At 29.2% G+C, this 136223-nt stretch overlaps 34 protein-coding genes across 48 annotated transcripts in view; 14 read left to right on the top strand and 20 right to left on the bottom strand.

Annotated features, from left to right (window-relative positions):
• Positions 1–1353: 1353 nt before the first annotated feature.
• On the top strand, positions 1354–12542 carry LOC113796875 (uncharacterized). The gene is made up of 5 exons (XM_075822565.1): positions 1354–1371; positions 7024–7910; positions 8228–8429; positions 8500–8691; positions 8756–12542. The coding sequence occupies exons 2-5, from the start codon at positions 7072–7074 to the stop codon at positions 12350–12352; spliced, it is 4830 nt and encodes a 1609-aa protein (XP_075678680.1). The 5' UTR covers positions 1354–1371; positions 7024–7071; the 3' UTR covers positions 12353–12542.
• A 798-nt stretch (positions 12543–13340) lies between these two features.
• Positions 13341–90517, bottom strand: LOC113796956 (sodium/potassium-transporting ATPase subunit alpha-B-like). 3 transcript variants are annotated; one of them, XM_075822566.1, is made up of 9 exons: positions 90506–90517; positions 18444–18479; positions 17012–17248; positions 16450–16653; positions 14033–16375; positions 13896–13952; positions 13738–13811; positions 13565–13666; positions 13341–13488 (listed from the first exon to the last, which is right to left on the bottom strand). In XM_075822566.1, exons 2-9 carry the CDS (start codon positions 18474–18476, stop codon positions 13368–13370), a joined length of 3171 nt encoding a protein of 1056 aa, XP_075678681.1. In that variant the 5' UTR covers positions 18477–18479; positions 90506–90517; the 3' UTR covers positions 13341–13367. The 3 variants fall into 3 exon arrangements, with proteins under 3 accessions (XP_075678681.1, XP_027203058.1, XP_075678682.1); XM_027347257.2 differs by lacking the exon at positions 90506–90517 and having other exon boundaries at positions 18444–18598; XM_075822567.1 differs by lacking the exons at positions 18444–18479; positions 90506–90517 and adding an exon at positions 17612–17632.
• Positions 20174–21558, bottom strand: LOC113796946 (transmembrane protein 19). The gene is made up of 3 exons (XM_027347244.2): positions 21344–21558; positions 21175–21288; positions 20174–21108 (listed from the first exon to the last, which is right to left on the bottom strand). Exons 1-3 carry the CDS (start codon positions 21441–21443, stop codon positions 20237–20239), a joined length of 1086 nt encoding a protein of 361 aa, XP_027203045.2. The 5' UTR covers positions 21444–21558; the 3' UTR covers positions 20174–20236.
• Positions 21747–22629, top strand: LOC113796873 (mpv17-like protein 2). Its single transcript, XM_075822571.1, has 2 exons — positions 21747–22103; positions 22170–22629. Exons 1-2 carry the CDS (start codon positions 21956–21958, stop codon positions 22577–22579), a joined length of 558 nt encoding a protein of 185 aa, XP_075678686.1. The 5' UTR covers positions 21747–21955; the 3' UTR covers positions 22580–22629.
• On the top strand, positions 24209–29430 carry LOC113796941 (uncharacterized). The gene is made up of 9 exons (XM_027347239.2): positions 24209–24984; positions 25073–25587; positions 25674–25741; positions 27057–27184; positions 27280–27375; positions 27434–27516; positions 27577–27708; positions 27776–28335; positions 28399–29430. The coding sequence occupies exons 1-9, from the start codon at positions 24668–24670 to the stop codon at positions 29245–29247; spliced, it is 2748 nt and encodes a 915-aa protein (XP_027203040.2). The 5' UTR covers positions 24209–24667; the 3' UTR covers positions 29248–29430.
• On the bottom strand, positions 25479–27180 carry LOC113796948 (putative serine/threonine-protein kinase fhkD). Of its 2 annotated transcripts, none has more exons than XM_075822570.1 (2): positions 26558–27180; positions 25479–26440 (listed from the first exon to the last, which is right to left on the bottom strand). In XM_075822570.1, the coding sequence occupies exons 1-2, from the start codon at positions 26882–26884 to the stop codon at positions 25721–25723; spliced, it is 1047 nt and encodes a 348-aa protein (XP_075678685.1). In that variant the 5' UTR covers positions 26885–27180; the 3' UTR covers positions 25479–25720. The 2 variants fall into 2 exon arrangements, with proteins under 2 accessions (XP_075678685.1, XP_075678684.1); XM_075822569.1 differs by having other exon boundaries at positions 25480–26440; positions 26540–27178.
• Positions 30167–31118, bottom strand: LOC142645683 (uncharacterized). Of its 2 annotated transcripts, XM_075822581.1 has the most exons (3): positions 31026–31118; positions 30671–30936; positions 30167–30578 (listed from the first exon to the last, which is right to left on the bottom strand). In XM_075822581.1, exons 2-3 carry the CDS (start codon positions 30828–30830, stop codon positions 30322–30324), a joined length of 417 nt encoding a protein of 138 aa, XP_075678696.1. In that variant the 5' UTR covers positions 30831–30936; positions 31026–31118; the 3' UTR covers positions 30167–30321. The 2 variants fall into 2 exon arrangements, with proteins under 2 accessions (XP_075678696.1, XP_075678695.1); XM_075822580.1 differs by lacking the exon at positions 31026–31118 and having other exon boundaries at positions 30671–30977.
• Positions 31263–32472, bottom strand: Oxp (Oxpecker). Its single transcript, XM_027347249.2, has 2 exons — positions 31853–32472; positions 31263–31771 (listed from the first exon to the last, which is right to left on the bottom strand). Exons 1-2 carry the CDS (start codon positions 32001–32003, stop codon positions 31533–31535), a joined length of 390 nt encoding a protein of 129 aa, XP_027203050.2. The 5' UTR covers positions 32004–32472; the 3' UTR covers positions 31263–31532.
• LOC113796939 (uncharacterized) lies at positions 32594–38836 on the bottom strand. 2 transcript variants are annotated; one of them, XM_075822574.1, is made up of 5 exons: positions 38690–38836; positions 36943–37866; positions 34438–36869; positions 33691–34340; positions 32594–33580 (listed from the first exon to the last, which is right to left on the bottom strand). In XM_075822574.1, exons 2-5 carry the CDS (start codon positions 37839–37841, stop codon positions 32969–32971), a joined length of 4593 nt encoding a protein of 1530 aa, XP_075678689.1. In that variant the 5' UTR covers positions 37842–37866; positions 38690–38836; the 3' UTR covers positions 32594–32968. The 2 variants fall into 2 exon arrangements, with proteins under 2 accessions (XP_075678689.1, XP_075678688.1); XM_075822573.1 differs by having other exon boundaries at positions 36943–37880.
• On the bottom strand, positions 39018–44598 carry LOC113796940 (uncharacterized). The gene is made up of 4 exons (XM_075822572.1): positions 44336–44598; positions 43786–44256; positions 41143–43692; positions 39018–41078 (listed from the first exon to the last, which is right to left on the bottom strand). The coding sequence occupies exons 1-4, from the start codon at positions 44596–44598 to the stop codon at positions 39023–39025; spliced, it is 5340 nt and encodes a 1779-aa protein (XP_075678687.1). The 3' UTR covers positions 39018–39022.
• LOC113796872 (digestive cysteine proteinase 2-like) lies at positions 44692–45956 on the bottom strand. The gene is made up of 2 exons (XM_075822576.1): positions 45823–45956; positions 44692–45752 (listed from the first exon to the last, which is right to left on the bottom strand). The coding sequence occupies exons 1-2, from the start codon at positions 45922–45924 to the stop codon at positions 44832–44834; spliced, it is 1023 nt and encodes a 340-aa protein (XP_075678691.1). The 5' UTR covers positions 45925–45956; the 3' UTR covers positions 44692–44831.
• On the bottom strand, positions 46309–47556 carry LOC142645681 (digestive cysteine proteinase 1-like). The gene is made up of 2 exons (XM_075822577.1): positions 47411–47556; positions 46309–47330 (listed from the first exon to the last, which is right to left on the bottom strand). The coding sequence occupies exons 1-2, from the start codon at positions 47510–47512 to the stop codon at positions 46422–46424; spliced, it is 1011 nt and encodes a 336-aa protein (XP_075678692.1). The 5' UTR covers positions 47513–47556; the 3' UTR covers positions 46309–46421.
• LOC113796947 (digestive cysteine proteinase 1-like) lies at positions 47918–49181 on the bottom strand. The gene is made up of 2 exons (XM_075822579.1): positions 49026–49181; positions 47918–48966 (listed from the first exon to the last, which is right to left on the bottom strand). The coding sequence occupies exons 1-2, from the start codon at positions 49116–49118 to the stop codon at positions 48061–48063; spliced, it is 999 nt and encodes a 332-aa protein (XP_075678694.1). The 5' UTR covers positions 49119–49181; the 3' UTR covers positions 47918–48060.
• LOC142645682 (cathepsin L-like peptidase) lies at positions 49186–50479 on the bottom strand. The gene is made up of 2 exons (XM_075822578.1): positions 50325–50479; positions 49186–50249 (listed from the first exon to the last, which is right to left on the bottom strand). Exons 1-2 carry the CDS (start codon positions 50415–50417, stop codon positions 49332–49334), a joined length of 1011 nt encoding a protein of 336 aa, XP_075678693.1. The 5' UTR covers positions 50418–50479; the 3' UTR covers positions 49186–49331.
• Positions 50610–52297, bottom strand: pths (probable ATP-dependent RNA helicase DDX47). The gene has a single exon (XM_075822575.1). It carries the CDS (start codon positions 52200–52202, stop codon positions 50706–50708), a length of 1497 nt encoding a protein of 498 aa, XP_075678690.1. The 5' UTR covers positions 52203–52297; the 3' UTR covers positions 50610–50705.
• LOC113796944 (pre-mRNA-processing factor 17) lies at positions 52331–54120 on the top strand. The gene has a single exon (XM_027347242.2). The coding sequence runs from the start codon at positions 52397–52399 to the stop codon at positions 54080–54082; it is 1686 nt and encodes a 561-aa protein (XP_027203043.2). The 5' UTR covers positions 52331–52396; the 3' UTR covers positions 54083–54120.
• Positions 54316–56184, top strand: LOC113796945 (uncharacterized). 2 transcript variants are annotated; one of them, XR_012846755.1, is made up of 5 exons: positions 54316–54480; positions 54546–55237; positions 55296–55611; positions 55698–55850; positions 55914–56056. XR_012846755.1 is itself a non-coding variant. In XM_075822590.1 (5 exons), exons 1-5 carry the CDS (start codon positions 54441–54443, stop codon positions 56041–56043), a joined length of 1335 nt encoding a protein of 444 aa, XP_075678705.1. In that variant the 5' UTR covers positions 54332–54440; the 3' UTR covers positions 56044–56184. The 2 variants fall into 2 exon arrangements, 1 of the variants encoding a protein (XP_075678705.1); XM_075822590.1 differs by having other exon boundaries at positions 54332–54480; positions 55296–55615; positions 55914–56184.
• Positions 59838–61469, bottom strand: LOC113792225 (lanC-like protein 2). The gene has a single exon (XM_027342136.2). It carries the CDS (start codon positions 61419–61421, stop codon positions 60180–60182), a length of 1242 nt encoding a protein of 413 aa, XP_027197937.2. The 5' UTR covers positions 61422–61469; the 3' UTR covers positions 59838–60179.
• Positions 61509–69131, bottom strand: LOC113792221 (uncharacterized). 3 transcript variants are annotated; one of them, XM_075822586.1, is made up of 7 exons: positions 68731–69131; positions 68551–68630; positions 66766–67313; positions 65172–66689; positions 63784–64974; positions 61867–63674; positions 61509–61784 (listed from the first exon to the last, which is right to left on the bottom strand). In XM_075822586.1, the coding sequence occupies exons 1-7, from the start codon at positions 68752–68754 to the stop codon at positions 61662–61664; spliced, it is 5292 nt and encodes a 1763-aa protein (XP_075678701.1). In that variant the 5' UTR covers positions 68755–69131; the 3' UTR covers positions 61509–61661. The 3 variants fall into 3 exon arrangements, with proteins under 3 accessions (XP_075678701.1, XP_075678703.1, XP_075678702.1); XM_075822588.1 differs by lacking the exon at positions 63784–64974 and having other exon boundaries at positions 68731–69122; XM_075822587.1 differs by lacking the exons at positions 68551–68630; positions 68731–69131 and adding an exon at positions 67430–67689.
• On the top strand, positions 70872–73903 carry LOC113792227 (uncharacterized). Of its 2 annotated transcripts, XM_075822592.1 has the most exons (5): positions 70872–71135; positions 72042–72348; positions 72413–72592; positions 72678–72707; positions 72792–73903. In XM_075822592.1, the coding sequence occupies exons 2-5, from the start codon at positions 72336–72338 to the stop codon at positions 73901–73903; spliced, it is 1335 nt and encodes a 444-aa protein (XP_075678707.1). In that variant the 5' UTR covers positions 70872–71135; positions 72042–72335. The 2 variants fall into 2 exon arrangements, with proteins under 2 accessions (XP_075678707.1, XP_075678706.1); XM_075822591.1 differs by lacking the exon at positions 70872–71135 and having other exon boundaries at positions 71457–72348.
• On the bottom strand, positions 73895–74851 carry LOC113792283 (NAD-dependent protein deacylase Sirt4-like). Its single transcript, XM_027342199.2, has one exon. The coding sequence runs from the start codon at positions 74849–74851 to the stop codon at positions 73910–73912; it is 942 nt and encodes a 313-aa protein (XP_027198000.2). The 3' UTR covers positions 73895–73909.
• On the top strand, positions 75216–75953 carry LOC142645689 (corrinoid adenosyltransferase MMAB-like). The gene is made up of 2 exons (XM_075822607.1): positions 75216–75615; positions 75667–75953. Exons 1-2 carry the CDS (start codon positions 75216–75218, stop codon positions 75951–75953), a joined length of 687 nt encoding a protein of 228 aa, XP_075678722.1.
• On the top strand, positions 76184–77192 carry LOC113792223 (proteasome subunit alpha type-7-like). The gene is made up of 2 exons (XM_027342135.2): positions 76184–76413; positions 76471–77192. The coding sequence occupies exons 1-2, from the start codon at positions 76318–76320 to the stop codon at positions 77107–77109; spliced, it is 735 nt and encodes a 244-aa protein (XP_027197936.2). The 5' UTR covers positions 76184–76317; the 3' UTR covers positions 77110–77192.
• On the top strand, positions 77392–78941 carry LOC142645685 (uncharacterized). The gene is made up of 3 exons (XM_075822593.1): positions 77392–77945; positions 78011–78142; positions 78220–78941. The coding sequence occupies exons 1-3, from the start codon at positions 77543–77545 to the stop codon at positions 78504–78506; spliced, it is 822 nt and encodes a 273-aa protein (XP_075678708.1). The 5' UTR covers positions 77392–77542; the 3' UTR covers positions 78507–78941.
• Positions 78595–80486, bottom strand: LOC142645684 (F-box only protein 47-like). Its single transcript, XM_075822589.1, has 4 exons — positions 79579–80486; positions 79127–79507; positions 78947–79072; positions 78595–78881 (listed from the first exon to the last, which is right to left on the bottom strand). Exons 1-4 carry the CDS (start codon positions 80225–80227, stop codon positions 78595–78597), a joined length of 1443 nt encoding a protein of 480 aa, XP_075678704.1. The 5' UTR covers positions 80228–80486.
• Positions 80339–81366, top strand: LOC113792177 (COMM domain-containing protein 4). Its single transcript, XM_075822594.1, has 5 exons — positions 80339–80450; positions 80518–80655; positions 80717–80876; positions 80937–81017; positions 81095–81366. The coding sequence occupies exons 1-5, from the start codon at positions 80448–80450 to the stop codon at positions 81310–81312; spliced, it is 600 nt and encodes a 199-aa protein (XP_075678709.1). The 5' UTR covers positions 80339–80447; the 3' UTR covers positions 81313–81366.
• Positions 81434–84287, top strand: LOC113792175 (kinesin-like protein KIF18A). The gene is made up of 2 exons (XM_027342079.2): positions 81434–83137; positions 83203–84287. The coding sequence occupies exons 1-2, from the start codon at positions 81692–81694 to the stop codon at positions 84187–84189; spliced, it is 2433 nt and encodes an 810-aa protein (XP_027197880.2). The 5' UTR covers positions 81434–81691; the 3' UTR covers positions 84190–84287.
• Positions 90518–91284: 767 nt separating the features above from the next.
• LOC113792182 (uncharacterized) lies at positions 91285–102212 on the bottom strand. Its single transcript, XM_027342086.2, has 9 exons — positions 101077–102212; positions 99630–100064; positions 99439–99556; positions 95804–96085; positions 94750–94938; positions 94479–94645; positions 93522–93735; positions 92139–93387; positions 91285–92030 (listed from the first exon to the last, which is right to left on the bottom strand). The coding sequence occupies exons 1-9, from the start codon at positions 101614–101616 to the stop codon at positions 91778–91780; spliced, it is 3447 nt and encodes a 1148-aa protein (XP_027197887.2). The 5' UTR covers positions 101617–102212; the 3' UTR covers positions 91285–91777.
• A 14684-nt stretch (positions 102213–116896) lies between these two features.
• LOC113792260 (acidic mammalian chitinase-like) lies at positions 116897–118880 on the bottom strand. 3 transcript variants are annotated; one of them, XM_027342176.2, is made up of 5 exons: positions 118744–118880; positions 118272–118500; positions 118189–118197; positions 117479–118116; positions 116899–117398 (listed from the first exon to the last, which is right to left on the bottom strand). In XM_027342176.2, exons 1-5 carry the CDS (start codon positions 118744–118746, stop codon positions 117147–117149), a joined length of 1131 nt encoding a protein of 376 aa, XP_027197977.2. In that variant the 5' UTR covers positions 118747–118880; the 3' UTR covers positions 116899–117146. The 3 variants fall into 3 exon arrangements, with proteins under 3 accessions (XP_027197976.2, XP_075678725.1, XP_027197977.2); XM_027342175.2 differs by lacking the exon at positions 118744–118880 and having other exon boundaries at positions 116897–117398; positions 118272–118608; XM_075822610.1 differs by lacking the exons at positions 118189–118197; positions 118744–118880 and having other exon boundaries at positions 116898–117398; positions 118272–118608.
• A 25-nt stretch (positions 118881–118905) lies between these two features.
• Cdk5 (Cyclin-dependent kinase 5) lies at positions 118906–120222 on the top strand. Its single transcript, XM_027342177.2, has 3 exons — positions 118906–119212; positions 119289–119450; positions 119520–120222. The coding sequence occupies exons 1-3, from the start codon at positions 119016–119018 to the stop codon at positions 120058–120060; spliced, it is 900 nt and encodes a 299-aa protein (XP_027197978.1). The 5' UTR covers positions 118906–119015; the 3' UTR covers positions 120061–120222.
• Positions 120075–121987, bottom strand: CCT4 (chaperonin containing TCP1 subunit 4). The gene has a single exon (XM_027342174.2). The coding sequence runs from the start codon at positions 121843–121845 to the stop codon at positions 120256–120258; it is 1590 nt and encodes a 529-aa protein (XP_027197975.2). The 5' UTR covers positions 121846–121987; the 3' UTR covers positions 120075–120255.
• Positions 121988–122072: 85 nt separating this feature from the next.
• On the bottom strand, positions 122073–126201 carry rad50 (DNA repair protein rad50). Its single transcript, XM_075822609.1, has one exon. The coding sequence runs from the start codon at positions 126091–126093 to the stop codon at positions 122119–122121; it is 3975 nt and encodes a 1324-aa protein (XP_075678724.1). The 5' UTR covers positions 126094–126201; the 3' UTR covers positions 122073–122118.
• A 90-nt stretch (positions 126202–126291) lies between these two features.
• On the top strand, positions 126292–127780 carry sqh (Myosin regulatory light chain sqh). The gene is made up of 3 exons (XM_027342178.2): positions 126292–126523; positions 126847–127176; positions 127248–127780. The coding sequence occupies exons 1-3, from the start codon at positions 126437–126439 to the stop codon at positions 127353–127355; spliced, it is 525 nt and encodes a 174-aa protein (XP_027197979.1). The 5' UTR covers positions 126292–126436; the 3' UTR covers positions 127356–127780.
• A 4854-nt stretch (positions 127781–132634) lies between these two features.
• eya (eya transcriptional coactivator and phosphatase 2) overlaps positions 132635–136223 on the top strand; it is a 5316-nt gene continuing 1727 nt past the window's right edge. Inside the window, exons 1-6 of one of the 4 annotated variants that reach the window (XM_027342100.2) lie at positions 132635–133038; positions 134139–134755; positions 134851–135324; positions 135406–135480; positions 135556–135764; positions 136065–136151. In XM_027342100.2, the coding sequence (XP_027197901.2) occupies positions 134221–134755; positions 134851–135324; positions 135406–135480; positions 135556–135764; positions 136065–136151 (1380 nt within the window). In that variant the 5' untranslated portion in view covers positions 132635–133038; positions 134139–134220. Of the gene's footprint in view, positions 133039–133082; positions 133263–134138; positions 134756–134850; positions 135325–135405; positions 135481–135555; positions 135765–136064; positions 136152–136223 lie in introns of those variants that run through there. The other 3 variants (XM_027342104.2, XM_075822555.1, XM_075822556.1) reach the window with 3 other exon arrangements.

Here is a 136223-nt window from a genome sequence, read left to right on the forward strand (position 1 = left end):
TACACATACTTACTGTATATCATACTACTACTACCTATGGCGTCCTTGTATCATTTCTTTTCTCTTGCTATCTTTTTTTTTGTGTTTCGCTCCCTCTTCACAATGTGAAGCCTGTTTCTACACCAACAAAGCGACAAACAATAGACAAGCAAACAAACACACAAGGATTGAAATAGTGTTCTTTTCAAAAAAAAAAAAAAAAAATACTAATCACGTGATCATTTGAATTCAATCAAAATCGACCAATCAGAATCATGTTCGGGCTGTGGCCTGTATCATTTTTCTGCTGTTTGTTGTTGGTATTCTCTTCTCTCTCTCTCTCTTCATACATCTGTATGTGTGTGTTTCTCTCTCTCTCTTTTCTGACTCTATTTTCCCATTGCATACACCACTGCTTTGCTCTCTCTCTCTCTCCAATTACATTGTACGAATTGAATTACATAGGCACGGCATCCTATTTTCGGTATACGAACAAACAAACAACGATGATCGTCCAAGTCCAATACAGCCATCCATCCATTCAGTCAGTCAGTCTGTTTGTAGCATTCATACGGTGTGGTTTAGATTTTATTTTTGGTTTTTGGTTTTTTTTTCTGGTTTGCAAATCAATTTTTGTCGTAAATTTTTTTGGCTCCTCATTTTTCTTCTTCTTCTTCGATATACACGTTGCAAGTTATTCAAAATACTTTTGCTGTGTGTGTGTGTATGTTTTACAGTGTTTGTCTGGTTTCTTCTTCTGTTTTTTTCTTCTTCGATGTGAGTGCGCGCCGCTTTTTTTTTGCATTTTGGCTCTCTCTCTCTCTTTATTTATATCCGCTGTTCGTTCTACTTTTGTTGTTGTTGTTGTTGTTGTCGTCGTTTGTTGATGTCGTCGTCGTCGTCGTCGTGTTGTGTTTTTGATGATCGAGCCCGCCGTATTCATCGAATGTTTTTTTTGTGTGTGTTTTTCAAAAAAAACTACAGAGTTTTGTTTGATTTTAGTTTGTTTCTTTATCAGTTTCTTTGGCTTATCATCAGAATCGATTGACAATCATCAACAACATTAATTGACATTTTTGAAATTGGATTTTGTTTTTCTGTTTTCCCGGGGTGAAAAAAAAAACAAACGAAACGAAACGAAACTGTCTTGTTTTGTGTGTAAACATTGAAAGAGAGAAACATCCATCTCTATATATTTGATATTCTACAGACGCCATCTTACGGCGGTTAAAAACGGAACAAAAAAAAACAAAACGTTCGATTTTTTTTCCCGCCACCGGTGTCATTTCGTTGTTTTTTGGTTTTTTGGAAAAGAATGTGATCGATTGATTTGATTTAATCTTGAAGAATGATGACTTGAATATATGTTGTCTGTCATTTACAAAACAAAAGGTACGTTCATAATTTATTCTTTTGCAATCGCTTATTGCATGAATTGCTTTGTTTTGTTTGTTTTGGGCATGATATTCAGCATGTTTTTTTTTGATTTAATAACTTTTCAAGAACCAGAATAAAACTAATGAATAGATTTTGCTAGAATGAACACTTTTAGATCAGGTAAGTTGATTCTGTCATTTGTAAGCTAGGTTGTTTTGTGTCCAAACAAAATAACATTCAAGCAAGCTTTTCGTTGTTGTTTTTTTCTGGTTCCTTTTTTTCAATGCAAAAACTAATGCGATAAAATTGACAAGTTTAAATTTTTCCCATTCATAAATATCGTAATTTGAAATTATAAAATTAGTTTTTTTTATTATTTTGAAATGTACAGCAGGTGAAAGAAAGAAAAAAATGAATGCATTAAGGTCGGTAATTTGACAATACCTAGGATAATAATAATGATTTTTCACCACCGCACACACACAAAAAATAAGCGAAACCAGTAAAGCCAATAATCATAAATGAATATAAACGGGCAATAGTTATTTTTGATACGGTCTATAATGTAATGAAATATTTGGCTTTTGAAAAAAACTTATTTCGCTTAAATCATGAGTACTGCTGCTGCTGCTGATGGTGGTGGTGAAAAAATCGGGGAGAGAGAGAGAAACTGGCTTCGTTTACTTTTTTACTTTCCAATGATGTTCAAACGGACTGATCCACCATACATACATACACACACAGTGGTGATATGTAATATCTAAATTTTCTGGCTAGTAAAAATGGAAAAAATGCTGAACGTCACGGCCTGTAATCATTTTTTCAACAATCATCATCATCATCATTATAATCACCATCATCATCGTTGTTGTTGTTGATCATGATCAACGTCGGCTGCTGCTGTTGTATGTGATATTTCATGAGCAGCAGCAGCAGTTGTCGAATTGAATTGAATTGAATTGAATCTGTTATCCGACCGGCAATTGTTATGCTGGGCTTCAATGGCTGGCTGGCTGTCTGACTGAATGAATGAATGAATGAATGAATGAATGGATGGTTGGTTGGATGATTGGAAATAACAACAAAATGCTTGCGCCCTGGCAACACACACACATAAACCATAGACATTGATATATGCACTGATATTTTCAATATTGGCACATTTGGTTATTGGATCGTTTTCTCTGTGTGTGTGAAAAACGGTTATCAAATAAAAAAAAACTCTATTGATCATTATGTTTGTGTTAAGGGAAAGAGGGAGAGAGAGAGAGAGCTTTCAAGTGTGTGTCTAATTTTGCATGTTTGCATTCTGGTTGGTTGATTGGTTTGATTTGATTTTTTCTGGTTTTTTTTTGTTGTTTGTGTGTTTAGTCTGGTTCGATATATGTTTGATTTGATTATCTTTTCTTTCTGGTTTATATTAGATTATCAAAGATAAGATTATCGATAAGATTTGGGATCAAGATTCGATCTCTGGTTGATCTCAAGATGATAATCTTAAAGATTATAAGAATGAAGTTGTGGTAGATATTCAATTTTCTTGTTGATGTCATCATTATTAACCATTTTTGTTTAAAATGAAATCAAGTCAGCAAAAAAAACCAAAAGCCAAATTAAAATTAGCTAACATTTACAGTTTTTTTTTCCTTGAACATCAACAAATTTGTTGCCTAAATATTCATTCCACTATTCGGTTTTTTTTGTTGATTTCCGATTAATATTTGTTTGTTTGTTTGTTTGGTTGATTAATGATGATGTCTCAATCAACTTGGAAAAAACGTTTTTTTCATAGATAATGATGATTCAATTGGCAATCGATAATGTTGTTGTTGATGATTATCATCGAATCTAAAAAGATAAAATATTATGTGACTGATTGATTGATAGTATTTGATTTTTGAATTTCGATCGAAATTCGATTTGAAATGATTTATGTTCATTGAACCTATACCCAATTCACACAAACAAACGAACAAGCAAACAAACCATACTGACAAATGTCTGATCAATCATGTGAATGAATTTGTTGTTGTTGTTGGTGGTTGGTGGTGGTGGTGGGTTAAAACACTGAAATGAATGTTTTTTCTTTCGCCCGATTCGATTTTTTCCATTTTTTGATGATTGATGATTGGTTTTTTGATTCAAGGATGATTCTTTGTTTATTCATTCATTCATTCACATATAGCAAATACCGATAGTCAATATTAGATTCTCAAGAAAAAAATATAGACATTCTTTTAACCATTCATTCATCTACCGGGAGAATTTTTTTGCTCCCATTTTATCAAATCTTTTTTTTTATATATTCGATAACAATGATAATGATGATGATGATTATGGCGACCATCAAACTATTATCTTTTTTTTAAAAAAAGGTAGAATTGATCTGCTTGGATGCTTTATTCATCATCATCATTGGATTGAATTGAAAAGAAAAGAATGAAATAAAACAACTTAAATGATGATGATGAGAAGAGAAAAAATAACAACAACCACTTGTTGTTGTTGTTATTTGCCTGTCCATCAAGTTTTTTCCTATTCAAAAACATTCTTTAAAAAGTCAAAAAGAAAAGAGAAAGAATGGATAGAGATGAAAGATGGTGATGGTTTTGTATTTCCTATTCTTATTTCCATAAGTATTTTCTTGCAAGAAGAGAGAGAGAAATATGAATTTTTGTTTTCTCGCGTAGACAACGGGGGCACCCTTATCACTTATTATCATTATTATTGATAGCACCGGTTATTATTAATGATGATGCGGATAATAATAATAATAATGATGATTATCCATAAAACATCTGCATATAATTCATTTTTCATTGTTGTTTTTTTTATATAATGACCATCCAATCTTATTATTTAATCAATAAACAAAACATATGAAAAATGAAATTCTTGATTTGATTTGCAAATTTTGTAAACAAAATGTTTTTGTTTTTTTATAGATTAAAATTCATTGTTAAAGATTACCGTTATAGATAATTTTTAAAATGAAATTTTTAAAATTTTTCAAACAAACACTTGGTAATCATCATTTTGAAATAATGATTTACATTGAAAAAAAACGTACTTATCTTTTTTTTTGGTTTTTTGGTTAGATTATAATATAGGCAGGGATCTGCACTTATATGCACACACACACATAAACACTTATCAATATACAAAATAGTGCATAACAAACGTTGTTGTTGTTGATTGAATAGTTCATTCAATTCAATTCAATGTCCCTATGTGACTGACATATATTATTATCGTTGTTTTTTGTTGTTGTTGTTGTTGAAAAATGCAACGTATATTTTTGGCCAACATATATTTGGTCGGTCGATCGATCGATCTATCGATCGGTCGGTTGATTTAGTTTTGGTTCATTGTATGCAATGATGATGATGGCCTCACCCGAAGTTTTTCTTTTCTCCCTTTTTTTGATTGATTCCGTTATGAAGGATTTTTTTTTCTTGCTTTGAATACTCACGTGTTAATTATTTCAGATATATGTCAAAGTTGATTGGATCAAGAATTTCAATTTTTCACCTGTTAATCTGGTTGATTCAAACTATCTACCTACCACCTACCTAACTAAATACTCTATAGGAAAATAACAACAAAGAATCCAATATCAAACATGTCAAACATTTTTGTTTTCTTTGATCCTGTTTTCACATCATGTGTTAAGTGTTTATAACATCATCCTCATCATCATCAAATGTCATTGTATAATGTGTATGTGGAATTTTCTCATTTCTTTTTTTTTGCCTTGTGTATTTGTTTATTGTTTTTCTGTTTTGTTTGTTTGTTTTTTGTTTTGTTGCGTGTTTTGTTTGTTTTACACTTATCGTTTGTTTGTTTGGTTATCGTTTGGTTAATAGGAAGTGTACGTGCACGTGTCTATGTTGGTAGACACACACACAGACACTGTAACTATGAAATTAGTGAAATTCTATATGTGGATGTTCTATAGCCATTCATTGTTTGGGGTTTTTCTGCTTCTTCCGTAGAACTTGTCTTGTTTTTCGTTTTTTGTTTATAGCGAATGGTCACAGCTGCTGTTGATCTTCTTCTCCGTTTTTTACTCGTTGAAGGTTGATTTAGTTAATGATAATATTTTTTTTTTTTGGGTGAAAAAAACAAAGATTGGTTGAAAATGTTTTGCCTAAAGAAGAAAATTATATACAAAAAAAAAACTTGTAATTGATTGATTGATTGATATTTGTGTTGGTTTGGTTTGGTTTGTTAGTTTGAAAATAAACAAAATCTTTAGATTTTCTCATGTGTTTTTTTTCGTTTCTTTTGAATATTCCATTTTTGGTTCCACTTTGATTTTGAATGTCTGCTGTGTTATTTTTGCTGTTGTTAATAGAATCAAGTAAAAATAAGAATGATAGGTTTCCTGTGGTAAACTGTGTGTAAATTTAATTATAGTTTTTTTTCATTCTTACTTTGTTGATTTGTGACATATCGCATTATAAATTTATGAATTTCACACACACACACAATTGAACAATCTCACTCTGATTTCTACACTGATTGAATCGAAATAGCTTTTTTTTAGGAACAAGTTTGAATTTCATTAATAATTTATCAAAGTAACAAAAAAAATTGATTTTCACCTGATTGAAATACCAATTTTTGAATGAAAAATTAGTAATTTTTCAGAAAAGATTCGTAAACACAATGGTGGTGATCAGGTTGAGATTTTCACCGAATCAAACACACAAATCTTCGTGGATATACAAACACGCAAATATTCGATTTGAAATTTTGAAAAACTTTTGTTTTGTTTCAAATTCTTTTCCATCATTGATGAAAAATTGATGTTTTTTGCTTTTGGACATTGTTGACTATATAAGAGAAGAAGAAGAAGAAAAACGTTATTCACGTTCTGCCAAAAGATTATTATTCAATTTAAATCAATTAGAAATTGAATTCAAGCGATTTTTTTTGTTTGTTTCAAAAATATAAATTACCAACCTCCCCCCACCAAAATGACATTTGAATTTGTTATTGTTTATTTTCTTCTTTCTTCTTTCTGGTTTCATGATCTCTCTCTCTCTCTTACTGAAATCTTTTTTGTATGTGAAAAGTTGAATGGACTGAATGGCGATGATGATGATGGCGCGTGGGGTATTATGGTGGTATGTGCTATGTGTTTTTGTCAGTTTTTTTCTTTGGGGGTTGTGAATGGCGGATAATGTATGTTCTGTTGTGTTGTGTGTGTGTTCGGGTCAAAGGCAGCTGCCGATGCCAATGCCGATGATGTTGATCGGTGGATGGCTGTGCTTTGCAGTTAACCATCCGTTTTACTTTGCCCCCGTGTATATAACTTGAATAAGCAGTTTTTCTCAATTTCCTATTTCGGTGTTTTTTTCACCCCCTCTCCACCACCACCACCATCTGATTTGATTGTTGTTATTGTTGTTATTTTCATGAAAATATTTTCCAGGCCACTACTTTTGATTCGGTTTGTTACAGTGTATGTGCGCGCGCGTTTTTTTTACCATTATCATCATTGATGATGATATATATGTGCTCGCCATCCATTTATTGAATAATTTTTTTCCTTCTTCCTTCCCCCCACCAATTGGAATTTCCCCCCACTTTTGGTCATTTAATTGAATGTTTCACACACGTGTTTAACATCTTTTTCCCCTTGTTTTTCTCTCTGTATAGGAAAAATCAATTCAAATTTTGGAAGAAAACACAGAAGGAAGTTAAATTATGTTACTTAGCTCACAAAATCATAATCAATCGTTGGCCACATCAAATAATCACCAGAATCATCATCATAATTTTCAAAATTTAAAAAAATTTAAAAAAATGACAACTAGCGGTATGATAACGGCAACTAAAAGTATTGGTAATAATCAACAACAATCGCTACAACAACCGCAACAATCGCAACATAATCGAAATAATTCAATGGATCAAGGTTTGAAACAAAATATGATGATTTTCAATGGAATTCGTCAATCATCATCATCATCAACGATCCATAATGATCGTAATGTTTCCTATACATTTTCACAAAAAACTATATGTTCAACTGGTCAACAAACAAATGATTTGAAAAAATCATCAAATGATATTAACGATGATGGTTATTGTATAAAAGAATCAATTACAAATCAACAGAATAATAATGGTAGTGGACGAAAAAGAAAACATCCATTATTAAGCGATATAAATGAAATGATTACCTGTGCTATTTGTAGTGGTTATTTTATTGATGCAACAACAATTGTTGAATGTTTAGATACATTCTGTAAATCATGTATTGTTAATTATTTAGAAACATCAAAATCATGTCCAATTTGTGATGTACCATTAAGTAAAATTAAACCACATCAATCATTACGACAGGATAAATTGAAACAAAGTCTTGTGTATAAATTAATACCACAAATATTTATTGATGAAATGAAACGTCGAAGAAAATTTTACGATGAACATAATGATCAACAATCATTTAGTAAAGAAGATTCTGGTCAAGTTTCAGTTCATTCTTGTTATTTTCGTCCAAATGATAAAATATCAATGTCGATTGAATATTTAGATGAGTAAGTATCATCATTATTCCTATTCATTTTTTCCTAGCATTATCAATGAAAAAAAACCCAACAACAATTCAGATCCAAAAATGAAAAGTTTTCAGCTCTGAACACAAGAATCAATGACACGTGACCACGGGCGTTTGTTTGTTTATTCACGATGATAATGAATAATTCACAGGAACAAAAAAGGAAGAGTTTATACCGCCATGTGGTCACGTGTTTTTAGTAATAATCAGATTTTCTAGTTTTTCTTTAAAATCCATCGATATATCTAATTGAAAATCATTTAATAATCTTACCCTGTAAATTTTTTTTTTTAACAGACCAATCAATTCAACAACAACACCGACAAATAATGCAATGATAAATGCAAAAATTTCACTTGTCAATCATACAATGAAAAAAACACGTTCATCAAAAACCATTCATCAACAACAACAGAATGATCAAAATACATTACAAACAAATATGAATCAAGATTGTTTGGAAAATATTGATAATGATATACTTTATATACGAAAAGAGGTTTGAATTTTACTTTTTGAAAAAAAAGTTTTAAAGTTAAAACTTTCGTTTCTTTTTACTGAATGTATAGGATAAACCGGTTCGTCGTTATCTACTATGTCCAGCAGCATTAACAATATTACAATTAAAAAAATTAATATCAAATAAATATTCATCATTTGATTGGTTTGATGAATTTAAAGTTGAAATTTATTATTCTGGACAGCAATTGAAAGATGATTATACTTTGATGGAAATTGCCTATATTTATACATGGGGAGCGGTAATTATTTTGATGATTTTTTGCTTTTGATTCTAATTCTTTTTGTTTTCATTCATTTTTATAGAATGATCCAATGAGATTTTCCTATTGTTTTGTACGTAAACGTACAAATACACAATTGAAAGCAATTGAAAATTCTGTTTGTGAAGAACCTTCGTCTTCATCATCATCATCAATGACATCGAAAAATCAAAAACAAGCAGCTTCTTCATCATCAAATCATCAAATGACATCATCAACGCGGTCACAAACAACAACAAATCCTACTACTACTACATCAGTTCGTAATAATTCAACATCAATGATAAATAATCGTTGTGATGCAAATGTTGGTACTACTAATAATAATAATTATTGTCCAAAACGTATTGCAATTACAAATCCAATACAAAAAATATCAACATCTACTACAACTACACAACAACAATTGATTACAAAAGCGAATCCAAATTCGCGTATAATAATTCAACGTGAATATGATAATTATCATCCGGGTGAATTAGCTAAAAAACGACCAAAATTAATGGATGATAATGCTGAATTTACACATACGGGTACACAAACATTATCGACAAACACAACTAATAATAATAATAATTCACATCATCAGATGCCAACAACAACAACAACAACTGTTCGTATTACAAATACAACAACAACAACTAGTACTGGTTATAATGTTCGTTCAACGATGGCAAAAACATCAGTTTCTTCATCATCCCAATCATCATCAATAACATTTAGTCGAAATAAGAATGGTGATTTTGTTGCCAAATCAATAACAACACCATCAATAAAACGATCGATTGATTCAGTCGTTTCGGATGATAAATCTTCATCATTAAAAACATCAACAACAAAACCAACAATAATAAAATTAGTTTCAAAATCATCCAAATCGATTGATAGTCAAACAGATTTATCTAAAAATGAAAATGAAAATCGACATAATCATAATCATCATCATCATCGTCATCATCATCATAATGATAAAATACAAATGAAAAATTCATCAAATGATAATCCAACGAAACAGAAACAATCATCAAATTCTCCATCTAATAATAATTCTACAACAGCAAATGGAAAAGATAATAATAATTCAGCGATGAAACCAATAACACATGCATTATCACCACCAGCAATACGTATAAAATTGACAACATCACAAAATTCATCACCACAATTGATTGGTCAGATAATTTCGCCTATACCACCTGAAGTACAATCCGAGCTTTCAAAATCATCTAATTCAAATCAAGATTCGAATAATAATAAATATGCAAAAAATTCACCACCATCAAGTCATTCGAATCAAATAGAATTGATGGAAAAGAAAGAAACTGTAAATAATAATGTTAATCAAATAACATCAGCTGATTCGATTACAAATACAAATAATAATAATAATAATAATAAACAACGTGGAAAAGTTATCAATGATATTATTAATAAAATGTCATCGAAATCAAATTTTATGTCTTCATGTTTGAAATCAACATCATTTGTTCAATCAAATGTACAGCAGCAGCAGCAACAACAACAACAAAATTCAATGAATAATAATAATAATGTTACAGGTAATCATCAATCAACATTATCACCAACAACTTCTTCATCACTTGAAGAATTGATTAATGCAAAAAATAGCCAAATTGATCAACAGTCGAATAATCAACAACAGGAAAATGTTACATTGGAAAATAGTAAACAACAAGAACAACAAACAACAAAATCAAGTGGTAATCTTGTATTAAGAATATCAACAAAATCACTTGAATCAAAAACAATTATTGTGCCAAATACACAGGATAATAATGTTAAAAGTCATGATCCATCAAGATCTCCATCAACAACAACAACAACAACAAAAAATCCAGAATTACCACGTTCATCACCATCATCAAATCGTCTGCATAAATCTAGTGATTCACCACCATCATCATCATGTTCACCACCACAATTAATGGTTGATGAAGATGATAATTCTATTGAACCAAAATTAATTGTCGATATGGATCATCGTTCAAATGATTCAGATAATGATGATGATGAAGAATGTTCCAAATTAGTTATGGACATAAATGCTGATAATTCCAATGCAAAAAATAATGTCTACGAACAAAAAACCAATGAATCTACGCAGAAGAAAATTTCACAAACAGAATCCCAGCAACAGACATCATTATCATCACCGTCACGATCCAAACCAGAATCTACGTCAAAATCTGATGATGTTTCATGTTCCAAACAACAACAACAACAACAATCCTCGCCTAAATCATCACCGATGAAATCATCACCATTATCCGTATCGGCTATATTAACACCAACATCATCGACAATAACAACAACATCAACATCACAACAACGTCGTCTTTCAATATCTGATAATATGAATAATGTTGATAAAAATTCATTAAATTCATTATCAATTTCGATAACAAATTCTACATTTAACAATGTGGATAATGATAATAGCCAATCATCATTATCGAATATGACAAAATCAAAAGGATTTTTAGCACCATTAGATTTATCATCACCTAAACAACAGCAACAACAATTTCCACAACAAAAAACTATAACTTCACCATCACCGAATAATAATAATCGTAATGCATCATCAGGTTCGATTTCATCGTCACCATCATCGAAAACAACAACAAAATCATCAACATCAGAAACATCGAATAAATCGAATGATTCATTATTTACAAATCATTCAGCAATCAATTTATTACCATTAGCAATGAGGCCAAAATCATTAGCATCAAAAATTGTACCACCATTAAAACCATATATAACAACAAGTAATAATAACAAACAACAATCAACATCCAGTTCGAAATCAACACGTCCATCATCATCATCATCGAAAACAAGTGGATCATCATCGGCTGTGGTCAGAATGAATAATAATAATGGTCCGATGTTTGGAACACAATCATCATCAACTACATCTGCATTGTATCCATCACCACCACCACCACCACCAACATTTGGAAATCATCATCATTATGGATGGAATCCAACTAATACACCAGCAGCATTTAATGCAGCTGCATTTGGTGCATTTTGGAATAATCGTAATTTTGCATTAGCTGCTATGATGATTGATCAACAACAACAACAACAACAACAGCAGCATCAACAACATCAACATCAACAACAAAATCGAAAATCATTATCATTACCATCGAAAACATTATCATCATCATCGGCAAATCGAATGAATACAAATTCGGCATTGATAAATCGTTTTGGATCAGCTATTCAGCAATTACCATCATCATCATCGGGTCCACTATTAACGAATGGTGGTGGTGGAACAAATATTCCAGGCAATAATAATAATAGTGCAAATAATCTTAAAAAATTAATGGAACGACAACGTGAACGTGAACAACAGAATTTGAATTTCAATAAATTTAATGCATCAAATTTGATGATGATGAAAACATCATCAACAAACCCTTTGTTGAATCGTAATGGTAGCAGTAGCAATTTACTTGGCCATTCATCATTGCAATCATCGTCAACAACGTTAAAACCATCATCATCATCATCATCAACATCAAGACAGGCAAATTCTTCTCAATCATCTTCATCAACATCATCATCATCATCATATCAATCAGTGTTTCCTTCGTTAAAATAAATTCTTCAGTGATCTCATCTCTCTTTTAAAAGCAGGCAGGAAACAATTTAACAAACAATCAATCAAAGAAAAAGAAACTCACCTTGTTTATCTTGCTATAGTTGTTTAGTTGTAATTGAGAATATTTAGTCATCATTCATCATATTCATAATTTGTTGTTCGTGTTATCAGGAAAAAAAACATTACATCTAAATTAGCCAGATTAGCAGATTGGCTAATTTTTTTTTTTGGTTAATTATTAACTTTGATTCAACAAAAAAAAATAACCATATTATTATTATATTGATTGATATTATTTATTTATTATTTGAAAACAAAATAAAAATTTATTATTATTATCTAATAACATAAAAAAGTAAAACACTGACTGGCTGGCTGGCTGGCTGGCTGGCTGAGACGAAACACTTTTTTCTATTTCAATGCGCATGCTCGAAAAATGGATGGCTTGCATTTTTTATTTATAAGGATCTTTTGATTTTTTACATAAACAAATGGCTGGCTTGCATTGGACTTGGCCTTATGACTAAGCTAGACTTCGTCCACTTAGTGGACGAAGCCAATGGCCAATGGCTTGCAATGCTAGTTCCTCATAAAATACAATATTCGAATATTTTTTGTTTTAATATTTTTATCAATAGATGGTGCTAATTTTACGCTTGTTTTTTTAGCGCCATCTTTTGCCTTGAAATTTCATCGATCATCGAATCTTTTGATTTGAATGTGAGGTAAAAAATGGACATTTTTATTTCGTTAAAATTGAAAAGAAATTTCGGATTTCGAAACAGAAATGAATTGATTTAACATTTTAAAAAATTCTTTTAAAAATAACTTTGATTTCTAAAAAAAACAGATTCATCATTTTTCAGAGATGCGAGTTTGAAACGATGTGAATAATAATCATAATAATTATAATAGGAAACACTATTGCGACAAAATAAAATTTTTGAAATGTTGTTTGTTTAGGTTATTCATGGTGATGTTTCGTTGATGTTTGTTTGTTGATAAATTCAATATTTTAATAATATGTTTCCCGTTCAACCCAACCACCTGGATTACGACGAAGAATATAACGACGAACTTCATCATAGATAAAGATTAATATCGAAAATGGTATAGCAATTAACCACCAAGAGAATCTTAATTAATCAACAACAACAACAAACAAAAAAAATGAATAATCAGTTTGATAATGATTTTGATGATTTAACATACTTTAATGGATACATTCGAAGTGCTTTATCCATACCAGGTCCATATGATAATGCTGCAGCCAAACATGTTTCGAATATTAAACCAAAATTCAATGCATGATTACTGAATTAAAGGAAAAACAACAACAATTTAGTTAATCAATAAAATCAAAAATGATGATAAAAAAAACATACTCCATTCCTTGATGAATTAAAGAATTACGACGTGTTTTACAGATAATCAAATCAGCCCATTGTACAATGACAATCTGGATATAGTCAGAGAGAGAGAGAGAGAGAGAAAAAAAAGCAGGATTTTCATGACAAATTCAAATGAAACAAACAATGCTTACCGAAACAAAAAATGCAGTATGACAAGTAAATTCCAATGTTTTTCGATCTGCATATGTCTACATAATGATGATCAATTTTGGATTTGAATTATAATACGATCATCAGATAGAACATAAAATCAAAAAAAAAAACATACCCATTCTTGACCATATGAATCGGTTAAATCATTTACTGCTTTTGAATCCCATTGTCGTCGGATACCGAATAGATCGATTGGAAGGAAACCACATTCAGCCATAATAACAAAATAGGTAAAAAAACCGGCACTAGCTTGCATCATTCCAATTTGTCCATATGAAATGGATATAAGACGTTCATTAACAAGTTTATCTTTTTTTGCATCACGTGGTTTTCGACGCATTATATCGGATTCAGCTTTTTCATATGCTAATGAAATTGCAGGTACCATATCGGTACCTAAATCAATACATAATATTGTTACTGTTCCTAATGGTAATGGTATATTTGCTAAAATGAACATTAAAAATGGTGAAATTTCCGGTATATTTGATGTCAATGTATATGCGATGGATTTTTTAAGATTATCAAAAATTAGACGACCTTCTTCAACGCCGGTTACAATTGATGCAAAATTATCATCCAATAAAATCATATCAGCAGCTTGTTTCGATACATCTGAACCAGCAATACCCATAGCAATACCGATATCGGCTTTTTTCAGCGCTGGTGAATCATTAACACCATCACCGGTAACAGCAACAATTGCACCTAAACGTTGACAACCTTCAACAATAATAAGTTTTTGTTGTGGTGAAGTACGTGCAAAAACAATTTCAGTATGATTATGCAATACATCATCCAATTGTTCTTGATCAAATTCTTTTAATTGTGAACCATGTACAACAATAGCTTTTGCTTCACGTGGATCAATTTCCGTAACAGGTACTTTACGTTTTTCGGCAATATCTTCAAGTGTACCATTTCCTTCGGAAATAATACCAACAGATTTGGCAATAGCTTTAGCTGTAATTGGATGATCACCAGTAACCATAATAACTTTAATACCAGCCGAACGACATTTAGCAACAGCATCCGGTACAGCAGCTCTTGGTGGATCAATCATTGATATTAAACCTAAAAAGCAAAGATCTTTAAGTGGAAAATTTATATCTTCACCATTGAAATTAAAACCGGATGGAAATTCTTTTGTTGGTAATGGTAGAAAACAGAATCCAATAACACGTTCACCAAGACCACCTAATTCCATATAAGCTTTATTGAATGCTTTTTGATATTCATCATCCAATGGTAAACGTTCACCATTAATCATAATGTTTGAACATCGTTCCAGTATACGTTCCGGTGCACCTTTCATACATAAAACATATTTACAATCACCATAATCATTGATACTTGGCATTATTTGATTAACAGTAACATGATATTTATTTGTTGAATTGAATGGTATTTCACATGCTTTTGGATTACGTTCACGAAATGCTAATACTTGTCCTTCAATTAATTCCATACATTTTAGTATGGCCGATTCAGATGCATCACCAGTACATTCACGTTTCATAACAGGTATATGATCTTGACCAGGTAAAAATTCAGCTCTTGAACATAATGATGCAACTAATGATAATGGCCGAAATGTTCTTGATGAACGATTAAATGATGAACGTGTTTGTTCTTCAGTTGTATCAGCATCAAATATTTGATTATCAAACCATAAATGTGATACTGTCATACGATTTTGTGTTAATGTACCAGTTTTATCTGAACAAATTGTCGATGTTGAACCTAATGTTTCAACTGCTTCAAGATTTTTTACTAAACAATTTTTTTTTGCCATACGTTTTGCTGTTAATGTTAAACAAACGGTTACTGTTGCTAAAAGACCTTCAGGTACATTTGCAACAATAATACCAATTAAAAATATAACAGCATCTAACCAATGATAACCAAGTATGAATGCAATGAAAAAAAATGATACACCCAAAAATACAGCAACACCGGTAATAATATGAATAAAATGTGTAATTTCTTTGGCAATAGGTGTATCACCCATTTCTAATCCACTAGCTAGATTTGCAATTCTTCCCATAACAGTACGATCACCTGTATTGATAACAATACCTTTACCGGTTCCTTCAACACAATTTGTTGAAAAAAATGCAATATTTTTCGTTTCCAATGGGTTAACATTTGTACATTCAGGTGAACGTGATTGTGGTTCAGATTCTCCTGTTAATGATGAATTATCAACTTTAAAACCGGCAGCATATATAACACGTAAATCGGCCGGTATACGATCACCACCTTTAACTTCGACCAAATCACCAAGTACAACTTCTTCAACCGAAACAGTCATTTTAACACCATTACGTATAACAGTTGCATATTGTGGTATCATATTTTTAAATGAATCCATTATACGTGAACTTTTTGCTTCTTGATAATAGGAAAATATTCCCGTAACAATTACAACAGTGGCCAATACGACACCCAAATATAACTAATGTGGGAAAAAAATTTCTTCAAATTAAAAATCCAAAATCATTAATCGTAATCAGAATATATAAAGCTTACATTATCATCAACAGCATCATCAAATGATGATGCTTGAATAGAATAGGCTAAAAAACACAATAATGCACCGATCCATAAAAGCATTGCAAAACCACCGAATAAATTTTTTGAAAATTTTACCCATTCAGGTGTTTGTTTAGGTGGTGTTAATGCATTTGGACCATCACGTGCTAAAATTTCGGCTGCTTGTTGTTTGGTAAGACCCTTTGGTGTGGTTGGTTTTGGTCAAAAAAAAAAAACAAAAATCAAAAATTAATAAATTGAAATTCAAACGGAAATAAACAAATGCACAATGATGCCATCTAGTTTTCAGTGAAGAATTTTTTGCCTCGCTCTTTATTTAATTATTAATTGAACTGATTTGATTATGATTGATTGATTGGTAAACGACTAATTTTCTGATTTGAAATAAAAAAATATTGATTACATTGATTTTATCATTGGTTTTATATCGATTAAAGAAAAAAAAATTAATAAGGACGATTAAATTCGACCAAGTGTGTGTGCGCTATTGGCTTGATTTGATTTTTGTTTTTTTTGTTGGTTGGTTAAATTAACTTACCAAATCTGGATCAGTACCAAGACGTGAACATAATGATGGTAATGGTATACGATGTTCTTCAATTTCAACTTCTTTTTTTAAATTTTCCAAATCCATTTTACCTTTTTTCATTTCATTTTGTGGTCGTTTTTGATAACGTATAAAACGTGGTTTACCATCTAATGTTAACCCATCATCGGGTAAATCTGGACTAACTGCCATATGATAACTACCGGAATCGTCACCGGCACGATTATACTATATATGAATAAGTAGGATTTTTTATAAAACAAAACAAAACAAAAGAAGAAATTTAAGTAAAATTTCGAAACGAAACAACACAAAAAACTTTTAAATTTCGATGATTTGCAAGGAAAAAAGAAAATTTTCAACAAGAAAAAAACATTAAGGAATCCTTATTTGGTTATTTGGATCAACAAGAACAAATAATGAAATAAATAAATCGATTCAAACAGATCGAATCCGATCGATCAATTGATCAATAATAATTTTATTCAGTTTTTTCAAATCAAATTGGTCTGGATGGCCAAAAACGAAAAAGAAAAAAAAAATATCTTTTCCCATATCTTTATCCAAAAGTATCTAAACTAAATCAATTACGTTCATGACGGCAAATAAATCATATCACTTGAAAAAGATTGAAGAAAGAAAAAAGTGAATTTCAGTCAATGATAACCACCACCACCACCACCACCGAAGAAAAAACATTCACATAATGAGAATATTTTTATCGAAAAACGACAAAGATAAGAACTTGGCTAAGCTGATAATCAACGATTGATTAGCAATCCATCCATCCATTTTGATTTTTGATTCAAAATGCAATCTGTGTGTGTGTTTATTCAATATTGACAAAAACAACAGAAAAAACCAAAAAAATTTCTATATTAACAAGTTACCCAAATACTAAAATTGTCCTAATTATGAAAATTTTTTTCTCAAATTCAAATTGACTAACAAAATCCACCATCATCATCATCAAACGTCATTCGACAGACTTATGATGATGATGATTTCGATGATTTCATTACAGATATTTTCATAAATAAATAAAAATGATTCGGAAAAACCAAAAATCAATCAAAAAAAATATCAGGCGACATTGATTGTTCATTTGATTTTTTTTTAAATAAAAAAATGAATGGATGGAATCAATTGATCTTTTTTTCTAAATATTGGTAGAAAACTTTTACTTTTTCAACAGATGCCCTGTAGATTTAAACTGACATTCCATAATGTTCAAGATGCAAATAGATTAAAAGGGTTAAATCAAACTTGATGTTTTATAAATTCTTTCAAATTAAAAAAAATGAAAGAAATGCAAATCAAAACGAAAAAATCAATTCATTATCAAATGAAAACAGTGTAACCAGGTCTTTATCAGCCTAGAAATTATCAATTAAACGAAAAAAAAGATTCATTCATCACTTACCGAATTGATTGATGCATCATAATAATCGGACATCTTTTTCTTTTCTTCTTCTTTTTTTTCAAATTAATCTAATTCGAGGTAAATCTTTTTTTTTCAAAATTTAAAATATATTTTTTCAAGGTTTTCATTCGATGATGATGAGATCAATGGTAATCATTAATGGTAATTTTATAACAAAATGAAATATGCAACACGTTTTCTCTGTGTGTGTGTTTAACATCCGAATAAAAATTTTTAAAAAAAATTTATGTTTTGCTAAGAGATTTGAATATAAAAAATCTAAATTGTTGTTGTTGTTGTTCCTATGGATTTTTTTTTACATACTGATGTGATAATATTGATTATTATTTAACACGGAGAAACATTTCAAGGTTTTTCGTTTTTTTTATCGATTAAACAGGAGAAACTTGTTGCAAAATTGTTTGATTTTTGTTGTTGTAGATTTTCAGAAGCAGAAATTTTCAGCAACGAAAAAATTTTGTTGTTAAAAATATACTTTTGATGAATGGCCCAAATTTTTTTTTGTGTTGATCCTGTTGGAACCGTCATTAGTTTGTGTGGCGAAAACTTGCAAATCTGAATAACGAATATTGTTGCTGTTGTTGATTAAACTAAATTGAACCAACAACCATATGGATATTGTAAGTTATTTATTGAAAATGATTAAAATCAATTATCAATGATGGTCGCCGCCATAATTCATTCATTCATTCATTGATTTGTTCAGATTGACAAAATGAAAAAAAAACTTTATTCAATTCACAAACACACGAAATAGACACAAGAAATTGTCGTATACGAAGAAAAAATAAAACTCAAACAAAGCAACAAATAATAAATTCAACAAACGAACGAAACTGAAAAAAATTGAAAATATGGATACGATTCATTTATTTGTTTGTTTGTTTGGCTATATTATTATATTGTTTTTCTGGGTTTGTTGGCTTTCGATAACTGATTTTCATATTTATTTATTTATTACCATTCATTTATTTTTTGATTCGGTTGTCTTGGTTACATCATTCATTCGTTGCATTTTTCCCGATGAAATCAATTATTCAGATTCTATTTCGTGTGTGTGCGTGTGTGTGTTGACAAACTGTTGTTTGAAAAAAAACGAACGTAAATGAATGAATCGAAAATGAAGAAAATTCTGGATAATATCATCATTATGGATGAATGAATGAATGTGGTCACTTGTATTGGATGATAATAATCATATTGGCCCGTTGAATTCTATTATTTATTAATTAATTAACTACCACTACTATTCCATTTTGTGGTTGTTGATGTTTTTCATTCGGGATGTTCATGTTGGAAAAATTACATACACATCATACACACTCACGAATAACAAACATAATATTCCAACCATGTCGAACTTGTTGCTCGATGTTTTTTTTTGCCTGGTTCTCTCTCTCTCCATCGTTATTACCTTTCTCTCTCTCTCTCTCTCTTCCCACCGTTCTTTTTCTTCATAGGGCAATGATAATGAAAATGATTGGTGATGTCTATCTACCTGCCTGTCTTTTTTAGGGAAAAAAATACAGGTTTTTTTTCAAAGTATTCGCCACAGCTATTTCATTTTGAAAAAAAAATTCAACTCTGGTAACCATGGAAATGAATTAATAAGCAGCAGCAACAACAACAACGAAAAAAGCAATATTAATTAACCTGTGACCTACCGAAAATTTTATTGGATCATTAAATACAACAATAAAAAAACAATAAAAATGGAGCATATACATTTATTTATTTAAAAAAAAAATAGTTAATTACAAAAGGATCAATTTTCAATATGAATCACCAAAACCAAATGGCCATAATGGCATTATTAATAATGGAACAATAGTAGCCATAATAATTGTCATTATTAAATTTACTTCATGATTATTCAATATATTACGACCAGTAATATGTTCAAAATTTAATGAATTAGATAATGTTGAACCAAATGGATCAACCGTTTGTTGTTGATCATTTTCAATAATACGACGACGATTATGATCAAATCCAGTATATTGTAATGTAGCACCCATTAATGAATCTAATGTTGAACCTAATAATCCACTATAAAGACAAAAATGTAATAATGGCCATTGTGGTGTTGACCATTTTATATGATGTGAAGTGGTTGTTTGTATCCAATATCCAGATGTTGGTATAAACATTATGATTGATATATAACTAGTAAGGCCAATAATAAATCCACCAATACATGCGGCTATAAATCCATCAATAGTAACACCACCATTTGTTCCACGTGGTACACGACGTAATGTTGTTATTAATAATGGTTCAGTATTTGGTCCAGAAAATACTGGACCTAATTCCGAACTAAATGTATCACCCAATGCAGCTGATATTGATATTAATGATGAAAGTAATAACCATGAATTCCAATAATTTTCATTATGTAAAAAATCCAAACGAATTTCACCAACACCAAACCAAATTAAACGTAATAATAAGGCAATATTTGCAGCACCTAAATTACTGACAATTTGTATCCAATTTCTTTGGCCACCTTTTTTAAAATTTGGTTCAAATTGTCGTTTTATATCTTCACCTATTCTGGTTGCTTTCGATGTAGCTAAATAACATGTTATGAATGCAACCATACCGACATAGCTTGATAATATCACTGACATTCCAATTATCATACCTGTGCAAAATTTGAGAAAATCATTATATATTTAAAAAAATCCCAAAAAAAAGAATCTAAACAAACCGGCAATAGCTCCCGTATAATCGATGGTTTTCCTTTTCAAACCACGATAAGCCATCAAACTGGGAATAAGAATTGCTAATACACATCTTGACCAATGTGGTTGATGATCAGCATCTATTTATTATTTGAAAAAAAATGATTGGAACATTTGGAAAAAATGAAAATTTACCTCGAATAAATAATGAAATAATAGCGATTAAAAATAAAAAACAATTTAAAAATGCAACAAATAATGGAAGATAAATATGACGATTCAATGTTAGCGACATTGTTTTTTTTCGTTTGTTTAATATTTCATTTGATTAAAGAATTACATCGTCAACATCTTCATATTGATTGAAATGATTATGATGATTTGACATGCTTGAATACTTTGAATATTTGTAAACAAACCAGAATAATAAAATTAAATTCACATATAGTACTGTCATCTATGATATAGAATTGTAATCATTACGTACGTGTTTATATTTGTAAAGAATTTCAAAGAGTGATTAAAAATTTTTTTGGAGGCTAATTGATTTGCTAATTATCGTCGTCGTCGATGATCAATTTTTGTTTGTTTTTTGGTTTTCAAACTCAATTAAAATTGAAATTTTTTTTGAAAAATTCAAATTTCGAACGAATTTAGAACGACTATTTAAACTCAATTTTGCCAAAAGATTCACATCAAATGTTTAAATAGTAGAATAATTTTATCTCCACATGTTTCAAAACAAAATTTTTTTCAAAATCAATATTAATTTAATGATGAAAAATCGATCAAAAATTGAAAAAAATAATGTTACGAAACATATCAAGAATACTTTATTCATCGAAATATCTTTTCTGGACAAATACAGCAACCGGTATGATATTTTTCGGTACAGGTGATATGATTGTACAGAAATATATTGATAAACGTTCGAATATTGATTTGAATCGAAATGGTTTGTTGATTTTTTTTTGTTTTCGGTAAAATTTCAATATTAAACTTTTGTTTCAATTCGATTCAGTAAATTCTTGTATAGCCGGTACATATATGGGATCAATAAGTCATTTTTGGTATGGATTTTTGGATCGTTGTTTTCCGGGTACAAATCGTAAAATGATAATAAAAAAATTATTATCCGAAGCAATTGTTGGACCACCATTTGCAACAACATTATTTTTTATTGTTGGTAAACTTGGCCATAAATCTAATCAACAAATTATCGATGATATTCGTGAAAATTTTAAATATCTATTAATGGCCGATTGGTTGTTCTATATACCGTTACAATTTTTTAATTTTTATTATTTACCAACAAAATATCGTGTATTATATGTATCAATGTTATCATTGGTTTATGATTCAATACTAGTCTATGTTTTACATCGTAATCATGATGAAAATTTTGATTCAAAACAAAACAAAAAAAACTGAATAACCAAATGACAAACGAAAATTAATTAATAAAATTAGCTATTTCCATATCCGTTTTTTGTTGTTGTTTGTTGCTACTTCTTTCTTTCAAATTTCAGTTTGATCAATCGATCATTATTAATGACATTTTTTTTCATTCAAATGAAACCATTCCACAAAAAAAAGATTCAATGAATAATTTCCATTAACCAAACATAGATCGATTAGGATGTTATTTTGATTGATTGATTTTTTTATTTTTTGTTTTCTCAAAGCCATTCTGGTAGCTATATAATTGAAAGTTGTTGTTAAAGTTGATCATCAACAACAACAACAACAAAGTTGCCTATAATCACATTCATTTCAAATATTTTCTCCATTAAATAACTTGTCCATCAAATGACAGAGATTTCCAAAAGCAAAAAAAAAAGATAAAGAAGAACGAAACTTGACTCAAATTCCAAGAAGGAATGAATTTTGAACGACAGCCGGTTCTCATTTTTATTATTCTTTCATGTTCGATATATAAGAGAAAACAGGATAATCTTGCCTCAATAAAAATTGTTTTTTCTTCTTTGACTTTCACAGAAAAAAATTTGAATCATTTTTTTTCTGCACAATCAAATCATTAGTCTGGGATACCAGATACTTTAAAAACAACAACAACTAATGATTATTCTAATCGAACGAATAAAATAACGTTCGAATAGTTTGTTCTATCGATTAATATACACACAGAGAATTCATATATATAGAGAGAGAGAGAGAGAGAGAGAAAATTGATTTGAGATGCTATATCAGCGGACATCAATGATCTGTCTGAGTGTCTATGTTTGGAATGTGTCAAAGGATGGAGGGGGAGAAACGACGACATTCCCTCTATTGGATTCTCTCATTCATTCATCAGCCAAAAAATCGTAATAAGCAAATAAACAGTAAAGTGAAAAGTAAATATAGATGTCATTCTCAAATAGAAATAGTCAGAAAAACCGAAAAAAAATGATGTCACTAAAATCATCATCACCATTTTTTCATTGTACATTCATTGAATGATGATTTTCAATAATAATAAAAAAGAATCGATCGTGATAAGAATTTTGCAAAGAAAAAAGAAAAACACATGAATCTAATGATGATAAGGATGATTATGGTTATGGTTATTTTTTTGTTTAGTTTAAAGAACGTTATATATTAAAAAAATCGAATCAGATAAGGAAACGAAATGAAAATGAAATGGAAGAAAACTTTAAGAAAAAGACTTGAAGAAGGGGAAGAATTTCTGGTTTCAAAGAACCAAAAAAAAAGAATCTATAGAGCATCATCTCAGTGTTTACACACTGGATTTTGTTTTGCACCCAGAAAAAAAAAGAAAAAGAAACGTGGAATAAGAATCATTTGGATGGAAGAAAAAAAATATTCTAGTAGCAGGCAGAAGTAGAATTCCTTTTATATATTCTGTGATGTGCAGAATATATAACCCATAACACACAAAGAATGGATGATGATGTTCCCAATGAACATCCATTTGAGTCAATCAAGATTCAGACAGATTCCGATTCTGTTTTTTTTCTTTCGTTGGTTGTTGATAAAGTATAGAATAATATAGTGTGGAGAGTGAGTGAGAAGCAGAATGAATGAAAAAAATGGAACGAATCTTTAACGATCATCATCATCATTATTAACAGTAAATGGAATCCATTCAAGCGAATTATTTTTTCATTTTTCGTTTCGTCTTCTTAGTGATGGAATATTTTATTGATAAAGTTATTTGACATAAGTGTTCACGACCACCACCACCACACATTAAAAACATTTTTCGTTCGTTCGTTCGTTTCTCGGGGGTCATATATTGTCGTCGTAGTAGTGAAAAACTCGAATCTCCAAGAATGAATTGGAAAACAAAAAAAAAGTTCAGAACTGAATGATTGATATGATTGGTTAATGTTGAACTTTTTTTTTCTTTCTCCCAATGAATTTCCCTATGAATTGAAAAAAACGAAGAATTAATCGATTGATTTTTTTTTGTTTTTGTTGTCAACTTACAACTTATAACATGTAACTATGGATGTTTTAATTAATTAATTTTTGATCATTTTATTTACAAGATCGATGGATTCGATTTCGAATGTTTATGTCGATGATGATGATGATGATGTTCGAATGAAATATTATCATCATCATCATCATCTACGACAACAAAAATGGCCAAAACGTGGTCATCATCGAAAATCATTTACAATCAACAACAATAATGGTCAAATTTTGTTAACGATGATGAATTTAAATGAAAAATTTTACAAATTATTTCACCGAATTCCATTTGAAACAACGACAAAATGTCTTTTGAATGTGATAGTTTTTTCTAATTTTATTAAAATCTTTTCATTATTGTTTTTGTTGTTGTTGATGTTCGCATCGAATGTTTGGTAAGTTAATTTTTCTTCCTTTTTTAAATTATTAATGGATTCAAATCTTCAATGTTTCAATCCAACAACAAAAACAACAAAACATTAGTGCTCAGCAAATGATGACATTTATGAATGAATCAACAACAACAACAAAAACAACAACGATATCCGAATTATCTTCAAACATTGTTGATACTTCAATGATTGATCCAACATTACCATCGATTCAAATGATGAATGCTACAACAACAACAACAACAACAATCATTGATAATAATAAGAAAAATATTCATGCCGAAGCATTTCATCATTATCAAACGAATCGTAAACAAAAACAACAATTAGCTATATTCAATAATAATAGTGATATAAATAATATTGAAACATCAGCATTAAAATCATCAATTACAGTAACAAAAATGTCAAATGAACGTAAACCATGGACACCATTAAGAAAATCTGATCATCATCATCATAATAATAAATATAAAGATGATAATAATAATAATTATCCATCATCAATGATGACATGGCTTGATGGACAATTTACTGATAATGTTACAAAAATATTACAAACAATACTTGAAGATTATGATATACGTTTAAGGCCAAATTTTGGTGGTAAGTAAAAAATTCATTCATTGTCAAAATGATGATAAAATTATTTGAAGAAAAATTTAATTATTTTTCTAATATTTATTTTAAAGGCGATCCACTACATATTGGAATGGATCTAACAATTGCATCATTCGATTCAATTTCCGAAGTAAATATGGTAAGTGGAAATAATTTCATTAATCGATGGTCGTTGTATTGGATTTATATTTAACATTTGTACAAGTAAATCTTTATGATGTTGATGATGATTATCATCTAATAATAATATTTCATTAGGAAATTGAATAGGTTGTTGTTTGATTTTTCGAAAATAATATAAATTCTGTTCAAATGATTGTTCAGATTTTAAATTATTATCAAGTTCAAATGGACAATGACCATATATAAGTAGATAAAGTAAAACACCTAATGAATAAACATCAGTTTTATATGCATCATAAAATAAACAATTTGCAAGTAATTCAGGTGCCATATATTCTAATACACCTTTATGACTTGAACAAAGTGCTTGTTGTTGTTGATTATTATTCAAAATATCAATATGTGGTTGTTGAATTAATTTGGAAAAACCAAAATCAATTAAACGACATTGTAGTGATTCGGTTTGATAATCAATAAGAATATTTTCTGGTTTTAAATCACGATGTACAATATGATTAATGTGTAAATAATTGACTGCCATTAATAATTGTTTGAAAAATAAATATTTTACCATTGATAATGTAATTTTATGATCTGGTTGACATTTAAGAAATTCAGCAAGATTTTCTTTACCACCATATGGCATTAATATTGTTGTAAATCTTTCAAATTGTAAAACATTAATAATTTCGATTAGATTTGGATGTGGATTATCCTTTTGAGAACAGAAGAAAGAAAACAATATTCATTAGTAAAGATCATCATTTAAAAAACATTATTGTAAAAGAAAATAAAAAATTATCAGAAAAAAAACCTTGATAAAATTACAAACTTGAATTTCATTTTCATAATTAGAATATTTAGGACACCAATCAACATTAACAATTTTGGCAACAAAATTTTTACGTAAAATTTTTGTTGCAAATTGAATTTTCGATCGAATCAAATATACATCCGAATAATGACCATGATAAAGGCTACGTTTAAATTTAATACATTTATCAATGATAATATCTTGATTTTCACATAGCGAATTATTCAAAATATCAAGTTGCATTTGCTCGGAATGAATAAGACAATGAAGATTTTCTTTTTTCATTCGAGCCAATTGCCGAGGACAAATTGATTCGGATCCAATCAAAATCGAACATTCTTCCATATTTCTATTCAATGATCAAATAACACATTACACACAAAGAAAAATTTGTCGTTATAACAAATGAATTTATAGCTCAAAACATATATAATTGAATTATTGATGAATTCTAAATTCTTTCTTTTTTTCTTTTTTTCGTTTTTTTTTTTGCTTCTTCGAATTCACCAAAAACAAGGATTATACATTAACATTATATTTACATCAATATTGGCGTGATGAACGTCTTAAATTTGGACAAAATGATAATATTGAATTAACATTGTCCGGTGATTTTAGTGAACGTATTTGGGTACCTGATACATTGTAAGTCGAAATAGTTGTTTTTTTTATTTGTTCTTTTGGACCGAGAAAAAAAGATTCGAAATTGAAACAAAATCTAATAATTTATTTTTTTTTAGTTTTGCAAATGATAAAAATTCATTTTTACATGAAGTTACTGAAAAAAATAAAATGGTACGTTTAAAATCGGATGGTTCGGTTTCCTATGGAATGAGGTTAGTCGGTGTTTTTTTCCTTTACATTTTGTTTCAATTTATGATTTTTTGGCAAAAGATTTACAACAACATTAGCCTGTATGATGGATTTACATTATTATCCATTGGATTCACAAAATTGTACGGTTGAAATTGAAAGCTGTATGTATTTTTTATTTGTATGAAAAAGGCATTGAATAATGATCATTTTTTGGATGATAGATGGATATACCGTTTCCGATGTAGTGATGTATTGGACGGATACACCTGTAAATGGTGTTGAAGATGCTAAACTTCATCAATTTACAATTGTTGGCTATGAAACAACTGATCGTAAAGAATCATTAGCAACTGGTATTTTATATTTTTACCCAAAAAAAAATGTCTCTATTTTTTCACTAATAACTTTTTTATCACTTAGGAACTTATCAACGTTTATCATTATTATTTTCATTAAAACGTAATATTGGTTATTTTATTTTTCAAACATATTTACCATCAATATTGATTGTAATGCTTTCATGGGTTTCATTTTGGATAAATCATGAAGCAACATCAGCACGTGTTGCATTAGGTATTACAACCGTATTAACAATGACCACTATTAGTACTGGTGTTCGTAGTTCATTACCAAGAATTTCCTATGTAAAAGCTATAGATATTTATTTGGTAATGTGTTTTGTATTCGTATTTGCTGCATTATTGGAATATGCAGCTGTTAATTATACATATTGGGGTGCTCGTGCAAAGAAAAAAATCAAACCAAATCCACAACATCAACATCATCATCATCATCATCATACTGGAACATCATCTTGTTCATCCGGTACATCACCTTCGGATCTTCGTTCAAATAAATGGTCATTACCTAATCAACGTATGGGAAAAAATTCTCGTATGATTCATTTGAAAAAAGATACAATACCATGTCCAATGACAACAGCAAATCAAAAGATAATCAAACAACCTTATTCCGTAAATGTAAGCAATAAAATTATAACCATAATTCATGTTATAAATATTTATTCCAAATTTCCAATATAGTCTCAATTAACGCCTGTACAAATACCTTCATCTACATTGATTGCTAAAGAAAAACCTGTATATAAAGATGTTGCCATATCACCTATAGCTTCATTACGTAATATTCAATCATCTCACTTAGTGAATAGAAAACAGCGAATGCAAAATGCTCAACAACAACAACAATCAACAATCATGTTTGATCTATCGAATTTACAATCATCAAATGATAATTCATTATTGACATTATCGAAAACAAAAATTTTTCCAGAAAATTTCCCAATTTCATCGCAAATAATATTTGATCAGCAAAATACTCAACCACAACCACAACAACAACAATCGTATCAAATACCACCATTAGGTGATTATGGATTTGCATCATCACCACCACCACCCGCACCACCATCATCATCATATTATAATTTAAATATTAATGATATAATGGTCGAACAAGGTGATAATAATGATGATCAACATTCATTGCAACTACCACCACCACAACAACAACAACAACAACACCAGTCACCACCAATGAATGAAAATTCAGATTTCAATCCATATAATCACGATAAATCAATACAACAACAACCATCCGAATTTCTTCATCATGGTTATGGTCATCATTTACGAAATAATAGTTCATCATTACGTTATCGACGTTCAAAACAATCACAAAGATCTGGAATGTCCAATAAACAATCAATGCATCAACAACAACAACAACAGCCATATTGCTCATCATCTACAATGAATAATGGAACGAAAAAAGTACGAGATGTAAACAAAATTGATCGTTATTCACGTATTATATTTCCTGTTTCCTATATGATTTTCAATGCCTTTTATTGGAGCTTTTATACAATTTGATCAACCGCGGTGTTGAATGTAATGATGCACACATTTACATTATAATAGAGTTTATTATTGAAAAAAATAATGAAATTTTTATTTAGATGATTTTTTCGTTGTTGTTGTTGTTGGTTGAAATCTAATTTTTATTGTTTTTAGATTCAATATGAAATAAAATCAATGTGAATGAATAAACAAAAAGCACTGTTCAAAAATCGATAAGAATTGTTATATTGTTAATAGATTTCTATGGAAATTGTCTGAAAAAAATATGATGAAAACGATGATGGTTATTACATAAGCTCATTGTATGGTTAAAGGTCAATATTGTTAAATGTTAAATCATTAAAACAAGGTGAACATGGCTATAATTAGGTCATTGCGGTCATTTAAAAAAAACAGAAACCGTTTTGTTTTATTTGAGATGCCTTGAACATGACCGCAACAAAGGCCAAAGGGAATTTTTTTTCTGTTTGTTTGTTTATCAATCATAATGATAAATATCCCTTTGTGAATAATATCCATCCATAATCATAATGTTTTTTTTTTTTTTTTTTGGTCAAATGAACATTATCAATTATAGCCAACAACAAACACCAAAAATAAAAATAAACAAAACATTAATTTAATGGTTAAATGGGATGTCTATTTGATTTTTTTTTCTCTGTTTCGTTTCGATTATTATAAATGTTCTTTATCCATCCATAATGTTTTTTCCATTTCTCAATGTTTTCCTGGAATCTATGGAGATTTTTGTTTTTTTCTTTTTTTTTGCCAAAAAAATCATTCGATCAAAGAACCTGTTGCGCGTATATGTATGTTTGTTGGGTGGTCCTAAAATATATAGTGAAAAAAATGAAGCATGCGTAACAAGGAAAGGATGAAAGATGAGCTTTTTTTTGGGTCGACAGAAAAAGAAATCGAAATTCAAAATATCTTTGCTGTTTGAAGATGAAAATTGAAAATCATCTTTATTCCTTGTTTTTGGAGAAGGAAGAGGATTGCAAATTTAGAATTCAGTTACAAATGAATAAAATTTCATATTTGAAATGAAAGGGAAAACATCAACGTGTGGCGATAAAGAGAAATGTTTCAAAAATGTTTCAATTTTTTTCTTCCTTTCAATGTTTTTTGTGATTGAAAAATTTTAAAAGCCAAATCATCAATTTGTTTTTGATCATCGGCTGTTGATCTTATACGTTCAATATATTTTTTTAATGAAAGTTTACAACGATCCAAATTTGTTAATGGTTCCCAGGTTTTTGTTCGAAAACCTTTCCAATCGATTAAAAATAAAAACGACCCGGAATCATCGATACAATGATCAAGAATTGCTGATACTTCATAACCTATTTTTTTTGGACACAATTATAGAGAGTAAAATGTGAAAAATTAAGTAAAATCAAGGTAAATCAATTCGAAAATCCAAAAGTTTACTTACGATTTAATTGAAAGGATTTTTTTGGACATTGACGACGACGACGATGACCAAAACATTGTCGACGACGACGACGACGACGTTGTTGTCGTTGACTTTGACATTGTTGTTGTTCAGAATTTTTCAATTGTATCGTTTTTGTATCATCATTATCTGTAGCCATTCTTTTCGATTTTTTTTTCGAAGTTTGGGATTGATTTCGAATTTATACACCACTAATGCACTGAACACATCAACGAACAAACCGAACCAACGAACGAAAAACAATTCTACAAATGCAAATGAAGCACATGAAAATCGAACAAATAGAATGAATGAATGAAGCCTTTTTTTATCAAAAAAATAATTTTTTTCTTACCAAAAATCAAATCCATCTAATACTGTTCGAATTTTCTCGATCACCAGCAACCAAAAAAAAAGTCACCCGATTTCCATTCATTCTTTTTTTTTTTTTGTCGAATGCTACAGTAAAAGTTTGAATAACACACCACCACCAAACTTGCCCACAATGCAATAAACAGGGAGGAGCAAAACATTCGAGAAAAACATTCCGAACAAAAACAATTTGAAACAAGTTTAAATCGAAAGATTTTTGGATAAAAAATTTTTTGATTTAATCAATTTTGATTGATTGATTGATAAAAATTTAACACCTGTAAGAAACGAAAATCGAAATATCACTGTATTGATGTGTTGTTCACCCTCCCCCCAATCAAAAACAAATTTTGTGGGCGGTTACATTCATTGATTGGTCAACCAAAAACAATATCGATTGATTATCATTGGTCATTTGTTTTCATTCATTATTTGATGGGCGGTCAACACAACTCTTGACTTGTTGAATTTTTTTTTTTGTTTTAATTAATCAATCAATATTTACTTTTAACATTAAATTATAATATTCAAAAATTGAACGTTGATAAATTTTAAGAAAAAAATCCGATAATAATGGTATACAATGATCAAGATTTTCAAATGGTTCCCAGGATTTTTCCGTATGACCAGTCCATTCGATTAAAAAATTTACAATTTCTTTTTGATTATTATTATTATTATTTTCATTTGTAACAATACGATAATCAATGATATTGGATATTTCATAACCTAAAACAAAAACATTTGTGGTTTTAAAAAAACAAAATTATTATTCGGTTATTTAACGTTAATTTTCTTCTGGTACGTTACGATTTTCATCATTTTGATCCTGATGATGTTGTCGATGAATACGACGTCGACGACGACGATGACGATGATGGCTTTGATAATGTTTTCCATAACCATCCCATAACAATGATAATTTTTTTGATTTTTTCGTTGTTTTAGGCATTTTTTGCATTGGCAAATGGTTGATCGGTGGCTGTGTGTTTGCGAACGAAATGAAAATGTTTGTTTGTTTTGTTTTTTTTTCGAAAGCAGAAAAAAAATTCGATTCGAAAAATGTTTGATGCAATTTGATTCGTTTGCCGGTTTTTTTTTGCTGGTTTGTATCTCTTTCTGATTTTTTTTCAATTCGCGCTTAAAATGATCCAAATGAATGGTTGGAAAAAAGCAGAGGAATGGATTAATGGATAGTAGTAGTGGTGTTGCTGAGTTGTTTATCGTTGCCGTCCAAGTTCTTCGTTAACAAGAAAAAAATTCGTTTCTGGTTCAGCTTTCATAATGATGATGATAAACATTACGCGACAAGTCGCGACATAACACACGAAGAACAATACGTGTTAGGAGGAGTTTAGTCTGAGGTAAAATCCAAGAAACTAACCCTTTGTGAGAAATCCGGGAATTTTTTTTTGTTTTTGTTTCCAGAATTTAACCCTTTAGTACCTTTTGGCTTTATAGAATCAAAAATCAATCATTTTTTTTTTGCATTTTAAAAGGAAAAATTAAAAAAAAAATTTTATTTTTTAATAATTTCAAATTTTTTTTTCTTAATCTCGTATACAATTCAAAATAAATGATGATAATAATAATAATCAATTTACTACATAAATCATAAGCTCTGTGTGTATGTTAGGTATGTGTGGTGTATATGTGTTATTTATTATCAAAAAAAAAAAAAAATCCGGTGATCATTTACGAACGAAAAAAAACAAAAAACAAAAAAAAAGTCAATTGATCGATCAATCAATGGATTAAACATATTTGAAAATCATCACTATATGGTCGATAGTTTTGAATTATTATTTTTGTATATAAAATCTATCATTAAATTGGTGGAGAGAAAGGGGTAAGTATTTTCTTTCTTTTTTTTATCGATTATTATGTTTCCTACATAGGCACATTAATTTTTATAGATTATCATCATTATTGTTGTTGTTGTTGTTGTTGATTATTGGACAATAATTTAATCTTTTTCTTTTCATTTTCATGAATCTTAATATAGTTGATTAAATAATTGGAAAATTTTTTTGCCAATTTTAATGGTATTTTTATATCGATCATTTCATCATCATCATTGTCATCGCCATCATCATTATCAACATCTTGATTTGTATTGATTTTTGTCGAATTTTCATCAATTCTTATGTCTTCATTTCTATAATTATCATCTATAATAATTACATTATTTTTCGTTAAATCATTATTATCATTTTTGATTGGTGAAATATTTGAAAAACTATCTAAATATTTTCTCATTTCATCAAGATCTTCTTGTGAACTAGTTGTTTCTGGTTGTTTTGGTTGAAATTCATTTTGTGCACATGCTTCCAATAAAGCCAATTCATTCGAATCAATTATTTCATCATTACTATTATCATTATTATCTGCATTTGTTTCATTCAATGATGATGATGATGACGATGTCAATGACAATTTTTTCTGATCATCATTATCCAAGGATAATGTTATTGTTGTTGTTGTTGATGTAATCTTTTCATTACTATCATTACTATTGGAAGAAGTGGAATCTTTATCCTTTTCAACAAAAAACAAAAAAAATGAAATGAAAAAATGAATAATGGTAACAAATTAATTTGAAATCATCATTGAAATTGAAAAAAAAAGTAAATCTAAATAATAATTACCTCAAAATTTTGTTGTTGATTATTATCAAATTTAGTTGTTGTAAAATAAAAATCTTCATCATCCAATTCATCATAATTATCATCATCATTATTATTGTCATCGTTTTCATGATTATTAATCCAATCGGTTTTTGAATCAAAATTCGTTTGTATTGTTGAACAATTTTTCGATAAAGAATTGAGCATATTTTGTAAATAATCATCGTTTGATGATGATTGTTGTCCAGAATATTCACCAATATCATCATTATATTCTAATGTTGCTTTTTGATGTTGCAATTTTCGACGTTTTGATGTTCCATTATTGTTACTATCATTACTATTTTGTTTATTTAAGATGGAATTGGATGTCAAATCAACTTTTACACTATCAATATTTGAATGGTGTGATGTTGTTTCCATATCTTTATCCTGATCCGCGATGAATGATTGATTATTATCATCATCAATAATTGATTCAATTGAAAATGTTGATAAATCTGATCTAGATCGTTTAACACCGATTGTTGGTTGCTGTTGTTGTTGTTTTCCAGCATTTGTTGAATTCGATGATAAAAGTATAGACGATGAACGATCAAATACTAATTCATTGCTTACAACTGGTTCGGAAAATATTACACGTTTCTTTTTGGCCGTTAATGGTGAATTTTCTGTTTGAAAAAAAAACAACGATTAACAATTTTATCATCCAGCAACAATCAATGATTAAAAATCTAACAATTTTTAATCAAACTTTTATAAACTTACCATTACTTGGTGTACGTAATATGGATTTCTTTGGTAAAACAACCAAATTATCAACATTATTATCATCGACTTTAACAATATTCGATGAATCATCTTCATTATTAATTTTAGCTGGTGATAATTCTTTTGTTACATTTAAAGATTCTAAAGATTTATTGAAATTTTCTTTGGCTGCCGTCAACATTAATGATGCACGTTGTGTACCAGCAACATTAGCAGTTGTTGTTGGTGATGAATTATTATTCTTTATTGTTGATAATAATTTTGAATCATTTTTATCCATTGATGGTAATGTTCCTATTGTTAATGAATTCGATACAGCTCGTAACATTGCCATCGATCTTGATAGAAAAGTTAATGATGATGATGATGATTTTTTCGATGGTGATGATGTAATGGAATAATCAATTGGTTCATATTGTAATAAAGTTGTTGTCGAAGATTCTTGTGAAGATTCATCGATCGTACAAGATGACGATGATGATGATCCATCTGATGGTTGTTGTTTTTGATCCGGTAATAAAGTTTCTTTAACCGAAACATAATCAGATTTATCCATAGAAGAATCTGAAATGATTATTACATCATCATTCATTTGGTTATCAATTTTTTCTGTTGACTGCACAGAATCAGATTCTATCGAATTGGATTTTTGTTGTTGCGGTTGTAGTATTGAAGAATTTTCCAATAATGATGATGATTGATGTTTTGATACATCCAAATTATCATTTGTTTTGATATCTTCATCAGATTTTTGTTGTTGATTATTATCATCTATTGAAATCGATTCATTATTCGATTTGAATAGTTTAGGTTTGACCCATGTTGTAATTGAATCTACGCTTTCATCATCATCATCATCGGTATCAATAGAAATCTCTGCTAATTCAATCAATTCGGTTTGTATTTTTGTTAATGATAATGTTTCTTTTTCTTTTGCAGAAATTTCTGGTTCTATAATTAATGGTACAACTTCTATATCCGAACTATTATTCGATTGTTCATTGGAAACATCTTCAATCATTATATTTGATGATTTCATTGATAAAATTTTATTATCATCATCATTTGTATTTGGTGAATCAACATATTGTATCCAACCATGATTATCATTTGATTCAAATTTTAAATGTTGTTCATCCTGATCTTTGATCATTATTTCTTCTTCAGTATTTTTATCCATTGAATTTGTATCATTCATATATGAATAAACCAATTCAATCGATTCATTTGATGTTGATGATGATGAATCATCTTCGATTATGGTGTTTGTTTCTTCATCAATAATTACAACATCTGGAACTGATGATTGTTGTTGTTGTTGTTGCTGTTGATCGGAATGATTTTTTTCATTTAATTTTGTTTGTAAAATATTTTCACATGATGATGATGATGATGATGGTTGATTTTGTTTAGGAATTTGAATAGATTTTATATTGAAATTATCATCATTATTAACATTATGTTCATCACAATCGATTCGAGATTTTTTACAAATTGGTTCTTCTATGTCTGCAGTTGTTTTGTTAGAATCATCATTATCAATATCATTATGTTCTTCGGCCACTGGTGAAAGAATAAGTTTTTTACGTTTAGGTGAAATTTTCGATTTATGAAATATTGTATTCAACGAATTATTTGATTTTGATAATGTTGATGATGAAATATCAAAATAAAATTCATTCGAAACAACTGGTTCAGTAAATAAAACCATTTTTTTCTTTTTTATAGCTGATGTTTCATTCGGTGATTTAAGTATTGATTTTGATGAAATCATTGATTTTGTTGGTGTTTGTTGTTCCAATGAATCATTATTATTATTATTATTATTAGAAGAAGATGATAAAATAGTATCAATTGATTTCACTGCTGAAGTAGACTTTAATTGATTTTGTTGTAAGGCTTTTAATAATGCTGATCCACGACTATAAGATGATGATGATGATGATGGTGATAATGATTGTGTTCGTTCCAATATTTGTGGTGACATTTTTTTCGTATTCCGTATACCAAGATTTTGATTCAAATCAATAGATGATTCTTCAATCGAACATAATTTCGTTGATGATGAATCATTTTGTGAGGCAGCTTTTAATATGGCTAATGCACGTGCCGAACCACCAAGCCAATATGATGATGATGATGATGAATTTGATTTTACTTGATCTTTATTATTATTATTGATTTTCGGTGATGATAATGTAGAATTTATCACAGAATATTTATTGATGCAACTTTTTTTATTATTATCAATAGTAATTTCTTCAACATCGGCTGATTCTTTATCATCCAAAACAGACTTGGATTTCATTTCAGTATCGACAAAATTATTATCATCATCATCAACAACATTATCATCGTCATCGAAATTTAAACCAGATAAATTTGTTGATGATTTTAACATTTCATTCGTATTTAATCGTGATGATAATCTGAAATTGAAAGCAAAAAAAGAAAAATTTAAGTATCAAAACAATCAAAAATAAAATACAAATTAAAACTTACTTATTCAATATTGGACTTGTAATTAGATCATCAATATTTTTCGATGTTTTATTCTCTTGATTCATATTTGTAGAATTATTTTTTGTATTTTTTCCCATAACGATAATCAAATCATCATCATTATCATTAGCCATATGATCACCATTGTTTTTTATCATTTGTATTGAATTATTTTCCTCGTCATTATCTTTGTTATTGTTTAAAAATTTTCTGGTCATTGACATTTGGTCATTATTGTCACCGTTATTATTATTATTATCATTGTTGGTCAATTCGGTAGACAAAGAACAAGTTGATGATGATGAAGATGAAGACGATATTGTTACAGCTGCCGTTTTTGTTGTTGTTATTGTAGGTGATGACGACAACGCCACCACCGAAAAAGAGTTAAAAGATCGCCGACGACGACAATTTATTTGTTGTTGTTGTTGTTCAACATTATTATCATTATCAACAAAGCCGGTTTCTTTATTTAAATTATTATCATCATTACATGGTAAAGGAGTTACCGAAAATTTCATTGATGATGATGATGGATGAATGATCAGCTGTGTAGCTCGAATATTATTTTGCTGTCTTTGTTGTATGTTGTTGCTGTTATTGCTTATTACATTCATCATTATACTAGCAGTTTTTGTCGTTATTGTCGTCTGTTGTAAAGAATTTCTTTCATTATTCATATCATTTTTAATGTTTTCTGTTGGTTGTTGTTGAATAATTTTTTCATTATCATCATATTCACATTTAGAATCATTATTATTATTATTTGAATTCAATGATGAATACATTTCAAATGATTCTTTCATTTTTATTGCTTGTCTTCGGGTCATGATATTTGTCGTTGTTGCTGATTTCGATGATGATGATGATGATGAATTTATCATTTCCATTGTAATCATGATCAATGTCTTTTTTTTTCTTCTTCTGTTTGCAAAAAGCTCACAAATGAAGGGTAAAATTATTACAAATCATTCGATTCGATGATGATGATGATAAACACAATTTTTTTAGAATGATACACACAGAGAAGGAAAGGAAACAAAACAAACTCAAAGAAAACATAGAAAATTTTTGTTTGAAACATTTGAAAACAAAAAATTCAAATAAACACATAACATTTACAAATTTTTTCTTTTCATAGAAATCTTTTTGTATTCATTGTCACTTCTAGAGTATTCTACTTTTTCTCTCTCTTTTTATTAGAGAATTCTTGTCATTTTGATGACTTGAACACAAAGACCGACGACAATTGATGATGAAAAAAACCAAACATAACATACTACGACGACTCTTGACATTTATCCGTTTTTTTATTCTTTATCGATTTAATATACAATGCCGAAAGACACACACAAACACACATAGAGAGAGAAAGAATTTGTTTTTAAATACCAGAATCAAGAAAAGCACAGGAATATAGTTGGTATTTTTTTTTCGGGGTGGCTATATGATCATATTACAGCCGCTGCCGTCATTGCATGGACCTGAATCCGGTTCACACACACAAACACATAGAAAATCCAACAACAAAAAAACATTCAAAATGCCATAAACGAAAACAACAACAAAAAATCAGAAATTTGCATTCATATTCTTGATCTTTAGCTTTTTTCATCGATATTCATTGAGAATTTTCATTGAAAACAAACCAGCAACAAGATGATGATGCAATTCGGTCTCAAAAACGTTCGAATTCGAATCACACTACACACACAGAGAGAGAATGATCGATTGGAAATTCTTTTACCTTGATGAATTTATTTGAAGAAAAAACAAAAACAAAAAACAAATCGATATAATCAAATGATTTGTTTGTTTGGTTATTTAGATTCTATGTTGTTGTTGTTGTTGTTGCTGTTGTTTTTGGCGCATTGAATACCGCCAAAAAAATGAAAAAAACAAAATTGTGTGATGAAAAAAACGCGGACTTTGCAAAAGGTTTGGAACTGTGCTGCGCAACTGCGCAATTTTTTCCAAAGAACGCCATCTTTTAGTATCTTCTTTCACTGATCAACAAGTGTTCGAATTTTAAAGCAAAAAAAAAAATTTGTAAATTTTTTTATTTTTTTGTAATTTTCAATTAAATACGTTGTTTATTTCGATTATTACGAAAAATTTTTGGACGAATAAATTTTGGTTGTAATCGTTGTTGTTGTTGTTGTTGTTGTTTTGTTTTTTGTTTAAAATCATCAATCGTTGTTATTGTTGTATTACCATTCGATGATAAATCATCAAAATCAATAATCAAATCAAATTGATTATAAATATTTGTAAAAAATTTTGGATGACCAATCAATAACCGAAGAAAATTTATAACAATTTGTGCTGTTTGAAATTCATCCAAATTTGATGATGATTTTGTTATAATTTCTATTGTTAAATATGAAATATTTAAACGTTTAAGATTATAACCAAATGCTGTTGTTTGATTCGTTGTTGTTGTTGTGTGATTATCAAAATTAATGGTACGATTATTTGAATTATTATTATTACTAATGTTATTGCTAATGTTTTTTGTTGTTCGTTTTTTCATTAAACCATTAGAATCGGTTGCAAATAAACAATAATCATTTTGATCAAAAATTTTCATTGTTTTCAATAAACCACCAGCTAAAAATTTAAGTTTTAAGAAAAATTTTTCATCAATTTCATCAATTAATCTAGTTTTTGTCATCATACGATTATTATTATCGGAATTTTCTAATAAACAAAATTGATGACAATTTACTGTATTATCATCATCATCATCGTCGTCGTCGTCTTCGTCATCATCATCTTCAGCATCTTGATCACGACATTTATTTTGATGATGATTTTTGGCTTGATTTTCAAATCCTCTAAACAATCGATCCAAATATTGATCATGGATATCGTTGAATTTTTCCAAATTACCATCATCATCATCATCAAAATCACCACTATTTGGTATTAAATCATTCGTATTTTTCATTATCAAATTATTATCATTATAATCCATAAAAAAATTCAATGAAAACAAACCATAACGTATCAATAGTAATTCATTAAATTGTTTACGATATATAATCCATTCAATTTGATTGGTTTGTTCATATAAATGTAGTAAAAATTTTTGAAATAATTTAAATATTATCCATTGATGTTTGGATTCATTTTTCGTATGATAATAATGATGATGATAATAATGAAGATTATTGTGGACAACATCATTGCCGTTGTTATTGTTATTTTCATAATCGATAATTATTTTTTCAATTTTTTCCCTTATCAATTTCGTAATTATCATCTGTTCGGACATTATTAATGATTCATCATCATCATCATTCCAACGATTCAATTCATTATTATAAATTCGTAACATTTGTGTTTGTGTTCGTTTCATCGATGATGATGATGATGATTGATTAAATATTATTCGATTCATACGATCAATCCATTTCATTATTAAATTCATTACGTTTGTCAATGTTGATTTATCCGATAAATTTATTGATGGTAATGGTGATTCGAATGAATCTTTTACCAATGATAATTCATTTTGTTGATTATTATTATCTTCAATATAATTTGCTAAACGTATCATTTCATTTGGTACCATAAATGGTAAACCTAATAATGATTTACCACGATATTGATATTGTATTTTATTACGATTTTGATAACAAATTGTATACCATGATGATATTAATAATAATCGTATTCGTTCAGCTTGTTCATCATCATCTTTTTTTATTTGGCTACGATTAATCAATTGATGATATTGTGATTCAAATTTATTTTGAAAATAACGAAATAATTGATCAAATATAAATGGTGATACATCACTTTTATCTTCATAAACATTACTCATTAATGCTGATTCTGATTCAATTAACATCATTTCCATTGTTTCAATTAATTTATGATGATATTCTAAATATGATTCATTTGCTTCTTGTTCATATTCATTCCAACCTTGTAGTATTAATCTTTCATCCGGGCATTCATTATGATTTTTATGTGTTTGTTGATTATCATCCCAAACACGTATCATAACTTCAATTAATAAACAATGACGATAAAATTGTCCTAATATTTTACCGGATAAATAACTTTTACAATGGCTACGTTTTTCCATAAAATCTGGTCTTATCCATTTAGAATCTGGTTGATATTTTCTGTTAAACAGAACAAAAAAATTATTATTCAAAATCAATTCAGTGAAATGATAAAGTTACTTACTTTTCCAATTGTGAATTGATACCATTTTTTTGAAAATCTAATGATATACTATATTTACGTGCTAATTCATCACATTCAATTGAACGTAAACCTTTTGGATGAAAATCCGAATACATCAGATGACAATTAGCAACTTGTCCAATATTATTTTCCAATAAATAATCACAATAAAATGTAACAATATCATCCAAATTAATATCATGATTCAATTCATCGGGTGTATGATTAATAAAATCCATTGGACGATAATTCGTACCGGGAAATATTAGTTCAGTTTCCCAAAATATTGCATATTCATCACCATCCAAATCTGATCCACCCATTTCATCGGTATGTGGACGTGGTCCTTTAGCCGGGAATACCAGACAATCTTTGATATGTACCAAAGATGGTACATTAACAGCACGAAATTTTCTAACATCACCCAATGATAAACAAGGAAATTTTGTTACCATTACTTCTTGATTTTCTAAAATAATCGTTCGGCCAGGAATTGGATTACCATTCGTATCCAATATTGAATATTGAAAAAATATTTCACCACAATTTAATTGATGTGTTTCATCAATCACACCGAATGCCATACGACCATTTGTTTCAGGTACAGCAATTCTTGCTTTACATTTCAATTCATTTAAACGATAAAATAAAAGATATTTAAGTATACGTCGTAAAAATGGTTCACGTAGAAATGAAAATCCAGCATGAAATAAACGTTGATATGGTAGATTTGAATTACGATAAACACTAACCAGATTAAATGCATCTTTATCAAATAATAATGCTTTCATTATTAGTCGTGTACTGGCTGTAAATATTTCATAAAATACTGATGCAGGTACCCATTGTTGATCAAGTATATTAATCAATGGACGATTTAACCATACTGAACGTGGTGCAGAAAATTTCAATATACCAAGACAATCATCATCCGATTCATATTTAATCATTGAATCACGAAATAATATAACATCTTTACCTTCACGATTAGCTGTTGGATAACAGACTAACATTCCTTTACAACCACCATGACGAATTTGATATGCTGATGGTAGATAACCTTTTGGTAAACGTAATAATGGTATTATTTTCGATGCAATATTATTCGACATAATACCGATACCGTCGGAAAAACAAAATTCATTATCGGCCGTTTTTAGATCATCCATTTTACATACTTTAGCTGTTTCACCATAATGATAATATGCAATTGCCTGTGAAAATACTAGGCCAAAACGTGCAATATATTTTGCAACTTTACGTTTAAAATTTGATAAATTTCCAACTAACGCACGTATTGATTGTGCAGTACGTTGTTGATCATCACAAGCATAAAAAACAATACCATTTTCACGCATTTGTGATGATGATGAACCAAGAAATTGATAAAAACGATTACCAACACGAATACCGGATAATAATCTTGGTTTAATTGATGCTTTTATAAAATTTGTATCACTAAATGTACCATTCAGTTTACGATTATTATCTTCAGCCAATGTTAATCGAAGGGCAAAATCTAAATTAGCAATATTACTAAAACGTGATCGTAATAATGGCATTGGTCGTCCAAATTCTAAACGTGTTGGTGTCATTGTAGCCGATCTCATCATAACATGATCATCATTTGTTGATGTAGATGATGATAATGATTGATTAATTAATCTTGAATCATTATTTTTTCGTATCATTTCAAATCTTTGTCTACAGGATTGTATAATTTTTTCAAATTCCCATTTTAAATCAATAATCATATTCATTTTATATTTAGCATCTAATGTATAAAGACATTCTTCAATCATTATTGGATCAATATTATCATTTAATAATTGTTCAATCTTTTCGAATATAATCATTGTTTCATTTTTCGATAATAATGAATCAATAATTTTATATGATTTTGAAAATAATACACGACATGCATAAAGTATTGCATAATTTTTATCAGCAAAATGTTTATCAATCATTTTTGTTAATGTATTCATTGAATATTTTGTATTGATTGAATCAATATTGATCGAACGAATGATTTGTTGTTGTCCATTACCATTACCATTACTATTACTATTGCTACCACGATGACCACCACCACAAGCAATTATTAAAAATGTAAAATTACGATTCAAATCTTTACAAATATAACCTAAACGTATTAAATCATTAATCATATTATTTTTAGTCATTATTAATGATCCTTTTAATAATTGTATACGATATGAACAAGCATAACCCATTAAATCTGGATCATAATTTTCATTTGTTTGTATGGAATTTTTCTGATGATTAGGATTATTGAAACTAGCAGTTGCTGTTGTTGATGTTGTTCCAAGATTTCTGATTCGTTCCCAATTGTAACGAATTTTTGTCATTGATTGATTTTTAATCAAATTCTGATGATTATTGATCATCAATGATGATGATGATGTTGGCGTGGGAATTGTTTTTGTACGAAATAAAAATGGTGCTGCATTCAATTCCAGATAAAATTGATCCATTAAAGATTCGATCATTATTAATTTGATTGATGAAAAACTTATTTCCAAACGATATCTATGGGGAGAGAAAAGGATGAAAAAAACAAACAATGAACATTATTATTATTTGTAAATAATTCAATTGGAAAAATTACAAAACTATAATTACAAAATATTCTTTTTGTTTAGATAAAAATAAAGTATAAGAATTTTTTTATAAAAATCCATTTCCATTCTTGGACAATTATGTATACTGTTTTGGTGATGATTATAATGTTGATTGTAATTAAATTTTTGATTATCCATTGACATAATTTGCAGACGATTTACAAATGCATTAACATTTATTAACGAACCGATTGAAATACATTTCAGCCGACATTCAAATTGTTTTTCCATTCGATTATCATCAATTTTTTCATTTTGTTGTTGTTGTTGTTGTTGAACGACATCTTGCCAAAGACGATACAATGAATTTAGCGAAAATTCAAAAAATATATTCAAATTTCCGTCCACTTCTTCACCACCATCGACATCATCGTGATGATCATTTGATTTTTGAATAAAATCGGTTAAAATTGATTTAAAAATTGAAAGAAAATTTTCATCCGATCCACTTAGATAGAAATCGATGTCGAATCTATTTTTGACAAGGGAGAAAACGAAATTTAAGAAAAATTAAGAAAAGGATTATCAGAGAAATGAAAAATAAACATTACTTGATGACAAAATCATTGTAAAAATGATGTTTATTAACAACATAAACAAAACGTTCATTTTGATTAGTTTCAATAAATCTTTTACGTATAAATTTTATTAAATATTTTAATTCTTTATCAACATTTTGTTCATTATAACAACGATTATGATCTAATGATGTTATAATATTACGTAATTTTGTTATAGTTATTGTAAATGGTTTTGATAATGATGTCGATGTTGATTCACAATCAAAATCTTTTTCAATGGAAATATCGTTCATTTTGTTACCACCATTCAATGAACAAAAAACAGAAACACAAAAAACAAAAAAACAAAAACTGAATTACAAATTGAAAATTTTTCTCGAACAAAATTGTAAATGAAAAATTTCAATTTATAAATTTATTGTAAGCAAGAAAGGAGAACAAGGAGAAAAAAAAACTTCGATATTTTCTAATTAAAAAATTCGAAACTTAAATTCAATTTCATTGTTTTGAATTCAATCAACATCAGCTAAACAACTGGATAACTTGGCCGTGTTGCAATGCCACATTGATTATTTTTATTACGTGACATTAATCCATAACCATTGATACCCCAATCAGTACCCCATGAATTTTTAACTTTCCAATATTGTTTTCCATTTAATTGTCCATAACCAACAGCTGTAACTGCATGACATAAATCTTTAAATGCTGATGAACAATTTTCATTATCATAAACACCTGATTGATAGAACATAAAATATAATGAATCAGCATCGATTGCAACTGATATTGGTCCAATTTTCGCTACAGCCGATTGTAATGCATGTTCATCACCATAATGAACATTAACATAGCTATGAATTGTTGCACCGATTGTTTTATTCATTTGTGATTGACGACATTTATCATCAATACCTTCATATGGATATGATTTTTCCGTATCAATACCATTATTTTTGATAACCATTTTAAAACCATTATCCATATAACCACCTTCACAACCATGATTACCTTCTGGTTTACTACAATCGATTAAATTTTGTTCCGATAATTCTAATAAATTTCCTGTTTTTAATGCATGTTGACTTTCTATCGATGCTACTGCACTAAATGCCCAACAACCACCACATCTACCTTGATCTTTAACTTTGATTACAATACCATGTTTAGTCCAATCAATTTCGGCTGGTAATGAATCGACATCATTCATTGTATATTCATTATTAGAAGTGGTTTCCAAACGATCACCACCATAACAACCAAGATGTTTTGAACGAAATTCATCCAATGTCATGTCGGCAAATTGATTCACAGTTAATTCAAATGTTGAAAGATTTTTCAGAAATTTTTCCCGATTATGTTGATCAATAAAATCAACATTTTTTCGGAAAATTTCTCGACGATATTGTTCTTCTTCTAATGTTTCATATTGTCGATCATAAGTTTTCTATTTTAAATAATCAATGGAGAAAATTATCAATTTTCCAAGATTATTTATTATTTCAAAAAAAACTTACCTTAAAATGAATCCATTGTTCATCCGGTATTGTTGAACCAGATGAAAAATTAATCAAAATTATTGCAAATAAAAAAACCGAAAAACAATTTGATTTGTTCATTTTTGATTGATAATCGATAATTGCCTGATTGTTGATTGAATTTAAATATATGAACAGAGGCCCTAATACAATTTTTTTTTTTTTTTTTTTTGATTAACCAGAAACAAAAACAAACCATGACAACATTATCAACATAGGTATTTACAAAAACAACAACAACAAAAAAAACTGAGAAAATACTTTAATTTATTGATAAATTTAGATTCGGTTCATTGTTCAAAAACAGCAAAACAGATAACAACGGAGTACTTGCGATCTCAACACAAAAAAGATTATCTTTATTCCATAACATTTCCCCCAACTATATATAGTACTCATTGAATTCTTTATCTTTTTTTAATATTGTTGACCATTCATAATATGTACCATAATAAACAATAATGATTAATGAAAAATAGAAATTTGAATTTATTGTAATTAAAAAACAAACAGATATTTTAATTAAAAATTTTTAAAATAATTAAATTTTATAAATGCATTGAATTTTTTTTTCAAATCTAAACAACTGGATAACTTGCTTGGGTTGCAATACCACATTGATTATTTTTATTACGTGACATTAATCCATAACCATTGGTACCCCAACCTTTACCCCAGGAATTTTTAATTTTCCAATATTGTTTTCCATTCAATTCTCCATAACCGACTACTGTAACACCATGAGTAAGAAGAACGGGTGAACAATTTTCATTATCATAAATGCCGGATTTGTATTGATGAAAATGTCCAGATCCATCGATTGCAACAGATATTGGTCCAATTTTTGCTACAGCCGATTGTAATGCAAGTTCATCACCTCTTCGAATATCAACATAGCTATGAATTGTTGCACCGATTGTTTTATTTTTTTGTGATTGTCGACATTCCCTTGCAATGGCTTCATATGGATATGATTTTTCTGTATCAATACCATTATTTTTTATAACCATTTTGAATGCTTTATCCATATTTCCACCGTGACAACCATGATTACCTTCTGGCTTACTACAATCGATTATATTTTGCGCAGATAATTCGATCAATTTTCCTGTTTTTAATGCATGTTGACCTTCGATTGATGCTACTGCACTAAATGCATAACATGAACCGCATTCATTTTGTTTTTTAACACTGGTTACCACCCCTTTTTTAGTCCAATCAATTTCGGCCGGTAGCGATTCGACATCATTCATTGTATATTCATTATTAGAAGGTGTTTTCACACGATCACCAAGATAACCAAGATGACTTGAACGAAATTCATCCTCAGTCATATCGGCAAATTGATTCACTGATAATTCATATGTTGAAAGACCTTTCGAAAATTTTTCTCGATTATGATGATCAATCAAATCTACATTTTTTAGGAAAATGTCTCGACGATATTGTTCTTCTTCTAATGTTTCATATTTTCGATCATAAGTTTTCTATTTTAAATAAATCAATGATCAATTGAAAACAAAAAAAATTATCAATTTTCAATGATTATCATTCAAAAAAAACTTACCTTAAAATCAATCCATCGTTCATCCGGTAATGTTGAACCAGATGAAAAATTAACCAAAATTATAATTAACAAAAAAGCCGAAAAACAAATTGATTTGTTCATATTTGGATTGACAATTGATAAGTTTCTGATTGTTGAATTGAATTTAAATACAAATTATATGTTCGGTTGTCATAAATTTTTATTATTATAATTCATATTTTTAATTTCAAAAAAAACCATGACGACATCATTAACAAAGGTATTTTAAAAAGTATTTTCTGAAAAAAAATACTTTGAATATTTTATGTTAATAAAAAATATTTCATTCAAACAAGCGGATAACAAGGTGTACTTGCAACGCCACAAAGATTATCCTTATTTCTTGCCCATAATGCATAACCATCCATTCCCCAACTAGTATTCATTGAATTCTTTATCTTTCAATATTGTTTACCATTCAATGTACCACCAATCAATCATGTTTTTTATTCATTAACAAAAATTAGATAAATTATTCATCTTGGATCATCTTTTACGAAATTGAAATTTGAATTTATTGTAATAAATAAAACAAAAACAAACAGATATTTTAATTGAAATTTTTAAAATAATTATCAAATTTTATAAATGAATTTTTGAATTTAATTGTTTTGTTTTGTTTAGCAAATCTAAACAACTGGATAACTTGCGTTGGTTGCAATGCCACATTGATTATTTTTATTACGTGACATAAATCCATAACCATTGATACCCCAAACTTTACCCCAGGAATTTTTAATTTTCCAATATTGTTTTCCATTCAATTCTCCATAACCGACTACTGTAACACCATGATCAAGTTTAGTTGATGAACAATCTTCATTATCATAAATGCCGGATTTGTATAGCCAAAAATTTCCAGTTGCATCGATTGCAACAGATATTGGTCCAATTTTTGTTACAGCCGATTGTAATGCAAGTTCATCACCACTTTGAATATCAACATAGCTATGAATTGTTGCACCGATTGTTTTATTTTTTTGTGATTGTCGACATTCACCATCAATGGCTTCATATGGATATGATTTTTCCGTATCTATTCCATTATTTTTTATAACCATTTTGAATGCATTATCCATATATCCACCGTGACAACCTTCATTACCTTCTGGCCTACTACAATCGATTAAATCTTGTTCAGATAATTCGATCAATTCTCCTGTTTTTATTGCATGTTGACTTTCAATCGAAGCTACAGCACTGAATGCCCAACATGAAAGACAATGATGTTGATTTTTAACACGTGTTACCACCCCTTTTTTAGTCCAATCAATTTCGGCTGGTAATGATTCGACATCATTCATTGTATATTTATTATTAGGTGTTTTCACACGATCACCAAGATAACCAAGATGACTTGAACGAAATTCATCTTCAGTCATATCGGCAAATTGATTCACTGATAATTCATATGTTGAAAGACCTTTCGAAAATTTTTCCCGATTATGGTGATCAATCAAATCTAAATTTTTAAGGAAAATTTCTTGACGATATTGTTCTTCTTCTAACGTTTCATATTTTCGATCATAAGTTTTCTATTATAAATAATCAATGAACAAAATTATCAATTTTCAAAGATTTTTCAAAAACTTACCTTAAAATCAATCCATCGTTCATCCGGTATTGTTGAACCAGATGAAATGGAAAAATTAACCAAAATTATTACAAACAAAATCAATTTAATCATTTTGGATTCACAGTTGACAATTGATAAGTTTCTGATTGTTGAATTGAATTTAAATACAAATTATATGTTCGTTTGTCATAAATTTTTTTTATTATAATTCATATTTTTAATTTCAAAAAAAACCCTGACAACATCATTAACAAAAGGTATTTTCAAAAGTATTTTCTAAAAAAAATACTTTGAATATTTTATGTTAATAAAAAAAAATTTCATTCAAACAAGAGGATAACAAGGTGTACTTGCAACACCACAAAGATTATCCTTATTTCTTGCCCATAATACATAACCATCCATTCCCCAACTAGTACTCATTGAATTTTTAATCTTCCAATATTGTTTACCATTCAATGTACCATATCCAACAACAGTCATACCATGATCAATTAAAATCATATTACAATCATCATAATCATAAACACCGGATTTATAAAGCATAAAATGTGGTGAATCAGCATCGATTGATATAGCAACTGGACCAACTTTTGCTACTGCATTTTGCATTACTTGTTCATCAAATCGTTTTAGATCAACAAGACTTTTCATTACTGCACCAACTGTTTTAACCGAAAAATGACAACCAGTACCATTTGGTCCAACATATGGATATGATGCTTCAGTATCGATTTGACCATGATTTCTAAGAATATAATCCAATGTAAAATCAATAAGACCACCTTGACAACCATAATTTTCATCAGTAGAACAATCAATAACTTGTTGTACAGATAATTCAACAAGTTTTCCAGTTTTTAATGCTTGTTGACTTTCTAATGCTTGAACCGGACCAAATGCATAACCAGAACCACAATCACCCATATTACGAACGGCTGTTACAACACCTTTTTTAGTCCAATCAATTTCATCGGGTAAATCAGTCAAATCATTATCTGTATAAATTTGTGTTGATGGTTTTCGAAACTCTCGCATAAATTTATTTGATGGATTTCTTTGAATCAATTTTCGAAATTCATCACGTGTCCAATCGGCAAATTGATTAATACCCAATTGATATGATGATAATCCTTGATCATAAAGTTCATTATGTTTTTGAATAATTTCTAAATTTTGATGAAAAATTTCAAATCTCATATGTTCTTCCCCTTCGGAATTATATGAACGATTGAAAGTGTTCTGATTGAAATCAAATCGTTATTAATTATCGACATTTGAATTCGAAATTTGAAAAAAAAGAAAAGATATTCATACCTTAAATTCATACCATTCTTCGTTCGGTATTGCTAATGTCCAAGATAATTGGATCAATAGAAAAGTGGCTAAAATCAATGTAAATGACTGCATTTTTTATTCAAAAATCAACAAGCAAGCAAACAAACAAACAATGTTTTTTCTGTCAATCATTTTATTTATTTATATAACAAAAAATGACATGATTGATATTGGAAAAGATCCGTAATGATAATAATAACAATTCTAGAGAAGAAGAAAAACTCATTAAAAGTAGATTTGTTAAAATTTGTACAAAAAAAAAACTTGAGGATTTTCAAGTATCAATAATATTATTTTTCTTTTTTAATTTCTCGAGTGGATTGATTAAAGGTTAATTAATTATTTAGATTTAGATTTAAATTATCTTTTTTTCATAAATTTTTTTCCATGTGAATTATTTTGATTTTTTGAATGATTTTTTACAAAAGATTTTTTTCGTTTCATTTTTGTATTGAATGAATTATCATTATCATCATCACCATCGCCATCATCATTTCGATCATTATTATCATTATTTTTACGTTTACGATTTTTACCCAATCCGGCATCATCCATTTCATTTTTAGCAAAACGTTGTGCTTGTAATACACGTTCTTGAAATAACATTACTTCATCATCATCAATAGGTGTATATTTGGGCAGTTGTTTACCCAATAAATGTTCAATACGTTGATATAATTCAACATCATATTGTGATACAATAGTAATAGCTTTACCATATCTACCAGCACGTGCTGTACGACCAACACGATGTATATAATCTTTACTATGTGTTGGTATATCATAATTGATAACAAAATCAACATGCGGTATATCAAGACCACGACTAGCAACATCCGTTGCTAATAATATACTTCGTGCTTTTGAACGAAATTTATTCAATGATCCTAAACGTTTTGCCTGTGACATTTGTCCATGTAATGGTATAGCATTAAAACCAAGATTACGTAACATTAATGCTATACGTTGTGTTTGATTACAGGTATTGCAAAATATAATGAATGAATTACCTTGAAGACTGTTCAATATGTAAACCAAATAACAATCTTTATATTTGACTGGTACAAATAGATAATATTGTTGTAGATTATCAACAGTTTGATATTTGCTTGATACTTCAACTCGTACAGGATCTTTAAGTGATGCACGTTGTAATTTTTGAACTTTAGATGTCATTGTAGCCGAAAACATAAATGTTCGTCGTTCACGTGGTATTACTTTCAAAATAGTATCAACTTCTTTTTCAAAATCCATATTCAATATACGATCAGCTTCATCAAGTACTAAAAATTTTAATGTTCGAAGATGAAATCCTTTAGTGTTTTCCAGATGATCAACTAAACGACCCGGTGTAGCAATAATAATGTGTGGTCGTTTAGCTAATGCTAATGATTGGGTCATCATATCCATTCCACCGACAATTGTTGCTGTTGTTACACCGAAACTAGTGCCCAATGCTTTTACTTGATCGTTGATTTGAAATGCAAGCTCTCTGGTTGGCGTCAAAATCAATGCAAATAATCGTTGTGGAGTATCCAATAACGATTGTAAGATTGGTAATACGAATGCTCCGGTTTTACCTGAACCAGTTTCAGCTAGACCAATAACATCACGTCCTTCTAATGCTAATGGTATTGCTTCAGTTTGAATTTTGGATGGTTTTGTCCATTTCAATGATTCACAAGCTTCACATAATACATCACAAACACCTAATGATTGAAATGTTGCCGTTTCTTCTTTCAATGCATCTTTTGTTTCGGCATTTAATAGGAAATTTTCCGAATCACTTTCTTGTTTTTCTTCAACTTCTTTGTTATTATTTTCAATAAAATCTTCGTCGGCTGAAGAATCGGACATTTTTAAAAAATTCAATAATACAAAATTAAAATGTTAAATGTTTCAACACGATCCTGACAGAGAGATACACGTGCTCGCATATAATAATCGATTGTGAACAATCGATTTTTTTTCGATATCACAAGATTCAGTTTTGTTTTGTTTTGCGTTGCATCAACTTTCAATTTTTCTTCTTTTTTATTTTTATTTTAACCATGTCTTCAGCATTAGTATCATATGATGACAGCGGAAGTAATTCTAGTGATCAAGATACCGAAATCGGAATGAAAGTACCCGAATCAATGTTACAAATTGTATCGGCTCCTCAAGTTGATGCTACAATGGTTCGTGGTTCATCAACATCACTCAATTCAGAACGATTTATTGATGTTAAAAATTGTAAAGAACTTCAATATAATCCAAAATTTGAAGAACTTTATCGACCTGAATTTGGTCCATCAAATCCTAAAGATGATGGACAAAAATTTGGCAAGAATTTTCTTACTGGAGCTCTTGAACCTACATACATGTCCGAAGCATTGTTTGAATATCAACGAAAAAATTTTCATGCTTATGGTATTGCAAATAATCCAAGTACAGGTGCTAAGGCTGATCAAACAGTTTCAAAACCTTGTTCCTCTAAAACTATTGATAATGTTGAAAAAAAGAAACGAAAACGTGTAGTCAATGATGATCCGGGTGATATTGAAGGCTATAAAGGTCCATGGGCCGAATATGAAGATGAACAAAAAATTGCTCGGCCAACTGAAGAAGAACAACAAGAATTGATTGAAATACTTGCTAAACGTAAAAATGTTCATGCTAGTGGAACGGTAAATAAAATTGAAGAAGAATTTAAAGATCGTGCTACGTTACATATAAAAGATCCATATGATTATCAAGGAAGATCATTTTTACATCCACCACATGATATTGATGGTGTACCATTACATAAACCAGATCATGTACCGAATCGTTGTTTTTTACCGAAAAAATTACTACATACATATGTTGGCCATTCAAAACCTATCAATGCTATACGATTATTTCCACAAACTGGACATCTATTGTTATCATGTTCAGTTGATTCAAAAATCAAATTATGGGAATTGTATAATGAACGACGTTCAATAATGACTTATCAAGGCCATCGTCAAGCAGTTCGAGATATTTGTTTCAATCGTCATGGTGATCGTTTTATATCATCTGGTTATGATCGTGCCATTAAACTTTGGGATACTGAAACTGGACAATGTATACGAAAATTTTCTAATCGTAAATTTGCATATTGTGTACGATTCAATACATCGGATGATTCACATTCACATTATTTTCTTTCTGGAATGTCGGATAAAAAAATTCTTTGCTGGGATTGTCGATCCGGTTCAATTGTACAAGAATATGATCGTCATTTAGGTGCAGTCAATACAGTAACATTAGTTGATGGTGGTCGTAGATTTGTATCAACATCGGATGATAAATCATTACGTGTATGGGAATGGGATATACCTGTCGATGTTAAATATATTGCCGATCCATCAATGCATGCTATACCGGCAGTTACAGCAGCACCAAATAATAAATGGCTAGCCTGTCAATTTATGGATAATAAAATTCAGGCATTTGCCTGTATGAATCGTTTCAAATTGAATCAGAAAAAAATATTTACCGGTCATATGGTTGCCGGTTATGCTTGTTCACCAAATTTTTCACCCGATATGAGCTATCTAGTATCTGGTGATGCTGATGGAAAATTATTTTTCTGGGATTGGAAAACAACCAAATTATTAACATCATTTCAAGCGCATGAAAATGTTTGTATTTCTGCATTATGGCAACCACATGAAACATCAAAAGTAATTACAGCCGGATGGGATAATCTAATTAAACTTTGGGATTAACATTTTTTTTTTCATTCAATTATTGTTCATAATCATTTTTCATTTCTTTTTTTCTTTTGTAAAATAAAATCAAAAAAAAAATTTGGAAATTTTGTAAATTTTTTTCTAAAAAGAACATGTCAACATAGTGACATCTAGTGACGATATTTGTTTTGTTCGATTAATTCGAATTTGGTGAAAAAAAAGAGTGTGATGTTTTTCTGTTTATATTCATCATCATCATTATAATTTTGATTACGTTTCGTTTTTCGTTTTGTTGTTGTTGTTGTTAAAATGATGATGAAATTCTAATTTCTGTGTTCACTTGAGCTTTTGTGTGTGTATGTTGATTTCAAGTTAAAAAAGAATTAACTGTCAAATGGATGTTCAAGATCCGAATCAAAAACGATCAAGAAAAAGTAGTAGTTTTTCCTTCGTTTTATTTCATTTATGTAACATATTTTTAATTCTTTATTTTAATTAGGAAATTATGATAATCATCATTCATCATTGAATGATATGAATGAAATGGAAAAGAAATGTTCATTATATGATTATTGTTTTGTTTGTCATAAAAAATTTGATCAAACAAATGAATCAATACGTTCATGTCTAAATCCATTATGTTCATTGATTCAACATGAAAAATGTTTTATTTCGAATAATTTCTATCTAAATAATTGGAATACAAATGATATAACTAAAAGTTTATTATTAAAAAATGTTGAAAAAGAAGCAATCGATTTTGTTCGTTTATTACAACAACGAAATTTTAATTATGAATTTTGTGGTATTTGTTTGAAAAAAGTTTCCGAAATGATTATTTTATATTATAAAAATCCGGAAGATGAATATGATGATAATGAAACAATCAAATATTTTACCTATTCATTTGCCCAATTAGAAAGTATTACAAAATATTTATTGTTTAAAAAATTATCAGCAAATTTTAAAAAAATGTTAACATCATTTAATCAAGAAATTCCTAAACAACTTGAAAATTTTAATGTTAATAAGAAAAAATATCCAAATGCATCATTGATTGATTTGTTTAAATTATCGATGGAAAGTTGTCAACAATTTGATAAACATCGAACATTATTTAATTTTTTCAATGATTTATCCGATGGTAATTATTTTCATAATTATGAAGATATTCTTTATGATTTGAAATTGGTAAGTTTCGATTCTAAATCTTAAATTAAATCATTCATTGATTTTGTATACTAAATAGATTTATCATCAACGCCTCGTTCAATCGATTGGAAATGAAAAAGATCGTACATGTTTAGAAATTAAAAAAATTTATGATTTTTGTACGGTTGAATTGGCCGATATTCGTGAATGTGTTGATTGTTACTGTTACTATTATGATTCCGAATCATTTACAAAAGTATGTAGCCGTCCACATGGTATTGTTTGGGCGCCATGTAAAGCTAATAAAAGTCAAATAATATGGTGGCCGGCAAAAGTTTATGTTCCATTTCGGATACCTGAACATATCAATGATCAGGATAATATTATCCAAATACGAATGTTTGGCTGTTCACGTAGGTAGGTGGTGGCTATATCCATATTTTAAATTTGAAAATGGATTTGTTTTTATGCTTTTTTTTTAAATTTGTTTCCTCTGAAGACATACACAAAAATTGTATTTCAATATGAATCAAATCTATGCCTTTTCAAAAGAACCACCACAACCTTTTGGTAATATAAAAGTACTTTCACCAAATTCTAAACAATTTGATTATCGTCTAGCTTTAAAACAAGTATCTGAATATTTCAAAGAGTAAGCATTATTGAATTGAAAATTAATGATGTAATAATATCATCATCATGTTTTATTGTTTAGTTATCAAAAATATTGGCCAAATGGTTTGACACAAATTCCGGATTATCCTCGTCAATTCGACATTGAACAGGATTTATTTTGGCCAACACCAGAATTAATTCGATCATCATTTGATGATGATTCTTCTTAACACCAATGGCTTGTTATTTTGCTTTCCCAAGATCTTTCTTTCATTTAATCTTGCATTTTTTTAGTCAAAATGTTTTGTGATAAACATTGTTAATATCTTTCATTGAAAATTATAAATAACAAAATAAAACATTTACCGCTACATTTTATTTTTGAAAACAATCGATAGTAGTTGTTCATCACTATCATTTGTGCAGCCGTTTCACACAAAAAAAAGTAAGGAGAGTACTCTCCAAAATTGAAGGTTTTTTCCTTCAATTTTGATGAGTGTTTATCAAGGTTGAAGAGTGTTAGTCAAATTTGGAGAGCATTGTGGAGAGCACTGTTCAACGTTGGTAAGCATTGCTCAAAATTGGAGAGTACTCTCCAATCAATACTCTCCAATTTGGAATAGCGTTCTTCTATGTTGGTAAGCATTGCTAAAAATTGGAGAGTACTCTTCAACACAATACTCTCCAATTTTGAATGACATTCTTCAACGTTGGTTAACACTATTCAAAATTGAAAAGCGAAAACAATCGAATGATGGAATTCGGTAATTCTGCTAAAAAAATGTATCCGACAGTGATTCCGATGAGATTTTATCACGAAAATTAATTAGAATTGATGCTAATGATTAAGATGTAAATTTTTTGGTTATAATCGATAATTGGAATTGAATCTTTGATATGTAACAATTCAATTCATTAATAAAAATAAAAGAATTTGTTAAAAATGGAATTCAATTTTTTCAAAGTGTGTGTTTAATTCAATTTAAAAGTTAATATTACATTTTGATTTGTTAAATCGATATCAAATATATGAATTGGGAATCAAGGGAATGATAAACCGAACATTACAAAAGAAAAGGTGCCAAATCATTTCACGAATAGTGAAACCGCTAAATTCAAAGAAACAAACCTAACATAAATAGGAATTATAAAATGATCCATATTAATCACATAGGGATCATGTGGACAATTTTTCAAGTAAAGAAAAGTCCATTCGTTCTTTCAATTTTACCATAACAAATCTAACATGAACAAGAATCATGCAAAAGATTTGGCGCGTTTTCATACTTTGAACAAATTATCGACACAATTCTAATATGGTCAATGTGGATTGTATTTGTATTTTCAAGATTCTTGTTAATGTCAGGTTTGGTTTGATAGATTTAATGTTTTCTCAATTCATGACAATGTTTGGCGCCATTTCTTTCTTCGACCAAATTATCGACACTATTCTGATATGATCAATGTGGATTGTATTTGTATTTTCAAGATTCTTGTTCATGTTAGGTTTGTTTTGTTGAATTTGAATATTTCCACTATCCGTGAAAATATTTGGCGCGTTTTCTATCTTCGACCAAATTATCGACACAAATCTTATATGGTCAATGTGGATCGTATTTGTATTTTCAAGATTCTTGTTTTGTTAGGTTTGGTTTGGTAAATTTAACGTTTTTAATATTCCTGGATGGATTTGGCGCGTTTTCTATCTTCGACCAAATTATCGACCCAATTCTAATATGATCAATGTGAATTGTATCAGCGTTTGTGAAATTCTTATTCATATTAAGTTGAAATTTGTCATTTTTTCAATTCATGAAATGATTTGGCGCGTTTTCTTTCTTCGACCAAATTATCGACAGAATTCTAATATGATCAATGTGGTATTTTCAAGATTCTTGTTAATGTTATGTTTGGTTTGATAAATTTAATGTTTTCTCAATTCATAACAATGTTTGGCGCGTTTTCTTTCTTTGTGAAAATTATCAACACAATTCTAATATGGTCAATGTGGATTGTATTCTTATTTCCAAAATTCTTGTTTGTGTTAGGTTTGGTTTGATAAATTTAATGTTTTCCCAATTCATGACAATGTTTGGCGCCATTTCTGTCTTCGACCAAATTATCGACACAATTCTAATATGATCAATGTGGATTGTATTTGTATTTTCAAGATTCGTGATTATGTTAGGTTGAAATTTGCCGTTCTCTCAATTTGTGAATGAATTTGGCGCCTTTTCAAATTATCGACACAATTCTTATGTGATTAATATATGGATCAACATTTTCATGATTCTTGTTCATGTAAAATTTGAGGCAGTGAATTCTTTCGATTCATGACAAAGTTTGGCGCGTTTTCTTCTTTTGAACAAATTATCGACACGATTCTTATGCGATTGATATGAATCGTTTTGTTATTCCTGGTAATGTTAGGTTTGTTATGGTGAATTGGTCGCTTTCTCCATTTGTGAATGAATTTGGCGCGTTTTTCGTTTCACAACAAATTATCAATAGAATTCTTATGTGATTAACATTGATCGTATTTTCATTTTCATCATTCCAAGTCATGTTAGGTTTGTCAAACATATCTCTTAATTCACTCTTGGTTCTTTTGGAATTGAAAATATTTTTTATTATGTGTTCCTTCGATTCAAAAGGATTCATCATCTCTAAAATACATCATTTCACAAGTTGGAAATAATGATTATTAAATTAATTTTTGTCAATGTTAAGTCTATGGAAAATAATAATGCATTTTTTTCAAAAATTTCTCATGTTCGACAAATGATCATTTGCGCATAGTCAAATGCTAACTATTTTCAATACAAATACGGCCTGCACTTTCGATAGTGTAAATTGTTTTAGCGCGTAAAATTTCTCTCGCGGCTAGTGGCGGCTAGTGGTAACTATTTTCTATACTTTTTCTCGTCCAATCAGAATGCAAATTTCAAAAGTTCTATTCAACGGTCGTCAAAATCGTTTGTCCTCGTCATTCTATTTCGAACTTTTTTCGGTGACGGTTGTTTTTTCGAACGTTTTTTTCTGGTTAGTCTTATAAGTTATTTTTTTCAATTTTAATCATTGATTTTGGTCCAAATTTTTGGAACAACCACTTTTATTGATTAAAGATTATCTTTGTTTATGCTTTTATTTGTTTCAGATTAAAAATTGACCACGAAATTGATGAAAATTGTTTGGACGATTCGTGATGAAATTGACGAAAAATGATCATTTTCTCGATTTCATTTATTCAAGTTTGTAATTATCAAATGATAATTCATTTTAAATAAACTTTCATCTTTTCTAAGTTTATTTTTTCAGTTTCGTTATGGTCCAGTAAATTAATAAAGGTAATATTACCATTTTGAGTGACATGAAAATAATAACAATTTATCTTCGTCTTAGCATACAATTCCACATGGCAAAAGACTATGGATAATTGGTGAGGAAAATACATTGTCCCAAATAAAACTACTGATTGGATCGATGGACTTTCAGGTAACTAATCTTTACTTTCTAATCGATAATTTTTACACTTTAGTTCCTCAAGTTTTTGCTAATGAATGTCGAAACAATATTCGAATGATTATCATGTTCCCGATCGATTTGGCGATTCCATTGTTCATCGGCATCAGATTCAAGAATAGTTTGACAATGTTAAACAATAGGCTAGGCTAGGTTAGATTAGAATTAGGAAACATGGTCTGAGCTATTTCCTATTGAATCCGATGCCTGGTGACACTTTGGAACCAAAAAACGATCGAAAATTATGATATCATTCGAGTATTTTCAAACTGGAATGGATACTTGTAGTAAATGATGGTAAGTTTTTAAATCCAATGATCGAAACTATCAACTAACATTCTTTTGAATTCAGGATCATCGCTGAGAATGATGGTATTCAAATATTCAATTTCATGGATCAAATTTGAACATTAAGTCTTGTAACATGAATCGGATCGTTGGACATCGAATATTCAATTTTGGATCGATTTGGAACTGGACAAGAATGGAACAACGTGGGATGTTAAATATTAATGATTTTTATGAATTTCAAATTTTTTAATTATCAATAAAATTATAATTAAATTTTAATTTATGTGTAATTAAATTAATATGGGGGCCAATGCAATAAAAGGGGGGAGAACCTGCAACAATCGGAGAGAGCGACACTATCGATAGTATTTTCGATTATTTACTGCTTACGATTGTGTGATTTCAATTTTGATGAGTGCTCTCCAAAATTGAAAAATACGGCAACGAACAGATTTGAAGAGTACTCTCCAATTTTGATGAGCCTACTTTTTTTTGTGTGTTAGCAGATCAGCTGATCGAACGCGAAAAAAAATTTTGACAACCATAAATGAAATTAAATTTGAAATGCAGGAAATCGGGCTTGTTTTGGTTGAATACAATCGGCTAGAAAATAAATTGTACCGGCTAAACCTTCAAACAATGAATATGGTCTATCAGCAATTCTAGTTCGATGTTGGTTAGGTTGAAAACACCATTCGGCAAATTTGCAAGCACGATAAAGATATTTTTGATCATTTGTCGATTGAAATAAACGTAAAAATGCATAACCATTACCAGCCGTTCCATGACATAATCCACAACCTTTTTTCAATAATCCTCGTTGCCAAATATCATCAGCAGCTTTTTTGGCTGCATCTAAATATGATTGATCGTTGAATATTTCATATGATAATAATAACAAATGAATGATACCCGGTGATCCATGACACCAATGAACCAATCGATCTTCGGTATTATTCATTGATGATCGAAAATTTCCCGTATTAGGAAATTGTAACCGAAGAATCGAATCGATTGTCGGTTTGATCAATGTATTTAATTCTTGTTTATCATTGTCGAGATAATTTCTTGCTTCAAGCAACATGTAAAGAATACCAGCATAACCATGTGCAGCACCAACATATCCTTTTTCATGCCAATAATAAACCAAAGGAGCAATGGGATTCTTTTCTTTTCGAGATGTTAGTTGACCAGATTCAAGAATTTTTTCCACTACCGATCTAATTAGATTATTATCAAGTATTTGAGCTGAATTGGGAATTTTTTCTCTCAACATTAATAATGAATAAAGATAACCGGAACGTCCGAAAAGAATTTCATCGGGTACATCATCAGATGATAGTATTTTCGGTGCTAAATCACGAATTATTTGCAAATATTTTGTTGAATCTTTTTCATTTACATGATTGCTAAGTATTTTGCAAGCTAAAACGCCAATTTGTCCACAAAGAAATGCTGAATATCGTTCTTTAGAATGGCGACCAATGTTTTCCAAACTTTGTTTAACCAATCCATTGACTTTGCTTAGGATATCTTGTCGTTCATTTTCAAATGCATTCAATTCATATAATTTTAGATATAATAAAACGATTCCAGTTGATCCAGTATAGATTGTAAAATTATCTGATGATAATGACATTAAATTGGTTTCCAATTCGCGAAGTAATAGTCGAATATGATCAATAAAAACTGTATGCAATGATGGAATAAGCAATGCAGATTCATCATCATTATCAGTTAGTGAAGTACCATCATTATAATCAGGATAAGGATTAGGATAATAACGTTCACCCATTTTTTCTAAATTCACGTTTCAAAACCATCATGCATGATGGTAAAAAAAATCAACAAATGTACATGACATGTATAAACTGGGCAAAAATTTGAAAATTATCGTCTTTTTTTTTATTTTAATTGAAAATTTGTTTCGTAAAATTATAAATAAAAATATGAAAATTAATAAAATGAGATAATACTGAAATAATGATAATTTGAACAAAACAAATGTTCGATTCAAATATCAACATCATCATAATTAGGTTTTGTCCGCTAATTTAATTGTGCTTTGAACAATGTCCGGTGTATTAAAATTTCTGTTTGATGGACTTGTTGTTGACGTAGCAGTAGGATCATTATCTTGATCTGTAAATTTCATTGGCTAAAAAGGAGAAAAAAAAATTGTAATCATTATTATCCTTGAATAGAGAATTTATAAAAAAAAAATTTCGGATATATCTTACCTGATCAATAGATGATTTGAGATCGGATGTTAACATCATCATCATCATCATATCATCACCATTATCATTGTTATGATGATTAAAATAATGATGATTAGTTTGAAGATATGAATCGTAATTTGTTCGCGATGATGATGATGATGATGATGCTCGTTGTTGTTGGTGATGATGATGATGATGATGATGATTAAATTTTCGACGTTCAGATTCTCGTTTAACTTCACGAACAGTTTTCACTTCATTCGATTTATTATTCATTGCTTGCTGTTGTGTTTGTTGTTGTTGCTGTTGATGATGATAATTATAAATCTGTTTAAGTTGTTGATCAACAATACTATCACCACTACTACCACCATAAGTTGACATCACTTTATTTGGATCAAATTCACACATTGTCGTAATATTATTATTAATTTCTTTACCACCATTAATCGTTTGTGATGATGAATTTGATGATAAATGATGATTTCTATGTTGATGATGTTTATCCAGATTAATGTTAAGTGTAAAAAATTCATCATTCAAATTATTATCAATGTTGTTTATCGGATCACAATTATCATCATCATCATCATCATCATCGTCATCATCGATTTGTTCGTGGCCATCATTTTGTTGTTTGCTATCAACAAATGTTTGTGATTTTTTAATAATATTTTCATATAAAGGATAAAGGCTTGTTTCGGCTGCATTATTTACAGCCAATTTCAATTCTTCATTCGTAAAACGATGATAATTTGAATAATAATTATTATTATCATCTCCATCATCATCATTATCATTATCATTAAATCGATCGGTCATAAATTTGGTTTCAGAATTTTTCAAATTTTCAATCGCATTATTCAATTCTTTACGGCGATTATGTAGATCATCAATTACTTCGTTAATATGTGCTAATTCGGCTTCAAGTTTTGATGAACGTGTAATTTCCATTGCTTCTTGTTCATTTTCCAAAACTTGTTTCAATTTATTTCGGGCTAAAAGCATTTCCTGTTCCATTCGTGCATTTTCCACTGCTTTTTCTTCCAATTTTTTTGTCGAATGTGTTAACATTCCACGAACACGATCCAATTCTCCTTCTAAAACTTTTTGTTGTCTTTTTAGGATTTCAATGTTTTCATTGGGTGTTTCATCTACAGCCGCAGCAACAGCAGCTGTTTGAATCGATATCGAATCAGCCGAATGATGATTATCACAATCATTCTTCATTGATGATTTGAATCGATTATTATTATTATTATCATCATCATCATCATCATTATCATCAACCACAACACGATCCAAATTCGATGTAGATGCAGCTTTCTTTTTGTTCAATTCATTGAGCATTGTTTTCGATTTCATTTTGATCATATGATCAATTGTCTGAATTATTGGCAATTGCAATTGATATTCTCGATTAATTTCTTTCCATTTTCGATTAAGCTCATTAAATCTTAATTGATAATCATCTTTACGATATGGTTGAATTTCCATCATTTTTTCTTCACTATCCATTTGCATTCGTAATTGTTCCATTGTTTTTTCTAATTGTGATTGTTTACGACGTAATTGTATTAACATTAGTATCAATTCTTCATTACTTTTACCCATATATTCAGCAGCCGAGACACTAAATCTTCGTGATGATTTTAAAAAATGTTTACGTGATGAAAAACGATTCAATGATTTAACCTTTTCATCATCATCATCGAATTGTATTTCTGAATCCGAAGCATTATTGTTGTTTAGATTTTCTCGTGATTTACGTTTTCTTCGTCTTTTTTTCAATGATGATGTTTCGATAGGAATTTCATGTAATGAATCTGTTTTTGGATGGAACGAAAAAAACAAAATGAATTCATTAATGCTTTGCTTATCAATTGGTTCAAAATATTTGCAAAAAGGTGAATGAATTCTGGATTAATGATTTACCTAGACTATCGGCTTTATTTAATTTCTTATTATTATTCAATATTTTTCGGGTTTGTTTTTTTAAATTATTCGACAAATTTCGTTTATTATGAGAAACAGGTATCGTTGCTTGTATTGTAGGGGTTTTTGTTCGTTCGGTACAATTCTCATAAATGGGTTGTTGTTGTTGATTTGTAACTAATTGTTCAACAACTAATTCATTATCATTAAAATTATTTTCTGTTACAATAATTTCCTTATGAATAGTCTTATTAGATGGAAAATTCTCATCAAATGGTTTTGTTGTTGTTGTCGAACAATTCATTTTACTATTGTTAGGTAATAATACTGATGATGAATAATGTTTTTTCTCATCAACATTGAAATCTTTTTTCTCATCATTCATCATCATCAGATTATTATTAGATAATTTTGTTTTGTTTTTATCTAATGTTGTTGATGTTAATGATGTTCGACTTAAAAAACGTGTATTATTCGAATCAGTACAACGTGATAATAATGGTGGTGGTTCAGCAAAATCTCCCAATTTTTTCTTCAATGCAATTTTTTGTTCTTCATTCAAAAGATCGGAATAATAATAAGGTGCACCACCACCACCACCACTACTACTACCATTACCACTAATAGAAATTGAAGATTGTTTGGAATGATTTTGATCATTATTGTTTGCATCATCAACATTAATTTCGGATCTATGAACATTATTATCATCATTATCATTATCATCGCAAATTGTAGATGGACATTGTTGTTTCAAAGATTTCGTAATAGTAGCAGTAGTTGTTGTTGTAGGTTTCCTATATGTTCGAACATTTAAACCAAATTTAAATTTAATTTCTGATTCTTCATTCGATTGATTCTGTTGTACATCCGAATCATTCACCGGACAATGTTGTTTGATTTTTGTTAATTCGTTTCGTTTCAAATTATCATTTATTGCATTTGGATTGGCTGATGGTATTGGCAGACCAATTTCATTCCAATCATCATTATTATTATTATCATCATTCGATTGCTTTTTATTGATTGATAATCTAGCCATATTGTTTTTCGTTGAATTAGAATTACGTTTACAACTACTAAATTGACGTTGAAATAATAATTTTGATGCTTTTTGATATTCTTTTCGACTTAATTCAAATGGGTCATTATCATTATCATCGGGTAAATTATTACTATTTTTTCGGAAAACTTTTCAAACAACAAAAAAAACAAACAAAGGGTTATTACATGATATATGTGTATGTGAAAGGGGAAATTCAAGTTATTTAAATAACTAAAAGAAGTCTGATTATTAACATAGGTGAAGAAAAAGATGAACACTTTAACCATTGAAAAATTACGGAAATCTGCTGACCAAAATAATAACAAAACAATACAAAACTTACTTTCATCATCAGATGTATAGGTGGTAACAATATTTTTGTCTTGTTTAATCTTCATCATTGTTGTTGTTGTTGTTGTTGTTTGTTGTTGTGGCAGACCAACTGTATCAAATAATTGTTGCTGTTGTTGTTGAAAACGAAAAATGTATTCTTGTGGTAATGGTGGTCGATTTGGAATCGTCGTCGAAGGAATGATTTCATCATTATCATTATTATAGGTTGTATGAAAAAGATTTCTAGCCATATATGGATCAAATTTAGCGGATTGATGATAATATTTTTCGATACTAGATTTTGGCCTTGTTGGCATTATTCTTGTGGATTCTGTATTGACAATATTATTATTATTATTATTAAATACATCACCGGTTTTATTTTCATTATTTTTGTTGATTGAAAATAATGTTTGACATTCTTGATCATCAACATCATCATTATCTAATTCAAAATCTTGATTACGTTCAAGAAAATCGGCTGAACGTGGTCTAGGAGGTAAACGTTGTTGTTGTGGAATGGACAACTGTGAATGATCAACAAGATTCTGAGCAAAATAACCATGTTCAAATTGTTGTTGTTGATGTTGCGGAATAATGTTAAAATCTGATGATATAACAGTATGATATGGCACAGGAAAATTTTGTTCATCAGCAACAGCAGTAGCAGTGGGAACAAAATAATTTTGATTAATCAAATTCGGATCTATTTGTTGTCCATGATGATGATGATGTTGATGTTGATGATACAATTTATATGTTTGTTGACGATAATCTTGTAGATGATATTGTGGTAACATTAAATCATAATAATGTCGTTGTGGTTTCGGTGGTGCATCGGCTATATATTCACTGTTATTTATAAATTGTGATGAATGATTCGATGATGGATAATAGATTGGCAATCCAATAGATCCATTATATGATTGTTGTTGTTGATGATGATGATATAATGATGGTAGATAATTTTGACCATCATAATTAGTGATTGGATAAATTTGCTGTTGTTGTTGCTGTAATTGATGAATAACATTATTCGAATCATCAATACAACGTTTTGTTTGATGATAAGCTAAAAAACCAGATTCATCATCTTGAATAATACGATTGGATAATAATCCTGTTGTTGTTCCAACTAATCGTTGTCGTTGTTCCAATATCGATTCTTTTCGATCATTATTATCATTAATCTTATTATTATTGCAATGATCATCATTAATATCATTATTGATCTGTTTATCGCCGGTCATTACATTATTATTATTATTATTACTATTGTTGTTGGTGGTGGTTGTATTTGTTGTGGCGGAAAACATTGCACTCAATTGCATAATAGAAGCCATTGAAAGAGCATTCATCCATTGTTGTTGATATTCTTTTGAATCGGCCGAAAAATAATATGTTTTCATATTATTATGTTCAGCTTTGAATGCAAATTTTCGAGATATACCATCATTACGACTAAAACATGGACTAATTTTATAACTAGGTAATAAAAGTGAACCAAGCATCTTTTCTTCGGCCATATCTATTGAATGTGAAGCGAAAAAAAAAGATAATTATCTGAATTAATAGCCAAGACAACAACAACAACAAAAAATTACCTTTGTAATAGAAAAGACAATAATCGGCAAGAACACACCATCTTCGTTTCCATTGTTTAATTGCGGCACCTTCCAACCGATAAAGCCAACCACGTAATGATACTTTAAATTCATCCGAACGATTTACATTTGGTGATCGTAAATATTGATTACTTTGTTGTCGAACCTGATTTTTTATTCCAACACGTAGACCATCCATTATTGAAGATTTAATTGATGATGATGTTTCACGATTCCAATCACTATTACAATTACTATCAAAATGATTTGAATATCGATTAAACAATGGTTGACGATAAACTATATCGCCATAATAATATGGTGCAGAATGATTATTATTTGCGGTTGATGATGGTGATTGATTCAGTTGATGATGATTTTGTACAAATTCGGTTTGTTGCAGGGGAGATTGTTGTTGCGATGTTTCATTTGGATAAACGTTGTTTTCAAAATCGTTGTAATTATTATTATTATTATGATTATTATTATTATTGATAAATTTATTGAGCAAATTTGAGCAAAAAAAATTATTTGATTCATCAAAACGACTATAAAATTGGAAAAAAAAATTCATTAATCAATCAAATTTAGTTTTAAAATCAAAACACAAATTATGTTTTTGTAAATCAAACTGTCACTGTAAGTGTGTGTGGGTATGTAATACCTTGGATGGCAGCAAATTAAATTGCTCCAATGATTTAAATTAAAATGATGGCTAGTCATAATTGGATCATTTGAATTCAAATTTAAATTTGAATATCGATATCGGAATGGACACTGAGTGTACCAGGAAAACCAATCCAAACACAACAACAACAACAAAGGTCAACAATCGAAGAAATAAGATTCTTTGATTAAATTAATTTTCTATTACTGTCCCTATTACTCTCTTCATTATATTTCTTTCTTCCCCTCTACGTTTTGATTGAAACTATGCCTGTGTGTGTGTGTGCGTGTGATTTTTGTGTGTATGTTCCTAGGGAAAAAAATTTTACCGTTTATTTTGCAAGCAAAAAAAAACAAACGCCAAAAAAAGATGCCCAGAAAGAAATCAAAACATCCCAATATAGTCACATAGATGGATCACATACACATGTGCTGTGTACAATGTTTGTTTGTTTGTTGTTATTTTATCTTGTTCCAACAACAGAAACATAGAGGCATGGGTGTGTTGTGTATTTTGGATGTAGAATCTGAATCAGGATGATGATTCTGAATTCTATATTCTGGTTTGGTTGGTCGTTCGGTTGTATATAGCATCATCATCACCACCACCGAACAAACATTTGAAATCGGAAAGAAAAAAAAACTTACCTTTAGTTAAATCATGATGAATTCAAGTAAAAAAAAATTTCAAATTCAAAAACTTGATCGATTTAAACTTTGATCTGATAAAACAAATTGCAAATAAAAATCATTTTTACAAAGATCGAATCGTCGATCATCATCATCAACGGCAACGATAACAACCATCGAATACGACCACCAACATATCAACATACACCGAGAGAGAGAGAGAGATACATAGAAAAAAAATCCAACACGGTAGACGTTCAAAGTTCAAGAATGGTGGTGGTATAGTTTGTTTGTATACAAAAACCATTCGAAAATATCTCATTCGATGAACCAAAGAAGAAAAAAAAATTCACTTGTTGTTCACTTCATTCATTCAACGATCTCAATCTCAACGAATTATTGTTGTTGTACAAAAAGCAAAGAAAAGAAAAAAAATTCTTTCAATATGACTTTTTTTTTTGGTTAGAGTACGAAAAATATCGAACATACCTTTCTAAATAACGAAAATAATGTAATGGTGTGCTCATCCAATTCAAGACTTGTTTTTTTTTCTTTGGCTTGTTTGCTTTCTATCAAAACCGATAACAAGTGTTTTTTTCACATTCATTCTTTGCTTTGTTCTTCTTCATCGTTTCTTCTTGTTCTTCGTCGTCGTCGTTTTTTACTTACCTTAATCAACATTTCGAGGTTCATTGATTCAATAGTGGCGATGATGATGATGATGATTGTGGTGGTGTTGGTGGTGGTGGTGGTGGTGGTGGCATCAATTGTTCGGTAATCATAAAAGATTTCGCAAATTTCTTCATTGTGTTTTTACGAAAAACGATAACCAAAAAAAAAGATAATATATGCTCAAATCGAACACAAACAAAAACAAAAAAAAAATTGCGGTCAATCCGGACCTGTTACTGTTCGAATTCGAATGTTTTTTTGGCTGAAGGGATGTTACATCCCGATCGATAGATCGATCGATGTTCATTATAATGATGATTCGTTCATCACTTCTTTGAGCAACATAAAAACTTGTTTTTTAAGATGATTTTTTTTGAAAAAAAGGTGATTGATCACAGTGAATGAATGAATGAATGAATGAAAGTTAAACAAATCGCCAAAAACACATTTTTGCATTTTGTTTATTTTTGTTTTCGAATGGAAAACAAATTCAATTGTTATCCGCTCAATGATGAGGAAATCTTTAGGAAACAAAAAAACGATTTTCGGTTGGATCATCATCATTATCCTGAGGATTAATTTGAAAGGATTAAGCAAGGGGAAAATGCGATTATTTTTTTTCGGGAATTATGTAAATAAATAACCGGAAATCGGGTAAACAAAATCAGTGAGAGAGAGAGAAATAAAAAAAATCTTTATCAATCTGTCATTGTTTACTGTGTGTATGCAGAGCCATCTATTGATGTCAGATCGAATTTGAATTTGAAAAAAAAATGAAAAAAGGAAAATCCTCAATGAAATTCTGAATGATGAAAATGAAAATAATTTTCCGCTCAGTTGCGGCCGTTATCTTATTCTTACCATTCTTTATTTTTTCGGTAAATATGGTTAACTAAACTAAACTAAACTAAATCCTACTTAACAATTCACATTTCATTTATTTTGACAAAATGAGATTCTCTTATCTGATGATCTCAAGTCATGCGTTTCAATTCAATTCAATTCTGACTGTCAGTCAGTCATTCAGTCAGATACATGTCAACACTTTTTTTTTGGATTGTCAACACTTTGTTCGTTTTGTCGGTGTTTTTTTGTTTGTTGTGATGTTTCAATTTTCAATTTTACGAATAGGTCTCGGTCAGTGAGCCGTTACTATCGCATAACGAACAGAAACCAAAAATTTTTTCATTACCAAAAATTTTCACCAATAAACAGCCAAACACACTACAAATTGATTTTTTTTTTCACTTTTTTTTGTTGTTCAATAGTTATTGCTTAATTGGAAATGAATGAATGAATGCAGTGAAAAAAAAACAAACTTTTTATTCATTCATCGATTGTATTCTATGTGAATGTCACTTAGTCAATAGTTGATAAATGTTGAGGGGAAAAAACGATTCTTTCATTTTTTCTTTTTGGAACCGGTACGGTATTCATATTTTGTTTGGTTTCGTTTGCGGTAAATTGCATTTTGGATATTGTGGAGTGTGCATTTTCGTCAATGGTATGATTGTGATAAACGATTTTTCTGTTTGTTTGGCTATAGTTATTGTTGTTGTAAACAAAAAAAAAAATCAGAATGATGAATATAACTAACTAACTAGCTAGCTAGCTAACTAACTAACATAGGGATTTATCAATAACATCGTCAATAACAATATGGTTCGCAAACCAAAAAAAAAAAAATTCAAATCAAATCAATATTGTTCACTGCTGCTGCTGTTGTTGCCAATTTTATAATGAAATGAATAGAATTTGATGATTTCCCATTAATCGTTGTTGTTGTTGTTATCCCGGTGACATTTTAATTTTGTTCAGGCAACACACACAATTAAAATGTCATCGATATCGACCACAATGATTAAACCGATGTTGATGATATTAATGACAAACTGTATTCCAGAGAGAGAACGAGAGAAAAAAATCAATCAAACAATCAAATTGATGATATCAAATTTGGTTAATAATTGTATTCCTGAATGTGCATTCAAATCAATTCAAATCAAAAATATATCAAACGATACTAAACTTTAACTAACTAACTTGATTGACAAAAAAAAATTTTTTGTTTTTCATTCATTCATTGAAAGTCAATTATCTCAATGAAAATAGATTTTGTAATGGTTTTTGGTTTGATTTGATTTTTAACACCTCTAGAGTTACGCAGAAAGCGCAGCTGCTTCAATTTTATTTCAGAAAAAAAAACAAAAATTTGGCACACGAACTACGCGCGTGCGAATCTTATTGTTATTGTTATGTGATGGGTCAAAGGTCGAAACAATCAACATCAATGAATTGAATCGGGCGATAAACAACAACAACAATTTGTCGCCACACCATCATCAACACCAACCAACCATCAAGGGAACAAAAAAAAACGAAAAACATCGAAAAATGAAATGGTACTTGTAAAAATGAATGAATGGAAAGAAAATCTCGTAAATTAGCTTTTTTGTGGTGGATCGAATAAATCGATGATCATCATCATCATCATTGAAATTCAATTATAGAATTGACTTATGGAACACACACACAATTACAGAATCACAGAATAGATAAAAGCAGATGTTATCATGAATGGATGGATCAGGAATTTTTCCATTTTTTTGTTGTTGATCCTATAAATCCTTATTTATATGAAATGATTATGAATATTTCATATATGAATCATTTTTTTTTTTGGCAAACTAAATCAAGCTACAAATCGATTATAATTAAATAACTTTCACCGAACCATATAAGTGTGTGTGTGTGTGAGAGAGAGAGATAAATTATTTATGATGATGATGATGATGATGATGGCAGATGTCCCGACAAGAACAATTTGTGAAAAGTGTAAATTGTTCATCGCCTAATAGAGTCATCATCATCAAGAGAAATATTCGCCGAATCGTGACGTGAAATGAGAAAATGAAATAATAAATCCAATCACGGCACGATATGATCCGAAACTTTTTTTCACTTGAAACGATCATTTTCAAACGAAGGATGACAGAATTTATCATCAAACGTTTCGGCCATGATATTCTTGCACAGGCGACACGCCTTTTTTTCATCATCAAAAATGTGTGAAAAAAAAGGAATTTTCCATGACTCTTTTTCACACATTCTCAAACGAACTATGTTTGGGTAAGAGAGAGTCATGGATTCTTTCAATTCAAATGAAGAGAGAGAGAGAGAGAGAGAATGAATAGGAGCCATTCTTTAGTAGAGTTTTATTATCATGGAGCATTGTGGATATTATTAAGCTCCGCCTTTAAATAATTCAACCAATCAAAATGATTAAAATAAAATTTTGGGGGAAAAAGTGGGCGGATGTTTTTTTCGATATAGGTCTATCCCCGTAATAATATTTGATGATGGTTACGACAAACATCGAGGAGTCATGGATTCAAATCATTCGACAACGACAACGGCGAATCTGACCAGGAATTTCGGTTATCCAAAAACCAAAACCCGAACCGAAAATTTAAAAGGATTTTTTTTGTCACAGACACACACCAACCGATCATCATCATCATCAGTTACCGATTAGTTTTTGGATTGTCAACGTAATCATCAACAACCTCGAAAACCAGAAAAGAAGAAACCAGAAAAAGAATATGCCTCATACAGGTAAGGTATCCTGAAGAAAAATTGAAAAAAATTAACCCTTGATTATCAATGAAATGAAAAAAAGGTCAAGCTGGTATCAATCAATTAGGTGGTATATTTGTAAATGGTCGTCCATTACCATTACATGTTCGTCATCGTATTATTGAATTAGCATTATTAGGTGTTAGACCATGTGATATATCCAGGCAATTATTAGTATCACATGGTTGTGTATCAAAAATTTTAACCAGATTTTATGAAACGGGTAAGTTTTTCGGTTTTTTTTGGTTAATTTTTTTCAAATATCGATAAATATCTAATAATAATCATGTGATTTGCTGGGATCAAAGGATCAATCAAACCGGGAACCAATCATCTAAGTAAGTATTTTATTTCTGTTTGAAATTTTTTTTTTGAAAAACTTTGAAAAATGTCCCCCCCCCCAAAAAAATAACTAAAATAAGGAGGTGGTAAAAATAATAATCGATCGGGATCAAATTCAAACAACAACAACAATTCTAACAATTCAACACCAAATTTAGTAAAAAGAATATTACGTTTACGTAATGAAAATCCAGCATTATTTGCATGGGAAATACGTGAATTATTACGTAAAGAATTACAACAATCATCATCATCATCATCATCAACATCAACAACATTATCATCAAATGATGACGTATCAATCAATAATTCTGATAATCATCATCATCATCAAGGGTTAAATCTTCAATCATCATCATCATCGATACCTGGAACATCGACAAATCATCAACAACAACAACAATCATCATCATCTATGATCAATCGATCGATTATAGATCCGGTGACAATAAATTTCCAGCCATCAACATCATCATCAACATCGTTATCGACGAATGTTAATTATTTAAATATTTTAAATTCATCATCATCATCGACATCGACATCAACATTTGTGCAATCATTATATCAATCATCATCATCATCAACAACATCTAATCATCATTGGAATGCAATTATTTCACATTATCAACAACAACAACAACAACAACAATTTCAACAACAACAACAACAACCGATAAATCGATCATCAAAACGTAAATTTAAAACATATTTGATTGATGAAATATTGAAAAATGATGATGATGATGATGGTGATGGTGATGAACGAATTAAAAATATTGTTGAAAAAAGTAATCAAATAGAATCCGATACAATCGATACAACAATCGATATCGAACAACAGGAAAAAAGTTCATCACTATCGAATGAAATTATCGAAAAACAATCATCGTCATCATCGGGAAAAAATCGAATCGAATCATCGAACACAACAATATTCGAACATCAACACCAACAACAGCAGCAAGGATGTTCAAATGCATATTATAATTATCTTTATCAAACTTTTATCTGTAAACATCAACAACAGCAACAAATTTCAACAAAAAAAGATAAAAATATGATGATCAAAACAACAAATCAACCATCACAATTTGTCGAATCATCATCATCATCATCCAATTCATCTGCATCATCATCATTGAATAATTCAATTATTGATTGTGAAATAAATGATGAATTTAATAAATAAATTAAATTAGATTTGAATTTTTGTAATTACATCACTAATTTTTGAATCAATTTTTAAAATAATATCATTATTATTTTGATCATTTTGTAAAAAAGTATCAGCTCTAGTTGGACCAATATTAACAATTGCTAATGGTTTTTTCAATTGAATTTGTTGTAAAATAAAACGAAATATTGAAAATACTTTTAATGATGATCCAAGCACAAGTAATGAATCACATTCATTATTTAATTTTTTATAAATTTTTTCCACTAAATATTGATCAACATTATCACCGAAAAAAACAATATCAGGTTTGAGTAAACCATAACAACGTTGACATGATGGATACCGAAATGAATAAACGAAATCATCGATAATATCGATATCACCGTCCGGACGTATCGTTCGATTGTTGTTGTTTTCGTTATTTTCTTGTAATAATTTTGCTCGTAATGATTTATCATCATTAAGTAAATCTGAATTCATTTCGGTAAGAATTGTTTGAAATAAAATTCTAGATATACGATGATTACAATCAATACATTTTACATTGTAAAGATTACCATGTAATTCTATTACTGATTCACTACCAGCTTTATGATGTAATCGATCAACATTTTGTGTAATGATTGTATTCAATTTCCCAAATCGTTGCCAATCAGTTAATGTTAAATGGCTAATATTTGGTTGACAATTATGAATATAATTCCATCCTAAAAAACTTCTTGCCCAATATCGTTGTCTTGATGAATGATTACCAAGAAATTCTGAATAATTCATTGGACGATAACCATTACGTGAATAAAGGCCAACATCTTTTGAACGATAATCTGGTAGACCACTTTCAGTGGAAATACCAGCACCGGTTATTACAGCTAATTTTTTACTTTTATCAATAAATATTTGTAATAATTCTATATCTTTTTCGGTACAGGTTTTAAATGCTGGTACAAAGTTTCTGGCCATTTTTTTTTTTGTTTTATTTATCACATTAATAGAAGAAAAAAGAGAAATTACAACAATTAGATCAAATCAAATCTCTCATTCAAGATGATCGAGCCACGAAGATCCAATATGTTTTTCTGTCTGTCTTTGTATATCTTTAATTTGATTTTAACTTCAAGACACGGCGTCATGCTCTGGATAAAAACAACAACAACTGAGTTTCTTACAAAAGAGAGTGAATATGATTATTATGATAATAATGATGTTTATAATTTCAATGCTGCTTCTACATTCTCTCTCTATACTCTCATATAAGATATATAACTCAATCGTCATCATCATCATCATCATGTTTTGGTTTATATGTTTAACAACATTAACAGCAATGGCATCTGTACCTATTTATCGAATATTCGGCACAACAATTCGTCATCGTTCACGATTATTATGTCAACATTTTTATCGTTCATCCCTTGTTAATAATCATTGGAATCAAACATTATCGTTGTCGTCGTCATCGAATGGTAAAGAAAAATTTCGTATTTATACTCGTACTGGTGATAGTGGTACATCGGGATTATTTACCGGTGAACGTCGACCAAAAGATGATGCCATATTTGAAGCTTTAGGTACAACGGATGAACTTACTTCCTCGATTGGTTTGGCTCGTGAATTTATCAATGATCCAATAATTCTTGATGAACTTGAACAAATTCAATGTATTCTACAGGATTTACAGGCAACAGTTGCAACACCAAAAAGTTCATCAAATGAATTTCAATTACGTAAAACAAAATGGAATGTTAATCATTTGATTGATTTGGAAAAATGGTTAGAAATTCATACGGATAAATTACCACCATTACGTAATTTTATTCTACCATCTGGTGGTAAAGCTGCATCTTCATTACATTTGGCAAGAGCTATATGTCGACGTGCTGAACGAAGATTAATTCCATTGTTAGATGAAGGTCTGGAACTTCCAGTTGTACAATATTTAAATCGTCTTAGTTCATATCTTTTTATTGTGGCAAGAGTTTGTTGTCAACAAGAAGGCCATAAAGAAGTTGTTTATTGGGAACGACCAAAATATAATCGTCAAAATGATGATGATGATGATTAACCCCTTTGTGATCTAATTATTCTGTTAATTTTTGTTTGCTCTAATTATATCTTATAAAATAATACTCAAGAATAAAATTTTATATTTTTCTATGGAAATTATATATTTTTTTTAAATAAAAAAATTTAAAAAAAATTCAAATTTTCGAAAATCTTTTTAAATAATTGACATTCAGGAACATTGTTTATGAATGGTGTTGAAAATTTTCACACACACACACACACACATTCTCAATCGAATGATTATTGTTTAGTCATTGTCACAACCATCAAAAGAAATTTTAATTTGAAACAATTTTTCTTTTCAAAAAAAACATTTATTTACTTTTATAATTAAGTATCGTTTGATTCAAAATATTCTAACAATGAGTTATGATCGTGCTATAACTGTTTTTTCACCCGATGGTCATCTATTTCAAGTGGAATATGCACAAGAAGCTGTAAAAAAAGGTTCAACTGCGGTAAGTTTATTAAGTCAAAAAAAATTTCAATGATAATTGTTTATTATCGATCAATAGGTTGGTGTTCGAGGAAAAAATATTGTTGTTTTAGCTGTGGAGAAAAAATCCGTTGGAAAACTACAAGAAGATCGAACAGTGAGAAAAATATGTTTATTAGATGAACATGTTATGATGGCATTTGCCGGTTTGACAGCTGATGCTCGAATTCTAATCGATCGTGCTCGTATTGAATGTCAAAGTTATCGTTTGACAGTTGAAGATAAAGTTTCAGTAGAATACATTACCCGTTATATTGCCCAACTTAAACAAAAATATACCCAATCAAATGGTCGTCGTCCATTCGGTATTTCGAATCTAATTGCTGGATTCGATGATGATGGTACACCAAGACTTTATCAAACCGATCCATCGGGTGTTTATCATGGTTGGAAAGCAAACACTACTGGTCGTAATGCTAAATCTGTTCTAGAATATTTGGAAAAGAATTATAATGATGAAGCAATCGAAACAAATGAATCAACAATCAAATTAGCCATCAAAGCTTTATTAGAAGTTGTACAAGGTAAAAATCTTGAAGTAGCTGTTATGGAAAAAGGTAAATTAATGCGTGTATTAGCTGCCGAAGAAATTGATAAATTTGTTACACAAATCGAAAAAGAAAAAGAAGAAGAAATGGAAAAAAAGAAAGCTAAATAATCAGAAAGAATTTTCAAACAACAAAAATAAATTTTGTACTGATTTCTTTAATGATAATAAAACAAACAAATTTTTTTTATCAACTTTGAATTTGTTTTTCGTGAAAAAAAGTTCCTATGGAAACTTTAACAAACCAAACGGAACTTAATATTTGCCTTGCTGGCTGGGTAAAATTGTTGCAAAAAAAAAGATTATTGATTATGATCAACACCATTAACGATATAATTTTTTGTTTCGTATCATCGATTCGATTGAATTGATTTTGATAATTTTTCATATCATTCAATTTGCGATATGCGTTTCAACGAAAGCTTAACTGTTGATTATTAAATGTTTCATTTCAATTTCGACCTTTGAATCATCATATATATCACTCTTATTTCATATTTTTTTTCTCCTACGTTGAGCTCAACAATCCAACCAGAAAATAAAAATGAATCAAATTTACCTGTTTCGAATGTTATTTAATATTGTCATTATGATGATGTCAATTGTTGTTGTTGAATCAACAGTTATATATACAAAATATCCAAATCTTTGTGGACAAAATACAAGTCTTTCGGAACCGAATATTGTTTTGAAAATTGATTTTAATGTTGATGAACAATTAGTTAATAATAATGATAATTGTACAACAATCATTCAATGGACTGGTTCACCAGATATTCGTTTAATACCGAAAATTATACAAACCAATAATATAATGTTAAATCAAACAGCTAATGATAATGATTCGAAAACAATTGTTTTGGATATTATTGAAACACCTGGTCGTATTTTTCAATTGAATATTTATGGATCGAAAGCATTTTATCTGGCCATGATACCAACGAATGGTATGTAAAATTTTTTTGTTGTTGTTGATAATTTTGATATAACGAAAAAAAAAATTGTTTCACAGTTAACAAAGATATTGATGGTCATTGTATGGATGATTATTTGGATTGTGGTTCAAAATATTGTATACATCGTGATTTGGTTTGTGAACGAATTATTCATTGTTATCCATCAAGTTTAATCTGTGATGATAAAAGTAAGTAAAATTTTTAAACAAACTGAATCCACTTACCATATTAATCAATTCATTTTTCTATTTTCAACTGAAATTAGCTCCATCGAATGAATTTCTTGTACTATCATTTCTTGCTGTTGTATTTTCCTGTCTACTTGTATCAATGATATTGTCCGTATTTATTTATTACAAGATTCGTTCTAGTAATAATGAATTGAATGATAAATTATTGATTGGTAACAGGACAAATTTGAAACCAAAATTATATGGAACTGTTAATGGTGATAGTTTTGCATCATTACCATCCGATAATCATCTATTTAAAACACGATTCTATCAAAATATTCAACATTATAATGAAAGATTAAATTCATATATTAAATGAATGATTTTTTAATGTTTGTTTATTGATTAGATTATCGAAAATCAAATTTGATTAGATTATATAATTTGAAGATTGAAATTGAATGAAGTTAATGAAGATTTTGATAACATTTTAATAGTATAATTTTCATCAATTCTAATTGCGATACAATGATATCAGATATTTCATAAATCTCTATATGTTCTTCATCGTTCAATAATTCAACATCGAAAAATGCAGCTGAAAATGCTTCCGGTAATAGCTGAATCAATTCGATTCCATTCTCTTCAACAAGCATTTCAATTATTTTTGCAATCGGTGATAAATCTTTGGCATTTTTATATGTCACTACATTTAGATGACATAATTGTGTAGATACATCGTTAATATAACCTTCTGATATTTTTTTTCGAAATAAAAAGATCAAACAATTTATCATTAAAATTTTTTTTCCAATTTACCTTTAATTTTTTTACTAAAAAAAGCCAATGTCAATTCGACTCCAGCATAATAAAGTATTTGTGATACATTGAATGCTGTCCATTTTGTTGGTGTCATAACGATACGATCAATCAATTCGATCAAAACTTATTAATGAAAATTATTAATAATGAACGAAAACATAATCCAAAAAAACTTACAATCTTTAGTGTAGGAAAATTCTTCGAATTTTACATACAAGAAATACAATGTTAATCCTAAATCTTCAAAACATTTTTCGTTGAAATTTGTATCAGCCAAATCCCACCAGGCAATGTATGGTAATGATGATGTATGAAAATTATTATTCGCCGATACTAATGGACCAAAAATGACGATAAATAACCGGGCTCTCTCTGGCAATGAATAAACATTCACGGTTTTCATTAACCAATCAATTTTTTCCTTCAAATTATTCAACGAATCATATGGATGTGCAAAAATCATTCGGAAAAAATTTCGTACCAATAGTTCTTGTTTTTGTTTGGATCCTAAGGTATTTTTAAGGATTTTTTGAATTTGTAAATCAATTTCACAAACATCTGAAAAGAAATGTTCAGAAAATAAAATTCACCAATCAAGTTAAATGAAAAGGAATTGATAGAAAATATACCTTTAAGTTTTTGAAACATTTTTGAACATTCAAAATCACGCCAACCTTGTATGAAAGAATTGATTAGTTTCGAATAACATTTGATTATCAATTTGAAATGAACATAATCCTGATTGGATAGTAAACGAATTGATGGTATACCAAAACCGGATTTCATGATATGAATAATTATATCAATACGATCATTAGTGGGAAACAAAAGTGTTGATCGTTTGATTAGTAAACCAATTCGAACAAATAGTTGTTGTGTTTCGAAGACGAATTTCGGTTCATATACATCAAAACTATCAAATTGATTTGTTCGGATAAGAAAAACAAATCCCGATTGAGTGAATAAAAAATATTTGATTATAAAGTCACGAATTTTTGAATTGGTCATTGTTAATTGACCAAGTTCTTCGATTGAAAGTAATTGAAATATTTTGATAATTAATTCTTCAGGCAAACGATCAAAATAACCAATCAATTCTTCATTTCGATATTTTTGTCGATCGATATTATTTTTAATTTCGGTATAAAATGGAACTTCATACGATGATAAAATAATTTGTTTATTATTATTTTTCTTCATAATCATATCGGATTCAATTGGTAAAGATGTTGTTGAATTTTTTCGTTTAATTCCGGATCGATTCATGATTATGGTCATTATCGTAGATCATCACAAATATCGAATGTCATTGTCGTTCGATTCACAAAGTGTTCGAAACATTAAAACATTCGAATCGATTTGATTGGCGGATTTGGTTCCAAAAATTTTAAACTTACGATAGTATCGCCCATCACCGATGGGTGGCATCACTGATTATTTTCATTTTCCAAATCGAATGTTTTTTTTTTTTGGTCTGCTCGATTCATTTTAGCGAAAAATGGTAAGCCAAATTCATTTTAAATGGAAAATTTTTTCATTAAAATTCATTTTTTGATTTTTTTAAATAGAAATTCAAATTTTGTGGCGATAATGATTGTCAGGATTGGATACTGGCACAAATCAATGTTTGTTCGAAATTAACATCAATCAAATTAAAATTGATTCTTAAAGAAGTGATGCATCATATTATAAGCGGAAAGCTTGATGTAAGCATTGATCAATTTCCTGATCAATTTAATCAATTAAATGAATGAATTATAATTATAGCTACCAAAAGTTTGTAAATTAACTGCTGATGCAAAACTAACCGAAGAAGAAACGAAAGCTATTTTGGCAGCATTAAATTTTATCATTTTATCTTCAATCAAATATGAAACCGATAGTGAAACATTGTCGAATGAATTACAACAACTTGGTCTACCCAAAGGTTCATAATCAATACTTGATTTTTCTTTTTTTCAATAATCCTGTGTGTGATACATTGCAGAACATTCCATAACTTTATCCAAATCTTATGCCGATAAATTCAATGAAATCAAACAAATGCTACAAGAACAAAGCTTGCGATGTAAGCAATTTTATAATGATATTTAAAATGATATATTGAAATTCAAATTCAAATTTTCTATCCAAATTTTAATCTAGTGGATCCAATGTTGGAATGTTCTTATGAGATTGTATCGAAATTCAATCCAGATCAAACAATGTCTGTACATTGTCCATCATTGTTTTTAACCATAAAAACAAATCCAACAACTACTAAAAATGAAACGACAACATTTCATGTTATACCTGAAAAATTATCTTGTTTGATTAACGATCTCAAAGAGGTGGAAAAAATGATGAATGAATCTGATGATTAAAATCTTTACTTAATAACTTTTATTATTTGAATAAATTGAAAATTTTTATACGTAGTTTATGGACGGATGGCTATGAAATGGAAAAAAAGGTGTGGCTAATTTTGAAAGATGAGCGTTTTTTTTTGAAAATCAGCCAATCACAAATAACCGTTGAAATTTTCGAAGCGTTCGATCCGTGGTGTTACGGTGTGTTCGGTGTGTATGTAAATAAGTTGTTTTTTTTCTTTATTGGGTTCTTTGATCTTTTTTTGTGTTGCTTGTTTTTTTCTCTTCATTATTGAATGGTGATTCTTTTTTCTTTTGTTAAATTGCTTTTGATAAAGACAAAGTATAAAGTATAACATCTGAAAATATCATCCAAAAATCAACAAGTATCACCATGAAAAGATCTTCGAAAAAAAATGATGATCATATTGGTTCGAAATTACCACGATTACAAAATTCAACAAATGATAATGGTTCATCAACATCATCAAATAATGATCGAATAAAAGTTTGTGTTCGTGTACGTCCATTAAAGCCAATAGAATTGGAAACAAATACTAAATCAATAATCGATGTTATTGATAAATCATTATTGGTATTTGATCCATATATTTATGATGAAGATAATAATCAATATGAATATCATGGAAAACGTTATAAAGAAATTGGTAAAAAAGCCAATAAAAATTTACAATTTAATTTTGATCGTGTATTCAATGATGAAGAGAATAATCTTTCTGTTTATACTGAAACAACAAAAGATATGGTTGAAGCATTATTGGCCGGTTATAATTGTTCAGTATTTGCATATGGTTCAACTGGTTCGGGTAAAACGCATACAATGCTTGGATCAACAAATGATCCTGGTGTTATTTTCTTTACAACAATGGATCTTTATAAACAAATTGATGAAGAAAAAGATCAAAATCTTGAACTGAAAATTTCCTATTTTGAAATCTATAATGAAATTATCTATGATCTACTTGATCCAACATCTAATCAACCATTATCTGTACTGGAAAATGCTAATAAAAGTATTACTGTTAAAAATTTAAGCATACATCAACCAAAAGATGCACAGCATTTAATTGAAATGCTTGAATATGGTAATAAAAATCGTAAACAACATCCAACAGATGCTAATGCTGAATCATCACGTTCACATGCCGTATTTCAGATAACGTTACAACGTAAAGATTTTTCCGATGATCAAGATATGTCTATACAGGTTTCAAAAATGAGCCTAATTGATTTGGCTGGTAGTGAACGAGCATCGAATGCATATAAAACATATCGAAGTAATAGTTTACATCGTGAAGGTGGTAATATAAATAAATCATTATTATCATTGGGTAATTGTATTCATGCATTAACAAGTAATAAGAAAGATGTTTATGTACCATATCGTAGTTCAAAATTAACAATGATATTACGTGATTCATTGGGTGGAAATTGTAAAACATTAATGATAGCAACTATTTCACCATCAGCAAATCAATATGAAGAAACACATAATACATTGATATATGCTGAACGTGCACAAGGTATACAATTATTTGCACAAAAAAATAATATATCTGTCGGTGTTCAACCAAGAGATTATAAACGAATTATTGAAAATATGACCAGAGAAAAAGCTAAACTATTGAATACAATTGAAGAATTGAAACAAAAATATCAAAATCATGTGGAATGTGTACCAAAAAATCCAATCAATACATCGAAAGATTCATTGGCTAAATTAAATTCGGTAAAAAATACATTGGATGATCTTTTTCAACAACGTATTGAATTGCGATCAAAACTTTTGGATTGTGAACATAATATAAAAATGTTGGATGTAAGTGTTATTTATCCTTTTGTTTTTATCTTGATTATTTTTACATTATTTTTTCTATTTAACAGTTACGATTATTATTCCGTGAATATGAAAATGAACGGGCAAAGTTATTTAATGTTATTGACGAAGAGAATCGATCGGAACAGACAAAAAGTTTGCATTCGATTTATGGACAAAAATTACATTATTCAAATCTTAAGATTTCGATCGAAGAACAAGTAAAAGAAAATGAAACAAAAATTATGGAATTTGAAAATGATTTGATTGCCGAAACCGATAATGATATTATTGTACGAAGTTATTTTATTGAAAATCATTGTATTGTTAAAAAGAAAGATATGGACATGTTTCAAGAACATTCTAAAAAAATGTTTGAAGAATTTTATTCAAAATATAATGCATTCCATGAGCTTACTGAAGATACATTTAATTATATTTATAAATCATATCATATATTGAATGGTTTAGGGAAATTATCCGAAGAAATGGATGAAAAATTTCAATCGATTGCGCAAAAAATAAATGGTAAAAAAAGTGTTATATGGCGTGATAATATCGATTCAACATCAATGATAAAAACAAAAGCCATAATCAAACTTTTTTCATTACCCGTTTATGATGGTGTAATGAATAATACACCGGAAAATAAACGAAATTTGGTAGCCATACGTGATATAACACCACGTTTATTACGTCCAATACAAAATAATCATAATGGAGGAGGAACACCTATACATATTGGAACAATGAATCATCAAAATCTTGGCAACACAATAACTAAATCTCGTAATGTAGCCATGGTTAATACACCTGGACAACAACAACAACAACATAATTCATCACGTTATTATAATAATAATTATAAAAGTCCAAAATATTTTAATCAACCATGGCCACGATCGATTAGTAGTTCACAACGTAAACAACAACGACAATTTGGCTATCGTAATAATAATAATTTCAATTATAATAATGATGGATTATCAAATTCAAGAGCCAATTCAGAAAACTTTAGCTATAATCCAAATTTTCGACCAAAATTTCGCTTTTAAATAATTACCATTCATTTTAATTTTTATTCATTTATTCATTATGACATAAAAACAAACATATAGTATTAATTATGCTCATAAAATCATTTATTTGCTCATTATGTAAATGTAATTTTTTAATTAATATTTTTCATTTAATTCAATAAATTGTTTTTTTAAAAAATTTGTCGATTTTTTCGAGCTTTAGATGGCAGCACCTGATTTACAAAAGTGAGAATTGTCATTATTCTTTTTTTTCCCCTGAATGATGATGGATCAAACAAAATTTAAAGAATTTAAATTTATTATTTTAGGTGATGATATTTAGAAATAAATTCACTACAAATGTTTATTTATAGCTGCAAAATAGCGTAAGCAACAACCAAAAACAATTGCGTTGTTTCGTGCGATTCAATCAATCAATCAATCGTATACCATTGATCGATTGATTGATTAACTTTTTATTTAGATTTTTTTTTCCAACAAACAAGAAAAAAAATGATTCCAAATTTAACTTCTTTTTTTTCGGTTGGTTGTTGTTTGATTGAATAATTGATAAGTGATGAGTGATGATCACATTATCACTTCCGACAATTTTGTTTTTCGGGAAATATTCCGTGCAAAGAAAGTGAAAATAAAAAAAAAGAAAACCAAGAAAGATTTTCTCCTAATTCAAATGTAATTTACCAGCAAAGGCAAAGCAGCAGAGAAAAAAAAACGGTGATAAATTAAATTTTCAAAATATCGATCGTCTGCCATGTCTATTTTTCGAATCATTATTGTTGTTGTTACTTGATGCTCGAATCGAATCAAATTGAATCAAATTGAATTGAATTGATGTTTTAGTCATTTTCCAGTTTCGACAACAATATCCAGAATATGAATAAAAACGAAACATTCAATTCATTCATTCATTCATTCAATTTTTTCAGACTTTTCAACCAAAACACAAACACTCTTTAAACATTTTGATGGTGATTTTTTTTCGCACTTTTTTTTCTTGTTCAGACAAAAAAAAAGAAACCAGATACGAATGATGATGCCGCGGTTAATCATCGATTGGGTGGAAAACAGAAACAGAAACAGAAAAATTCTTTAACATTTGTTGTTGTTGATGTTCACACTTTGTTAAAAATGAAATGATTTTTTTTTTGTTTTCTGCTTTCATTTTGCTATGTTTAAACAAACCAAATAGCTGAATAGTTTGGTGATGCTATTGTTTTGTAGAGAATTTCATTCATTCTTTTGGCTTGTCTCGTGTTTCTTTGATTGACAAGAACAATATTATGTGTGTGTGTGTGCGGAAAAAGGTAAGGTAAAAATTGATCTTTGGCTTTGGCTACGTTTTTTTTTGTTGTTGTTGTTGATCCAAATTGAATGTGTTAATGATTATGATAATTATCATCATTCATTTGATCTAAAATAAATGGATGGAAATCATTTTTTTTTCTTCTTTTGATTGTGGTGGCCTTCGACATTTGTTGATTGTTTAGTTGTTGAATGTTGCCAAAGGGAAACAAAAAAAAACCGAGCCCCGAAAAAAAAAGAAAGAAAATGTTTTCTTCTGGTCTTTTGAAGTAAAAATAATTTGTTATTATCTTCGTCAATTATGGCGGGTAGACACAATTCAATTCAATTCAATTCGATAACAATGATAATGGTTAATGGTTAACTATATGGATATTCTTTTCTTTTTTTGTTGTTGTTAATGATAATTTACGCATGCCATGCAATGATCGTCAGTCATCCATGTATACATTATTTTTATTGTATGTTGTATTGGGTCGTCGTCGAAAACCATTACATAATTTTCTTTTTCTTCTTTGATTTCAATCATTGATGATGGCAAAAAGGAAAGATTGTGAAGATGATTTTTCTCTTGGATTCGAAAAAGAATTCATTAATTTATTGTGCGTTTACCTCGCACCTATTATGAATCGAGAATCTTGATTCATTCAAATTCAAAAAAGAAATGACCAGAAGAAGAAAAAAAACATTATCGTTCAGCTTTTGCTTGTGTTCGGTTTGAAAATCAATTAATTTGCACACTTCTGGTGTTGATCGTTGTTGTTGAATTGAAATGATGGAGAAAAACGACGAACCAAAAAAAAAAATCATTTTTGAAAGCCACTTTTTTTTCACTTTTCACAATTGTTGTTATTGTTGTTTGAATTCCTGATCAATCAATCAATCAATCAATCAATCGATCGATTTAATTTGATTTGATTCGATTAGCTTTTCTGCCTTTTTTGCTTCGTTCATCTTCGTTCTTATTGTGATCCATTATCATTATGGAATAAAAAATTTAAATGTTTCTATTCAACTTTAATCATTATTGATGATGATTATTGATTTTTTTTCTTTTTGTTATCCATTCGAAATTTGATGATGATTTTTTTACCTGATGCCAAGCAAAAAAAAAAAAAAGTCAAAACCTTCGGGCAATGGTATTCATTCATTCATTCATTTTCACACAATAATGGTGGTGATTCACAATTTTTTTTTAGTAAATTTAAATAAATCTCTCTTTCTCTCTCTCTCAATATTGGTGGTAAGGATTATTTTACCAATTTTTTTTTGTCGTCAGGGTTCATTAGCTGAAAGATTATTTGGAAATTTTTCTTCGTCTTCTACTGTTTCCACATGGAAAAACATTTTTCCAAAAAAAAAGAATGTTCAATGTAGCTAATTATGGTCCGAATTGGAAAAATAGAAACATAAAGATTCCTGCTGATTGACACATATATCACCGATTTTTTTTCACAATTTCATTTTCGCTAAATGGCTATATTTTGTAACGTTTATGTTAACTTTTATGTTTAACATTTAACGTTTTTGGCTTGACCAAATTGGTTAACAAAAAAAAAATATGATTGAAAAACAAAATTCTACATTTTTGTTTTGGATCAATCATCAGCTGTCGTCGTCGTCGGCAATCAATAGAAGAAGAAATAAAATATCAAACTACTTTTTCTTTGATTCGAAGATTTTCCTATATGATAAATAAGTTTTATTTTTATTTTTTCACAGTTCCCAATGGATCGATTGATATTGGCAAAAAAAAAAGAGAGAGAGAGAGATTTCAATTTGATTGATTGATTAGTTATCGAATGAAGAAAAAAAAAACAAAAAATTTGGGACCCAAATCAATCAAATTTACCTGCACAGGTAGGCAGAAAGAGAAAGAGAGAATTAAAGAATCTCTCTCTCTTTTTCATTGAAGAATTTCAAAAAAGACCTACCACCAATATTACCTATTTAGCTATTCACAGGTAGTTAGTTAATTACGATAATCTTTGGCATTTTTCTTTTTTTTTCTTTCACAGGCATTGTATTTTTGAACATAATATTGTGTGTGTCTTCATGTCAATCAATGAAATGAAATGAAATGAAAATAAAAGAAAATATGGATCATCATCATCATTATGGATTTAAATAAAAAAATATGCCTCGAAGCTAATCAATCAGTCATTTTTTTTTGGCGAAAAGATTTATTTATTGTGTTTAAATGGCCCATTATATAATTATAATATGGTTCGTTTCATATGAGGAAAAATTTTGAATGTTTCATTCAATCAGATTTAAATATTTTTTTTTTCGTTGAAAAGATTTTTCAGTTTTTGAATGGAAAACCAAAAATCGATCATCATCATCTGTCATATTGAAATTCTTTCTTTCTTTCTTCAACAACAAACATAACTAATGGATCTATTTATCGGTTGATGAATCGAATGAAATTCATTTCTGGTTTCGTCGTTGTTTTAAACTTTTTTTTCGAAACTAAAACAAAATGAAATGAAATGGAATGCCATATTTCATCATTATGTATTTGATACAAACAAACAAACAAACAAAACTAAAAAAAAAGAAAGAAAGATTCATAAAAAAAATGAAATAATGTTTATGATTTTTAATCGATAAATACTACTCAAAAGAAAATTCCTTAATAGACATTGTTGATGATATGTGTATGATGTGAAAACAAATTTCTCACAAACAAACACCAAAAGAAAATCATCCGTCTAATTCTCCAATGTTTCTATAGTGATTTTCATTTTCAGTGTTTATCGGGTCAAATTCTTGTTGTTGTTTTTTTTCTCTTCTTCATTTAACATTGAAAGATAGAAAAATTCTTTTGCAAAAAAAAAGAGGTAATCTAAATGTTGCCCGGTGTGAGAAAAAAAGATGATGATGATGATGATGATGATGGAGATCATTATTATTATCATCATCATCATCATCATCATTCAATATTTAACTCTTTCGTTACAAATTTTTTGTTATCATCATTTATGATCAAAATGAAAAAGAAAAAGAAATTACCCATAATAATATTTGTTGACCGGTTTCGTATGACTTTTTTTTTCATATATTGAATGTTATCATTATAGCTAGCGAGATGTTTAATGTTTTTTTTTTTTTTGGCTTCAAGTTCAATCAAAAAGGAGAATGAGTGAAAGCAAACGAAGAAAAAAAAATCTCACGAATATCTTTCTCTCAATAATGTATCGGAGAAAATGTATAGAATAGATAGCGAGAATGAACATCAACAACAACAACGAAAACAACAAAAAACAAAACGACGCATCAACTTTCACATGAACATTCATTCAGTTGCTACCGGCTGTTTGTTTTTTGATTTTGCAGGTAGTTTTTTTTTCATATACAGAAAAAAATTGTCGGAATTTATCGTTTAGACTTTTTTTTTGCTATGGACGGTTCTTTCTTTCATTCATTCATTCATATCTGGCTGATTCAAATCATAATGTTTGATCAGATCAAGATGATGATAAGATTCATTATATAATAGCCAAAATCAAGAAAAATTGAATTCATTGATCAAAAAAAGAAATATCGTTGACAATCGGTCGCGTTATCATCATTATTTTGTTTATTTTGGCATTTCTGTTTTCTTTTTTGTAGGAAGTCAAAAGCAAAAATATTTGTCGCATTCAATGAAATGAATCCGGATACAAATTATTGGATATATTTTATTTCATTGTTGTTTATCATTTGCCCTTTGACCTTTTTTTGTTTGTTTGTTTGTTTGGAATTTACTTTTGTTTTGTAATATGTGCCAGTTAGCCAAACACAAAAACTAAACGTTGTTAAACATCCAGAAAAAAAAGAACATCCAATCGGAAAAAAATCCAAAAATCAAAAACAAAAGAAAAAGTAAAAAACGAAAACGAAAACGAAACGAAAGTAAACAAACTGTTTCTGTATTTTTGGTGTTTTTGTTGTTTTTTTTCGTTTTTGATAATGGCGCCCAACAAACAAAAATAAATTCTCGATTGTTTTCGTCATTTGTTTTTGGATTGTTCTGTTTTTCGTTTGTTCTGTTTGTTTGTTTGATATCCTCATCAATATCCTCTGAAAATCTCTGAAAAAATCTGAATTTATGTAACAAAACAGAGAACAAAAAAAAAATCGAACGTATTTATTACGTTTTGATTTTTCGACTAACTTTGCTTGCTTGTTTTTTTAGTTTGTTTACCATGCACACACACACACACACACACACACACACACACACACACACCAATTCCATTATTATCATCAAATTGATCATGATGATGAAATACACCAGCAAATATGTATTTTTTTTGTTGTTGGTTGGTTTAGGATGTCTGACTGCAAATAGAAAATATAAATGTAAATGGAAATAGAAAGAAAAAAAAATAATATCAATGTTGATGATAAATAGACTCCAAGGACTACATTTAGTTTAATGTGTTTAATGTATTGAAAATAACAAAATTTATAAATTTAGATTTTTTTTAATATTTATTTATAGCCATAAATTCTTTGCCAATGTTTGATCGAATATAAACGAATTGGCTACCGTATTTTTTTTCTTTCTTCATTATAATTGACTGAAACAAACAAACAAACAGAACAGAACAAAAAAAACTAATAATCATTTTTGGTTAATTATTTTATTTTATTTTACAATTTCAAAACAATTTCCTATGGAAAGGATTAATGTGATTTTTTTTTTTTTTTTTTTTTGGTTCATCATTATTTTATAACCTAGAACTTTGACTTTGACCAAATAAAAGAAAAAAATCCAAAACTTGAAAACCAAATCAAATAAGGCAAAATTGTTGTTTGGAAAATGTCTTGAATGAAACACTTGTTGCTGTTACTGTATTTTTTTCTTCTTTTAAAACAAATGTTCATTTTGGGTAATAAAAGCTTCACATTTTATTGAAAGAAAACAAAGATTGATTCATGAATTTATTTTCCAATGAAACGAAACGAAATTCCTCAATCAAAAAGATTGAGTGAACAGGAAAAAAAACTTTCGATCATTTTCGGTTGATTTTTTTTCTCCTTCTTCTTTTCTCAAAAATCGATAATGTGTTCGGTGTGTGTGTGTGTGTTAATCAATGGGCGATAATTATGTGATTTGCCTTGTGCCACACATTCATTCATTCATTTGTTCACTGTGTGTTTTGATTCTAATGACCAACGAGCCATGAACTTTTTTTTCTTCTTTTTCTTGTTTTTCAGTTAACACTGAACAACACACACATTTAACAAGCTTCTTAAAATTCTTGCATTTTTTTTGCTGTGAAAAAAAAATTTCTCCAATTTCTTTTTTTTTACTTCAAAAAAAGTCTATTTGATTTTAATAGCCTCTCGATACGCGAAAATGAACGAACGAAAGACTTTATGGCTTTTTGGCATGTTAAATTCTTTCATTGAATGATGATGATCATTCTCAAATGATTAAATCAAATGACGAAGACGACTAGTCCATTAGAGAATGAACCGAATTCGTTTGAATTTTTTTTTACAATCATCACCAACCACCATCATTAGAGATTGTCAATGTTTGGTTTGGTTAAGAGAAAAAAAAATCGATTATCTTGGAACATTAATAATAATCATCAGTTTTCCCATATAGACTTTCAACAACAACAAAAAAAATCATTATCGTTGTTGTTGCTTTTTTCATTATCACCACCACCCACCAACAGAATATCATGATGATGAAACCGGTGTGACAATTGATTGATGGTAAATGTCACACAATTGACATTTGAGACAAAATAAAGACTTTTTTTAATACTTTAAAAATTTTTTTATTTACAAATATTTCTTTCAACAGAAAATTTCAAATGTTTTTTGTTTGTTTGTTGGCTGAGAGCAAACGATGATGATGATCAGGATGATTCCAAAAAAAATGTTTTATGCGGCAAAAATACTGAAAGAGAGGATGTGTTTTCGGTCTTTTTTTTCTTGAAAATAATACTCATTAAAATTTTTTGCTCTCAAATTAGATTTAAATTAAAGAAAAAAATAATAATAATTAACACAATAATTATATAATACAAGAATAATAATAATTGAAAAAGAATTATGTACAACAATAATTGAAAAAAACACAGAAAAATTATTTGACAACAAATTCAAAGATGATAAAATAATTGAATGGATTGAAAATCAATGATGATGATGATGATGACAAGTTTTTTTATACTGTCCTCAATTAAATGGATGATAAGCTCGTCTGTGGTGATTTAAATTGTTAAAACAATGGACAGTTTCAATGATTTTCGATGATTAATTGAAATCAATTTTTCCCGGGTTAAATAAAAATCTAAACTTCTGTCGCATGAAGTTTATTATTGATTTTTTGCTCTTTTTGTTGTTGATGATGATGATCACCATTCATATTGTTGTTATTGGTATAGATTGGTTGTGTATAAATATCATTATCATTATTATCTATCACATTATAAACAGATTTTGATCGGCCATAATGATTATGATTTATCATCGATGATGGTATTGTTGTTGTTAGAATATTATCATCCGATGAATTATAATTATTGGCTACAATAAGAAAATCACTGTTAAAAATATATGAAAAAAATACGATTACAAATTAACAAATTATTAATCAATAAATCAGGTTTAATTTGACAAAAATTGAATCAACACATTGATTTTAAACATACCTTTTATATAGATCAAGATTAGATTGTTTTTTCATCGAATATTGATCCAAATATAATTGTTGTTGTTGATCAACAGTAGTAAGATTATTTGCTAATAAATTGCATTTTGATTTATATTGTTTTAACGGTTGTTGATGTTGATGTTGATGAATTTGTTCATATGTATGCATATATGGATCATCAATAGTGGTAGATATTTTCTGTTCACTAATATTGTTGTTGTTGTTATTGTTGATCATTATCATTTTATCTTTCATTGTATTATTATTATTTAGATTCATTGCTCGAAAACCATTATGTAATGTAGCACATTTATTATGTTGTTGATAGAATTGATGATGATGATGATGATCATTACCACCGGTGATTACATATTCATTTGTAACTTTATGACATTTATTCAATTGATGTATTGATGCTGGACGATTTAAACTGTTAACAATAATATTTGCATTCGGTGTTTGACGATTTAGATCCAAATATTTATTATTATTATTATTATTCATACTATTCATAATAGCATTATGTTCATTTTGTCGACGTGCATCAGCTTCATCACGACGACGTTTCATTTTCAATGCATAATTACGTAATCGTTTAAATATAATAATTCCAATAATTATAAATATAATGGCCAACAATAAGATTAATGATGAATAAATAATTGTAATCATTGAAATTTGATTCGTTGATGATGATAATTTGATTAAATTATTATTATTGTTATCATTTTTATCACTATTTTCCGCCCAAAATGGTAATGATAAATTGGCTAGCAAAAAATTTGTTGCTGTTGTTGTAGGTGTAGTTGTTGAATTGAAAAATTCACAACGATTACCATGATAATTTGGACGACATTGACATTCAAAACTATTGATACGATCATGACATATACCACCATTAAAACATGGTGATCCTGCACAATCATCAATATTGTTGGAACAATCTTTACCGGTAAATCCGGATGGACATATACAAAGATAATCATTATTACGATCAACACAAGTAGCACCATTTTGGCAAGGTTTCATCATTGAACATTCATCAATATTCACTTCACAAAGTTCACCAACAAAACCTGGTGGACAACGACAACGAAATGCATTGATTTCATCTAAACAACTACCACTATTTAAACATGGATTTGATTCACAATCATTAATATTGATTTCACAATGATCACCAGTAAAACCGGCATGACATTTACAACTATATGTTTCATCAGTTGTATTCATCGAACATGATCCACCTGTTGATCCATATCAAAAAAAAAAAAAAAATAAGAAAGAAAACAACACGCAAAAAATTATAATTAAATTCAAAATTAATATCAAGAAATGAATGAATAAAACAAAAAATTTTAAGAAAAAACAAAAAACCTACCATGACAAGGATTTGGTGAACATCCTTTTTGCCGAATTTGACATCGTGATCCAGAATAACCAAGCTTACAGGCACATAAATAACCGATTGGTCTATCAATACAGATACCATCATTTTCACATGAATCTTCTGAACAAACACTTAATGATTGTTCACAATGACGACCACCAAAACCAATTGAACATTCACAAGTATAATTTGTAATGGCATTATTCTGTGATTGAGAAATGAAAAAACAAAAAGACATTATTTATCGGAAATCCGTAAAAATATTGATTTTTTTTGCAGAATCAAATTCAATCAATTAACAAAGCAGTTATCATTGGCAAAATATCATCAGATAAAGCAAATCGATTATCGATTGTCAGACAATGACTTTCACTATTTTTCTTTTCTCATTATCGATAAAAAAACAAAAAACAGACCAGGATCCTATTATTATTATTATTATTATTATTATTATTATTACTATTATTATTCGATAACTTATCTTAATTATTTTTACGTAATTATTATCATTATCAAAATGGAAAAAAAAACTTCGACCATTCTCATCATGATTATTTTTTTCCCTGGAAAAAATAAATTTTTTTTTTAGTTTTAAAAAAAAGGTGTTTGGTTCTTTATCACTATCTATCTTTAGGTAACTAACTTATTTTTTAGAAAAAAAAAGAAAAAACTAACGAAAACCATCTGTGATCATGGAGAAAAAAGTCTATGTATTGTATGGTGTCTGAGATAGGGAAAAAAATAAAAATCTGTTAACGAGTAACATATGGAGAAAAACAACAACGAAAAAAATACGTTGCATTTGTATTGCTTGCATCTTGGAATTATTATTATCATTATTTGCCCAAATATTATATGGACCATATGGACCATATTAAGAAATGAAAATAGGTAATAAAAACAAAAAATACATGATAATATTCTTGTTTATTTGTTTGATTTGCTTACCTTACATGTACCACCATTTTTACATGGTGAATGTTCACAGCTATCCAATTCTTTTTCACAATATTTGCCCATATATCCGGGTGGACATTGGCATGTAAATGATTCACCAGTATTTGTACAAAGTCCACCATTTTTACATGGTTGATTATTTGTACAATAGTTTAGATCTAGAATGTTGATAGTGACAAAACATATGTAAAAAAATGAAATAATTAAGAATTTGGATTGATAGGAAAAAAAGGATTATTATATAAAAACGACGGAAACATACCTTTATCGCAAAATAGACCACCCCAACCTTCTTTACAAATACATTCTAATGGTGCAATACAATAACCATGTTTACAATTTGGATATTGTTGACATTGTTGACAATCATCACCAGTCCAACCTAAACGACATTTACATTTACCTGGTTGCATACAAGAACCATTTGTTTCATTACATGATCGACATATTGCTATTTTTTTAAAAAATTTGGATTGATTGGATAAAAAAACAAAACAAAACAAAAAATTAAAATCGATTAAAAATTATGCTTATTCATCATCATAAGATGATTATCTCAGAAAAGAAATGAAAAAAAACTATCATCTTTTCAGTAAAGAATTCAAAAGAAGCAAAAGAAAAAAAGTAATTTGTTCCACTTGATGAACAATTAAACCACCATCATCAATGACTGAGAAAAAAAACCTGATCATCCTAAAGATGATGATAATGATGGCTATGAACTTTGTCCTATGAAGAAGAAGAAATTAATTTCATTCCATTCTTTAAACTAATTGGTTTTTCTAACTAAATCTCAGTCTATCTCTCTCTTTTTAAATCTTTTTTTTCGTGAAAATGAATGACGGGAAAAGAAAAAAAAAGATTGTCAAAGAAGAAAACTAAAGAATTTAGTTTTGTTAGTTTTGAAATTGGCCTGAATGTTTAAAAAAACAGGCCAAAACGAATAAATAAATATCGGCTATCAACATAACGACGACCACGACAACGATCACCACCATCATCATCAACACGGGATATCCGGTTGTCATCTGAGTTGTTTGTTACATAAGGCAATATATTGAATATCGAATGCACTCAATATACAAAAAAAAAGACTCTCAAGGAATGTATGTTTACAAGCGATAATAAGTGATTTTGAACATAAACAGAAAAATTCATCAATATGAAAATCATACATGCATCCTTAGATCAATATTTACAACAACAACAAAAAATTGTTGTTGGCCTCATTTTCATATGAAATTCTCTAATAAAAATCTTTATCTTGAAGAATCCAGAAAAAACAAAATATTTTTTTTCAAAAAACAAAAACTTACGTTTATTACAATATTCATCAGTCCAACCTTGATGACAAATTTTTTCACCATTCGAACCACAATTATAATGACCAAAATCATCATTACGTGGTGTACATTTGATTGTACAAAAATTTCCATAATAATTATCATTACATTGTATACGATATGAATATTGTAATAATGTATGATTAATACGTGTTTCATGATAAGTCCATTCATTATTGGCTGCCAATTTATTACGCCGTGATTCAAATGATCTAATTATTAGATTTGGTGTTGTCGATGAATGATAATGATGATCTATATTTATAAATAGAACAAAAAATCATTGATTAGAAATTGTGATTATCAATTCAATTTGTGCGTGTGAGTTTGGAGCTTTGTTGTTTTCCAATTTGTTTCCGATCTATAACAATAACAATAACAACATCCGATTCGGAATCGTAATTTAAAGAAAGGAAAAACAAATTTAAATTCATCAAAAACCTAGTCCAAATCTTATGATGATTACGAAATTACTTTATATAGTAAAAGTTAAATATACCTATGATGATGATGATGAAGAATTCATTCAATGAAATAAATAATGTGAACAAGAACCTATTGATTAACTCTTAGGTAAAAAAAAAATTCATTCATTCATTCAAATGGCAAACATGACAACGACGACATTGGCCAACCATTATCAATGGCGACAATCTTTCCTTTAACAACAATAACAACAACGAAAAAAAGGTCATAGGTGATATTATTGTTCTTCTTCTCTCTCCTCGATTGTTATATAAGTAGAAAATATACTACCGTCTTTAAGGAATATATTTTTATTCTTCTTTCATCATCATCATCATCATCATCATCTTTATTTATTTTTTTTGTCAATCGAGGAACTACGCTTGACCGGCATTTCGTTTCTCTTTTTCTTACTTTCACATTCACTTATTTCTCTATATATGTGGACAATTTTCAATCATTGATCAACATAGTAATTATTAAGTATGATGATGATTATTATTACAAGTCTGAAACGAAACCAGAAAGAATTCTTCAAGAAACCAGATTATTCAGTGACAAAATAAAATTGGCCATATACAAACACATACACACAGGTGCCACTGACTTACACATTGAATTCAATGAATGAAAATTGAATGATGCACGCGAACAATTTTCATCTTTATAAGAGAAAAAAAATGAAATTTTTTAATGATAATTTTGAAAAGAATGAAAAAAAATTGAAAGTGATGTTCATTCATTCAATGATTATAATTTCACTTGTCATTTTTGTTTTCAATTTGACAAAAAACTTCTTTAAAATCTCATTATTCCAGCAATGATGATTTTTTTCCTGAAGAAAAAAAAATTATCAACGGAAACGATTCAAACACAGTCTACACTAGATCTAGTTTTCTTATCATTTTTGGTTTTCGATTCGCGTTCAGGAAATAAGTGTGAACGAAAAGGAAAAAAGGAGTGCAGCTTACTTACTTAAATAAAACTACACTAAATAAGCAAGAAAGTAACTCGATCCTGTGTGTGTGTGTAAATCATATTGACCGTCAAATTTTGGATTTTCAATAAAGAAAAAGAGAGTGTACGATACTTTTACAAATACAATTGTATGAGAGATGTGCATTTTGGTAATTTCAAGATTTTCTCACGGTCCAAAGTTTCACAATATATAGTAGTAGACAATTATAGTATTGTGATGGTTTCTTTTATACGAATACAACACGCACAGCACACTATAGTTGTCACCCAAAGAAAGATTGTTGTCGTTGTTCTTCCCTTTTTCATATTTATGGAACAAGTTTTTTTTGTTTTAATTTTTTTGCTTGGTTCTAAGATTGTTTCTAAGAGCAAAGAATAATAAAATCCTTGAAAACCAAAGCTAAGATGATCGAATAATCATCATTGCTTGGTAGACCCGGGAAATTGAATCGGGTTCACAATCAAGCAAACCAAGTAAAAAACAACAACAACAACAAGGTCTTTGAACGTAAATTAAATGAACGAAATGTCTTGGCAACAGTCAGGAAAAAAACAACTGTTGCCCATTTCTTCATCATCATCATCTTATGTTTGTTGTTCATGGGTAAAAATTATTATGATTTTTTATTTTATTGAGAAAAACTGAAACCCAGTCAATAAGTAAAGTAAGTAAAACTTGCCAGATGGCAATGGGCCCATAGACCATATAAAAGTAGAGTAAAGCAATGAAAATAAAAAAATCAACAGCTGGTCATCAGAATAGAATCAATCACACACACACACACACAAGATAGGTATTAAAGAAACTTATAAAACAGTTGATCAGCAGCAGTAACAGCCGCTAAGAAAAAAAAATTAGATCCATGATCATCATCATCATATGTCGAAGGCGATTTAAGGTTATGAAACATTTATACCAAACCCAAAACCCGAATTTACAAAAAACCTGGCTTATCCTATTGAACAGGATGGTTGGTACCTTTTTTTCACTCAAGACATCCTATGTATTCCTTTCTCTCTCTTTCCAAAAATCTTGGATGGTGAAAAAAAATTGGACCAGAAAAAGGAAATCCATCTGTATTCATATATTAGTACCATATGTGTGTGTGCTCAAGTCTTTTTTTCTAATAATTTCTTTCAAGTTTTCATTTTATTGTCATCAAAAACTACTTTTTCTCATGAAAACTAGGACCAGGTTTTTTTCAGTTTCTATGTATTGGACCTTGTTGTTGTTGGTTACTGTGAGAATCAAATAATCAACCAAACAACAAATGAAAAACACCTGCTCAACATCATCATCATCATCTATTGACTATTTTGAACATACATCGATCTGATAGGATGGGATAGGTTGTTCTAGTTGTTGTGTGTTTGTCAAATATTGAATGAAAGAAAAGGAAATGAAACGTAACAAACAAAACAAAACAAAAAAATTGGTCCCAGCCATAGACTTAAAGCTTGTTAGTCAGTGGTTTTTTTTCGAAATTGATTTGAACAGGTTGACAACCTTTTATTGAATATGTTTTTTTGTTTTGTTTCATTGAATCATATTAACCATTTCATCTTATTTCAATTTTTTTTTCTTTGAGATTTCAACCTGCTTTTGAGAAAGCAAAAAAAAACTTTAAACAAACTAGACACATATGGTGGTGACAATAGCAACACACAAGATAAGGTGAATTTCTTTTCTTTTTTTATATATTTTAAAAAACTAGAAACGGCTGGTCATGTAAAGAACATAGGAAAACAACATAGGTGAAAGGTAAGATGATGATTGGCCTTAGGGCAGTTTCCCACACACACACAACCAACAACAACAAACTAGCCATAGATGATGGTGATGATGATTAATAAAAAACAAAAGGTGAAAGAAACAAATGGTATAACCTTGATAAAGATATAGGCTAAAAGATTTTGGTAAAATCAATCGATCGATCAATTGATTGAAATCTAGCTTTTGGATAACAGAGAAAAGATGTCTTCTTCATCTTTTTTTGGTCGTTTCTCAAGAAAAAAAAGAGCAGCTGAAACAAAAAAACAAGATCATCATCATCAGCTGGTCATCATTGTAGGTTTTGGATATTTAAATCTGGTGTATGTTTGTGTGTGTGTGACATGAAAATTATAATTCAAATTTAAAGAATATTTACGAAAAAAAAACTTACGTTGATCGGCAGCTGCTGATGATGGTGGTGGTGATTGTTTTTCATCAATCAACAAATGATGATGATGATGATTTTGGCTAACATTATTCCATACTTCAACTATCAATGAAAATGTACCCTTTAAAGAAAATTAATTAGAAAAATTGGATTAAAATTTTTGTTTATTATTTTATAATTTTTGAATTACTTACAGGCCATGTAAAATTGAATGGAAATTGTATGGTATAATTATAATATGAATTAAGATGTTGAAAATTATTATTATTATTATTATTATGATGATGATGATGAGAATAATGTTGATGATGACTATCACTTGTTATTGATGATGATGATATTGGTGAAAGAACTGGTGTAGTTTTTTCTCCATAAACACAATCAGAATTTGTGTCAATTTTTGCTTGATAATTTTTAAAACAAAAACGAAAAAATGTTTGACATTTTTGTTCACAAATTGTTGTTGTTGTTGTTGATTTATTATTATGGTCAACAACACCATTATTATTATTATTATTAGTATTAAGTCCAGCCGAATGAACATCAGAACAACAACGACCGGATGCATCACGATTATATTCATTGACAAATCTGTCAAGTCGTAATTGAAAAATTCCTAAACAAGATACCTGTATATTGTGTAAAAATGAATGAATGTTAGTCAACACCATTGGTAAATAACAAGTGTGATTGATTTTTTTTGTTTTGTTTTGGATGTTTATTTGGTGGATATGGTGAAAATTTGTGAAAATAAAATAGAAATAATAATAAAAAATTATTAGCAAACATGACCAAAGCAAAAAAAAACAAGCAAAAAAATCAATCATCGATTCCGTGGGTGTTTCGTTTTTTTTTCAAAAAAAATTTTCATGATTAAGTGTGAATAATTTACTGTGTGGAAATGTGGAAATTGTTTTGTTTGTTAATGATAATCATTGATGATCAATCAACCAGAAAAACGTGAAAAAAAACTCATCCGGTCATCAACTAATTGATTTGTTGTATTTGTATTTGTTGTTGAATTATTTACTTCCGATCAATTTACCAATCGATTATTTCATCATCCAGGTAAAAAAAATGGTAAAAAGGAATCTCTACTTATCTTGCATTTTTTTCATTAATTTCAGATAATTTTAAATGAATGATTTTTTTTGGGAAAAAAACTCTTTACTCTCTTTTTTAAAAATTGCTTCTGATTCACACAGCAATAAGATGTTAATCTTCAACAAATTTTTGTCGTCAATATAGATTCCTTGTTGTTTTTGCCATAAATTCATTTCTTCTTTTTTTTTAATTTCAGTGGTGGTCATCGTCATCATTCGTCACATACATTCATTCATTCATTCCGGCATCTTTTTATGTATATTTTTTTTTCTCGTTCTTCTTGTTATTATTATTGGTTTCCCACGATCGTTAAAAAGAAAAATGTTAAATTTTGTGAGTATTTTTTCAAGATTAACTAAAGGAATGATAAGTTTATATCGCTATGTGTGTGTGTTTGTTTGTTTGTTTGGTCACTCATTCACTCTCTTATCACACTTGGACAAATTCTTTGAACACAAAGAATTCCAAGGTTAAACAAGTGACGGAAATCAATTGATGATTGATTTTTTTGTTACTTTTAAAAAAATTTCAACTTACATTAGATATAAAGGCAATTTGATATATTAATAAAATAATGATCAATATTAAATGATTTATATTCATTAGATGATGATAATTATAATGATGTTGATGTTGATGATGATGATGATTAGATTTATTAATTATTAATCGTGATGATTTTGGCCTTTTTGTTACCATTTTATTCATCACAATATTATTATCATTAATCGTTCTACTGGATAATAATAATTTTAAACAATTCATTATTGTTGTTCTTTTTGGTAGTGGTGAGGATTTTTGTTGATGATGATCAACATCATTGATCGATGATGATAATGATGATGATGAAGATCTATGATGATGATGTATTGAAGATGGTGATCGATGTTTTTGTTGATAATCATTATCCATAATGATCAGCATTTGACCATCATCATCATGTAAACAATTATCGAATAATGGATTATCATCCATTCTTATTTCCATCAGATCAATCGGTTTTTTTTTGTCCGAAAAAAACAATTTTAGGAATGTGATCAAAGATAATGGTGATGGTAATGATGAAAAATACACCATACACACACAAACACACTTTCAACGTGGAAAACGAATCACTTTTTTTCTGTTTGATTTGTTAAGATTTTCATTTATAAAATCAAAAGAATTTGATGGTTGTCAATGATGATGGTGTGGTTGTGTGGATAACAAAAAAAAACAATCAAAACATAGAGACATGCACTAAATACACACAATTATCAGCAATAACAACAACAACAAAAACCACTGATAATAATCGATGATGATGATGATGTTGTCATTGACAATATTTTTGATGATAAATTAACCATCGATTGCGATCATTTTATTAATCGTCGGTGGATTAGGTCGAATGATAATCAATCAATGACGGCGATCGATCAATATTTAATCGAAAATTATGGACCAATTGTTGTTATCGTTGAAATTGAAATCGGGTGATGACACAAACATTTGAAACACATATATTATTGATTAAAAACACAAAGAATACAGACAAACAAAACAAAAAACAAACGATAAGGTCTTATACGGATGAACAATGTCCAAACACTGATTTTTTTTTGTTTTGATGTTGTTGAATAGGAATTATCATCATCATCGTCGATCGACTAACAAAACACAAATGCCAGTAGCTGTTGCATTTTCTCTATTCTCTCTCTCTCACTCTTCTTGTTTCTTTTCTAATTTTTTTTTCGTCTGAATTTCCTACCTTTTACAAATGCTACTACTACATTCATATTCTGTTTGATGGATCTTCTATAATTTTTTGCTTCTACTTTTTTTTTGATTACAATTCGAATGTACAATGTGTGCATGTTCAGGTAAGGGGCTGGTCTTATTCGAGGTGACGACGGAACCTAACAAAAAAACACCTGAAAACACAATACCAGATAAAGGGGATGTACATTTTTTGTTTTGTTTTAAAATTTTAAAATTTAAAAAATTCATAGAATTAAGAATAACATCTTTGAATAGAATTTCTGGAACGTAAAAATAAATAAATTTTTTGAATTAAAATTCATTTGGAGGAAACAATATCAAAGAAAGAATGAAAATAACAGATTTGATTTGAAACCTAAAATAAAAACATCACCAAAATAAACAAAAACAGAAGGAAAAAAAATAATTATTCTATTGTCTTTTTGTTTGTTCATTGGTGGTAGGTTTAATGATCACAAAAACATTTTATGAAAAAAAAGAAGAAAGAAGCATCTTTGGTCATTGTCATCATCATCATTCTTTCACATAAGATTTTTTCTTTCAAGTTAAATTGTCAAGATTCTTATCGTGAAATGAAATGAATAAGAAATTCTTCTTTTAAACAAAACGAAAAAAAAAGAATGATATTATCTGATGAATGTTTTTTTTTGGGGGAAGGGGAAATAAAAGTCAAATTTCACACACACAAACAAACAAACAAAAAAAACAATTATCATTTCAAATTATGAAGATAAACAAAAAAAGAAAGAATGTGATGCGAATTAAGATTTTTTTGTTTTTGTTTTTTTGGTTGGCAATTATCATCGTCATCATCATCATCATTACCGAAAACGTTCGAATCTTCGAATGGTTAAAGAAGAAACGTTCGAATTCCCGTCCACAAACGACGTTCGGATCATTTTGAAGAAGAAAAAAAAGTGAATTCAAACACACCTTATTTGCTCGAAATTTCCTTTTTTCTTTTCCAAAACAAAAAGAAACCAAAGAAATCGAATTATCGTCTTCCTTTTTTTTTCATTTTCGTTTTTCTCTACGACAATTCAATCATTGATGCCTGTGTTTTTTTTTGTTGTTGATTGGTTTCCTTATTATTTTGTTTTGTGTTTCGTTTTGTTTCACATTTTACAACTTTTTTTTTCAAGAAAAAAAAGGCCTTATGGTCTTTCACCATTTCATTCAATCATCGTCATTTCCTGTGTTTTTTACTTACTTAAACCGAGAAAAAAACGACTACGACAAAGATGAATCAAAACAACAATATCACCTTATGTTCACTCAATGTATTTCCTATGTGGACCATATGTGTGATAACCATATTCGATGATTTACTTCTTGTGGGGAGGGGGGGGACAAAAGACGATGAAAATCAAAATTGAGGAAAAGAAAATCGGTACTTTATTTGATTTTCTTATATTTTTTTTTGGGGGGGTTCTTTCCTTTCACACAGAGAGAAAAAAGAAAGACACGGAAAACATGGCTCAAGGACCCAAGGTTTGTTTCTTTCTTTCTTTCAAGAAAAAGATGATGATAATATACAGCCGACAAACAGCTGCTGCTGGCCCTTATGGTACTTTTTTTTTGCTCTGTACAGACGGCTACGACGATGATGATGATGATTTGAGAAAGTCCTATTGTCACACCTGTCGACTATTTTGACTTCTTTTTTTTCTGGAAAAAAATATTGATCAATTTTTTCCGATGATGATAGTTATGGTGGTGACAGTTTTATACGATGCTTAGTTATCTTTTTCTTTGCTTAATTTTCTCCTCTGCATCATCATCTTCATCATTATCTTTTATCCGGCTTTTTTTCTTGCCACATTTAAAAAAAAAAAATGTGAACTGGACTGACGTCGACGACGATGGTGATGATGATGATTATGATAATGATAATGAGAAGAAATGAGATGAAGACCAAGAACAACGACGCACCATATGGTCGAGAAAAAATCGAGAAAAAAAACCGTTTTTTATTTTGATTCACGAATTCAGCAAGCTGTTTTACGCTAGTTATATTTTTTAAAAAAAGAAAGAAAATAAGATGATCATCTTATTCTCCTCTCCGCTTTCTTTCTCTCTTGCATTCTGATAATCAAGATTTCTTAACAGATTTCCTTCGTCGTCGTCGTCGTCATCGTAGTTTTTCAATTGACAAAATTTTCAAAAAAAAACGAACTAACGGATCTGGACTTTTATTTCATTCATTCAAAAGATAGAAAAAAAGATTTGAACATTTAAAATATAAACGTTTTTTATATTCAACAAAAAAAAACAAACCAAATGTCTTGTCTTGTCTTGTCGAAAATCATATCATCATCATCATCATCGTCGTCATCTTATATTGGATTCCCTTATTATTATTATTACTTTTTTTTCAAACCGATGATCCAAATCAACCCAAACTGAAGAAGTCATAGTAGAGAGAGAGAGAGAGAGAGAGAGAGAGAGAGAGAGAGAGAGAGAGAGAGAGGCAATGAATTTTTTTCAAATCTATTTTATGAATAATGATAATTGTTGCGCGTGTTGTTGTTTTATACGAATGTCTGGGCTGCGCTTGCTGTATTCTTATAAGCACATGTGTTTTTTTTGCTTGATATTTTGTTTTTTCATCATTGTTCCGGATGTAATTTTTTTTTCTTTTTTTATTCATAGCTTGCGTAGTTAAAGATTTAAATGTTTTTTGTTTTGTTTTGTTTTTTTTGGTTAGGACATTTCCAAATTCTTTTTCGATGATTATTTTTAGCCAAAAAAAAATCTTTTCATCGTTCATATCATCACCATATCATTCATTTACCAAAATATTAAACATTTTGATGAAATTCCTCTCAAATTTTGACAAAGAATTTTTTCTTTTTTCCGGATTGAAAGCGATAATTGTTTTTGAAACATTGCTTGCTTGTTTGAAATTAAATCATCAAACAAACAAGGACAAGACAAAGCAAAATGACAAAACAAATCTTGTTTGTTTTTGTTAATCTCTCTTTATTTTACTATACTTTTTGGTTGGATTTTCAAAAAGAAAAATCATCCAAAAAATGTCCAAGAAATAAGATGAGATGAATGAACTTTTGATCATCATAATAATCTTCAAATCAACCACCCACCCTCACCCAACCATCATTAAATGGCCACGTGCCTGATTTCATTTCATTTTTCTTTTCTCAGAATGAAATTCGTGTTTCTTTTTCTAAAGAAAAACACGTTTTTTTAAGGAAATTATCCATCTATACTTACCACGTATTTCCCTCTCTTTTCTCCCCTATCATACATAGACACCCAATCTGTTCAAACATCATCTATTTTTTAAGCTTAAAAACCAAGCAACCAAGCTAAAGAAAACCAGCAAAAAAACGAAACCAGCAGCTGCTGCTCTGAATAATAATAATAATAAAAAAGTCCCGGCGGCCAAGAAAAACCAACCAAAAAAACAGTCAAAGCAAAGATCTTTTGTCAAATGTCATCATCGTCGTCATAAAGGTTGACATACGGTGTCTGCTTTGGTTGTCCGGGGTTTTTTGCCAATTTTCTTTAGATTTGTTTTTTCTTCTTCTGGATCTACGATCCAGAAACTACTATATGAACATGTGTGTGTCTGTTACACACACTCAAAACAAAAACTTCTTGGTTGTAACACAATAACACCATTTGTTGGTTGCCAATGTGCCGGTGTGTGTGCTGATTTTCAAATGGGTGACCCGGACGTATTCCAAAATTAATGTCGCCCAATTGATTGATCCAACAACAACACCATATGTGTTTGTGTTTATCAAAGATTTGTCCCAAAAAAAAATTGTAATAAAAATCTGGTAAATTAAAATTTTGGGAAATTTTCTTTTTCTGGATCATCCTTTGAAACAACAAGAATATAGATCAACTTTAGACATATGTCATTTGATTGATTGATTGATTGATTTTTATGATTAATCACAAAATTACATTACCTGTTGATTATGTTAATTTTGGGATTTTGGGAAAAATCGAAATGAAAAGAGTTAAATCACAAAGACAATAAAGAATATGATTTTTTGGGTAATAAATTTTCATTTTTCTCTTTTTTGAATAAAAAATTTCTGTTTTTCACAGGTAAAAAAAGGTAAATTTTTAATCAAAAAAAAGTATGGTAATAAATGTATGGCGCCCAATTCTAGATGAATTTATAGCCCTAATTATGTCCTCCAGTGTTTGACAAAAACAAAAGAATATAATATAATTCTATCCGAAAAAAAGAAAAGAAAGGGTTATTTATTTGTTTATTTATTTGACAAATTCTTCATTGCACCAAAAGAAACGAAAAAACAAACAAACAAAAGCAAACAAAAAACAAATTACGTAGCGAAAAAAAACAATCATAAAATAATAATATCATCCAAAGCATTCTCATAATCACCATCGTTGTTGTCGTTTTTTCAATTTAATTAAATTAGATTACCATCACACACCGGGTAAATAATTTCGTTTGTGTAAATTTTAAACGAGAGAAAAAAAAATGATTCTCACCGACCGACCGACAACGATAAAACAATGATTTGAAATTAAACTTCAAGATTGATTTATGATAATGTTCTGTTTGTTTTGTTTTGTTTTAGCCGGGTAAACGAAATTGATGCGGATTTTTGACATTTTTTTTTTTTAAATTTCAGGATGTTTTTAGTTAGTTTAGTTCATTCATTCATAAATAATCTAGATTCATCGTAGAGAGAAAATTAACTCTAATTAAAAAAAAAACTTTTTTGGATGTGAATTTCGGAATATAATCATCATTATCAAAAAGGGGAAAAGAAAGAAAAATTAATTACAGCGAAAAAAAAATGCAAAACAATAGTCGTCCGCATCAATTTTTTTTTGTCCAACTTTGATAAGGTTTTCTTTGATGATGATGATGGTGATGAGGACGATGGCCACACAGATCAAAAACATCAGTGCAGAGCAGAACAGGACAGAACAGAAAATATTATGAGAATTTACTACCGGTGGCCAAAAATAAAATATAAAAAAAAAATCTAATTGATTATCTTTTTTGTTGATAATAACTGAGCTTTGTTTTGTTTAATGATGATGATGATGACCATCATTAATTAGTTTGTCCATCTTTATTTCATTGTTTTAATGATGCTTTTTTTTTTTGTTTGTTTGGATTTTTGTTGTTGTTGTTGTTTATCCCCGAAAATGATCAACTTTGAAGAAAATTGTTTTTCAATTTTTTTTTTGATTCATTTTTGCTGGAATGGATCAAATCAATCAATCGATTGATCGACCTGAAAAAAAACTTATTTTAGTAGTTGAAATAGTAAACATATTGTGTTGAATCATTGGTAGAAGAAAATCTAGATCATCATTCTGCTCTTCAGTTGTTGTCCTTTGATTATTTGACCTTTTCCACTAAACGTACACGTAACCGATTAATCTGCATAACCTGTGTGTGTGTGTGTGTAATAAATGTCAGTATAGAAAAGAGGCCAAAGGGCAAAAAGAACATTGGATGCCATAATAATAAAAAGAAAGAAATTATTGATGACCTTTAATGTTAGTGAATGAAAGAAACAAAAAAAGATCTTCTTATAAGTTGAAGAAAGGTAAAAGGTCAAAATCTGTTATGTTTTTGTTGGAAACAAACACGTAACCAGCGCAAAAAGAAAAAAAAAATTTTTGAATGAAAATCAAATGAACCCGAACCGAAAGACATCTGTTATTGTTGTTGTTGTTTGTTTGTATCAACGTAACATTTTAACGTAAATGAAGAGTGAAATAAAAAAATTTTGGATGATGGAAACTCGTTCGTAATAGGGATGTTTTTTTCTTCTTTCTCAAAAGGTCTAATCATTGGTGATGATGAAACCGATTCATTAATCAATCAATCGATTGATTGATCATTTTATCTAGGTGAATGATATTCATTCCAAGGGAATATTCTCTTATTCAATTTCAACGTTAAATGATGATCATCAGTTGACTTTTCCAAATGATCATAATGAGAATGACAAATGATTATCCTCAAAATGAAAAAAAAATCCGATTCATTCAACCGGTAAATTTTTTTGATTTTGATTTTCTGGAAAAACAAAAAATTATCATTAAAATTCCAAAAAGCACACAAACACAGATAGAAAAACAGTGATTCATCACGCAACATGTGATTTTTTTAATTTTTGTTGAAGAAATCAATTCAAAAATTCAAACGACAACAACAAGTGATTATCTCATCTTTGTTGTTGTTGATGATGATTATGATTGACCGATGGTTTTTTTCGTAGTTTTTGTTCGTTTTGTTTTAAGATTCGTTTGTTAATTAACTACCGAATTTGTTGTTGTTGTTGTTTTGTTTTTCACAAAACTCATCCATCCATCCATTACTTGACAAGTTTAACAAAATTTGTCAAACTAAATGAAAAAACAGATGGCCAACGATAAAAAATATTGTAAAAGAAAGAAAAAATATGGATTTTTTTCAAGGAAAAAAAGAAGAAGAATCTACTAACTAACTAACTAACTTGCCATAACTAAACATTTGACAAATGAGATGAGAGAATAAAATGTCAAATTCTTCAATGGTTGAATATGACAGATTTTCTTGTTTCTTGTTTTTTTTTTTTCGGTTTCAATCTAGTAGTAGTGTTGATGATTATTATTACATCATCATTATTACAAAGAATCGCAGCAAACAAACAAACAACAACAACAAAAAATGATTGACACTTTTCTTTTTTTATATTCTTTCTCTCACTTTCGCCACTCTACTTTGATATCTTTTTTATACAATGAAAATTCATTGTCTTTTTTTTCCGATTTGATGTTGACCTTTTTTCTCCAACTTATTAATTTTTTTTTGTCCAAGAAACTTTTTGAAGAACTTTCGGGGGTCATCATCATCATCATCATCATAATTATCATCAAAAAGATCGAAGGTCGACATCCATAAGATTCATATTTTACCATATGGTTTTTTCTATGTTTGTTTGTTTGACATTAGTTTTTTGTTTTTGTTTTAGTCGTTGCCTGGCTAATAAACACATCCGGTGTTTGTTTGTTTGTTTGTTGTTGATGCCTGGGTTTCTTCAATGATGATGAAGATGATTATGTGAAAGTTCAATTCATTATCGATCATATTTTTTTTTTTTTTGTTACCTTTTTTTGGCTGAAAAAACAAACAACGAATGTATCCGGTTTTTGTTTCTTACTTAGTTTCTTAGTTTTTTGTTTTAAGCGTGGACAGTTGACCACCAAGCCAAACACCCACACGAATCTTTGATTGATGGACACAAACTGGACGGAAGGATGAATGAAATGGCCAAATGTTTTTTATTGCTGCTTTCAAACGACTGAATGACATTGACCGTAACCAGACATTGAAAACGAAAAAAACCAAAACACGTGCTGTTTGCTTGCTCACTTTAGTGACACAATTTAATTTAGTCTGTGGATGCTGGACACGTTTTACGTTTGTTTCCCTACGTTCCAACAACTAAAAAACAAATCAGTTCAAGGAAAATATTATGATAATTAAATTATACCAACAAAAAAAAATGAACAGACTGCCAAATGACATTCTCGGTCGAATGATCCACAACCGCAAAATAGCCACAACAAAATGACAAACTTTATCATCATCATTATCATTAGGTTGTTGTTGTTGTTGCTGCTGTTTTTTAACGGTTTAATAACATCACCTGCCCTAATCATCATTATCATCATCATAATGATAACGTTGTTGTTAGTTTTTTATTGGTTTTTTTTTCACTATCATTTCACTAATGATGATTGTTGTTGTTGTTCAAAGAATCCCCCCTATTCAATCTCTGCGTGTTGTTTTTTTGGCTTTTGAAACAAAAATTTAACCAATTGTGACACGCGTTTCAATGTGACATTGAATCATTTTTTTTGGAAGTTAAAAAAATCTAATCAAACAAAATCCGGATATTTTCGTGATTTTTTTAGAAAAAATAACTGTTGCTCGCTAACTGTCATTTGCCAAAAAAAATTGATTGATTGAAAACTTTAGTTCTTGCTCTATGGATGGATGGATTGGCTTTGCTTAAATCAAAGAATTATTCAACAGCAGCAGCAGCAGCTGAATAATGAATTTTTTTTTTTTGCAAAGTAAAAAAAAAGCATTGATGAAATGCTGAGGCAAAGGACAACTGTTGAATATTTTGTTGTTTTTTGCGTTTCTAGATTGATCAGCAAGAAGAACAAAAAAAAACACCGGAACCATTTTGGATTTTTTTTTAATCATCGATCCAACCAGAAAAAAAAACTCTTCAACCATATGTCAAATGGCACGTGTTTGTTGTTTTTTACGGGAGTTTTTTTTCTTCGCAGTTTTTTTTTCTATCTTCACTCGTGCTGAATGTCACACGTGTTTGTTTGTTTGTTGTTTTTTTTTGTCATTTTCGTCATTATTAATTACGAAAAATTGAGAAAAAAAAAGAGTGATATTTTTTTTGATGGTGGCCAAAAGGGAAATCCTTCAGTGTTTTTTTATAAGAGATAAAAAAACAAGCCAGGTGTGTGTGTGTTTATCTGCTCAAAAAAAAAAAAACAATTCAAGGAGGAACTTGTCGACCACCACCATTAGATCCAGAAAATATTCAAAAACGAAAGACCCGGTTATCATTCAGTCGGTCGAAAGATATTTGGAAATTTGGACAGCTGCTGCTCCGGCTATATCTTTTTTTCTGATGATATTCAAATGACCTTGATGATGATGGTGATGGTGGTTTGCTATTAGTGCCCTACATTTATTTATTTTTTTCGATCCTGGAACACCAATCATCTTCTGGGTCTTTTGTAATTTTTTTTGTTGTTGTTTTTTTTTCACACACTGAGAAAAAAGTCCATTTTGGATGCCGTAATAACGCCAACATTGAGGTATGCACGCCATCAAAAAAAGCATGTAAATGTGTTAGCGATTGGCGTGCAAACCTCAAAAAAATTGGCGTGTGCAAACCACACTTTTCTCTCAGTGCAGAGAAAAAAAACGGTAAAAATTTCAATGATAAAAAACAACATTGTTTTGCTTGCTTGCTTCCACTCAGGATATTGTTTTTTGTCGGTCGATCTGGTTCCATTACTGTTCCAGAAACCAGATTTACCAGAAAAAAAACAAGTGATCTCAATTTTGTTTAGTAAAAAACAAAATTACAAAATTACAGCCGGAACTTGACCAGATTTTTTTTCAAATTTTGTTTTTTGTTTTCAAGTTCAAGGCTAGTCCCTTATTGGATCGATTGATTGAGTTCAACAACAACAATAAAGAGTAACCTAACCTAGGCCTTGAAATTTTTTTTCCATCTAAAATTGAACATTTGGTCAAGCAACCAATAACCAATACTCTTGACCCTTTTCCCCTTCGTTGATTTATTATTGATGATGATGATGACCTGACTTTGTGATTCAATTTATGACCAAAGAGTACAATCTCAAGGTCAGAAATTTCCGCTCTTTACCTCATCTCACCTCACCTTAACTTTTTTATTTTGTCAATGGAAAAATCCGTACCCAGTGACACACAAAAACCGAATAAAACAGAACAGGCTCTCTCTCTCTCTCTATTGGTATATTGTGTGATCAATGACAATGACAATGGATCGAGGAAGAATTGAATGGGTCATGATGATGATTGTAATCATCATCATCATATGTAACCATATTATGGGGTTGAATTGGTTAGGTTACAGCATTGCGTACGTTATTTTGCTGTGTATGTGTTACATTCATTCACATAATATCCTTGATTATCATCATCAACATTTTGAACCAAAGAAAAAAAAATGGCACGTGTCAATTTTTCTGTTCTGTTTGTATCGGAATCAATAAAGGTGACCTTTTATTCAACAAAATTTGATTGACCTCATTGAAAATAAAATAAAATAATGATGCTGAATTTGGGGTTTGGTTTGATTGTTTTGGTGCGATCTAATTATGTTAATTTATTCGTTTAACTAAATCAGAAAAAAAAATCTAGATCATCTTTTTTTATTATAGAAAGATTATCGTTATTTGGTTATGAAAATTTTTTGTTTATCATGTTGTGGTTTGTTTCCAAGTATATTTTCTTCCATTAACCAAGAAAAAAAAATCAATATTTATTAAAAATCTTAACAATGTTTCTTTAGATTGGTTTTTGGTTTTTGTTGTTGAAAATGATCCTCCTTTAAATCCCCATCATATTAAGATGAAATTTACACAAGAAAATCTCACTAAATACATCTGCCAATGGCAAACAAGTTTTCTTTTCTTTTCTATTTTTCTTCGTAAAAAAAAATTGCAACACATGGCACGTGTTGGACGCAAGTCATTCAATGATTATCACTATTGTTTGTATCACAAGATTTACCTTTTGGCCACACCACATATACACTTCATTCATCAATACAAATGTTCCAGAAACACAAGAAGGGCACCACCTAGTTTCTTTTCAAAATTTTCTTCATCATTTCATTATCGTCATCGACCAAAGAGTCATTAAAAATATGTTCCGCCATAAGCCAAAAGTAGCTACAGCCGAGAAACCAAAACAACAGCAGCAGCCAGGAAAAAGCAGAACAAAAAACAGCTGCCGCTTGTTCTCAAAACGAAAAATTGTCTTTGGAAAAAAACAGCATACATAAATTGGCAGCTGAATAATAAGAAAAAGACGACCAATTTTCAGAAGAAGAAGATCTGGACCATTATCATCATTATCATCGTTCGTTTCATTTTTTCTGGACGCGTGTTTTTTTCAACCAAAGAAGAAGAAGAAGTAGAAGAAGAAAAAATACGCGTTTTCTTTGGGTAAATGATGATGATGATGATAATGATTACTTCTCGAACCAGAGAAAAAATGAACAAACTGGACACGCACTCAAAAGTCCGTGATTTGAATTTTGTTTCTTCTAAGACATGGCATATGTGTCCACTCTTGAACATAACACCGGGTTTGGTTTTATTTCATTCTGGTCAACAACAGCAGAAAAAAACTTGGTTTTTGGTCGGAAACTAAAACTTAGCCATTGAACAGAAAAAAAATGTTGAATCTTAAAAGATAAGTTTGCTGCTGCTGCTGTTCGATGGTTGGTCCATTGGGTGGTAATAGGTGTCGATTACGTTTTTTTTTGGGGCAGCTGTTCCGTTTTTCTACTGGGCAGGCTTTGTGTCACAAATGAAATTTTTCTTTTAAAAATTTAAATTTTGTTTCAATTTGAATTTGAATTTGAACAACAGAAACAAAACTATTTAAGGAAAATCTATTGTGTGTGTGTTAAATAATGATTGAAAACAAACAAACGCAAACGCAAACGCAAACAGCCAAACAATAATTACATAATGATTTTGAGGTAGAAAAAAAAATAAACCTATTTTCTATATTTAGAGAAGGATAATAGTGATTATTATCATTTCGGTAGGCAATCAAATGCATTCGTGATGCTAATTATCAAATCGAAGAAATAATTAGAAAAAAAAAACAAAAGAAACAATCAATCCAAATGATAATTAGATTAATTAAATGAAAATCCCCCTTTAATGAATGAATTAATTAATGATTCCGGTTTGTTTTTTCATTGAAAAAAAATAAAACTTTGAACTACAGTTCATATCGTAAAGATGACAATTGAAGAAAGAAAAACCCAACGAAGGAACGTCTTTTTAACTTTACTTTACTTTACTTTGATTGTTTATTGATGTTTTTTTTCACTTGGCCGGATGTATTCGATGTGTGTGTATATGCACTTGTCACTATTATCAACTTTTCCTGGCTATAAATATGACAAATAAAAATGACAACCACCACCATCAAATACGAACGAAAGAAACTTATGAATGAAAATTGTTTTCTAAAGACAGTGTGTGGGGATGTTTTCAATCGAAAACTAAAGAAAAAATTTGTTTTTTTTTTTGCAAACTTCAATCGATGATGGCTACAACAACCATTATCATCAAAAGCAGATGATAAGGTCACACAAAATCGCCATTGGAGATTTATTTGAAGACACACCAAACTTTTTTTGCAGTCAAGAAATGTCAACATGGCCTGTTTTTTTTTAAAAAAAAGTATATATTTTTTTCCGCTGTTCACAGACCAAACATTCATTCATTCATTCATTCATTGATGATGGTGATCTTTGACCAGACCCATGTCCAAAGTTATTGAATTGAATGAATGAAGACAGGAAATATGGTGTCATTCGATACTTTCATATTGGACATTATTTGGTGAGGATGTGTGGACTATGGAAGACCATGACATGAACTAATCATTCATAAAATTTTTTTCTTTCAATTTCTTAAAGGAATCTTTGCTGATTTTCTGTTTGCCATTTTCCTTTAGTTTGGAGTTTTGTTTTTTTTGCATCCATTGTCTGGATGTTTGTTTGTTTTGTTTGGTAATAATAATAATTATTATTAACACTCAGTGACATTTAACATCTTTTTGAAAATTTCAGAAAAAAAAACGAAGAAAATGATTCATGCTAACAACATCATTTTTAGACCAGATCATCATCATCATCGATGAAAAACACAGACATTATACATTTTTTATTGCATCGTTTTTTTTTTTGTTGAAAGAATTTTAAAATTTATGAATTGATGTGGCCTGGTTAATTCAATCGATCGATCGATCGATTGAATTTTGTTTACTTGCATTTGATGAATCAATCGTTTTTTTTGTATTCGTTTTGCATTCGAAAGCATTTTGTTTTTTTTTTCGTTAATGTCCGTTGTCGTCATCATCATCTTGCAGTGAATCATCGAACCGAACAAAAATGTTTCATTTTTGTTTCTTTTTTTTCAAAATTAAGAAATGAAAAAAATATGAAATGAAATTTGAAATGTTTCCAATAAGAAAAAATAATGTTTTTTTTGGGTTCAAATGAATTCAATCAATCAAATCAATGAATGTTTGATTGCAATAGTGTGAAACATTTCTAGAGAAAAAATTCTTCACTTCTTGATTTTCTTTGATTTTCATTTCAAGAATTTCAAGAAAAAATCAATTTTTTTTCACAGGAAATTTGATTGTCGAATTCTTCTTCACCACCACAAACATAATAATTATTATTAGCCATGGATGTTATGAATGAAAATGATTGAATGATCGAATGGATGGATGAATGGATGGATGAATGGATGGATGACACACAATGGCATATGGCCAAAAAAAAAAATTACGTAGGTAGAATTCATTCATGATATCGGGGGAGACCGAAAATCGCCAAAAATAAAAATCGCCACAGCCCTAAAATCGCCATAGCCCAAAAATCGCCATAGGCTAAAAATCGCCACAAATTAAAAATAGCCAATGGAGAAGATAGCCACAAATTAAAAATCGCCAATGGAGAAAATCGCCATAGGAAAAAATAGCCAAAATAATGAAAATGATGGGAAATTGAGTTTCTGGTTTGGTTAAGTTAGGTTTTTGTGTGTTTCTGGAACACCCTTTTGTTTTTTAATTGTTCCAAATGGATTTAGGCAGGTTAAGTTAGGTTTGTGTGTGTTTCTGGAACACCCTTTGGTCTTTTAATTGTTCCAAATGGATTTAGGCATGTTAAGTTAGGTTTTTGTGTGTTTCTGGAACACTATTTGATTTTTTAATTGTTCCAAATTAATTTAGGTAGTTTAGTTTAGGTTTCTGAAATTAGGTTTTCCGGGTAGGAAAACCTAATTTCATGGGTAGTTAGGTTTTCCGTTAGGAAAACCTAACTTTCAATTTGCCAAACCGCCAATATTTGTGGCGATTTTTGCCATTGGCGATTTTTAATTTGTGGCTATCTTCTCCATTGGCTATTTTTAATTTGTGGCGATTTTTAGCCTATGGCGATTTTTGGGTTGTGGCTATTTTTGGGCTGTGGCTATTTTTATTTTTGGCTATATTCGGTGCGACCCATGATATCGATCGATCGATCGGAAACAAACAAACAAAAAATTATCGATTGTTGTCATTGTAGTTGTCGATTTTTTCTCTGCTGGCAATCAGATTATGTTGAATTTTTTTTGTTTTGTTTCTGATGATGATAATGTTGTTGTTGTTGTTGTCGATGATTAGATTGACAATGTTTGGATATTAGAAAAGAAAACAAACAAACAAACAAACAAAAAAACTAATTGCATTGTGTTTGTTCCCACCTACGCATTTTTACATTGTTATTCAATGGTGACATTTTCGTTCATTCGTTGATGATATTTTTAGAACCTTATGACCTTTGCCTCTATCTATCATTACTGATTATAACAATAAGCATAGCTGATTGATTTTCTGACAATTCGATTCGATTTTTATTTTTTGAGGGATTTCCATATCTTATCATCTTTTTTTTAGTGATTGGTAATAATAATTGATTTTTAGATGTTTTTGATAACCCAAACCAACAAAACAAAACCACCTACGCTTTGATACCTCGGATGAGATAACCTATCGATACAGAAAAAACAACAAAACAACAGCATTTGTTTTTGACATTTCATTATAGCCACTGAGATGGAAATCGGATTTTCCAGATATGAACAAAAACGAAAAAAGTCCCAAAAAGAAACCATATGGCCAATTTTTTTTCAAAAAGGCGTTGACTTTTTACTAATTTTTTTTTTAATTTTAATTTATCCAGGTAAAATTGAATTAATTAATATTTTGAACAAAAAAAAAACTTTCATAACCAACAACATACATAGTCAATAACAACAACATGGATAACAACAAGAAAATCAGATGAGCAGATGTGAAAAAAAATTATTCACAAAACAAAAAAAAATTATCAATGGTTAATAATTATTATAATCATAATGTTCTAATTATTATTTTTTTGATTATTGATAATGGATGATCACGATGAATTATAAGGATGGCCTTGAGAATTACTTTAAAAATTTTTAATTTAAGAATTAATCACTGAATCACGTATAGCCATATGAATTGGAAACAATATTCTACTAGCATCATTATAGTCATTATCAATATTGGAACATTGTTGTCGATAATCATCAGCATTCAATGAAAATATCATTAAACCACCAAAATTTTTCATTTGTATCCATTTGGCTTTTTTTGAGGCACTTTTTTGATTTTCAAAACTAATCCATTCACGTTCATTATGTGCATATGGTGAATGTGCTATGCTATCATATTTCTGTGTTTGTTTTGAATGAAAGAATTGAGGAAAACAATCAGATAATGATATAGAATATTCCACATTTTTTCATAACTTACCTCAACAGTATTTTTACGTTTAAGAAATTCACATACTTCACTATAGGTCATATCATTTCCACCACTTATAGCCATAGCTCCAGGATAATTAATTTTCGAATGAAACAATGTATAACGTTTACCGTATGTTGGTATACCGACCATAATTTTATGACGAGGCATACCAATTTTTACCCAATATTCAGCTGACCATTCAACGGAAAATGTTTTTGTTACATTGATAAAATTAAATGGCAAGTTTATCGGTGAATATAATGGACTATTATGTCCAACATAAGGCCAATACCATTTATGAATAAAATAATCATAAGTCATTAGATTGATAAAATCAACTGATTCGGCCATTTCCACCGGTTTATATGAAACCTGTATGATAACAAATTGTGCAGCAACTGCTGCACTTAATATCAAATGTTTACCCGAAATTTGTTTTTCATGATCAAAATTTCGTCGTATTTCTTGTAATAATTTAATAAAATCATTTCGTTCAGAATATTGTGTTAATTTTTTTGGCCATGATGGAAATTCCCAATCAATATCGACACCATCTAATTGATATTGTTGAATAAATTGTAAAATTGATTGAACAAAACGTTTACGACGTTCATCGGTAGATGACGCCATCTTCCAGCCACCGGCTAATAAGAGGGGAAAAAAATGAGAAAATTAGTTTAATTCGATTTTTTTTGAAAAATATTTTCACAACAAACCTCCACCACCTATTTGATAAAGGGAATTGAATTGAATTAATTTCCATTGTTTAAAAAAAAAAAAATTATCAACAAAAACTTACCACCAATCGAAAACATTAATTTTGGATAATTTTCATTATTATTAATCGTATCGATTGATTGTCGACAAAGTTGTAAAAAATCAATAAATGTTTGATCGAATGATAAATTCGATTCCGAATCAATCGAAACAAATGCAATAATAATATGTGTACAGATATTATTCTGTATAACATAATCGATTGGAAAATTTGATTCAGGTCGTAGATAACATATACGTTTGAAAATATTCTGTGATAATGATAATGATGATAAAAGAAGAAAAAAAATTAGGAAAAAAATTAAAATTTTCATATTTTTCTTGAAAAAATAGAGAAGTTTTTGTTTTCAGTGTCACACAAACACACAATGAGCGGATGAACTGAAATGCTAAATGTAAAATGTGAAGATTATTTTTTTTTTGGTGGACATTTGTTGTCTTGTCCGCCAAAAAACATTATCAACAATTTATCAACAACAACAAAAATGACAAACCATTATTTATTCAGCTTTTTGGTGATTTTTTATTCGTGGTTGAAAAAATAAATGTCAGGATGCGACTGAAGGAAGAAAAAAAAATAAAAACTAAAAACAACAACAAAAAAATTTCCTTTTTTTCGAAAAAAAAAAAAATCGAATGCAAGGTCGCACGTACTCTATGAATTTTTTTCTTTGGAAAGGGAGAATGTTTTGACAAATTCCAAAAAACTCAAATCGATCAAAATTGATAAAATGATTTGGAAAAATTTTCCAAAAAACTAAACGTAATGATGCAAAAATATGAAAAATTAGAAAAAATTGGTGAAGGTACATATGGTACAGTGTTTAAAGGTAAAAATCGTGAAACAGGTGAAATAGTTGCATTAAAACGTGTTCGTTTGGATGATGATGATGAAGGTGTACCATCATCAGCATTACGTGAAATATGTTTACTGAAAGAATTGGAACATCGAAATATTGTACGGTATGTGTTTTTCATTGAATATTGATGATTTTAAACCAAAATTTTAAATCTTTTTTTTTCCAATAAAACAAAACAGACTTTATGATGTTTTACATAGTGAAAAAAAATTGACATTAGTATTTGAACATTGTGATCAAGATTTGAAAAAATATTTCGACAGTTTAAATGGTGAAATTGATCCAGATGTTGTTAAAAGTTTTATGTTTCAATTATTACGTGGATTAGAATTTTGTCATAGGTTTGTAGTTTTATTTATTTATTTGATTTTTGATTCAATTCAATAACTTGTTTTTTTCGTCACAAATAGTCACAATGTATTACATCGAGATTTGAAACCACAGAATTTATTAATCAATAAAAATGGTGAACTAAAATTAGCCGATTTTGGTCTAGCACGGGCATTCGGTATACCGGTTCGTTGTTTTTCGGCCGAAGTTGTTACACTTTGGTATCGACCACCCGATGTTCTTTTTGGTGCCAAATTATATACAACATCTATTGATTGTTGGTCGGCTGGTTGTATATTTGCCGAATTGGCTAATGCAGGAAGACCATTATTTCCCGGTAGTGATGTTGATGATCAATTAAAACGAATATTTAAATTATTAGGTACACCTACTGAAGATACATGGCCCGGTGTATCACAATTACCTGATTTTAAAATTTTTCCATTCTATCAACCGACAACAAATTTTATGCAAGTTGTACCGAAATTAAATCTAAAAGGACGTGATCTATTACAAAAATTATTAGTTTGTAATCCATCACAACGAATGTCAGCAAGAGATGCAATGAATCATCAATATTTTAATGATTTACCATCATCACTTCGTAATAATTGTAACTAAACGAAATATATTAGTTTCAGGACATTTTCAAAAATTCTTTTTTAATAATTTTTTTTTGGTTGCCACATGCAATGCATTACATGTATATTCCACACACCTGTATTATAATAATCAATTTTTTTTCAAAGTGTTGTTATTAAAACTGGTAAAAAAAAAAGTAAATCAATATGTTTGCAAAAATATTTATCATTATTATCAACGAACAGTGTGTACAATATCATCAATTTTCAATAATGATCGTACTGTTTCCGATGCTAATGTTATAGCAGCAATTGAAACCTGTAATGGTTGTACAACATTTTCGGCCAACATATCCGATACTGATCCTAAACGTACATTAATTCCGGTATATTTTTCATCATTTGCATGACGATTACGTAATTCAGTAACGGTAACAATCGGATTAAGACCAGCATTTTCAGCCAATGTATATGGTATTATTTCTAATGCTTCGGCAAATGAACGAAAACATATACCATCTAATCCAACCAATGTACGACTAAATTCAGTCAATTTTCGTGATAATTCAATTTCTAAAGAACCACCACCTGATATTAATGCTGGCCGTATAACCAAACAACGAATAACACATAATGCATCATGTAATGATCGTTCAGCTTCTTCCAAAACCAATTTATTCGAACCACGAATAACAATATTTACCGTACGATTAGCATTTGGTGATGAAATTCCAGAAAAACGTATAAATTTTGCATCTGAAACTTCTTCTACTAAATCAACCGATGCTAATGCTTCGGGTACAAAATGATCCAAACTAGCAACCGGACGACAACCCAATGATTTACAAACAAATTCAATATCTTCACGTTCAACATCACGTATGACAGCAATTTTAGCTTTGTTAAAAAAATGAATAGCCATTTCATTCAATGCATCACGTAGAATAGATTTCTGTATAAGTAGAACATTACAGCCAGTTTTTTTAATTTGTTTTACAATATTCAAAATGTAAAGACGTTCTTCTTTCAATATTCGATCCATTTGTGTATAATCCGATATAACTACCTGATTATCCATATCAGTTTTTGGTGGTGATACACAGAATTGAATCAAACCGATACGAGCTTTTTCAATTTTTTTCATACCAAAATCATTGGCAAATTTTTGTGGTAAAACCAAACCATCAAACATTTGTGTATCATCCAATGTTCCACCCAGTTTTCGAATGATTTTAATATCTTTTAGATCGACATTATTATTTTCTTGTACTTTCAATACAGCATCCACCGATATTGGTGCCAAAAGTGATGAATGTTGTGATACAACTTTACTATTCAAACTGGTTGTTGCCGCTTTGATCAATGTATCACGATCATCCAAATTGACTGGAATTGACATTCCTTCCATTATTTCAACAGATTTTGTTGCAGCACGTTGAAATGAATCGGAAATTGCTGAAGGATGAATACCACGTTTAAGAAGTTTATCCGCTGCATCCAACAATGAACCGGCTAATACAACTACCGATGTAGTACCATCACCAGCTTCAATATCTTGTGCTTTACTCAATTCTACTAACATTTTTGCGGCTGGATGTAATACACGCATTTGTTTCAGAATTGTAGCACCATCATTCGTAATGGTAACATCACCGTTCGATGATTCAATCATTTTATCCATACCTTTTGGACCTAATGATGTTCGGATGGCATCTGAAACGGCTTTGGCTGCAACAATATTCGACGAACGAATTTCGGTCGGTTTTTCTTTATCTTTGAATGATTTTTCATTCGATTTTGGTAAGGCTTTCATGTTTGCTGTCATTTTCGTTTTTTATCTTTAGGATCAACAACAAAAAAGTAAATTGATTTAAAAAAAAAATTTGATTACAAAACTAAACTAAAAATCTTTCAATTGAAATTCACAACACGAACGAGAGCACGCCTTTTCAAGACAATGATTTTTGTCTATTATAACACCGGCATGCAACAGAACAACTATTTCAACTCAATAAAGTCGAATTTTTTTTTTGTTCATTGTAAAAATTCAAATTTTTATTCATTTATTTCAACATTTTTATAAAAAAATCTTTAAAAATTATTCAATAATTTGTTCGGAATGAATTGAATGAAGTTCAATAGTAGAATAACCATTATCATTTTTAAATACTTTATAATATTGATCAACATAATCATCAGTTGAAAGTGATTGAAGAAAATCTTCATCATGTGTTATGATAATAATCTGAAGATGTTCATTCATTTTTCGTAATTTAACAATAGCTTTAGCTAATGCTCGTATATTAGCATTATCTAGATTGGTTGTTGGTTCATCCAATGTAATAACAGTAAAATTATTTGAAAATAATAATGCCAATGCAATACGTATAATAAGACAGGCCAATACTTTTTGTCCAGCTGAACATCTGCCACGCATATCCAATGTTTTACCTTGTTTAATCATAACAACACGATAATGATATGTACGTCTTAAAGCACTAGCTGATCTTTCACCTTGATCAACCATTATTTGTATCGATTCAATATCATTACCCTGATAGGAAACACGCCAAAATTGATCAATCAATTTATTAATATCTTCCATTTTATACATATGAACCGATGTTATTGTATTATCCAATGATTTATAAAATTTATCCAAATCTTCACAATTCAATTCGCTAATTACTTTATCAATACATTTTTCATTATAATATTTATTTGCATTACGATATTCATCATTATTATTAATTTCATCATCAATTTCTTTAATTTTTTCCAATAAATCTTTGATTTTTGTTTTGGATGTTTCTTTTAATGTTGCCATTGTTTGTCGTTCACGTTCAGCGCGAATACGTGTTTCACGTATTGTTGTTATATTTGTTGATGATGATGATGAACCAATTTTATCTTTAAATTCTTTTAATTGCGATTCTTTTTCCTGAATTTCTTCATGTAAATTAAGAATCAATTGTCGATCTAATAATTGACGTTTATTCAATTCAAATTTGATAATCATTTCATTGATCATATTCAATTCATTTACAATCGATTTCTTTTCCATTTCAAATTTTGATAATTGTTTATCAAGATTATCCAGATAATCACCAGATATTTTACTTTGTAATTCTTTAAGTTTTTCCAATGAATTTTCTACTTCTTTACCAATTGTTTTCAATGATTGTAATGATGTTCGTTGTGATTGAATTGTTTGTTGCATTGTTTCACGATTGTTTTGCCATTTTTTCCGATGATCATTCATTTCATTTTGTAATGTTTCAATTTTTGGATTAATTTCGGTCAATTTTGCTACCAAATCGATAAGTTTTCCATCATTTTGTTTCAATTTTTCCATAAATTCTTTTTGTTTTTGAATATTTTGCATATGATTTTGTTGTTTTTGTAAATATTCAATACGATTTCGTTCAGCCAATTGTAATTGATTTTGTAATCTACTTTTCTGTTCAATCATTTCAAAATAATCAGATTGAATTTTTGATAATTGCGAATCACATGTTTTTAATTCAAATTCTTTTGATTGTAATTGTTGATTTGATTCTTCCAAAGATTTTAATGGCTGTTGTGATTCAGAATAACCAAACGAATGTAATTTCGTATTCAAATCAATATTTTCACGAAAAAGATTATCATATTTATTTGCTTGTTGTAAACATTTTTGCCATTCATTAATCATTGATTTTATTGAATTTGATTCAGTATTATTTTTGATTAATGATTGTTGTAAATTTTCAATATTTGCTGAAGCTTTTTTAATTTCTACATTACATTCGGAAATATTTCGATTCCAATCCGGTATAGATTCAATATCATTTTGTATCAATAATAATTGATTATATTTTTGTTCAATCTTTTCAATTTTATCCATAATCATTGCTAATCGTTCTGGATTTTCACATTTACATTGTTCCAATTTTTTAATAAGTTTATCAGCCGTAAATGTACGATTAACACCGTCATTATTGGCGGATTGCCAATCACCGGAAAGATCTTGTTCACAAATTGGACATATTCGATTCTGATCAATAATCGTAATAAATTTATCCATAACTTTTGTCATATTTTCTTCATTTGCTTTTTCTTTACGTAATTCCGATAAATCATTTTCAATTTTTAAACGATAATCATTATATTCATCGATGGAACAAATTCCATTTAATTTTTCATTCATTGAATTCAATTTATTTTCATTGGTCGCTAATAATTCTTTTTGATTTTTCAATAAAATTGTCTGTTCAGATAGTTGTTGTTCAATATTTTTAATTTCATTGATTTTCGCATCAAAATCTTGATGTTTTTTATCAATAAGCGTGGAAAGTTTTTCCGAAAAATTATCACAATCAACTGAAATTTCTTTGAATAATTCCAAATTATTCATACGAATTGTTTTCATTTCGGTTTTAATTTTTTGTTGTTCTGATTTGAAATAATCCAAAAATTTTTGCTGTTGTTGATCATGTTGAATTTGTTCTTTTAATGAATCACATTCTGATCGTAATGATTTTTTTCGATCTTCTAAACGATCAATTTCTGTTTTCGAATCAATTTCATTTTGTTTTTGATTAATTTTATTCAATTTCATTTCAAGATTTGAAATCTCTGCATCTAATTTGGTGAAAAAATTTCCGGGTAAATTATCCATTTCATTTTGAATAGTATCGATTTTTGTTTCCAGATCTTGTTGTTCAGATTTACGAAATTCAATTTCCATTTCAATTTTATCTTTTTCATTTTTAATTGTATCAAATTGCTGTTTAAGTTCTGAATCTTTTTTCGATTGTTCTTGTTGACTATTTTCAATTAAATTCTCTGAATTTTCAATCAATTTTCGAAGATATTCAATAAAATTATCAAAAAATTCGTCTTTAATCGATTTCCAATCATTTCGATTAATTTTTTCATAATTTTCTCGAATTAATATCGATGACCATTGACCATTAACAATATCATTGATTTCATTGTCAAAATATTTTGCCAATTGATTTCGATAAAAATCAATCTGTGCTTGATGATATGAAAATTTTGATTTTTCTTTCGCAATTTGATCATATTGTTCATTGCATTCGATCAATCGTAAATCAAGCGATGATTTTTTTGATTTTGATTCATTAAAATTCTTATCAAAATTAACTAAACGTTCATCAATTTGTTGACGATTTAATTCGATCAATTCCGGTTGGTTACAATTTTTACCAATTTCATCAATATTTTTTCGTTTTTCATCAATCGAACCAATTAATTCGGATATTTTTTTCGACATCATTTCAGCATATTGTTCATTATCAATCAAATCATTTATTCGACTATCAAGTTGATTGATTTTTGATTCCAGATTTCGGATTTTTTCTTTTTCAACTTCAATTTTGGATTTTTCTTCCACAATTTGTTTACGTTTTGAATCAACTTCTTTACGAATATGTTGTGTAAAAACAACATCTTTTTCCAATAATCTTAGCTGAATCATTTCTTCATCACGTAATTTTTTTATCGATTCTAATGCTTTTGTATAGGCAGCCGAACCAAATATATCATCAAATTTTTCTTTTAAAATTTTACCTTCACTTAATGGCCAATGAATATCTTCTTGATGACAAAATATTACATTATTCAATACGGCTTTGGATACACCGATCAATTCCAATAATTCGGTATTAATATCGGCCAATTTTTGATCAATCGATCGATTACCACGTTTAATTACAGCATTCATTTGACGAAATGTTATCTGTGGTTTATCTTTTAGATATTTTAATGTTGCTTGCATCGAGCGTGTTATTATTGTGGATTTTTTTTCAACATCAGTAAACAATAAACGAATTTGTCCACGAACAATTGATTTATCCATAAATTGTACATCATGAATAAATGTCTTTCCACTATTACTATTTGGTGGCATCATACCGGTTGTAACATATTTTAATGATTCAATTATCGATGTTTTACCCGCACCATTTGGACCGATAATAATTGTTAGAGGGAAAAAACGAATCTCTTGTGGTTCATTTGGATCAAAACTTCGTATACCTTGTATGCTTAATCGTTGAAGATGTGTCATTATTATTTGATCAAAGATTTTCTGGATAAAAATGAAAAAAAGAAACAAGAGTTTACGATTTGAAACGAATTTTTTTCGGTTTGTTTGTTTGAAAAACCACTCTATTCAAAATATCGAAAACAAAATATCGATTATATCGTTCGAGAAAAAAATCAATAGTCGTCCATCGTTTGATTTGCTCCGTTGTTTTCTATCGCACTGTTGTTTTTGTGTCAATCAATTTTGCCGAACCGAAAATCATCGTGTTTTTGACATTTATTTTGAAAATTTTCAAAAAAAAAATCTTCATTTTCTTAAATCTAAATCTTAATTGACGCCTGTGGATAATTCAATATTGAAAAAAATGAATACCCGTAATAAAAAAGGACGTGGTGCAACCAAAAAACGTGCACAACGAGCAACATCAAATGTATTTGCTATGTTTGATCAGGTAATTAGAAAATTTTATTATAATTAATCAGCAAAAAAAACCAGAATATAATTATCGATTGAAAAAAATCGATTCCATTCGAAATTCTTATCAAAGAATTTCGCAACAAAAAACAAAAAAAATTGATGTCCAATTCAATCACTAAACCACCATTTAGGTGTGGCATTTTTCGTCACAATATTGCATGTTTTGCGGATGTATATTTTGTTTATATATAAACATACATACGAATCGGATGCAATACTTTATTTATTTTTGAATTTGTTTTTGTTTTTACAAAAATAATGATGATAATGTTTTTTTTATTATTATTTGAATTATAGGCACAAATACAAGAATTTAAAGAAGCATTCAATATGATTGATCAAAATCGTGATGGTTTTATTGATAAAGAAGATCTACATGATATGTTAGCATCATTGGGTAAAAATCCAGATGATCCATATCTAGAAGGAATGATGAATGAAGCACCAGGACCAATAAATTTTACAATGTTTTTAACATTATTTGGTGAACGTTTACAAGGAACTGATCCCGAAGATGTTATTAAAAATGCATTTGCTTGTTTTGATGAAGATAATACCGGTGTTATTCATGAGGAAAAATTACGTGAATTACTTACAACAATGGGTGATCGTTTTACTGATGAAGATGTAAGTTTACCGAAAATTTTTCAAAATCTAAAATGCTAATTCTGCCCTTTACCTTTTTTTTACACTTACAGGTTGATGATATGTTTCGTGAAGCACCAATCGATAAAAAAGGACAATTTGATTATGTTGAATTTACACGTATCGTTAAACATGGTGCCAAAGATAAAGATGATCAATAAAAATAGTATTTCTTCATTCAGTTTTATTATCATTATTCAGGGATCAATAATCCAAACAAAAAAAAATTTCCCAAAACTTTGGATCATTCTCAAAACAACATCAATAATTCCAGTTTTCACTAATTTCTTGCTTCTCAAAACAAAAGATTTAATTTCGTCACAAAAAAATAACGATTTTCAACAAAATAATGGCTCAAACAACAAAAACAAATTATTGAAAATTTTCTTATCTCTAAACATGTCAAATATGATGATTATTATGTATTTTTTCTGTTGTTTTTTTATTCAAAAAACAAAATTGTATTCAAAAAAATTAAGATACGAAACGAATATTTAAGATATTTTTGTTTGTTGACAATGTCAAACAATTATCATTGTTGTTGATATTGTTGTTGTAACTGATATTGATTTATTTAAAAAATAAAAATGTAAGAAGAAAGAAAGAGAAAAAACATAATGAATTTTAATATGATAATGATCATAAGATTTGATGATGATTGAATTTCCAATCAATCAATCGATTTCAACAAAAAAAAATGCTTGAAAATGATCTATTCGGAAATAATGATTATTGATTATTGATTCAACATCAACCATACGATTACAATCAAAATCATTGTAATCATCATCATCGATCTATTACATTAATGATAATGATGTCTGATGATTTGATCTGTTTCTGCCATGAAAAAAAATTCAATTTTCCAACCAAAACAACAACAACCGAAAAATTTTGAAACATAATATTTCTTTCATTTGTACCATCATCATAATTTTGTGATGTTTTTGAGAACAAAATGACAATGCAAATGTCAATTTCAATTTTCTATAGTTTCTATTTTTTTTTTGCAATTATAATGAGATGGTACATTCGATGTGGGCACAATGCATCTCATATTTCACATCAATATAATGATAATGTCTTTTTTCTTCCAAAGTTTTAGTTCATTTCAATTCAGTTCAGTTTTTTTCGAAACTAATAAATTTCTGGCCAATTGATGATGGTCTCTTCCTTTGGATCAAAATCTAGGAAAAATTTTAAGAAAAAAGTATCATTAATAAAAAGATCATTATTGATTTAGATAGAAAAAAAAGATTGATCTTGATTAAAAGCGATTTATAAGAGGGTGATTATGGTAAGCATTTAATTTTCTGTTAAATAGGCTGATGCTGTCATTGTTGATTATGTTGTCATTTGTCGTTTGATTTTTTTTGTTTCGTTCATTTGCTTGCTAATTCACAAAGAAAATTCTGAATTTACGAAAACAAAGATAATGATCTTTTTTTCTTTGTAAATGAATCAAAGATTCGTTGTTGTTGTTGTTCTCATGAATTCATTTTCCACACAAAACTGGTGATGATGATGATTGTTATGTAAACATTTGCATTACACATTCGGTAAAAGATAGATTTAGTGAGAGAGAAAGTGAAATTGTAATCTGAACTTTTAACTTTTGGTTCCTCATTCTCCCTTTTTTCTTCTAGCCATCGAATTGTCGCCTACATAATAATGATGTTTTTCTATTTTTACCCAAAAAAGAAGAAATTCAAATTTCAAAATTCTACTTTTTTGTTTTCTTGGGAAAATGAATCCTGAAACTAGCAAGAAAAATACAACGAAATTGTCAATGAAAATTCAACAGAATTCAATCTTGAAAATCATCATCATTTTTGGTAATTTTATCTCTTTTTTTTTGATGATGATGACGATGGTCTATTATTACATTATTATCTAAACGAAGAATTAAACAAAGACCCAAACATAATCATTAAAATGAATCCAAAATGGTTGATGAAAATTCATCATCATCATCGTACTCCCGGTAATGATGTAATTTAAAATAATGAAAATTCATTGTCAACGATGGTAATTACTTACTGGCAATATTTTCAGCTGAATCTGTTTGTGAATGAATTTCAATTGAAAATGATTCGCCGGTCCATTTAAAACAGAGAAAGAAAAAACATCCGTTTCTGATGTGAAAAGTAAATATTTGTTTTTGTTGCTGTTGGTTTTTTTTTGAATGAATTTTTGTTTTCGTTTTTTTTGAAAATGAAAAATTTGACTTTTTTTTTCTTTCGGCTGTCGGCCGACACAAAACAGATGATGATGATGATGATGATCAAACATCCGACAATCTTAATTGACAAACAAACAAACAAACACACACACACACACACACACACACACAGAGATGATTAGCTAAAATGAATGACAGTTTTCTTTTCAAATTGATTGATTGATTGATTGATTGATCATTTCCAGATGTAACCAAAAATATTTGGACATTATCAATCAATCGATCGATTGACTGATGTCAGATGATTTTCAGAATATCAATATCATTTGTTAGTGGATTGATTTTTTTTCTAATTGGCTTCGTTTTTTTCCTCAACATAACCCAAAATTGGGAAAAAAAGTTTTTTTTCGAAATTTCTATTTTCCGGGATTCAAAATCATCATATAGGTTTTTCTTGTTTTTTTTTTGCTCGGTAACTTTTCGAAAATTGGGATACAATTTCGTATGCATGATAACTATGACCATATGGTTGAGTTTTTTTTCCATGATAAATCCATCCAACAACGAAAAAAGCAGGCAAGGTAAATCTGATATCCACATTTGGGAACAATAGATTTTTGTGTTTTCTTCATTTCATTTCATTTCACAATCAATGAATGTAGGAAATTTTTTTCGGGAAATTTAATCCGAAAAAATAACAACAAAAACAAAAACAACAACGAGAGAAATCAGAATGGGAAAGAAAAAAACATTGATTGAATTGAACTATGATGATGATGATGTTATTTGTTGTTGTTGTTGTTGTTCCATAGAAACGGGACAACAACAACAACAACAACAACAACAGCATTGACATTTTTGGTTGATAATGATATCTGTATTGGCTGTTGTTGTTGTTTTGAATCGATATTTCTTTTAGTTTTACAAATTATTTACAACCAATTTGTGGTTTTTTTTTTGTATTCTAACAAATACAATAGAGGTTACAATAGGTAACCAGGCTAGACACAATAATAATCAGAGGAGTGATTTTGTGTTAGTTGAGGCCATTGGACTTTTAGTCAAACAAAACAAATCGATAATCATCATCATCGATCGATCGAGAAAAATTGTCATTTGGTTCGGGACTCGGTATGAGGTCATCACTGAAAAAAAGATCAAGATCCAGATCAGATTTTTTGTTTCAGATTTTCGGATGATCAACGACTATGACTATGATTTTTATAAATTTTTTTTCTTATCAATTTTATAAAATCAAGGTAAGGTAAGGTATGGTATGTTCTGGTGGTTTGTTTTCTTCATTAGTGGTCTATGAAGTTAAAAAAGAATGACTGAATGATCGGCGACTATTTGACGACAACTGATATTATTGGTACTGACTACCATACGAAAATATTATCATTTGATCATCATCGTCGTAGTCGTCTTGGTCGTCGTCGTCGGGACAGGTAATTTGTCACCGTCATTTTGTTTCGATCAAAATTTACCAATGTCACTATCATTGGCTTCTTATGAAGGAAAAAAATTTGTCCATTTTTTTTTGTTTCATTAGACAAGTGTAGCGCAGAAGCAGCAAATTTTTTTTCGGTTGGAATTTTTCATTGATCAAATTCCAACATAAAACCATAGAGAAAAGCAAGAAAGAAAGAAACGTTCCAATCAAAATGAAACTTGTGTAAACATCATCATCTTGAAAATGGCCAAAAAAGAAAAAAATTAGCCCATTCTTCGTTCGTTGGAACACAAACGATAATAATGATGAAAATGTTTACACAATTTTTTTGGCCAAAAAAAAACCATTCGCCATCGTCATCATCATCATTCGAACAAAGGGATGGATTCAGGTTACACCATTCGATCCAAACAGCCAACCAGTCAGCCAGTCAGCCAGCCATTATCATTGTCAAAAGTAGACCCTATTTTGAGATTAGTTTTATTCACCAATGAATTTATTGTTTGCGTCTGGTAGAAAGTACTTTGTCTTTGTCTTTTTGTTGTTGTTGGTCCCTTGTCTTTGTTTTGGTTGTTTGTTTGTTTTTTCCATTCATTCATTCATTCATTTTTTTTGCTTTTGTTCCAAATGGATTGGGTATGTATTTACTTTACATTGTTTTCGTTGTTGTTTTGTTGAAGAGCTTTTATGGTCTTTGAAACAACAGAAATGAGAAAAATGTTGTCTGTCTTCGAACCGAAAAAAATTGATTGTTTGCTTCGCTTAATAGACATGTTCGTTTTGCTTTGTTCCGTTCCATTTTTAAGTTTTTTTTTTTGATTGTTTTTTTCAATTTCAAATCTTAATCCGATCGGATTCAAAAGTGTTAATCCTCTTTTGGCCATTTTGATTTGTCGAATCTTTTTCCAATGATTTTTTAAACTTGAATTCAGAATTTCATTCACTTATTTTCCGTTCTGTGATGGCACATGAATGATGTGTTCAATTGAATGGGCCAATTAACGCGTTCGCTACCAGCGACGCATATATGCGTCGTTTATTTGCTGTAGTTCTATGTGTTTTTCCAAATCTCCGGTAGCGAACGTGTTAAGTTGTCAAAAAACACAAAACAAAAAAAAATGTTGATATAAGGTTTCATCATCAATTTCTGACCAAGAATAAAGCAGTAAATGTCATTTTCAATTTTCATCCATTGAATAAATGAATCCTTATTTTGAAAGAATTGAAAATTATTATCAACATCATCATCAGGATTTTTCTTTCTTTCTTGCAAACCAAGCAGAATTTTTGTTTGCTTTCAGAAATGAAAAATCCATTGAATTTTCCTTTTTCGCTTACTCGTTTTCTCGATACGAAAAAAAAACATCTCTGGTTACATAGGATTTTTCTTTCGTTTGTTTGCTTGGTGATGGTGATGGTGATGGTTTCGAATTTTTCATATCACATCTTTTTGGGTTTTGAATTTTTTTTTGTTGTTTCATTTTGATTGTGATTGGATTGGACGATGGCAACGACAACAACGACAACGCCGATATATATAGCCTCTCCTCTATTGGTTGTACCGTCCTTTTAATTTCCTTGTTGATAATAGTGGAAGGCGTGGCCATCCGAGTAATCTAGCCACGCCTCTTTCTGGTAATCTTTCTTTCTTTCTTTTTTCCTGTAAAGTTTTCTGGTGCGCACCAGCAAAACAAAAAAAAATAGATAAATTTTTACAAATGTAGAGCATACATTAAAACCAGAAATTATTTTACTACAAAAAAAAAAAAATTCACAGTCTGTAAAAACAAACTGTTCATGTTTTGCTTTGTTTTTTTGTTTTTCATTTTGATTTTTATATAGCCATCATCATCCGAAATTATCATCATCCAAATTATCAGCCAGGAATCATTGTATGTGTGTGTGTTTGGCTTGAAAACTGATTTTTTTTTCCTGTTTTGTTTTGTTTTTCATTTTCGGCAAATCATCATCATCATCATCATTTAAATGATTGCTTTGTGTGTTTTTTTTTGTTGTCTCCCTGTTGTTTTCAATTGTTTTTCTTTCGAAAATTGCGAAAAACAAACAAATCATCAACATTTGATCAAAAAAGATTCTCATCATCAAAATTCTTTTTCCGAAAATTGCAAACAACTTCTACATCTTCTTCTTCTTTATCTGTTTCTGTTTTCGAAAGAATTCAAGTAGACAAAAAAAAGCCAGAAAATTTGTAAGTGTTTTTCATCATCATCATCATCATCATGGTTGGTGTGTTGATCTGTAGCAGCAAAATAAAAAAATTGGTGTGAGAAAATTTTTTTAAAAAAGAAAAACTTTTCTGAAATATCACAAGTGTCACACACATGTGTCCATCTGATCATCAGCAAAAATGTGTCACCATGCATGTGTCTAATTGCAAGTAAAAAAATTTCTTCAAATTTCGATTTTTTTTCGGTTCGTATCGTTTTTTGGTGACCATCAACAACATAGCACAGAGAAGTTAAATCATTGGGTGATGATAATAGTGGTGGTGGTGGTGGTCTGGATTTTTTTTTTGAAAGTTTCAATATTTTAAAAAGCTTCAACCAACCATCACCATCGATTTACAAGTGGTTTGATTTTTTTTTTTAACGGTGGCCACTTGAAATTCTTCGTAAAGCTTTTTTTTGACTTCGCTGTTTTGCTGTTGAACGAATTTTTTTACGAGTTTTTTTCTTTCCACCAAATCCAATTCCATATGTTCATTTTCATTTTCGTTTTTTGACATTTTTAAAAAAAAATTTCGAAGGTCCAGTAGTTTGGTGGAAAATAAATTGGAAAAAATCCAAAGATTTTTTTTCTTCATCCAATACTCGTCACACTTATAAGCCATTTGAAAGTTTTTTGTATTTTCCTGCAAATCAGAAAAACAAAATAATAATGTTATCATAACGATAAGACCAAAAAAAACCGAGTAAAAATCGATAAACGAATCTTTCGAAGTGATTTGTTGATAGCCAAGCCATTTTTTTGCATTCACCAATCAATCAATCAATCGAAAATTAGATTAATTTTATCAAAAATATTTTTCCGAAATTGATTTTGATCATAATATTATTATTAGAGCAAACGAAGAAAGAAGAAGTGTGAATGGCTTGTGTCGTTGTTTGTTTGTTCGATGATTTCGATGATGATGATGAACAATGAAAAGTTTTTGTTTTCCCAAAAACTTCTTAAATTAATTAATCGATTCTTTGATTGATTTTTACCGCAAAAACAAATATTATTATAGTGATTTCAATCATCAATATCATCATCATTTTGTTAATTAACCCTTGTTGTCTTTTATAGGATTTTGTCTGTTTGTTTTGCTGATTTTCTTGAAGAAATTCTTTTGACGAAAATCTTTTGAACCAACGAATCAAAGTCAAAAATGAATGCTTATCAATTACCATCATCATTTAATACTGGACCAGCTGGAACAGTTGGAACAATAACACCAACAACATCACCATTTAATTATTTTCAAACACAAAATAATCATCATCATCATCATTCTACATATGGTTTGGGGGTTGGTGGTGGTATTATTTCAACATCATCTTTATCATCATCATCATCACCACCACCACCACCATCATCCGCATTATCATATGATGGTAATCTACGTTCAGCAACAACAACAACAACAAATGATCATTTCAATCAACAACAACAACATAAAATGACAACAAATGGTCAATCACCATCCGCATCATTTATGTCGACAGCAACTTATTTTCCGCAACCGCATCATCATCATCATTTACATCAACCATTTACATTTGGTAATCATCATCATCAACAACAACAACAAAATCATCCACATCATTCGCATCATCAACTGCCAACCCATCATCATCATCATCATTCAATACAACAGCAACAACAATCAGCGACAATCAATGGAACCAATCCTTATTCACATAGTAAGTTCCTTGATCTATTTTTGTTTGGTTTTTTGCTAATTAATCAACTTAACTAATTAATTAATCAACTAAAATCCAAAAACCAAAACCAAAAGATCATTATAGCGCATATACAACAGCAACCAACAATAATAGCGGTTCAAATTCATCACCAACAAATATGGTACCAAGTTTGAATCATTTTGATTATAATTCTGGTACAAATATTAATGGTGGAACAACATCGACAACATCATCATCGGCAACTGCTGCTGCCGCTAGTTCATCATCATCATATCCGTATATTGGTTGTACGGGAAATTATCCAACATCATATTCACCATTTGCAACGCTGACATCATTACCACAACCATCATCATTATCATCACAGCATCAACAACAACAACAGAATCATCAAACATCGACATTAATATCTGCTGCTGTTGCTTCAACTGCTGCGGCAAGTAGCAATGAAAATGATGATAATAATAATGGTGGAATATCATCATCATCATATCAAACTAATTCAGAAACATATTTAACAAATTTATGTAACAATAATCGTATGAATGGTGATAATAATAATGATGGTAAATGTTGATCGATTGCATCCCTATTAGTGATTAATAAGGGTTAATTTAATTTCATTGCCTTTTTTGTTTAACACTTAGATCTATACACATTGAATGTTCATAAAAATGATTCCAATTTATCACCAATTCATTCATTACCACCAATAAAAAAAGGTAAATTTTTTTTGGTAATTTTTTGTTTTGTTTTTCGCAAATTTAATTCAAACATTACTTTAAATCTCTTCAAAGCCAAACGAACATCTCGTGGACGTCAATCAAGACGACAATCATCAATGTTAACAAACAACAACAACAACAGTCATCATCCAAATCAATCATTATCATCCGGATCACCATCACCTGAAAATAATATTGATCGTATATTCATTTGGTATATTGATGAAACAATTTTATCATATTTAAATGTTTCGGAATATAATCGTTTTTCTGGTTTTAATGTAAGTTTTGTTCAAAGTTTTTTTCAAAAATTTAATAAACAAAACAAGAATTTGAGAAAAAAATTTTTTTCCAAAACAAAGTTGACATTTGAAATTAATAATCATCGTCCTTATACTTATCTCGATGATTAATTTTGTTTGTCAGTGTTTTTTCGAGATAAGAAAATTTAACACTGTGTTACTTAATTTTTGTTTTTCTGTTTATCAGATCATCTGGATAGTTTTCATCATCATTAATTTTTCTCCAATGATAATGATTTTTAATTTGATTTTTTTGGTTTTCTTTTTTTCCCGAATCAGGATTCATTAACAGCATCATTATATAATGAAATATTCATTTTTATCAATAAATTTGCTGAAAAATATTTATTTCTATCCGATCTAAAGGTTTGTTTGTTGTTGTTGACAAAATTTTACTTGAAAATTTTCAACTTTTTATTTTAAAAACTTGTTTCTTTT

Source organism: Dermatophagoides pteronyssinus, unplaced genomic scaffold (assembly GCF_027571235.1).
Source record: "Dermatophagoides pteronyssinus isolate colony J.1.1.1.1 unplaced genomic scaffold, Derpt_VIB-CSIC_2022.12 sq0018, whole genome shotgun sequence".
Classification (NCBI taxonomy): Eukaryota; Metazoa; Arthropoda; class Arachnida; order Sarcoptiformes; family Pyroglyphidae; genus Dermatophagoides; species Dermatophagoides pteronyssinus.

Excerpts from the sequence above, each read along its gene's own strand:
- LOC113796875 (XM_075822565.1), top strand. The coding sequence starts at position 7,072 with ATGTTACTTAGCTCACAAAATCATAATCAATCGTTGGCCACATCAAAT. Across the intron at positions 8,430-8,499 it reads TACTTTATATACGAAAAGAG|GATAAACCGGTTCGTCGTTA; the intron begins GTTTGAATTTTA and ends CTGAATGTATAG. Across the intron at positions 8,692-8,755 it reads ATATTTATACATGGGGAGCG|AATGATCCAATGAGATTTTC; the intron begins GTAATTATTTTG and ends TCATTTTTATAG.
- LOC113796956 (XM_075822566.1), bottom strand. The coding sequence starts at position 18,476 with ATGTCCGATTATTATGATGCATCAATCAATTCG. Across the intron at positions 17,249-18,443 it reads ATGATGCATCAATCAATTCG|TATAATCGTGCCGGTGACGA; the intron begins GTAAGTGATGAA and ends ATTCATATATAG. Across the intron at positions 13,812-13,895 it reads ATACTGCATTTTTTGTTTCG|ATTGTCATTGTACAATGGGC; the intron begins GTAAGCATTGTT and ends GACTATATCCAG.
- LOC113796946 (XM_027347244.2), bottom strand. The coding sequence starts at position 21,443 with ATGTCGCTAACATTGAATCGTCATATTTATCTTCCATTATTTGTTGCA. Across the intron at positions 21,289-21,343 it reads TATTTCATTATTTATTCGAG|ATGCTGATCATCAACCACAT; the intron begins GTAAATTTTCAT and ends AATAATAAATAG. Across the intron at positions 21,109-21,174 it reads TTATACGGGAGCTATTGCCG|GTATGATAATTGGAATGTCA; the intron begins GTTTGTTTAGAT and ends AATTTTGCACAG.
- LOC113796873 (XM_075822571.1), top strand. The coding sequence starts at position 21,956 with ATGTTACGAAACATATCAAGAATACTTTATTCATCGAAATATCTTTTC. Across the intron at positions 22,104-22,169 it reads TATTGATTTGAATCGAAATG|TAAATTCTTGTATAGCCGGT; the intron begins GTTTGTTGATTT and ends AATTCGATTCAG.
- LOC113796941 (XM_027347239.2), top strand. The coding sequence starts at position 24,668 with ATGGATTCGATTTCGAATGTTTATGTCGATGATGATGATGATGATGTT. Across the intron at positions 24,985-25,072 it reads ATGTTCGCATCGAATGTTTG|TGCTCAGCAAATGATGACAT; the intron begins GTAAGTTAATTT and ends ACAAAACATTAG. Across the intron at positions 25,588-25,673 it reads TTTAAGGCCAAATTTTGGTG|GCGATCCACTACATATTGGA; the intron begins GTAAGTAAAAAA and ends TTTATTTTAAAG.
- LOC113796948 (XM_075822569.1), bottom strand. The coding sequence starts at position 26,884 with ATGGAAGAATGTTCGATTTTGATTGGATCCGAATCAATTTGTCCTCGG. Across the intron at positions 26,441-26,539 it reads AAGTTTGTAATTTTATCAAG|GATAATCCACATCCAAATCT; the intron begins GTTTTTTTTCTG and ends TGTTCTCAAAAG.
- LOC142645683 (XM_075822581.1), bottom strand. The coding sequence starts at position 30,830 with ATGGCTACAGATAATGATGATACAAAAACGATACAATTGAAAAATTCT. Across the intron at positions 30,579-30,670 it reads AAAATCCTTTCAATTAAATC|GTTATGAAGTATCAGCAATT; the intron begins GTAAGTAAACTT and ends CAAAAAAAATAG.
- Oxp (XM_027347249.2), bottom strand. The coding sequence starts at position 32,003 with ATGCAAAAAATGCCTAAAACAACGAAAAAATCAAAAAAATTATCATTG. Across the intron at positions 31,772-31,852 it reads GGATCAAAATGATGAAAATC|GTTATGAAATATCCAATATC; the intron begins GTAACGTACCAG and ends TTTTTGTTTTAG.
- LOC113796939 (XM_075822574.1), bottom strand. The coding sequence starts at position 37,841 with ATGATTACAATGGAAATGATAAATTCATCATCATCATCATCATCGAAA. Across the intron at positions 36,870-36,942 it reads ACAAGTCCAATATTGAATAA|ATTATCATCACGATTAAATA; the intron begins GTAAGTTTTAAT and ends TTTCAATTTCAG. Across the intron at positions 34,341-34,437 it reads ATTACGTACACCAAGTAATG|AAAATTCACCATTAACGGCC; the intron begins GTAAGTTTATAA and ends TTTTTCAAACAG.
- LOC113796940 (XM_075822572.1), bottom strand. The coding sequence starts at position 44,598 with ATGAACGATATTTCCATTGAAAAAGATTTTGATTGTGAATCAACATCG. Across the intron at positions 44,257-44,335 it reads TACAATGATTTTGTCATCAA|ATTCGACATCGATTTCTATC; the intron begins GTAATGTTTATT and ends TGTCAAAAATAG. Across the intron at positions 43,693-43,785 it reads CTAAACAAAAAGAATATTTT|ATATCGTTTGGAAATAAGTT; the intron begins GTAATTATAGTT and ends CTCTCCCCATAG.
- LOC113796872 (XM_075822576.1), bottom strand. The coding sequence starts at position 45,924 with ATGAACAAATCAAATTGTTTTTCGGTTTTTTTATTTGCAATAATTTTG. Across the intron at positions 45,753-45,822 it reads AACAATGGATTCATTTTAAG|AAAACTTATGATCGACAATA; the intron begins GTAAGTTTTTTT and ends TATTTAAAATAG.
- LOC142645681 (XM_075822577.1), bottom strand. The coding sequence starts at position 47,512 with ATGAACAAATCAATTTGTTTTTCGGCTTTTTTGTTAATTATAATTTTG. Across the intron at positions 47,331-47,410 it reads AACGATGGATTGATTTTAAG|AAAACTTATGATCGAAAATA; the intron begins GTAAGTTTTTTT and ends TATTTAAAATAG.
- LOC113796947 (XM_075822579.1), bottom strand. The coding sequence starts at position 49,118 with ATGATTAAATTGATTTTGTTTGTAATAATTTTGGTTAATTTTTCCATT. Across the intron at positions 48,967-49,025 it reads AACGATGGATTGATTTTAAG|AAAACTTATGATCGAAAATA; the intron begins GTAAGTTTTTGA and ends TATTTATAATAG.
- LOC142645682 (XM_075822578.1), bottom strand. The coding sequence starts at position 50,417 with ATGCAGTCATTTACATTGATTTTAGCCACTTTTCTATTGATCCAATTA. Across the intron at positions 50,250-50,324 it reads AAGAATGGTATGAATTTAAG|AACACTTTCAATCGTTCATA; the intron begins GTATGAATATCT and ends GATTTCAATCAG.
- pths (XM_075822575.1), bottom strand. The coding sequence starts at position 52,202 with ATGTCCGATTCTTCAGCCGACGAAGATTTTATTGAAAATAATAACAAA.
- LOC113796944 (XM_027347242.2), top strand. The coding sequence starts at position 52,397 with ATGTCTTCAGCATTAGTATCATATGATGACAGCGGAAGTAATTCTAGT.
- LOC113796945 (XM_075822590.1), top strand. The coding sequence starts at position 54,441 with ATGGATGTTCAAGATCCGAATCAAAAACGATCAAGAAAAA. Across the intron at positions 55,238-55,295 it reads TTCTTTATGATTTGAAATTG|ATTTATCATCAACGCCTCGT; the intron begins GTAAGTTTCGAT and ends TATACTAAATAG. Across the intron at positions 55,851-55,913 it reads GTATCTGAATATTTCAAAGA|TTATCAAAAATATTGGCCAA; the intron begins GTAAGCATTATT and ends TTTATTGTTTAG.
- LOC113792225 (XM_027342136.2), bottom strand. The coding sequence starts at position 61,421 with ATGGGTGAACGTTATTATCCTAATCCTTATCCTGATTATAATGATGGT.
- LOC113792221 (XM_075822586.1), bottom strand. The coding sequence starts at position 68,754 with ATGAACCTCGAAATGTTGATTAAG. Across the intron at positions 64,975-65,171 it reads CTATACATCTGATGATGAAA|TTTTCCGAAAAAATAGTAAT; the intron begins GTAAGTTTTGTA and ends TTGTTTGAAAAG. Across the intron at positions 61,785-61,866 it reads TCAAATCATCTATTGATCAG|CCAATGAAATTTACAGATCA; the intron begins GTAAGATATATC and ends TCTCCTTTTTAG.
- LOC113792227 (XM_075822592.1), top strand. Across the intron at positions 72,593-72,677 it reads AACCAGATTTTATGAAACGG|GATCAATCAAACCGGGAACC; the intron begins GTAAGTTTTTCG and ends CTGGGATCAAAG. Across the intron at positions 72,708-72,791 it reads ACCGGGAACCAATCATCTAA|GAGGTGGTAAAAATAATAAT; the intron begins GTAAGTATTTTA and ends AACTAAAATAAG.
- LOC113792283 (XM_027342199.2), bottom strand. The coding sequence starts at position 74,851 with ATGGCCAGAAACTTTGTACCAGCATTTAAAACCTGTACCGAAAAAGAT.
- LOC142645689 (XM_075822607.1), top strand. The coding sequence starts at position 75,216 with ATGGCATCTGTACCTATTTATCGAATATTCGGCACAACAATTCGTCAT. Across the intron at positions 75,616-75,666 it reads ATCAAATGAATTTCAATTAC|AAATTCATACGGATAAATTA; the intron begins GTAAAACAAAAT and ends AAAAATGGTTAG.
- LOC113792223 (XM_027342135.2), top strand. The coding sequence starts at position 76,318 with ATGAGTTATGATCGTGCTATAACTGTTTTTTCACCCGATGGTCATCTA. Across the intron at positions 76,414-76,470 it reads TAAAAAAAGGTTCAACTGCG|GTTGGTGTTCGAGGAAAAAA; the intron begins GTAAGTTTATTA and ends ATCGATCAATAG.
- LOC142645685 (XM_075822593.1), top strand. The coding sequence starts at position 77,543 with ATGAATCAAATTTACCTGTTTCGAATGTTATTTAATATTGTCATTATG. Across the intron at positions 77,946-78,010 it reads GGCCATGATACCAACGAATG|TTAACAAAGATATTGATGGT; the intron begins GTATGTAAAATT and ends ATTGTTTCACAG. Across the intron at positions 78,143-78,219 it reads TTTAATCTGTGATGATAAAA|CTCCATCGAATGAATTTCTT; the intron begins GTAAGTAAAATT and ends AACTGAAATTAG.
- LOC142645684 (XM_075822589.1), bottom strand. The coding sequence starts at position 80,227 with ATGACCATAATCATGAATCGATCCGGAATTAAACGAAAAAATTCAACA. Across the intron at positions 79,508-79,578 it reads AATGTTTCAAAAACTTAAAG|ATGTTTGTGAAATTGATTTA; the intron begins GTATATTTTCTA and ends ATTTCTTTTCAG. Across the intron at positions 79,073-79,126 it reads ATTTTCCTACACTAAAGATT|TTTTGATCGAATTGATTGAT; the intron begins GTAAGTTTTTTT and ends TTCATTAATAAG.
- LOC113792177 (XM_075822594.1), top strand. Across the intron at positions 80,656-80,716 it reads TTATAAGCGGAAAGCTTGAT|CTACCAAAAGTTTGTAAATT; the intron begins GTAAGCATTGAT and ends TTATAATTATAG. Across the intron at positions 80,877-80,936 it reads ACAACTTGGTCTACCCAAAG|AACATTCCATAACTTTATCC; the intron begins GTTCATAATCAA and ends GATACATTGCAG.
- LOC113792175 (XM_027342079.2), top strand. The coding sequence starts at position 81,692 with ATGAAAAGATCTTCGAAAAAAAATGATGATCATATTGGTTCGAAATTA. Across the intron at positions 83,138-83,202 it reads ATAATATAAAAATGTTGGAT|TTACGATTATTATTCCGTGA; the intron begins GTAAGTGTTATT and ends TCTATTTAACAG.
- LOC113792182 (XM_027342086.2), bottom strand. The coding sequence starts at position 101,616 with ATGGTGTATTTTTCATCATTACCATCACCATTATCTTTGATCACATTC. Across the intron at positions 93,736-94,478 it reads AAAATGGTGGTACATGTAAG|AATAATGCCATTACAAATTA; the intron begins GTAAGCAAATCA and ends TCTCAATCACAG. Across the intron at positions 93,388-93,521 it reads TTCACCAAATCCTTGTCATG|GTGGATCATGTTCGATGAAT; the intron begins GTAGGTTTTTTG and ends ATGGATCAACAG.
- LOC113792260 (XM_027342175.2), bottom strand. The coding sequence starts at position 118,563 with ATGAAAATTTTAATTTTTTTCCTAATTTTTTTTCTTCTTTTATCATCA. Across the intron at positions 117,399-117,478 it reads AACGTAAAAATACTGTTGAG|AAATATGATAGCATAGCACA; the intron begins GTAAGTTATGAA and ends AAACAAACACAG.
- Cdk5 (XM_027342177.2), top strand. The coding sequence starts at position 119,016 with ATGATGCAAAAATATGAAAAATTAGAAAAAATTGGTGAAGGTACATAT. Across the intron at positions 119,213-119,288 it reads GAACATCGAAATATTGTACG|ACTTTATGATGTTTTACATA; the intron begins GTATGTGTTTTT and ends AAAACAAAACAG. Across the intron at positions 119,451-119,519 it reads GGATTAGAATTTTGTCATAG|TCACAATGTATTACATCGAG; the intron begins GTTTGTAGTTTT and ends CGTCACAAATAG.
- CCT4 (XM_027342174.2), bottom strand. The coding sequence starts at position 121,845 with ATGACAGCAAACATGAAAGCCTTACCAAAATCGAATGAAAAATCATTC.
- rad50 (XM_075822609.1), bottom strand. The coding sequence starts at position 126,093 with ATGACACATCTTCAACGATTAAGCATACAAGGTATACGAAGTTTTGAT.
- sqh (XM_027342178.2), top strand. The coding sequence starts at position 126,437 with ATGAATACCCGTAATAAAAAAGGACGTGGTGCAACCAAAAAACGTGCA. Across the intron at positions 126,524-126,846 it reads TATTTGCTATGTTTGATCAG|GCACAAATACAAGAATTTAA; the intron begins GTAATTAGAAAA and ends TTTGAATTATAG. Across the intron at positions 127,177-127,247 it reads ATCGTTTTACTGATGAAGAT|GTTGATGATATGTTTCGTGA; the intron begins GTAAGTTTACCG and ends TTACACTTACAG.